We start from the raw sequence: 143,889 nt of genomic DNA, 5'->3' as shown, positions 1-143,889 counted from the left end.
AGGACAGGTCTGGACACTGCAAAGTGTAACGGGTCTTGTATGGCTCATCGATAATGGACACAGTACTGCTCTCGTTCACGGTTTATTCTGCGAATACATACACAACACTGTGTAAACTTCAGCACAACTGCAAACCCACCATGAAATCCCCATCAAAGTTTAACAACTCATCGGATGGATCTGTAATCATTTTAGAAAAGTTAAATATCTATTTATAATATACATTTTATACATTATTACATTTACAGTTGATGTCGGAAGTTTACATACACTTAGGTTGGAGTCATTAAAACTCGTTTTCCAACCACTCCACAAATTTCTTGTTAACAAAGTACAGTTTACGACATCTACTTTGTGCATGACACAAGACATTTTTCCAACAATTGTTTACAGACAGATTATTTCACTTATAACGGGATTTCACTTATAACTGTATTACAATTCTAGTGGGTCAGAAGTTGACGGTGTCTTTAAACAGCTCGGAAAATTCCAGAAAATGGTGTCATGGCTTTAGAAGCTTCTTATAGGCTAATTTATTTTACTACAGCAAGTCAGTTAAGAACACATTCTTATTTCAATGACAGCCTAGGAACAGTGCGTTAACTACCTTGTTCAGGGGCAGAACAACAGATTTTTACCTTGTCAGCTCGGGGATTCGATCTTGCAACCTTTCGGTTACTCGTCCAACCACTAGGCTACCTGCCGCCCCATTTGAGTCAATTGGAGGTGTACCTGTGGACGTAGTTCAAGACCTACCTTCAAATTCAGTGCCTCTTTGCTTGACATTATGGGAAAATCAAAAGAAATCGGCCAAGACCTCAGAAAAAAAATTGTAGACCTTCAGAAGTCTGGTTCATCCATGGGAGCAATTTCCAAACGCCTGAAGGTACCACGTTCATCTGTACAAACAATAGTACGCAAGTATAAACACCATGGGACCATGCAGCCGTCATACTGCTCAGGAAGGAGCAGAGATCTGTCTCCTAGAGATGAACGTATTTTGGTGCGCAAAGTGCAAATCAATCCAAGAACAACAGCAAAGGACCTTGTGAAGATGCTGGAGGAAACAGGTTCAAAAGTACCTATATCCACAGTAAAACGAGTCCTATATCAACATAACCTGAAAGGCCGCTCAGCAAGGAAGAAGCCACTGCTCCAAAACCGCCATAAAAAAGCCAGACTAAGGTTTGCAAATGCACATGGGGACAAAGATCGTACTCTTTGGAGAAATGTTCTCTGGTCTGATGAAACAAAAATAGAACTGTTTGGCAATAATGACCATCGTTATGTTTGGAGGAAAAAGGGGGATACTTGCAAGCCGAAGAACACCATCCCAACCGTGAAGCACGGGGGTGATAGCATCATGTTGTGGGGGTGCTTTGCTGCAGGAGGGACTGGTGCACTTCATAAAATAGATGGCATCATGAGGAAAGGAAAATTATGTGGATATATTGAAGCAACATCTCAAGACATCAGTCAGGAAGTTAAAGCTTGGTCACAAATGGGTCTTCGAGATGGACAATGACCCCAAGCACACTTCCAAAGTTGTGGCAAAATGACTTAATTAAGGACAACAAAGTCAAGGTATTGGAGTGGCCACAAAGCCCTGACCTCAATCCCAAAGAAATTTTTTAGGCAGAGCTGAAAAAGCGTGTGCGAGCAAGGAGGCCTATAAAACCTAACTCAGTTACACCAGCTCTGTCAGGAGGGATGGGGCAAATTTCACCCAACTTATTGTTGGAAGCTTGTGAAAGGCTTCCCGAAATGTTTGACCCAAGTTAAACAATTTAAAGCCAATGCTACCAAATACTAATTGGGTGTCACGTGCTGACCATAGTTCTTTTGTGTTTTCTTTGTTTTAGTGTTGGTCAGGACGTGAGCTGAGTGGGCATTCTATGTTGTGTGTCTAGTTTTCCGTTTCTATGTTTGACCTGATATGGTTCTCAATCAGAGGCAGGTGTTAGTCATTGTCTCTGATTGGGAACCATATTTAGGTAGCCTGTTTTGTGTTGGGTTTTTGTGGGTGGTTGTCTTCTGTCTTTGTGTTCTATGCACCAGATAGGACTGTTTCGGTTTTGCCACATTTGTTGTTTTCGTATTTTGTAGTGTTCACGTTTATTGTCTTAATTAAAGTCATGATGAACACTAACTACGCTGCGCTTTGGTCCGATCCTTCGTCCACAGAAGAAAGCCGTTACATTGGGAATGTGATGAAAGAATAAAAGCTGAAATAAATCATTCTTTCTCCTATTATTCTGACATTTCACATTCTTAAAATAAAGTGGTGATTCTAACGGACCTAAGACAGGGAATTTTTACTAGGATTAAATGTCAGGAATTGTGAAAAACTGAGTTTAAATGTATTTGGCTAAGGTGTATGTAAACTTCCGACTTCAACTGTACAGTCATGGCCAAACGTTTTGAGAATGACACAAATATTCATTTTCCCAAAGTATGCTGCTTCAGTGTCTTTAGATATTTTTGTCAGATGTTACTATGGAAGAATGAAGTATAATTACAAGCATTTCATAAGTGTCAAAGGCTTTTATTGACAATGACATGAAGTTGATGCAAAGAGTCAATATTTGCAGTGTTGACCCTTCTTTTTCAAGACCTCTGCAATCCGCCCTGGCATGCTGTCAATTTACTTCTGGGCCACATCCTGACTGATGGCAGCCCATTCTTGCATAATCAATGCTTGGAGTTTGTCAGGATTTGTGGGTTTTTGTTTGTCACCCGCCTCTTGAGGATTGACCACAAGTTCTCAATGGGATTAAGGTCTGGGGAGTTTCCTGGCCATGGACCCAAAATATTGATGTTTTGTTCCCCGTGCCACTTAGTTATCACTTTTGCCTTATGGCAAGGTGCTCCATCATGCTGGAAAAGGCATTGTTTGTCACCAAACTGTTCCTGGATGGTTGGGAGAAGTTGCTCTCAGAGGATGTGTTGGTACCATTCTTTATTCCTGGCTGTGTTCTTAGGCAAAATTGTGAGTGAGCCCACTCCCTTGAATGGTCTCAGGATGCTTTACTTGGCATGACACAGGACTGATGGTAGCGCTCACCTTGTCTTCTCCGGACAAGCTTTTTTCTGGATGCCCCAAACAATCGGAAAGGGGATTCAGCAGAGAAAATGACTTTACCCCAGTCCTCAGCAGTCTAATCCCTGTACCTTTTGCATAATATCAGTCTGTCCCTGATGTTTTTCCTGGAGGTAAGTGGCTTCTTTGCTGCCCTTCTTGACACCAGGCCATCCTCCAAAAGTATTCGCCTCACTGTGCGTGCAGATGCACTCACACCTGCCTGCTGCCATTCCTGAGCAAGCTCTGTACTGGTGGTGCCCCGATCCCACAGCTGAATCAACTTTAGGAGACGGTCCTGGACTTTCTTGGGCGCCCTGAAGCCTTCTTCACAACAATTGAACCGCTCTCCTTGAAGTTCTTGATGATCCGATAAATGGTTGATTTAGGTGCAATCTTACTGGCAGCAATATCCTTGCCTGTGAAGCCCTTTTTGTGCAAAGCAATGATGACTGCACGTGTTTCCTTGCAGGCAACCATGATTGCAGAGGAAGAACAATGATTCCAAGCACCGCCCTCCTTTTGAAGTTTCCAGTCTGTTATTCGAACTCAATCAGCATGACAGAGTGCTCTCCAGCCTTGTCCTCGTCAACACTCACACCTGCGTTAATGAGAAAATCACTGACATGATGTCAGCTGGTCCTTTTGTGGCAGGGCTGAAATGCAGTGGAAATGTTTTGGGGGATTTCAGTTCATTTGCATGGCAAAGAGGGACTTTTCAATTCATTGCAATTCATCTGATCACCCTTCTTAACATTCTGGAGTATATGCAAATTGCCATCATTAAATCTGAGGCAGCAGACTTTGTGAAAATTAATATTTGTGTCATTCTCAAAACTTTTGGCCACGACTGTATAACAACATGGCTACAGAGGAGCGCTCAACTTATGACTATGCCTGACTGCCATAACAAATCACCCGTGTACAGTAACATATCATTATTCCATATAATTTGGGAGCACGTACCTGCGAAAACATACACAACACCGTGTAAACTTCAGCACAACTGCAAAACCAACATGCAATCTGAGTGATGTGAAACAACATAAAATAAAAATAAATTTACACTTCAAGAGGTGACCAGCCTCATTAGCTAAGAAAGTACAAGGTGAATGTTAGCTAACCTTTAGCATAACGCAGCGTGCAAATTTTATAAATGTCCATAAAATGATAAATACATGACACAACTCTGTAACACTATCACGTAACAACATCGATACTGATTATAAAACAATATGGTTTTCAGCCTAACACACACTAGATAAACTCAGCAAAAAAAGAAACATCCTCTCGCTGTCAACTGCGTTAATTTTCAGTAAACTTATCATGTGTAAATATTTGTATGAACATAAGATTCAACAACTGAGACATAAACTGAACAAGATCCACAGACATGTGACTAACATAAATGGAATAATGTGTCCCTGAACAAAGGGGGGGGTCAAAATCAAAAGTAACAGTCAGTATCTGGTGTGGCCACCAGCTGCATTAAGTACTGCAGTGCATCTCCTCCTCATGGACTTCACCAGATTTGCCAGTTCTTGATGTGAGATGTTACCCCACTCTTCCACCAAGGCACCTGCAAGTTCCCGGACATTTATGGGGAGAATGGCCCTAGCCCTCACCCTCTGATTCAACAGGTCCCAGACATGCTCAATGGGATTGAGATCTGAGTTCTTCGCTGGCCATGGCAGAACACTGACATTCCTGTCTTGCAGGAAATCACGCACAGAGCGAGCAGGACGGCTGGTGGCATTGTCATGCTGGAGGGTCGTGTCAGGATGAGCCTGCAGGAAGGGTACCACATGAGGGAGGAGGATGTCTTCCCTGTAACGCACAGCGTTGAGATTGCCTGCAATGACAACAAGCTCAGTCCGATGATGCTGTGACACACCACCCCAGACCATGATGGACCCTCCACCTCCAAATCGATCACGCTCCAGAGTACAGGTCTCAGTGTAACGCTCATTCCTTCGACGATAAACGCGAATCCGACCGTCACCCGTGGTGAGACAAAACTGCGACTCGTCAGTGAAGAGCACTTTTTGCCAGTCCTGTCTGGTCCAGTGACGGTGGGTTTGTGCCCATAGGTGACGTTGTTGCCGGTGATGTCTGGTGAGGACCTGCCTTAAAACAGGCCTATAAGCCCTTAGTCCAGCCTCTCTCAGCCTATTGCGGACAGTCTGAGCACTGATGGAGGGATTGTGCGTTCCTGGTGTAACTCGGGCAGTTTTTGTTGCCATCCTGTACCTGTCCTGCAGGTGTGATGTTCGGATGTACCGATCCTGTGCAGGTGTTGTTACACGTGGTCTGCCACTGCGAGGACGATCAGCTGTCCGTCCTGTCTCCCTGTAGCGCTATCTTAGGCGTCTCACAGTACTGACATTGCAATTTATTGCCCTGGCCACATCTGCAGTACTCATGCCTCCTTGCAGCATGCCTAAGGCACATTCACGCAGATGAGCAGGGACCCTGGGCATCTTTCTTTTGGTGTTTTTCAGAGTCAGTAGAAAAGCCTCTTTAGTGTCCTATGTTTTCATAACTGTGACCTTAATTGCCTACTGTCAGTAAGTTGTTAGTGTCTTAACGAACGTTCAACAGGTGATTGTTTATTAAATGTTTATGGTTCATTGAACAAGCATGGGAAACATTGTTTAAACCCTTTACAAATGAAGATCTGTGAAGTTATTTGGATTTTTACGAATTGTCTTTGAAAGACAGGGTCCTGAAAAAGGGACATTTCTTTTTTTGCTGAGTTTATCATTTTAAAAGTGAAAACACTGTGTGCAGCATGGATCATGATACATACCTCCATCAAAGTTGAACAACTCTTTGGCTGGATGCTGCGTGATTATGCGCACAGATACACACGGGGATGCAGTTACTCGAACAATACAGCAGCTGGCTTCATAACTATACATACAAAAACTGGCTGCTTAATTTTGACAAAACTCATACAACTAACCCATGCCCAAACCGGACACCCGTGTGCGTCCGAGTGCGCAAATTGATTTTGTCCCCCCCACACCAAACACGATCACGACACGTAGATTGATCTATCAAAACAAACTCTGAACCAATTATATTAATTTGGGGACAGGTCAAAAAGCATTTAACATTTATGGCAATTTAGCTAGCTAGCTTGCAGTTGCTAGCTATTTTGTCCTATTTAGTTAGCTAGCTTGCTGTTGCTAGCTAATTTGTCCTGGGATATAAACATTGATTTGTTATTTTACCTGAAATGCACAAGGTCCTCTACAACGACAATTAATCCACACATAAAACGGTCAACCGAATCGTTTCTAGTCATCTCTCCTCATTCCAGGCTTTTTCTTCTTTGGACTTTATATGGCGATTGGCAAACTAACTTTCATATTAAGGTGTATTACCACAACCGACCTCAGTTCATCTTTCAGTCACCCACGTGGGTATAACCAATGAGGAGATGGCACGTGGGTATACGCTTCTAAAAGCCAATGAGGAGATGGGAGAGGCAGGACTTGCATCACGTTCTGCGTCACAAATAGAAGCAACTTCAATTTTAGTGCTTGGCAACACAGACGCTCGTTGGCGAAGCGCAAGCTGTGTGAGTGCAATGATTGAATAACATGTATGTGTACATTTATTTTGCAATTCTCGCGCCCGCGACGCGAGCGGTGTGGTCAGCATGAGGATGTCTATTTCAACCCTGTTACACAAGGCCTGCTGGGTCTGCTTGGGACCTGACACAACCTTCTGAGATGAGCCTGGACAACCAACTTTCTTCAGGATCCTCCCGATTGCAGAGGGGTTTCTGGGGTTAGCACACAGGATGCACTCCCAGAGGACTTTGGCCTTGCACCGGTCAGCAGCTCTGACTGGCGCCAAGAGATTGGGTCTGTAGTCGGGCTGTTAGAGACCGAAATCTTGACCTGTAGGCCACTGTCACTATGAAAACTGGGGTTCTCTTCAGAGTTGAATCCTATGTACCGCAGTGCAGTTCTCTAGGCCCTCTATTTTATTAATGACTTGCCACCGGCATTAAAACAGCCCACTTTTTTTACTAACATTTTAAGTCACTGCACAACAGTAAATTAACAACAACAAAAAAAAACTATTCATGTTGTCCATTTTAAGTGTTCCTTTGTTGAATGGTTTGGATAAATCTTCTATTTGTGTTCGAATGTTCGCAACAAAAAAAGCTCATGTTTCGTGTCATCCGTGGTATAAATGGTAATTTTGGCAATGAGACCCCCCCCAGTTCCAATATCAAATCAAACAAGAAATTGTCAAAAAAATTGTATCAAGTCCTGAATCATGGCTGTAAACCTACTGTCTCCCATGGGCAGACAGGTTACCTCCCACATTAACTGTTGCCCTAGATCTGGTATTTACGAAACTAGGCTTACTGTACATTTACGAGTCAGCAAATATCCCTCTCATAAACCTCCTCTGACTAGTGTTCAAAACAAAGTCTGCAATTTGTGTGGGTGGCAACCGGCATCTTTAAATCAACCAGCTTTAAATCGTTAAATAGCCTACACATTTCCCTAAGCCCAGTTGCGATGCTAAGGTCGGTCGTGTTGTTGTGTTTCTTTTCCCTTCTCCTATTCTTTTTTATCAGGGTCCGCCGACCTAAAGACTTCCCACCAGGACCCCGTCCCCTGCCCATCCTCGGCAATCTGCTACAGCTGGATCCTGTCAACCCTCTCAAAGACCTGGAAAGGGTAAAGTGGGCTATATGTTGTAGGCCAGGGTTAGACCTACTCTCGATACCTGTTACGATAACCCTGCTGGAAATTTAAAAAAAATGTTACGCTAATATTTTGGATAAAGCTTTCTACAAGCAACCCGTAATATACGTTAGGTAAACGGATTCCTATTATTCTGTATAGTAAATCCGAGACACTCCATTTAGTATGTATGATGTTACGTTTCGTATGGTATGTATTATGGATGTCAATCACCCATTTCGTATGATATGTTACGAATTACAATTTAATATATGTTACGAATTTGCAAAATGTACAATATGTTATGAATTTGCCGCTCCCTCCCTGCGCGCGCGCACCACGTCTATTTCTATGGGCACAAGCACTGTTTATGACACAATCTGTTCACACCCTTCTTGTTGGTGGACAGAATTTTGCAGGTTTAAAGCATATTTCCTGCAATTCTACACATTTTGTCATGGGGTGCAAAGAAAATGTTGCCGTTTTAAAGCTACATTTCTTATAATTCTATAAATTTTGCCATGTCTAATGTGTATTCATGTGATATCTGAGTGACATCTGCGTGACAAAAAAATTACAACAAAATCTATGGGACTATAACAACCTTCAAGAGTAAGTTTAAAGCCGGGCAGAGTTCTTAAAAAGAGCAAAAACGTTTGGGAATCACTGCCTTAAGTATCTGTCTTATGTAACCATACCAGAGGTAACATATCATACTAATTTGAGAGTCCCGGATCTACATTTACTATGTTAGATCTGATCTATGAGACCAGTCTGACTGAATGGGTATTAAGTGTGATGTAGGCTAAAGTTTTAGGACAATGAGCAGCAATAGTGGAATCGGTGGTTCGCCTTCAAAATAAAGGTCTTGCATTGAAACTGATGCAAACGGATACAAACAGCGGAATCATGCCAGAATTGGACTAGAAAATAAACATTTCAACAAAAGACAAGGATTCATTAATTTGACAATAAACAGAAATACTTATGTAATTTAGTGTAATGTTTTAAAATAATTTGTGGAAATTGTGGATAAAAACCACGCTTTCCGTTATTTCTAAACCGTAAAATTCTAGGGAAAGGGAAACACTTTATTATCCTGGAAATAAATGGTGTTATTACACGCTAATATGTTGTGAATAAGGTTGAGCTTTTTTTGGTTATTTCACATAATGATGGAAACCAGGGACACTGCGACTCAATGTTTAATATCAGAGTGGTACGCAACTTGTAAAGGGACAAAATAATAGTAGTCAGCCAAGAGTTACTCCTGGAACCACTAAAACGCAAGACTGTGTGTGTGTGTGTGTGTGTGTGTGTGTGTGTGTGTGTGCGTGCGTGCGTGCGTGCGTGTGTGTACCATCAGCGGTATCTGAGCCCTGGTCTCCCATGGGAGTTAGCCCAATAGGAAACAGGAAATAGCCCAATAGGAAATCCCCCTTGGGCTGAGGGTGGCACTGATTTTAAAGTAGCAGGCATGAGACCGTGAGCCCGACCCACGTATGCTCTGTGTGTGTTTGTATGTGTGTGTGCCGATCAGGGATCATCCTGGCCAATTATGGCTCCAGCCGGCGGGACCACCGGCGCTTTGCTCTGACCACGCTGAGAAAATTTGGTCTGGGCAAACGCTCCATGGAAGAGCGCATCCTAGAGGAGGTGTCCCACATCTGCACTGAGCTGGAGAGCAGTGCTGGTAGTCCCACACACACAACGTCCTAGTAATCACAATCATCACCATACATATTCATGTCATTATCAGCGCTTAGTATCTACCCCAAAGGTCCTCCAAATACTGTATCAAACAATTACACTATTAACCCCTTGTAGTTGTAACAAGCTTCCATAAACCACACAAACTTCACAGAAATAAGATACTCTCAGTAATACTCCCAGTACGACGATATTTACTATGCTTGTTTTAACATTAGGTATAAAGACTGTGGGGATTGTTACTTTATCTATCCTGTCAGTGTGTTCAATTCAGTAGCTCTGTGATCGTTGTTCTTACCTTGTCCGTGTGTATTGCCTCGTGTGGTGACCGTTGCTGTGTCCTGTTAGGCGGTTCGATGGACCCTCAGCACCTGTTCCATCTGACTGCGTCGAACATCATCTGCTCACTGATTTCCGGAGAGAGGTTCGAATATGACGACCCGGTCATCCTCACCCTCATCCAGAGCTTAGAGGAGTTGACCAAGGAAGCTTTCGGACCTTGGGCCATGGTACAGTCTAAGCCCTGTGCCACTCCATGCTTACTAAAAAAAAAAAGGATTCCAAAATGGTTATTTTGGCTGTTCCCAGGTAGAACCCTTTTGGGTTACAGGTAGAACTCTCTGTGGAAAGGGTTCTACGCTGATCCCAAAAGTGTTCTTCAAAGGTTTTCTTCAAAGTGTTCTCCCATGGGTACAGCCAAAGAATCATTTTAGGTTCTAGATGGAACCTTTTTTGTAGAGTGTACATGATCCTCACTGAACTCTCTGTGCTAGACATGACACATTGATCCACATTCCCCTCTGTTTTACATCCATTTCCTCCAATCTATCTTTTGTAGCTCTATGAAATCATACCGGTCTTGAGGCCCCTCCCTTTGCCCTTCAGGAACGTTTCACACAAATTTAATCAAATGAATGTCACGTTCTGACCTTAGTTCCTTTGTTTTGTCTTTTGTTTTGTATGGTCAGGGCGTGAGTTGGGGTGGGCAGTCTATGTTTTCTGTTTCTATGTGGGGTTTCTTGTTTGGCCTGATATGGTTCTCAATCAGAGGCAGGTGTTAGTCATTGTCTCTGATTGGGAACCATATTTAGGTAGCCTGTTTTGTAGTGTGTTTTGTGGGTGATTGTTCCTGTTTGTGTGCTCCTGGTTTGTCTGTGTTCGGGACTGTAGCTACGTTGGTTTTCGTCTGTTTATTGTTTTGTTCATAATTTAAAAGTATTCAAATAAATATGGATATGTACCACGCTGCGCATTGGTCCTCCTCTCCTTCCACCGACGAAAGCCGTGACAATGAAGGAACATATCAAGAAGATTGTGACCAAGCACAAAAGTTCAAGGGTCGTGGGAGAGCCCAGAGACCTCCTTGACTGCTACCTGGACCAGATTGACAAGGTAGGAGACCAATAGAACTAGTGTTCTAGAAGTAAAATAAATAGGATAAGATATTAGGTAAGTAGCCTTGTACAAGTAAGCCTAAACGGTCCATGGGACAGGAGCCTCTCCTGTTTCTGTAGCATTAAGCAGCTTCATTTAGAAGTACACCCCTGGATAGAACACTAGTCTGTCGCAGGACTTTACCCTGAGTCCATCAGCCAATCAGAGAGGCATCGGGTCCCATTTTTAGAGTCTTTGGTATGACTTCCGTGAGAAGGGAAAACATTTTTATTAGGCTGGTGGAAGAAGAGGAAGTACTTTACAGGGTGGAGCAGAATTGAATGTAGAGGCCTTTGGTGTCTGTGTGCGTGTATGAGTGTGCGTGTATCTGTGTGCGTCCATTCAGACAGCTGATGGAGGCTCCACATTTAATGACACTCAGATGGTGTTTCTACTACTTGATCTGTTCATGGCTGGGACAGACACCACTTACAACAACCTCCGCTCTACCGTGCTACACCTGATGACCAACCAGCATGTACAGGGTGAGGAAATACACACACGACACACACACTGGCATACATTTCATTCAATCCGATGGCGCTTGTAGACAATGTGTCCGGCATTCACGGTAAACACTGCATATGTCGGCTAAATAGGAAATTGTTCTACAAAACTTGATCGGATTGAATCCCGGCCAAAGAATGAGTGTTTGTCCCAGATCGCTGTTACCGAGAGATCGCCGACGTTCTTGAGGGACGCTTCGTTTGAGGAGAGACATGCAATGCCGTATGTTCAAGCCATGATCCATGAGGTACAGCGCATGAGTGACACTGTTCCTCTTGGCGTGTTCCGTACTACCTGCAGCGACACGCAACTACACAGCTACCAGCTGCCCCAGGTGAGCATTACCATGACGACTGATATGCTGCCTGTTGTTGACCTTAGAACTATAAAGGTCGCCTGGGCTAGAGGGAGTGATGTCATGACGGGTGCTGTCTCAGTCTTTAGTGTACCTCTCCACCTCTCCTTCGCACCCTTAATCCCTCTCTCCCTCATCTGTTCCAGGGCACTATGGTAATTCCTAACCTGTCTTCGGTGCTGCATGAAGAAGGGCCAGTGGAAATTCCCTCACGAGTTCAACCCTGAAAACTTCCTCAACGAGGTTGGAGAGTTTGTGAAACCAGAAGCCTTTCTGCCATTCTCAGCAGGTGCCTTTTTGCAAAAGCGTCAATATCTATGGCTTATAAATGATAGTATGTTGTACAGAGACAGGAGAATATGTTGACATAAAATGCCAGGCTGCATGCATATGAAGGTATGAGTGAAATGTTGTTCTCATTGATAGCCGTGTGTGTGTTCCCCAGGATCTCGTGTGTGTCTGGGGGAGGGGTTAGCACGTATGGAGCTCTTCCTGGTTCTAGTGACACTGCTTCGGCGTTTCCGATTCGTCTGGCCTGAGGATGGAGGTGTCCCAGATTTCAGCCTCATCTTTGGTGGGACACAGTCTAAAAAGCCCTTCTGCCTGGGAGTGCGCCTGAGGAGCAGCGAGAGAGGGTGAACTACCCACAGTCTCCACAAGAGAGCACTAGTTCTGCCAGACAGCTACAGATCTTATTCTGTAATAATTCACCTTAATTTTAGTAACTCATCAAATAAGTCGTTTTCAATCATGTGTAACCCACCATTGAATGCCTTACAATCTGTCAGCTTCTGTAAGGATCAGATATAGGAATGATCATTCACAAACTAGATATTTCAGTATGCTTGCATGGATTTTGTAATACATACCTTGTTAAAAACCATTGGTTTTGTGTTTCTGTTACTGACAACTATTTGTATTTTCTTATCAAGTAAAATAACAATTGCTAAAAACATGTGATTTGGATTTTTTTTAAAGTGAACTTCTGATTTTATGTTCTCCTACCCCCTTAACTGCATCTATAACTGCTATGTTTGAGGTTGATAGCTAGCTAGCTAACATTATTTGCATTTTTAGGGCGTTCACACACTGCTGTACAACAATGTAGAAGAAAAACGGGTCAATTCAAGACGGTGCTATGAAATTAATGTCAAAAAGTAGTTATTTTCCCTTTGTCATTATAAATGACATATGTTATGTACGCCTCTTGGTGGGAACGCAACACCCTGCTATATCTCAACTCCCCGTGGAGTGAATAAGTATGTGATTGTAGGTGCGGGACGACAGAGGAAGATAAAAATACCGTTTACCTGGAATATGTTATTCCTTAACACGGTAAGGTAGGGAAAAGGGGCTGGACGGAACCAAAGTTAAAATTAAAAAGAGTCCCCGCTCCTACCTTACCTGCCTTCCCACTACTTACCTAACCTTTAGCACCACCTGGCGCGCTAAACAAAATACAAGGGGGTGGGATGCTCAGGTGTTACCTAGTGTGCATACACAGATGAAATACTACGGGTTATGTATGCCCGCAGGCCTCTTGCCTAAACACTCCCAAGGTGCGTTCCCCTTCCCCCCCTGGGAACAAATGAAACAGAATCATTACTAATAATTAGTGTTTTTGGTTATTGAAATTGTTCACTAAGTCCTATTTGCATACACATACCTCGGAAAGGAGCGGCTACAACAATCAACACAGGACATAAAAATATGCTCTCCTCCCTGACGCAGGAACTCTGGTTTTTATCAGGCTGGAGAAGGAGTTTGCAATAGCAGAGACAGTTGTATCCCCTGACGAGAGGGAGGGGTCAAAACTCCAATCTGCGATGGGGCCGACCAATCAGCTGAATTAATCTTTAGCTAGATTGTTCTCTCCAATATTATAGCTTGATATACTTGCCTAACACTGTAAGGTCATATTTTATAACTTAGCTAGTCATGTTGGCAATAGAATAAGCTTTCAAATGATGCCCAACTGACCCAGATTGCGGGTCAATTTATATTGGGCCGTGTTTGGATTCCGTAAAATTAGTGGAGATGCAGGGCTATGTTCCCCAAAAAATTATACATAAATACAAGCAGGGCATAACATTAAAACGTGCCAAATGCAGGTAGATTTAGGTATTGGTGGGTAAGAATGTCAATTTCACCAGCCACATAAGCGGGTGGTCAATTTTCAGGGCTCTACACTGCAAAAATGCACATTTGTGAATAAAGATAGAGTAAAACGTCAAGTATGAGCACGTGTGAGTTGTGTTATAGCAGATCAATTCTACAGTAACTGTTTTCAAAGTATTTCTGTGGCTTATAATTGAAATACACTGTAACCTCTTCATCAGGTTGTGTATTGCTACTGGACCAAAAAAGGAACCCCCGAAAAAGGTTAAAACTGTGAACGACCAGACAAGACATAGAAAATGATACAATGGGCCAGAACTCTGGAGACCACAGGTAGTGGTCAAGTGAATATGTTTTGAAAGTGATAGTATATATGAAATCTGGATTCAGTATGACCATCTAATAAGGTATGTCCAGTATGATACTTTACATTTGGGTGTGGCATATCATTTCAAACAAATAACCATTGAAGAATTATTTGTAACCAGATGTTATTTTTTTACTCATATGACAGAGCAAAGAAGAAAGCTAACTTGGCAGAGACAGATATTCATGAGATAAAAATGCTTCCAGGCAAAACAAAATGTAAACTCACATTTTCAAAACTATCAAAGTCATGGCATTACCGGTAATCTATATATCTAGCAGTTAACATTACGGTGTCCTAGCAGGCCACGTTTAACTTACATTTGTTGCCATTGCATTGATTGTATGGAACTTACAGGTCCTTCAGGTCAAAAAGGTGAAGAGGCAGAGCAGAGAAAGGAGGCAGACAGACCATGAAAGTAAGCACAAGTGCAGAGAGTTCTTGATCTATACTGAATCACGCCTGTTTTGTTCAATTGTGGTGTAGTCATTGAAAAAACAATACATGTTTGATTCTCACTTTTATTTAAATGTATATTAAACATTTATTAAAAATGTCAGCTCAGAAAACAACAATGTCTGCAGCACCAGAGGTACACTTTAGTGACTCTAAATTAGGAACATTCAAAACAAATGTGAAAATACATTCATATACAGTACCAGTCCAAAGTTTGGGCACACCTACTCATTCAAGGGTTTTTCTATATTTGGACTATTTTCTACATTGTAGAATAGTGAAGACATCAAAACGATGAAATAACACACATGGAATCATGTGGTAACCAAAAAAGTGTTAAACAAATAAAGATATATTTAGCCACCTTTGGACACTCTTCGCATTCTCTCAACCAGCTTCATGAGGCAGTCACCAGGTTGCAGATTTCTGAATTGTTAACTAAAATTATAAATGTGTTAACTGTTAAAATTATATATATTTTTTAAAACAATAATAAACATGCACATCCAAACAACAGCACACAAACATCAACGTCATCACATCTGGCCAGACCTATCTGCTCACCCCCCCATTAATCTCCAGCGCCAGCATCACTTTCCGCCACATGGCCTAAAACTGCACCATTTTGTTTCTCTCTGTCACCCACGCACTTTCAACATTTAGATAATAAAATATTTGACCATTCCATTGTGTTAGCGATGGAAGATTGGTTGATTTCCAGTTAAGTGTGCATTTTTTCAAGATGGTTGATGAGAAAAGTATCATCCAGCCCGTCGGGTATCTCACTGCTCATTCGTATGCCATGTCTTGATATGCAGACAGACGGATTAAAAGTACATTTACATTTTGATACTTCTGACAGACAACTTTCTAACTCCGCCCAAAACTTTTGAACTTTATAGCATTCGCAGAAGGCATGGGTTATTGAGTCATTGTTAGTTTTACACTTATACAACAGGTGGGTCTAATCCTGATTGCTTAAAAACGCATTCCAGCCTGTGTCTACTCCACAAGTTACCACCGGCTAAATCTATGATGTTAAAATGCCTATTTACTCTGTTCCATCTGCCTGTGCAATCCCCTGTCTCATCAGCCCAGCCAGGCAATTTATAAACTTGATCTCCACTATAAAAAGCATGTAGACATTATCTCCCATTTCTTTTAGACTAACATTTAGTTTTCAACATTGGAGATTTGTATAAACCTTGCTGTCTGTCTCTTCAACATTTGCTAAATTGTTTCAATATTCAAATTCGATCTTCACCTGTCCCATAGTAATGAACGTGTTGGGATGAGACAGACAGGTAGGCAGCTTTTCTCAGCCAGTTCGAAATCATGAATCAACATTTTTATGGATATATACAAAGAACTAGCAATAGAAAACAGGTCAAACAAAACAATGTGCAGCTAGTTTGTAGTCTTTCCAGCTTCCGTTTAAAATGATTGTGTTAGCTGTGTTGTTGGCTAGCTCTCGAGCAACAGTGTCCTGACAAGAGAGAGCACATTTTCTATGCCAGGTGAAATCGCGCTTCATTAGCTCATTGTTATGGATGTATCCAAATAAATGTCACTAGAAAACAACAAACACATGCAAATGCAGCTACTTTGTTGTTATTCTGGCTGCGCTGTTTGACGTGACTGTAATTTGAAACTTGTATTTTTTATTTGCACATATAAAGTCAGTTATGATGTAGTATACTTTTAAAAAATGTCTTCAGTGGGATAACTGGTATAAATATAAGAATTAATTGTTAATATTTAATTGTGCCATCCAGTGTGTGTGTTAAGAAAACCATAATTTTGAACCTTTAGGGACCATTGTTAACATTCCCAGAACCTTCAGAGAACGTTGCCTACAGTGTAACCTTCAGAGAACGTGCCCCGCTATCTTTGTAAAACCAAAAGAGAACGTTATAAGAACGTTAAAACCTTTAGGGAACATTGGTGCAACGTTCAGGGAACGTTCCCACAACCTTGAGGGACCGTTGCCAGAACCAAAATGTGTTATCTGGGTATGTCTGTGGTTGAGAAGATATTGACATTGTTCATTAACATGCTATAGTAAGCGTTTCTGTTTTAAAATGGGCCCCTTACCCCTTGGAGCAGAGGAGAGCAATGTTTTAGCAAAATTTTGCCTCCAAAAAGTAAATATGTTAAAACAACGGGTGTAACTTGTTCGCTATTGTCAGCTGATTTGTATAATTTTCCTGGCATGTTCTGTTGAGGTATTGACGAGTAAAGTCAGAATCTTCAATATAAAGCTAACTTCACTGCAGTAGTAAAATAGATAAGTGTTTAAGATCTGTATCCCTGGATTTTTGACCAGCTGATTATAGCGAAGAAAACACATCTGCATTTCCCGCTGTGTAAACACGTTGATTCTCATAGCAAATAGTCTCAAGATAAAGCCTGATAAACTTGGGGAATTGATATTCAAAGCTTAAATAGAAAAACCTTTGTCAGGAACCAGGACTAACACCAGAACTAATAAATCCAATGCAACTGCATGTTTTACAAAAGGTACCACATGGATGGGCACAGTGTTGTAAAAATACTTCAAAAGTACACCTTGAGCCTTTTTTGGGGGTGTGTGTACTTTACTATTTATATTTTTTACGTTTACTTTTTACTCCATGAATTTTCCCTGTCACCCAAAATAACTTGTTACTAACATGGGCTCCCGAGTGGCGCAGCGGTCTAAGGCACTGCATCTCAGTGCTAGAGGCGTCACTACAGACACCAGGCTGTATCACAACCGGCCGTAATTGGGAGTCCCATAGGGCAGCGTACAATTGGCCCAGCGACGTCCGGGTTTGGCCGTCATAGTAAATAAGAAATTGTTATTAACTGACTTGCCTAGTTAAATAAAAGTTAAATTTTAAAACATTGACACTTATCAAGTGAACATCCCTGGTCATCCTTACTGCCTCTGATCTGGCAGACTCACTGAACACAAATTCTTTGTTTGTAAATTATGTCTGAGTGTTGGAGTCTGAGTCTATCCGTAAATAAAAAAAATAAAAACAGAAAAATTGTGGCATCTGGTTTGCTTAATATAAGGAATGTTAAATGATTTATACTGTTACTTTGATACTTACAGTGCATTCAGAAAGTATTCAGACACCTTGACTTGTTCTACATCTTGTTACATTACAGACTTATTATAAAACTGATTAAATAAATGTTTTTTACAGGTCTGCCAAGCTTGTAGCATCATATCCAAGAAGACTCGAGGCTGTAATTGATGCTAAAGGTGTTTCAACAAAGTACTGAGTAAAGGGTCTGCATACTTATGTAAATGTGATATTTCCATTTTTATTTTTTATACATTTATACATCCAAACCTGTTTTTGCTTTGTTATTATGAGGTATTGTGTGTCGATTGATGAGGGGCAAAAACTATTTAATCAATTTTAGAATAAGGCTGTAAAGTAACAAAATGTGGAAAGTCAAGGGGTCTGAATACTTTCCGAATGCACTGTAAGTATATTTTTGCAATTACATTTACTTTTGAATCTTAAGTATATTTAAAACCAAATACTTTTACTCGAGTAGTAACTTACTGGGCGACTTGCACTTTGACTTGAGTCTTTACTTTTACTGAAGTATGAGAGGGGAGGATGGCGGCAATTTATTTTCTCGCCTAGGGTGGCAGAACGGCAAGGACTGGGCCTGCTTTCCTTTTCGCAGACTTAGACCTGAGGGGTATATAACAAAGCAGGATCAATGAGTTAACTTAATCATATAAAAATATATTTTCCTGCAGTGTGGATTGATTCAAGGATTCTCTGCAAAGTGTGTTAGCGCATGTTTTTTTCAAGTATCTTGACTAGGTATTTTAAGGTGTCCTAACCAGGTAAAAGCTTTTTCACACTAAGAGGATTTGAAAGGATTATTTATCTCCTGTGTGTGTCATCTCATGTGTTTTCAGTCTCCTTAACCTGGTAAAACCTTTTCCACACTGAGAACATTGGAATGGTTTTTCTCCCGTGTGTATTGTCATGTGATCTTTCAGATGAGATGACTGGATGAATCTCTTCCCACACTGAGAGCATTGGAAAGCCCTCTGCCTCCCTACTAAGTGTGTTCTCTCATGTGATTTCCGGTCCCCTGATGAGAAAAATTTCTTTTCACACTGGGAGCACTGATACGGCTTCTCGCCAGTGTGTGTTCTTTCATGCACTTTTAGATGCCCTGATCGCCCGAAACCCTTCCCACAATGAGAACAGTGGTATGTTTTCTCTTCCCCTGTATGTATTCTCTCATGCTCTTTCAGGCCCCTTAACTCAACAAAACCCCTTCCACACTGTGAGCAGAGGTGAGGCTTCTCTTTTGTGTGTGTCCACTCATGTGTTTTCAGGCTCCCTAACTGGGTAAAACTCTTTCCGCACAGGGAGCACTGGAAAGGCTTCTCTCCTTTGTGTATTCTGTTATGTTTTTTCAGGCTCCCTAACTCAGTAAAACTCTTTCCACACAGGGAGCAGTAGAAAGGCTTCTCTCCTGTGTGTGTCCTCTCATGTGTTGTCAGGTGCCCTAACTGGGTAAAACTCTTTCCACACTGGGAGCAGTGGTGAGGCTTCTCTCCTGTGTGTATTCTCTTGTGCATTTTTAAGTTCCCTAAATGGGTAAAACTTTTTCCACACAGGAAGCATTGGAAAGGCTTATCTCCTGTGTGTGTTCTTTCATGGTCTTTCAGGGTCCATAACCAAGTAAAACCCTTTCCACACTGAGTGCATTGGAATGTTTTTTCTCCTGTGTGTGTTCTCTTATGCTCTTTCAGATGAGTTGACCGGATAAATTTCTTTCCACACTGAGCGCATTGGAAAGGCCTCTCTACAGAGTGTGTGTTTTTTTTCCCAGTGTGTATTCTCTCATGCGTTCTCAGGTTCCCTGACTGGGTGAAACTCTTTCCGCACTGAAAGCAGTGGTAAGGCTTCTCCCCTTTATGCGTTCTCGTATGGTCTTTAAGGTGCCCTAACCGGGTATAAGTCTTTCCACATTGGGAGCAGGGGTAAGGCTTTTCTCCTGTGTGCGTCCTCTCATGTGATTTCAGGTGCCCTGACTGAGTAAAACTCTTTTCACATTGTGAGCAGTGGTAAGGCTTTTCTCCTGTGTGTATTCTTTCATGATCTTTAAGGTTCCGTAACTTAGTAAAACTCTTTCCACACTGCGAGCAGCGGTGTTGTCTTGCTGGTTTGGGCATCTCTGGGTCTGGTTCCCCTGAAGTACACTTTCCGCTGTTCGAGTGAGAGTCTAGTCTCTCTCCTGCCAAAGACAAACAGAGTGTTTAGTTAAATACTAAACAGAGACCTGAATGAAACCTCCATATGATAAAATTGTCTTCCTATGAGATTTAATCAAGACATGATCCATCAATAAAAACAGCAGCGCACGTCATCACAGATTGGCGGTAGTGTTTTGTAGCCTAATAAAAACAAAATAGAACTTGACTGTTATGCATTTATTAGACCTAATGGACTACAATTACAGTGTATACAAACAACGGAGTAAAACAAGCTTACATTTGGGGTTCTGAGGGGTATATTACAAGGTTAGCTAGATCTACTTATGGTTTTCTGAAGCAAGCCAGCTTCAGTTAGCTTCACATTCCAGCTCAGGCTTCATCCGCGTTACGGATGTGGATATTGATCCTGCAGCTGCCATTAACTCCAGCCAGGCATGTAGCTGCTTGTCCATGTAGCACGTGGACATCCTAGTGAGTCGAACGCCAAACTCTTTATTGAGACAAACCTGAAAACGGCAATCCATGGGCGAGTCAGTGCCACGTTTTCATTTTTACCGAAATGAAAATGAAAGTTATCTTGCAAATTTAGCAGGCTAAGGTGGGAAATACGCTATTAGAAGTGCCGTCTTTCTTTTATTGTGTGTGTATCATAATCATAACATTGATGTGCTTATCAATACACAAGCATCTTCTTTCCCACTCCTTTCATTTTATTCATATGAAAGTTTTAATGTGCATGACGTTTCAAATGCATCCTGTTATTCCTAAATGTGTAGTGTGATATGTATTTGAATATATATATATATTCTTTACACAGGAACATTTCACGAATAAAATATTTAAATCAGTCATCCTCCTCATATTGTCGAGAGGATGAAGGGGGTGATAAAGCACTCTGAGCTTTATTTAAACAAACTTAACACAGCAGTAAATCTTAACACTGGCTGTTGCACTATACGTTCGAGGGGTGTCAGGAAAATGTATTGTATTTTCACAACCCGGAATTTTGGGCGCAGAGTCAACGCCCACTGCAATCCGTTCTATTGGCCAACGTGCAATCATTGGAAAATAAAATCGATGAGCTATGATCAAGATTATCCTACCAACGGGACATCGAAAAACTGTAAAATAATATGTTTCACCGAGTCGTGGCTGAACAACGACACAGATAATATAGAGCTGGTGGGATTCTCCATGCACCGGCAGGACAGAGAAAATACATCTGGTAAGACGAGGGGTGGGGGTGTCTATTTGTCCATAAAAGCTGGTGCGCGATGTCTCATATTAAAGAAGTCTCAAGGTATTGCTCACCTGAGGTAGAATACCTTATGATAAGCTGTAGACCACACTATCTACCAAGAGAGTTCTAATCCATATAAGGGTGAAACGGTTACCGGTTTCACGATAAACCACGGTAAAATTCCCGCCTGTTAGTATTACCATTTCAAATTATCATTAAAACCGTGTTTGATTACCGTGGTTTGAAAAACTCACTGCAAATACTGTCCAACATCAACCAAAGTTAGCAACAGTCTAGCGCAGGCGCAGCATGCAATGTGGGTTTTGTTTTGTGTGAAAACATGGCAGAAGGCAGTGACAGCACTCTGGAGATTTTTCAGCCTTCTAAGAGGACTAAATCTGAAGTGTGGTCATATTTTGGGTTTTACAAGAGTGCTGAGGGAAACTTAATCGAATATGGTCACCCTGTCTGCAGAACATGCAACAACAAAAAACACTGCAACATTTCAAATCTTTTGAGTAATCTTCGTGACCACCACCCACTACTGTATAGCGAATGAAAGGCAAGTTAACATTTAGCTCAATGCATGATGTGGGGACTTCGGAATGGGGGAAAACGTCATGGTTTGTCTCTCTAACTTGCTAATAGCTTGTCAATAATGTAAACTGAAGCTTTCAGTGTTACCTACTCTTGTAATAACACTACACGTTGTTCTGCTGCTGTATGCGTTGGGTCTGCATACTCTATTCACCCATTGCACACGATAACACGTTATGTAGTTTAGTCACCCAACCAACATATTTTGTTCATTTAAAATCCGTCAGTCGTCGACTTGGTTGTAAAAGTGTTCCAACAGGGGAAACACTATAGACTCCGATACACGACTCCTGTATTTATGTCAATTGTTGGGCTCATTGCAGTTACTATCACCGTCTTCCTAAGACTCATTTGTATTTATGTAAATTGTGCATGGGGTCATTGCATATACTCAAATCCAACACAGAAGATAGACTGTGTGTGTGTATGTGTGTGTGTGTGTGTGTGTGTGTGTGAATAATAATAATTAAAACAACTAGGGGCCATGCATCAGAGCTCCCTCACCTTGCCAGGGTTGCAAGGACTAGCGTGCCATCAGAGGGAGTGTTCAGTGCCTCTCATGGCCACATGGCGCCATCTTTAATGTTAATGTTATTATTTTAATGATTGTGCACATAAAAAGTGCATAGTGCTGCTAATTTTATTTGTTGTTTGTTAATTTTATTTGCTTACTTAAGGCTGTGTTCATTTAAACCTGAACTAGGGAAACCTTTACCTCTCATGGCCACATGGCGCCATCTTTAATGTTATTGTTATTATTTTCATGTTTATGTACACAAAAAGTGCATAGTGTGCCTCCCGGGTGGCGCAGTGGTCTAGGGCACTGCATCGCAGCGCTAGCTGCGCCACCAGAGACTCTGGGTTCGCGCCCAGGCTCTGTCGCAGCCGGCCGCGACCGGGAGGTCCGTGGGGCGACGCACAATTGGCCTAGCGTCGTCCGGGTTAGGGAGGGTTTGGCCGGTAGGGGGATATCCTTGTCTCATCGCGTACCAGTGACTCCTGTGGCGGGCCGGGCGCAGTGCGCGCTAACCAAGGGAGCCAGGTGCACGGTGTTTCCTCCGACACATTGGTGCGGCTGGCTTCCGGGTTGGAGGCGCGCTGTGTTAAGAAGCAGTGCGGCTTGGTTGGGTTGTGTTTCGGAGGACGCATGGCTTTCGACCTTCGTCTCTCCCGAGCCCGTACGGGAGTTGTAGCGATGAGACAAGATAGTAATTACTAGCAATTGGATACCACGAAAATTGGGGAGAAAAGGGGGTAAAATTAAAAGTGTATAGTGCTACTAATTGTATTTGTTGTTTGTTAGTTTTCAATATTAAACTTGATGAAATTATTTCAGTGTGTGTATCAGTAATTTTTTAACATTTCAAGCACATTTTAACAATATCGCGATAATACTGATAACCGTGATAAATTCGGTCACTATAATCGTGATATGAAATTTTCATACTGTTTCATCTCTACATCTACAGTTGAAGTCGGACGTTTACATACACCTTAGCCAAATACATTTAAGCTCAGTTTTTCACAATTCCAGACAATTAATCCCTGTAAAAATTCCATGTCTTAGGATCACCACTTTATTGTAAGAATGTGAAATGTCAGAATAATAGTAGAGAGAATGATTTATTTCAGCTTTTATTTCTTTCATCACATTCCCAGTGGGTCAGAAGTTTACATACACTCAATTAGTATTTGGTAGCATTGCCTTTAAATTGTTTAACTTGGGTCAAACATTTTGGGCAGCCTTCCACAAGCTTCCCACAATAAGTTGGGTGAATTTTGGCCCATTCCTCCTGATAGAGCTGGTGTAACTGAGTCAGGTTTGTAGGCCTCCTTGCTCAGACACGCTTTTTCAGATCTGCTCACAAATTTTCTATAGGATTGAGGTCAGGGCTTCGTGATGGTCACTCCAATACCTTGACTTTGTTGTCCTTAAGCCATTTTGCCACAACTTTGGAAGTATGCTTGGGGTCATTGTCCATCTGGAAGACCCATTTGCGACCAAGCTTTAACTTCCTTACTGATGTCTTGAGATGTTGCTTCAATATATCCACATAATTTTCCTTTCCTCATGATGCTATCTATTTTGTGAAGTGCACCAGCCCCTCCTGCAGCAAAGCACCCACACAACATGATGCTGCCACCCCCGTGCGTCACGGGTGGGATGGTGTTCTTCGGCCTGCAAGCCTCCCCCTTTTTCCTACAAACATAATGATGGTCATTATGGCCAAACAGTTCTATTTTTGTTTCATCAGACCAGAGGACATTTCTCCAAAGAGTACAAACTTTGTCCCCATGTGCAGTTGCAAAACGTAGTCTGGCTTTTTTATGGAGGTTTTGGAGCAGTGGCTTCTTTCTTGCTGAGCGGCCGCGCTAATTAAAAGCGAGGGTCGACCTCTGCCTGAGATCAGTTTCATGAAGAAGGATGAAAAGGTGTGAATTAAAATGCGAGGGTTGACCTCTCCCCGAGATCAGTCTCATGAAGAAGGATGAAAATGTGTGAATTAAAAGCGAGGATCGACCTCTGCCTGAGATCAGTTTCATGAAGAAGGATGAAAAGGTGTGAATTAAAAGTGAGGGTCGACCTCTGTCTGAGATCAGTCTCATGAAGAAGGATGAAAAGGTGTGAATTATAAGCAAGGGTCGTCCTCTGCCTGAGATCAGTTTCATGAAGAAGGATGAAAAGGTGTGGATTAAAAGCGAGTGTCGTCCTCTGCGAAAAGGTGAGAGCGTTCAATACCAACTGGCATCAAATGTCTAGCTGGTTAACAGGGAGCCTATCATCAAGCCGCCTGTAATTGCACATTAAGATTCTTTACATGCTGAATATCTTTTCTGGGATGTCAAAAACAATCCCGAATGATTTGATAGCTTCCATCGCATCATCCATTAAATGTTAGATTAAAGAGAGAGGTTGACGCAGCACATTTTGTCACGTGCACTCAAGTAGGCTTTGCACTTTCCTCTGGTATTTATTTAGCAAAGATGATAACACACAATCAGCCGGGACAGACACAAGCAAAGACTCATGACATAAATGTTGCTGCAGCCTAGGCTACACCTAAACATTAGAAATCTGACATGCTGTATGCGATGAAAACGAGACGATTTTTCCGTTTGATCAACTGTCGGCTACTAATAAGAGCAGCTGCATACAGCCTATGCTCCATTTCCATCTGGTCAGGGTAAACTAATTGGTAAAGTTATGTATTTATAGTCCATTTGTGTGTCAGGAGAAAATGTGAATTTGATCACATTTTTCTTATATTCAAAATTGGGCTGGCTAGGCTGCCTATACATTTTTCATCCAAAATGATTACTTGGAATGAATCAATCAACATAATAGTGATGGCAGATACAAGCCCTACAGTTGCATAAAGCCTGCTCAGTCCAGCTCAGCCCCCCCCCCCCCAAGGAACGTTCCTTGAGCTACTTTGATGTGTCAAGCGGGCGAGATGCGCAGTCTGTGTTTGACTACATTAATTTTGAGACGTCTGAGTTTAACTTCATAGAGAAACTCGTTGTCCAAACCTACGATGGCGCAGCTGTAATATAATGTATCTGCTATTTGTATTTACAGCTAAGTCCCCTCCTGTTCCCTGACTAACAGGTGATGACTACTCCCCTTCACTACCATTGTCAACTTTCTCCTGACATGAACTGAAGCCATGGCGTCTCATGTACCTGCTCATCCACTGGCACATTGAATGTTTTCCTTCCAAGCACTGTGAGTACCCCTATCAATTTTCTCTGATTACTGTGTGTAGAGTCAATCACATACACAATCACATTATTACAGATCAAAGATTTTACTCCTTGCTTAGACTAACTCATTCTTAGCTCTTTTGTCTAACCGTGTAGTGTGTTGTGTTTTTGTTTTTTGTCTTCCCAGTAAAATCCTGTCCTGCACTGGTCAAGCCTCTGAACACCTCAACTCATGCCTCATACCCTCATTCAATCACTGCTGTGATTCCTTTCCAACACTGTGTAAGTAGCACTCTCATTCCCCTTCCCCATAATATTGTACTATAAATGTCTTTACTAAATGCTTTAGGTTAAAATTATTTGTCTTTGATGATTTTTGAAACACACTTTGTGGTCTCCGTGCGTTCCGCGCCTATACCATGTGTCTCCCATCGTCCACAATTTTTCAAGTCACCAGCCTCCACTGGCGCACTCATAAAAACTGTAATATAACTGTTGTTTTATTAAAATGTCTAATGTCATGGTCAATCCTTGTATGTAGCAAAGTCACACACAATTTAATAAAAACAATTCCAAAGCATTTTCATTCAAATATATTTTTTCTTATCAAAAAATAATACTTACAAGTAAATAATACTAACATTCCTTCAGATATTCAAATATTCGGACAACAGCGCCCATCCCTATTTTAATCCTACCCCTGTGATGTCACAAAGAAGCATTTTTTAGGACCTTTCATCTTATCTTTTTAATCACAGATCACATATGTAGACACTGGTTTGGTGCTGGATATAATGAATGAGGTTGAAAAGTGGTGGAATTGTCCTTTAACGCCTTCTGTGCTACAGGGAGGGAATCTGATTTGATTGTTCCTCAACTCACACCTCAAATACTTAATTCAGGTTACAGTGGATTTAGCCTGCCCTGAAAAACTTGACCAAAAAAAATGTACTTTTCATTACTTTAACCCTTTACACTGATAAATGCCTAAATTGGCATGCAGTGGCTATACAGTAACATGCTACACATGACGTCAGAGCTCTGGCTCTGCACTTCTCATCGCTGTATGGGTTTCGACTGACAGCCGTTCTGAACTTGAGCCCCTCGCACGACAAGAAGTTGCCCTCATCCCTCCCACTAATTGGGCAGCTTTTATACCTTTTTTGTTGTCTAAGTGAGGGAAATGCTGTAAATTAAGAGGACTATGTATTTTGAAAGATGAGACGTTGAGAATTATAATAAATATTGCTTTGATGTCATACAAGCAAACCAAACACCCATGAGTCTAAATATGCACTTTACACTTCCATATCCTACAACTCATGTCATATACACTGAGTGTACAAAACATTAAGGTTGGGTTCTTTCCGTGACAAATACTGACCAGCTGAATACAGATGAAAGCCATGATCCTTATTGATGTCACCTGTTAAATCCACTTCAATCAGTATAGATGCAGGGGAGGAGATTTTTAAGCCTTCAAATCAAATTTGAAGAATACAACAGGTGCAGACCTTACCATGAAATGCTTACTTACAAGCAGTTAAAAACTTCATATGGCTGCAATCCCGCTAACGGGATCGATATGACAACAGCCAGTGAAAGTGCAGGGCGCCAAATTCAAAAAACAGAAATCTCATAATTAAAATTACTCAGACATACATGTGTCTTATACCATTTTAAAGATAATCTTGTTGTTAATCCCACCAAAATGTCCGATTTCAAATATGCTTTTCAGCGAAAGCACTACAAACGATTATGTTAGGTCACACCAAACCACAATAAACACAGCCATTTTTCCAGCGAAAGATAGCAGTCACAAAAAGCAGAAATATAGCTAAAATTAATCACTAACCTTTGATGATCTTCATCAGATGACACTCATAGGACTTCATGTTACACAATACATGCATGTTTTGTTTGATAAAGTTCATATTTATATTAAAAAATCTGAGTTTACATTGGCGCGTTACATTCACTAGTTCCAAAAACATCCAGTGATAGTGCATAGCCACATCGTTTCAACAGAAATACTCATCATAAATGTAGATGATAATACAGGTTATACACATGGAATTATAGATATACCTCTCCTTAATGCAACCGCTGTGTCAGATTTCAAAAAGACTTTACGGAAAAAGAAAACCATGCAATAATCTGAGACGGAGCTCAGAACAACGCAGCCTCAGAAATGCAAATGCCAACGGAGGCGGTGTTAAATACTGTTGAAGTAATATGGCTACAGGTTCATCTGCCTCACCTAAAGCCCATTCTTGTGGGAAGCTGCTATAGACCACCAAGTGCTAACAGTCAGTATCTGGATAATATGTGTGAAATGCTTGATAATGTATGTGATATCAACTGAGAAGTATATTTTCTGGGTGATTTAAATATTGACTGGCTATCATCAAGCTGCCCACTCAGGAAAAAACATCAAACTGTAACCAGTGCCTGCAACCTGGATCAGGTTGTCAGTCAACCTACCAGGGTAGTTACAAACAGCACAGGAATTAAATCATCAACATATATTGATCACATCTTTCCTAATACTGCAGATATTTGCTTTAAAGCAGTATCCAAATCCATAGGATGTAGTGATTACAATATAATAGCCATATCTAGGAAAACCAAAGTTCCAAAGGCTGGGCATAATATAGTGTATATAACATACAATATGTTTTGTAGTGATTCATATGTTGATGATGTAAAGAATATTTGCTGGTCTGTGGTGTGTAATGAGGAGCAAACAGATGCGGCACTTGACGCATTTATGAAACTACTTATTCCGGTTACTAATAAGCACACACCCATTAAGAAAATGACTGTAAAACGGTTTAATCCCCTTGGATTGATGAGGAATTGAAAAATTGTATGGTTGAGAGGGATGAGGGAAAGGTATGGCAATTAAGTCTGGCAACCCAACTGATTGGCAAACGTACTGCAAATTAAGAAATCATCTGACTAAACTAATTAAAAAGAAACTACACTATGAAACAAAGATCAATTATATAAAGAATGATATAAAAAAGCTTTGGAGCACCTTAAATTCAATTTTTGGGGAAAAAGACAACTCGGCTCCTTCATTTATTGAATCACAAAGCCCACTGATATTGAAAACTACTTTAATGCCTTTTTCATTGGCAAGATAAGCAAACTTAGGGATGACATGCCAGCAACAAACGCTGACACTACACATCCAAGTATATCGGACCAAATAATGAAAGACAAGAATTGTACTTTTGAATTGCGTAAAGTCAGTGTGGAAGAAGTGAAAAAATGATTGTTGTCTATCAACAATGACAAGCCACCGGGGTCTGATAATCTGGATGGAAAACTACTGAGGATAATAGCAGACGATATTGCCATATTTTCCACATCTTCAATTTAAGTCTACTTGAGACCGTGTGCCCTCAGGCCTGGAGGGAAGCTAAAGTAATTCCGCTACCCAAGAATAGTAAAGCCCCCTTAACTGGATCAAACAGCCGACCAATCAGCCTGTTACCAACCCTTAGTAAACTTCTGGAAAAAATTGTGTTTGACCAGATACAATGCTATTTCACAGTAAACAATTGACAACAAAATTTCAGCATGCTTATAGGGAAGGACACTCAACAAGCACAGCACTTACACAAATGACTGATGATTGGCTGTCTTGTTAGACTTCAGTGCAGCTTTTGTCATTATCGATCATAGTCTGCTGCTGGAAAAACGTATGCGTTATGGCTTTTTTTTTTTACTTCATCACTACTTATATTTATGAGAGGTATTGACATGTTGAATGCACCGAGCTGTCTGTCTAAACTAGAGGTCGACCGATTAATCGGAATGGCCGATTAATTAGGGCCGAGTACAAGTTTTCATAACAATCGGTAATTGGCATTTTTGGATACCGATCATGGCCGATTCCATTGCACTCCACGAGGAGACTGCGTGGCAGGCTGACCACATTTGCGCTTATAGCCTACTGCCGTGTGCAAATTGCTGTGCTTATAATGTGAAGAAACAGCCTAATAGTTTAGCAACATTTTAAGCTAAAAGTTCTGATCTGTTGCGTCAGCCTCATTACGTTGTTTTTTTTTTAAAGCTAATGGTTGTATTAATTTGAGATCTATCACATCCCACAATTTATTGCACAGAATAGGTCAACCTTTGTACTATGGGGGATAGTAGATTGCCATAGGTTAGTGCTGTTTCTGTTCGTTAGGCCTACTCATCTTGTTGGCTGACGAAAAGTAAATGTAGACAGTTCTTCCAATATCTTCAATATGCACCTCGGAATAGGATAAGGGCGCGTGCAGTTGCTTCCCCGATAGACACATTGGGGACACAACTGCAAGCGTCCTTATCCTATGCACGTGTTCTTATCCTATTACAAGTGTCTTCACTTGTAGCCTGTGAGAAAGACCCGATCACGTGATGGAGAGCTGTGTGAGTGAGATGATAGATGCTTCGGAGCAGGCGGCACTCAGGGAAAAGGGCTGCAAAGGTTTTTTTTAGGGTGTATTATGGCCACACAAAGAGGATGCCGCCGGGAAATTCAAGGCATTATCAAGTGCTTGTCAAATTGTGAATGAGGGACTGATGAAGTGTGTAGAAACAAAGCAGAGCCCATGCCTTTCAGGCAACTTTTTTCAAATCATCATTAGAGTCACATCATGCAGCCTGACAATGTATTAAACATCTAAACAACAACTAAAGTTACAGAACAACTAAAGTTACATTAATAACACTAAATTAAGCATATAAGAGTACCTATTTATTTGTTAACCGCTCAACACAGCATGTGCGCACTCCCTCAAACCGTTTGGAGAAAATATCCTTTCTATTTTATTCAGCTTTGTTCAATTGTATTCTTCATACTATAAAATAATGCCATGGAATTCTAAGCAAATCTTGTATGCTAAATTAACTAGTGTAGCCCACAGCCATATGTTAGATCCTGATCTGGCTATGCCATAAGGACAACTCAGAGTATGCTATTCTGTTCTTCTGAAATAGAACATTTTCTAGATACATTTTCTTCATATCATGTTTCTTTAGACCACTCTAAAATAATAATTGATTTATTGTGAAGGTGTAGGCTATATTACATGGATTTATTTGACTTTTTAAAATGTAGATGTTCCAAAGTTCTGCATCAGTGGCTTGTAGGCTGTGTGTGGAAGCCAGACGATGCTAAATGTGTTTAAGATTAATTAACGGCCAATTACTGGGAGACCGACAGTTATTTCCTTGACCATTTACCGGCTGACAAAATATCGGGACCACCACAACCCTATACGAGACCAAAACGGTTGCACTGTATAGCCCTGACAGGTGAGCTGCTAATCAACACTAAATAACTATGTTTTGCAAATATGGGTCAATAAATATCAATTAATGAACTGTTACAGAAGAAGATTGGAGTCTAATCCACACACACCATTATTCTTACCTGATGACATTGAATATGAACCTCCCTTTTCATCTCCTCTCGCAGTTCCACTCAGCCCCTGTGTTTTCATGCAATCGACTAGCCGCACAGACACCCTCTTCAGACCCCACAGTGAGGCACGACCTGACGACTCCAGGAGACGGGAGGGGGGCGGGAAAGACGTGTCCTGCAAAACACGTGTAAATAATGACAGAATCAATTTAGGGTGGGAAACTCTCCTACATGTCAAGGAATTTTGAATTCTCAAAAGTCTCATTAGTCTTTCTTTGATTCCTCTCATTCTCTGGACCTCCTTCCCAAATTGCATTGGAAGAGAAAGTCCAATCAGAATCACCTTTATTTGCCAAGTGCATTTACATATATAGGACATTTGGAGGAACCTCAAATATTCTCCTCCAATGTATTCAAAGAAGGAGGTTGAAGAATCAAGAATGAGAGGAATCAAGGAAGAACTGTTGACAACCAAAACACTCAATGACTGGGAAATACTTACCCCCAGCCAGTTGCTAGGAAACCAATCCTTGTCCTCCATGTTCCATTCTTCATTGTAGTGAATAGCATTGTCATCATCATCAACAGTCTGGCTGGGACTCACGGGTGCCACACTATATTCTTCCTGTATCTTTCTGATGTCCTCTTTCACTATACAGCCCTGGGAGGGCCAGAAAACAGCATTTTGCCTTGGTTCTGTAAAGGGAAGAGTTCAACTATTGGTTAAAACAAAGGGTGTAGCTGGCTCTCTACCTGATTCCAGGCATATCACTCTCTTCATCCTAGGACCTTCAGTCGGAGAGCGAACTCTGAATACAAACTAAACGAAAATGAAAAAATATATGTTAAAAAACGGAGGTCAGTAGAATACCTCTTAAAACCACACGTCGGTTCAACAACTGCACAGTTTGTGCCCCTGTTTTTAAGACAATACCAAAGATTTGTATAACTAACCCAAGATACACCACAGTCTGTTGTTTCCAATGGGATCAAATGAAGCATAGTGGGCAGAACAAACATACATATTGCCATTATGGCACCCCTACTCTGTGAAGTGTGTGTGTGTGTGCAATAACTCAAATCGCTCTTGCTCTTCTAAACACCACCATTTTTTTTTTTACTTTAGCAAAGGGTAAAGTCCACAAAACATACCACTCTGTTCGTAACATATTCTTGTTTTGTGATTAAAGGTTATGTAGATTTTGAAAATTAGCTGAATGTCGGCCCAGTTCCATCTCACTCCATACTCTCCCACTGCTGGACACTGGGCTTCCTTCCTCTCCTCAACATATTTGATGGGGAATGGAAATTCCAACTGGATGCTTCAGATTTATACATCCCGTGAAACATCTGGCTCCTTGTTCTATAATCATGGCTAGATGGGATACAGCTTTTGTCAGATTTAGGTTTTTGGGGGGGAATTTTAGATAAACCTAACCTGCTGCATAAGTTCTCCTAAACCTGCTACGAAAAGTCAATTTTTACCAAATCTATAAAATCCCTTCTAGACAAAACCGTGTTCTATCTGTGACAAAACTCACTGGTGTCTTCAGTCTCCTCTCCTTCCTCCTCTTTCAGTTCCAAAACGTCTTCCTCCTCCTTTATTGAGATAGCTATCTCTTCCTCTTCCTCTTTCACTATACAATATTCTTCTTCTTCTTTCAATGTGATAGTCTCCTCTTTCATTCTGAATTGGTCTACTTCCTCTTTCACTACAAAAGGACGTTTCTCTTCATTCACCATAACAACCCCCTCTTCTTCTTTCAATGTGATAGCCTCCTCTTTCTCCTTCGTCGTTCTGAAAGATTCTTCCTCTCCTTTTACTGTATCCCCCTCTTCTTCTTTCACGACAATGTTCAGCCCCGGAGGTTCTTTCTCTGTCCAGCAGACATCTTTTTTAACAGCGGGGGATAAGCTTTGTGAGCTCATTATCGGGGATGTAAGCTAGCTAACGTTAGCATGAGCGACTGCCCTAGTGTTAGGCTCAGTATCAATCTTAAATTGCAAATTCCGTTTAAATCAACTAGTACATACGTTATCAGAATTGCGTTTAAAACACTAATATCTGTGTAGCTATACAAAAAAAAGGTCCAAAGTGATGCAATGGGTAGGTTTTATGTTGGCTAATAAGCTAACGGTACAGAGATGGCTGAATCAGTAGCCGTGTTGTTGTTGTTGAAGAAGCTTTTCTTCTTCTACTAGTATTCTATCAGCAGCACAAACGATGACGTCCTGTTTATATGTTAATGAGGAAATCTTCTAAATAAAAGCGCGCATTTCAAAACATTGCAATGTGGATAGCTCATTCCCAATATATTTAAAATGCAATGAGTCATTTATGAAAACAAATAAAAAACGTGGTTTTAAAAAACTTTTTTTAATACCAATAATAAAAAATTAAAAAATACAATGTTGACACTGGTATGTTGAGAATATTCAGCTGTAGAGAATTTTTCTACCTGTCTCAGCTAAAGTGGGATGGGAAATACTCAGTAGGGACTCTGCTATCCAAATGGTTAATTTTGGAGGGGGTCTTTGTCGCACGACCTGCTGCTGGCTTTTCACTCCGCCCCATCTACAGTTGAAGTCGGAAGTTTACATACACCTTAGCCAAATACATTTCAACTCAGTTTTTCACAATTCCTGACATTTAAAAAATCCCTGTCTTAGGTCAGTTAGGATCACCGATTTATTGTAAGAATGTGAAATGTCAGAATAATAGGAGAGAGAATGATTTATTTCAGCTTTCATCACATTCCCAGTGGGTCAGAAGTTTACATACACTCAATTATAATTTGGTAGCATTGCCTTTAAATTGTTTAACTTGGGTCAAACGTTTCGGGTAGCCTTCCACAAGCTTTCCACAATAAGTTGGGTGAATTTTGGCCCATTCCTCCTGATAAAGCTGGTGTAACTGAGTCAGGTTTGCAGACCTCCTTGCTCGCACACGCTTTTTCAGTTCTGCCCACATATTTTCTATAGGATTGAAGTCAGGGCTTTGTGATGGCCCCTCCAATACCTTGACTTTGTTGTCCTTAAGCCATTTTGCCACAACTTTGGAAGTATGCTTGGGGTCATTGTCCATTTAGAAGACCCATTTGCGACCAAGCTTTAACTTCCTGACTGATGTCTTGAGATGTTGCTTCAATATATCCACATTATTTTCCTACCTCGTGATGCCATCTATTTTGTGAAGTGCACCAGTCCCTCCTGCAGCAAAGCACCCCCACAACATGATGCTGCCAGCCCCATGCTTCACGGTTGGGATGGTGTTCTGTGGCTTGCAAGCCTCCCCCTTTTTCCTCCAAATATAACAACGGTCATTACGGCCCCGAGGCCTTTTGCCTTTTGGTAGGCCATCGTAAATAAGAATTTGTTCTTAACCGACTTGCATAGTTAAATAAAGGTTAAATAAATACAATTAATAAATAAAATAGACTAGGTACTCCTTGTATATAGCCTTATTATTGTTTTTGTGTTACTATTTCATTTTTATTTAGCAAATATGTGTCTTATTTTTTAACCTCAGCATTGTTGGTTAAGGGCTCGTCAGTAAGCGTTTCACTGTAAAGTCTACACCTGTTGTATTCGGCGCATGTGACCAATCAAATTTCATTTGATAATGTGGCACTAATGCAGTGCCTTCAGAAAGTATTCACACCCCTTGACTATCCCACATTTGTTTTGTGACAGACTGAATATTAAAATGAATTAAATTAGTGGCCTACACACAACACCCCATAATGTCAAAGTGTAATGAATACAGACATTTTTACTAAATGAAAAGCTGAAATGTCTTGAGTATTTAACCCCTTTGATATGGCAAGTCTAGATAAATTCAGGAGTAAAAAATGTGCTTAACAAGTCACAAAATAAGTTGCATTAGGTTTTCCAACGGCTTGCAAAAGAAGGGAACCTATGGTAGATAGGTAAAAAGAAAAGAATCAGACATTGAATATCCGTTTGAGCATGGTGAAATAACTAATTACACTTTGGATGATGTATCAATACACCCAGTCACTACAAAGATACAGGCGTCCTTACTAAATTAGCTGCCAGAGAGGAAGGTAACCGCTCAGGGATTTTCACCATGAGGTCAATGGTGACTTTAAAACAGTTACAGAGTTTAATCGTTGTGACAAGAGAAAACTGAGGATGGATCAACAACATTGTAGATACTCCTCAATACTAATCTAAATGACAGAGTGAAAAGAAGGAAGGCTGTAGAGAATAAAAATATTCCAAAACATGCATCCTGTTTGTAATAAGGCACCAAAGTAAAAATACAAATAAACGTGGCAAAGAAATTAACTTCATGTCCTACATACAAAGCGCTATGTTTGGGGCAAATCCAACACAACACATCGCTGAGTACCACTCTTCATATTTTCAAGCATGGTGGTGGCTGCATCATGTTATGGGTATACTTGATTTTGAAAAATAATCATGTGCATATATTGTACAATCCAGGTGTGCAAAAGCTCTTATACCTACCCAGAAAGACTCACAGTTGCTATAATCGCTGCCAAATGTGATTCTAACATGTATTGACTCAAGATGCTGAATACTTATTAATCAAGACATATTAGTGTTTCATTTTTTATATATTTTTTTACAAATCGTATCATTTTTCTTCCACTTTGACAGAGAATGTTGTGTAAATTGTTTGGATAAATACCATTAAATAAATGTAACCAGGTAGGCTAGTTGAGAACAAGTTCTCATTTACAACTGCGACCAGGCCAAGATAAAGCAAAGCAGTGCGACAAAAACAACACAGAGTTATACATGGAATAAACAAACATACAGTCAATAATACAATAGAAAAAAGTCTATATACAGTGTGTGCAAATGAGGTAGGATACGGGAGGTAAGGCAATAAATAGGCAATGGTGGTGAAATAATTACAAAATAGTAATTAAACACTGGAGTGATAGATGTGCAGAAGATGAGTGTGCAAGTAGAGATACTGGGGTGCAAAGGAGCAAATTAAATAACAGTATGGGGATGAGGTAGTTGGATAATCTATTTACAGATGGGCTATGTACAGGTGCAGGGATCTGTGAGTTGCTCTTACAGCTGACGCTTAAAGTTAGTGAGGGAGATATGAATCTCCAGTTTCAGTGATTTTTGCAGTTCGTTCCAGTCATTGGCAGCAGAGAACTGGAAGGAAAGGCGACCAAAGGAGGAATTGGCTTTGAGGGTGACCAGTGAGATATACCTGCTGGAGCGCGTGCTACTAGTGGATGCTGCCATGGTGACCAGTGAGCTGAGATAAGGCGGGGCTTTACCTAGCAAATACTTATAGATGACCTGGAGCCAGTGGGTTTGGCAACGAATATGAAGCGAGGGCCAGCCAACGAGAGCATACAGGTCGCAGTGGTGGGTAGTATATGGGGCTTTGGTGACGAAACGGATGGCACTGTGATAGAATGCATCCAATTTGCTGAGTAGAGTGTTAGAGGCTATTTTGTAAATGACATCGTCGAAGTCAAGGATCGGTAGGATAGTCAGTATTACGAGGGTATGTTTGGCAGCATGAGTGAAGGATGCTTTGTTGCGAAATAGAAAGCCGACTTTAGATTTAATTTTGGATTGGAGATGCTTAATGTGAGTCTGGAAGGAGAGTTTACAGTCTTAACCAGACACCTAGGTATTTGTAGTTGTCCACATATTCTAAGTCAGAACCGTCCATAGTAGTGATGCTGGACGGGCGGGCAGGTGTGGCAGCAATCGGTTGAAGAGCATGCATTTAGTTTTACTTGCATTTAAGAGCAGTTGAAGGCCACGGAAGGAGAGTTGTATGGCTTTGAAACTCGTCTGGAGGTTAGTTAACACAGTGTCCAAAGAAGGGCCAGAAGTATACAGAGTGGTGTCGTCTGCATAGAGGTGGATCAGTGAATCACCAGCAGCAAGAGCGACATCATGGATGTATACAGAGAAAAGAGTCTGCCCGAGAATTGAACCCTGTGGCATCCTAATAGAGACTGCCAGACGTTCGGGCAACAGGCCCTCCTATTTGACACACTGAACTCTGTCTGAGAAGTAGTTGGTGAACCAGGCGAGGCAGTCATTTGAGAAACCAAGGCTGTTGAGTCTGCCAATAAGAATGTGGTGATTGACAGAGTCGAAAGCCTTGGCCAGGTCGATGAATACAGCTGCACAGTATTGTCTCTTATCGATGGCAGTTATGGTATCGTTTATTACCTTGAGCGTGGCTGAGGTGCACCCATGACCAGCTAAGAAACCAGATTGCATAGCGGAGACGGTACAGTGGGATTCGAAATGGTCAGTGATCTGTTTGTTAACTTGGCTTTTGAAGACATTAGAAAGGCAGGGTAGGATAGATATAGGTCTGTAGCAGTTTGTGTCTAGAGTTTCCTTTGAAGAGGGGGATGACGGCGGCAGCTTTCCAATCTTTGGGGATCTCAGACGATACGAGAGAGAGGTTGAACAGGCTAGTAATAGGGTTTGCAACAATTTTGGCGGATAATTTTAGAAAGAAATGGTCCAGATTGTCTAGCCCGGCTGATTTGTAGGGGTCCAGATTTTGCAGCTCTTTCAGAACATCAGCTATCCGGATTTGGGTTAAGGAGAAATGGGGAGGCTTGGGCAAGTTGCTGTGGGGGGTGCAGGGCTGTTGACCGGGTAGGGGTAGCCAGGTGGAAAGCATGGCCAGCCGTAGAAAACATAACCTTTCGACGTACGAGTTACCTACAACTGGATGTACTGGTGCCTCTCGGGTTGAAATTGGTGGTTGGGGACATCTTTTCTGAGGAATGTCAGTGTTTTTCTTGAGTGTGTTTTACTTTGTTACATTTGCATTATATTGTATGTTGTAATTTGTGTATATGAAGGGCTCCCTTGCAAAATAGACCTTGGTCTCAATGAGACAAATCTGAACAATGGCACAAAGGGAATGGGGAAGAAAATGAGGAAAACAACGCTCTACAATACAAGTTTGTCCTCACAGTACGAGGCACTGTGGTCAATGGCTTCACCTACCATTGTTATGATGGCCAAAAGTCATGATTTCTTACTTTCTTAAATTAAACAATTTGTTTTTAATGGTAAGCAAGCATTGAGTCTTTTCCTTTCACCCTGAAAGGAACCTCCACATTATAAAACTATCTTCCTCTGAGGTTCAAACCAGACTAGATCGCTCAATAACCTAAGGCCACTTTTTATGAATGTTTAATCCAAATAAAAATGATCCTGCGTTGTCTTAATTCTGTTCTCTTTATCGTTTGAAAATAAACTGAAAGCCAAGATTTCAATGAAATGTCATGAAATCAGACCTGAGTTGGTTGTTATAATAGGCTATATGATGTGGTATCATAGAGATTTTAACAGATCAATGTGGCCCTTTTGGTTAAGTATAGTACCCACAGAACCCCAGTCTCAACGTCAACAGTGAAGAGGCACTCTGGTGTTTTGTGGATACTATTTAATGAAGCTGTCAGTTGAGGACTTGTGGGGTGTCTGTTTCTCAAACTAGACACTCTAATGTACTTGTCCTCTTGCTTAGTTGTGCACCGGGACCTCCCACTCCTCTTTCTATTCTGGTTAGAGACAGTTTGCGCTGTTCTGTGAAGGGAGTAGTACACAGCGGTGTACAAGATCTTAAGTTTCTTGGCAATTTCTCGCATAGAATAGCCTTCATTTCTCAGAACAAGAATAGACTGACGAGTTTCAGAATAAAATTCTTTGTTTCTGGCCATTTTGAGCCTGTAATTGAACCCACATTACTGATGCTCCAGATACTCAACTAGTCTAAAGAAGGCCAGTTTTATTGCTTCTTTAATGACCACGACAGTTTTCAGCTGTGCAAACATAATTGCAAAACTGTTTTCTAATGATCAATTAGCCTTTAAAAATTATAAACTTGGATTAGCTAACACAACGTGCCATTGGAACACAGGAGTGATGGCTGCTGACAATGGGCCTCTGTAGGCCTATGTTATTTATTTAATGGACAAAAAAAATTGCATTTCTTTGAAAAACAAGGACATTTCTAAGTGACCCCAACTTTTGAACGGTAGTGTACTTTGTGTAGAAACCTCTAAAGAATATTTAATAGGTTTTGAACATATTTGGTTTTTATTGTTTTCTTTTTGTTGCCTCAGGGCAACGTTGTGCAGCTAGGCTACTTTTCAGGATAATATAACACTCATTGTAAATGTATGGCCATGATCAATGTTTTTGCCAACATATCCCCTGACATTCACAGGCAATGGACACAGGGAAATTCTATGGGCGAAGGTAGCCTATTCGAGCAGTTAGAATCATAACCTGTGAGATGGTGAGGACATTGAGCTTGAGGACAGTGACAGCAAAGAAGAATGGACCCCAGATTCAGGGTTAAGAGGCAGTGAAACATTAGTTAATGCCCAACTTGTATTTTCTTATGAAAGGAGTGCTTGTTTCTACTATATTTCAGTTAATAAATGTTCTGAAAAAATCTGATTTTCCTTGGTGCTTTAGTACCCTTATGGCAGTGTTGCCCTCAGGCAACCATGAAATGTCTGCTTGATACTGTAACGGCTGTCTACTTCCTCCTCCTCGGAGGAGGAGAAGGAGTAAGGGTCGGACCAAAATGCAGCGTAGGTTGAAGACATGATGATTTATTTAAAGACGAAGACGAACACGAAAAAACACTTGGAAAATTACAAAACGACGTAGACAGACCTGAACATGTGAACTTACATAAACACGAAGAACTCCACGAACAGGAACAGACTACATACACGAACGAAAACGAAACAGTCCCGTGTGGTGCGACATACACAGACACGGAAGACAATCACCCACAAACAAACAGTGAGAACAGCATACCTTAATATGGTTCTCAATCAGAGGAAATGTCAAACACCTGCCTCTAATTGAGAACCATATCAGGCAACACATTAAACCCAACATAGAAACACAACACATAGAATGCCCACCCCAACTCACGCCCTGACCAACTAAACACATACAAAAACAATGGAAAACAGGTCAGGAACGTGACAGATACACTATCAGAAAGCCTAAATCTTCCAGAAAATAGGATAAAATATTTATTTTTATTAAAAAACACAATATGTGCAGTGGAGGGTTAATTGTTGGACATAAAAGACTGTAAAAACACTGCAATTCAGCTCCAAGTGATTTTAATTTAGGCAATCTGTTCCAAAGTATTTTCATGCATAAGAGAGAGATATAAACACAGCTAAAAGAGAAACGTACTCTCACTGTCAACTGTGTTTATTTTTAGCAAACTTAACATGTGTAAATATTTGTATGAACATAACAAGATTCAACAACTGAGACATAAACTGAACAAGTTCCACAGACATGTGACAGAAATGAAATACTATGTCCCTGAACAAAGGGGGGGTCAAAATCAAAAGTAACAGTTAGTATCTGGTGTGGCCACCAGCTGCATTGAGTACTGCAGTGCATCTGCTCCTCGTGAACCAGATTTGCCAGTTCTTGCTGTGAGATGTTACTCAACTCTTCCACCAAGGCACCTGCAAGTTCCTGGACATTTCTGGGGGGAATGGCCCTAGCCCTCACCATCCGATCCAACAGGTCCCAGACGTGCTCAATGGGATTGAGATCCGGGCTCTTCGCTGGCCATGGCAGAACACTGACATTCCTGTCTTGGAGGAAATCATGCTCAGAACGAGCAGCATGGCTGGTGGCATTGTCATGCTAGAGGGTCATGTCAGGATGAGCCTGCAGGAAGGGTACCACATGAGGGAGGAGGATGTCTTCCCTGTAACGCACAGCGTTGAGATTGCCTGCAATGACAACAAGCTCAGTCCGATGATGCTGTGACACATCGCCACAGACCATGATGGACCCTCCACCTCCAAATCGATCCCGCTCCAGAGTACAGGCCTTGGTGTAACGCTCATTCCTTCGACAATAAACGTGAATCCAACCATCACCCCTGGTGAGACAAAACTGTGACTCGTCAGTGAAGAGCACTTTTTGCCAGTTCTGTCTGGTCCAGCGATGGTGGGTTTGTGCCCATAGACAACGTTGTTGCCGGTGATATCTGATGAGGACCTGCATTACAACAGGCCTACAAGCCCTTAGTCCAACCTCTCTCGGCCTATTGTGAAGAGTCTGAGCACTGATGGAGGGATTGGGCATTCCTGGTGTAACTCGGTTAGTTGTTGTTGCCATCCTGTACCTGTACCGCAGGTGTGATGTTCGGATGTACCGATCCTGTGCAGGTGTTGTTACACGTGGTCTGCCACTGCGAGGACGATCAGCTGTCCGTCCTGTCTCCCTGTAGCACTGTCTTAAGCATCTCACAGTATGGGCATGGAAATGTGTCTTGTTTGGGCTTCTTGTGGTCAATTTGCAGTCTACAAATTATTTGTAATTATTTTCCGGCCCGGTGTCCATCCATTCATAAAAAAAATCGTCCCGCAGCTGATGATCCCTGATGTAGAGCTTAAAATCATGTTTTAAAAAAGTATAATTTTGCTCTCATTGGATGTCAAGTATTTTAACTGATTAAAGCATTACAGAAAGAGATATATTCAGAGACATCGGTTCAACAACTGCAGAGTTTGTGCCCCTGTTTAAGGTAGTTGTTGTGAAATTGTTAGATTACTTGTTAGATATTACGGCATGTTCGGAACTAGAAGCACCAGCATTTCGCTACACTCGCACTAACATCTGCTAACCATGTGTATGTGACCAAATTCTTTTGATTTGATTTGATTTTTTACTCACTATATGCCGATATACACTGAGTATACAAAATATTAAGAACACCAGCTCTTTCCATGACATTGACTAACCAGGTGGATCCAGGTGAAAGCTATAATCCATTATTGATGTCACTTGTTAAATCCACTTCAATCAGTGTAGATGAATGGGAGGTGACATGTTAAAGAAGGATTTTTAGCCGTGAGACAATTGAGACATGGATTGTGTATGTGTGCCATTCAAATAAAATCAAATTGTATTTGTCACATGCACCGAATACAACAGGTGTAGACCTTAAAGTGAAATGCTTACTTACAAGCCCTTAAACCAACAATGCAATTTAAAGAAAATACCCCAAAAATAATTAAAAAGTAAGAGATAAGAATAACAAATAATTAAAGAGCAGCAGTAAATAAAAATAGCGGGGTTATATACAGGGGATATCGGTACAGAGTCAATGTGCGGGGACACCGGTGTCGAGGTAATTGAGGTAATATGTACATGTAGGTAAAATTATTAAAGTGACTTCAGAGGGTGAATGGGCAAGACAAAAGATTTAAGTGCTTTTGACTGGGATATGGTAGTAGGTGCCAGGCGCAATGGTTTGTGTCAATAAATAAATCAATCAAATGTATTTATAAAGCCCTTTTAACATCAGCAGATGTCACAAAGTGTTATACAGTAACCCAGCCTAAAGCCCCAGAAAGCAAGCAATGCAGATGTCAAAAACTGCAGGGCTGCTGGGTTTTTCACGCTCAACAGTTTCCTGTGTGTATCAAGAATGGTCCACCACTCAAAGACATCCAGACAACTTGACACAACTGTGGGAAGCTTGGAGTCAACATACGCCAGCAGCATACCACCCTGCATACCACTGCTGGCTTTCTTCTGAAGCTAAGCAGGGTTGGTCCTGGTCAGTCCCTGGATGGGAGACCAGATGCTGCTGGAAGTGGTGTTGGAGGGCCAGTAGGAGGCACTCTTTCCTCTGGTCTAAAAAATATCCCAATGCCCCAGGGCAGTGATTGGGGACACTGCCCTGTGTAGGGTGCTGTTTTTCGGAAGGGACGTTAAACGGGTGTCCTGACTCTCTGAGGTCATTAAAGATCCCATGGCACTTATCGTAAGAGTAGGGGTGTTAACCTCGGTGTCCTGGCTAAATTCCCAATCTGGCCCTCAAACCATCATGGTCACCTAATAATCCCCAGTTTACAATTGGCTCATTCATCCCCCTCCTCTCCCCTGTAACTACTCCCCAGGTCGTTGCTGCAAATGAGAACGTGTTCTCAGTCAACTTACCTGGTAAAATAACGGTAAAAAAAAAAAAAAATCCCTGTGGAATGCTTTTGACAACTTGAAGAGTCCATGCCCTGACGAATTGAGGCTGTTCTGATGGCAAAGGTTGGGGGGGGCAACTCAATATCAGAAAGGTGCTTTGTACTGTACACTCAGTTTATGCAGTCCATGTATCTGATCCTGTCTGGTTAAAAGACATGCCATACTCTTTTTGGCCCAGACAACATCAGATACATGCGCTACACATACAGAGACAAAGGGGCAATGTTTAGCTCTCACTCAGATGCTTCATTTTTCTTAACTAGCCAAGTCAGTAAGTACAACTTCTTATTTTCAATTACAGGCCTAAAAACTGTGGATTAACTGGGGCAGAACGACAGATGTGTACCTTCTCAGCTCAGGGATTCGATCTTGCAACCTTGTTAGTCCAACACTCTAACCACTAGGCTACCTGCAGCCCTTTATCGGAGATTGATGCTTCTTTCTGTTTAAATATTGAAATATTTTATTTGGAGGGGCAAGCAAGTATGTTAAGAAGAAAGCATCTTGAAGAGTATTGCATCATACCATTTTAAAAAAAAGATATATATATATACTGTATATTTTCCTATTGACGTACAATCGGTCAGAAGCGCCGTAAATCAAATGGGCCAGACCCTGATAGGAATGGGATGGTACGTTACTTCTGAATGTAGTGACTGTGTAAATTCCAATTGGCTTTCATTAAAGACAAACAATATAGGCTGCATAAGAGAGATCATATGTCGCTTGTCAATTCAAAGTCATGTTTTCTAGTACCTTTCTAGTTTAATTATCATATTATGATGAAATGCTTGAGGTAAACAGCATATCTAGTTTAGTAATAGAAAACGATATGCCATTTTACCAGCAGTTTTTATATACTCCAAAAAACATAGAATCCCTGGTATAGCTGTTGCACATGCAGCATACTCTTGTCATAGCCTAGCCTATATATTTATCAATTACTGTATGATAATATAGGGTGTAATCATTCAGTGTATATTTTACTAAACGTTGAAGAGGAATTGGAGTACACTAAAACACCTGACTTTTCAGGGGTTACACGTGTTGGCATAATACTTTATAGTCACTTGTCTTGCTTTTAGTAATGACACAATTCTAACTGGCTGGACATTACAAAAGTATGTCTTATCCACTATCAAATCATCTGCACTCAAAACTTGGTAATGTCACAATCATCATTAATTACATAACTCATAAATGTAATGGCTATCAATTGATAATAGACAATTTGTGTAAAATCTGTCTTGTGTTTAAATTTTTTCTTTGAATAAAAAAAATACAATGTTATCAAGTTTCTGCATTTTATTTGTAACACAATTGGTAGGGTGCAAAACACAATGTTGAAACATTACATGCATACAGGAGAATTAGTGGCAATATATCCATGCTATAACACAGACTCGGTTGTTAATTCACTGGAGACAGTATCTTGTGCCTTTGGGATATGCGCCTTTAGCCTAACGCATGAATTCATCTCTCGTCTTCTGTTGTTCTGGATATTTGCGTGCGCAAGACCCACAAGCAAATCCGTTGCACTACCCACAGCTTTCAGGAGCCTTGTTCCGTGTCGATCTGCGCACCTTGCTCCGGGTCTTCGTTTCACAGACTGTGTCCTGGATGGGTGGGAGGGGAGGGGAGGAGGCGGTGCGGCACTGGCACTCATGTGCTTCTCGCGAAGCTCGAATGCCAGATCCATGACGAAATCTCTCCTTGACACTGTCTTAGCGGTGCATTGCGTGAACAAAACATATGCGTTGATTGCAGCCAGGTCAAGAAGGTTGAAGAATACCGCAAGGGGCCAGCGGTGTGAACCTCCTTTCTCCAACCCTGTCACAACCTCCACCGTGCGCTCTCTTGTCATCCTATTTACGTCAACCTATGGGATAGAATACAATTGATTAGCATTACATCCCCAAATGAAAAACAACAACCCATTTGGTAGTCTGCAAGTGCATGACACGTGTATGGCATGATGTTTAAGAAAATATCGTAATGTGAAACCTACCCTGTTGCTATTATAGAACGTCACGGTCTCCGGTTCTCTCGTTCGGTCGCTCCCGATGGCGACAGTCGGGTGCATAGTGCTCAGAATACAGACGTTCTTTCTTGGGTTACTTCTGTAAACCGTAAGGGTTGCTTTGTCATGCTTTAGCACGGTAGTGGAGTATAGCTTTGTCTGTGTCTGATTACGCATCACGGGAGGCAGCTCTCGTCCGCAATGACTCACGGCCCCGACCAAGTTGGTATTGTTGGCAATCAACTTATTTGCTAATGGCAGGGATGTGCAGAACTTGTCCGTAGTGACATTTCTCCCCGCACCGAGGTAAGGTTCCACAAGCTTCAATGCCACATTTTCAGGCTTCTGAGATTCATCTTCCCACGAATAAGGAACGACATGAGGAATGACATTTAGCACGTACTTGCTGTCTACGTCAGCGGTCAACGAAAACTTGATGACCTCCCCACTTGTAAGGAACCGTTGCTCCTCAACAGTGATGTTCAACCCTGGCTTGTAACATGCAACGCAGTTCCGTACAAACGCGTTCCAAACTTCTGAGACCACGGCGAATTTGTTCGAATTTGTCCGGGGGCGTCTGATCTCTCTTGTGTCAAAACGCAGGTACCGCATGATTTCTGTGAAGCGGTCCACTGGCATTGTGTCTCGAAAGAAATCTGATTTTAAACATGACCAGTAGCCATCCAAAGACGCTTGTCTATTGCCGTATAGCCCACGGACATACAGGACCGCAATGAATGCTTCCAATTCCTCCACAGACAAGTCCCATGTTGTGTTTTTTCCTTGCGCCCGGTGCGCCTCGGCCACAGTACAGTCCCTGATGCGCTGCAACATCTCCATGTCACACAAACAATGAAAGCTGGCGTAGGCACCGTCGATTCTGTCTTTTGCATATGGTGTAGGGCCTGATTCCACTCTGGTGTCGTTCTGTGTTAATAATCGACCCGTGGCGTTACCAACAGGCTGTTTCACCCAAACTGTGCCGTCCGCCCCCTTGTTATCGCTCTCCATCTCAGTTGGTGACGGCTCCACAGTGGGCAACGTAGGGGCTTTTTTGCGCCCATGTTGACTGTAGCAACTGCGGGAGTTTTGCTGCTTGCGTTGTGGTGCCGCTGGCACCCTGGCAGGGATCCCATACGCCTCACAGTCAGAATCGGAATCTACTGAAAAAATGCCATATTTATCATCATAGATCTCTTGATACATCTCATCAAGTTCCCCCCTTCCGTCTGAATCCATGTCATCCAGCTCAAGCACCGCCAAACATTTTAGAACGTCCATTCGCATTTCCCATTTCGCCATTGTAAATTACGCACGCTTCGTTTTTTACAGGTCACGTACGGCTCTTCTCCTGCAGGAAGACTCGTTTGAATTCGATCCCACCAGAGTGGACTTTATACACCATACCCAGACCCACTTCAGTTTAGAAATTATAATTAGACTACTGCACCCACAATAGATTGCCCCGCCCACGTCTTCATTCCCATTAAAGATGGGTAATTAGTAATGGATTGTTCATATTATTAATATGTCTCTCAGCTATAGCCATCAGACAGTGGCCAGCACCCCTCAATGTGATATTATTAGGTGTGGGGAGAAAGGCCGATACTAACGCTAGAAAAGTGTCATTGTCACTATACTAAGGAGTAAAAGCAGCCGAATAACAAGATATTTTTTCGTTTGTGATATTGAATATATATTCTCTAAAACGTCAGCGTCATGAAGACGGGAAGATGACAATTATTATAATTTTATGTTAGTTCTACACTTGTTCTTCTTGGAAAAATCCACAAAAAAACGATATTTTGGCATTTTTTTCCATTAGTCCACTGATCTTTTTTTGTATTTGGGCAGATATTGAAATAGATTTTATCGCAATGATATTGTCTGTATGCCAACTGAAACAAATAGCCTAACTCAACATTAAAGGAAAACTCCATGCAAAAACTATCTTTTGGTATTTTTTATCATTATACCACTGTTGATACAGTCCCAAAATGTTTTGCATGTCAGCAGTCACGTTTTGCAGATATTGGACTTTCGAGAAGTAAAGTGTCACTTGCCACATCATCATGACACTTTGCTTATGAAAATCCTACATCTTGAAAACTATAAAGGTAATTTGAGGTCCGTGCTCCAGAATTATTACCAACACATTGACTGTCCTACCCGTGTAAATTGCAGGCTTGACTACTGCTACATGTCTTTTAGAAACAGGTAAGGCCGTCTCTCCTCCTCCTTTCAGTAAATCTGACGACGCCATTTTGCTTATCGCCGCCTGCAAACAAAGACTCAAAAGGAAAGTTCCAGTGGTCAGGTCTGCACAGCGTTGGTCCGACCATTCAGAATCCACACTCCAATATAGCGAAACACAAGTATATGCACAAAGTAGAGGAGCAATCCAACGGGTCGAACACGAGGCGTATGTGGCAGGGGCTCCTAATGATCACGGATTACAAAAAGAAAGCCAGCCACTTCGAGGACATTTAACACCACCCTACCGGACGAGCTAAACATATTTTTCTCGTGCTTCGAGGACAACGACGACTCTGAGCTGCTGAGGAGAGCCCCAGAAGACAACGAGGGCTGCATACTGACAAATGTGTTCACCCTTGCAAAATGTATGCCACAACCAACCAAGTTACAGCTTCTGGTTGGTCTTAAATAACCCCACCAGCTTTGCCTGAAATTAGCACTTTGGCAGCTGTGCCCTACTCCATTAAAGTTTGCAGTAGTGTCAACAACAACAAAAAACTATTTAGCTCAAAATGTTTTTGTTTTTTTACACTTTAGTGTGCTCACTTTAAGATATTTAAATTTCAGTTTCAACAGTAAACATTTAAAAATAGCTGGAGGACCCCTTTAAATACAAAAGAGGAGGACGAGAACATTTGGGGATTTAGTTAATGAGCAGGTTATGGCAAATACAGCTTTCATCCTGAGGGTTCAATGTTCTCCTTTCTAAATAAAGCATAGACTACCACCTGCTGACTTTTACTACATTCAGAGTTAATACTGTACCCCCCCCCCCCCCCCCCCCCCAACTATAAAGATGACTGATGGTATGCTAATTTAAGAATTTCTTTTTCCAAAAAATATGATTCTGCAAACCTCAAGAGGTAAAACTAGTTTCTAAAAGTGTATTTTCCTTTACTTATACCAACTAAACAAATCGAGTTCTCTTATCACTAACCAAATTCTATCCATTCAAGCCATGTATGGGCAGCTGAAAGAGTCTCCAATGGCTTTTTAATGGACTACAGTGGGATTGAATGAATGAATGAATGAATGAAAGGGAATCAGCCTACTGAGCCATTTTAGTTTTTATCACCACCCCTTCTCACCTGCCCTCTTCTTCCTCTCTTCTTCCTCTCTTCCCTTATCTCCACCACAGGAAACATCACATCAACACAGATTGTTCTGGTATGGACATGCTAATGACCAGCATATAGCTTAAGTCTGAGACATATACAACTCTACATATTCATTTGGAAAGTGAAGCTAAAACGTTTAATTTGGCTCTATACTCCAGCATTTTGGATTTGATATCAAATGTTTTTTATATATCAGGCTACATGAATGCAATTTAGAAATGAATGCACTTTATGTATCTAGTCCCCCCATTTGAATATGTCTATTAGGCAACTAGGACACATTTACTTTGAGTGTATTACATTTTGTCAAAAGTTGAGTATTTAGTTCCATTTACCTGAGTGAGAAAATAACAGATGCACAAAGATCATGAACCCAAGACGTGATAACCTCTCACCTTTACCATGGGAGTAACACTAGCACTGAGATGCAGCACCTTAGACCGCTTTACCACTCGGGAGGCTATGATTATCCGTTATCATGGTAGGATCCACATTATAATGTAGAAGTGTTCAAAAATATATGAACTCTGAATGTAGTAAAAGTCAGCAGGTGGTAGTCTATGCTTTATTTAGAAAGGAGAACATTGAACCCTCAGGATGAAAGCTGTATTTGCCACAACCTGCTCATTAACTAAATCCCCAAATGTTCTCGTCCTCCTCTTTTGTATTTAAAGGGGTCCTCCAGCTATTTTTGAAATTGTACTGTTGAAACACAATATCCCAAGTATAAATATAGTAAAGTGAGCACACTAAAGTGTAAAAAAACAATAACATTTTGAGCAAAATAGTGTTTTTTTAGACACAACATCAATGGAGTAGGGCACAGGTGTCAAACTCATTCCCGGAGAGCCAAGTGCCTGCGGGTTTTCGCTTGTCCCTTAAACTTGACTGATGAATTAAGGTCACAAATTAGTAACTCGCCATACCTGTTTGTCTAGGCCTTAATTCAAAGGAAAAACCTGCAGACACTATGCCCTCCATTGAATGAATTTGAAACCTCTGCAGTAGGGCATTCAATGAGTTGGTCCTGGTGGGAATCCTCTGACGTCATTGGCCTCCCTCCTATCTTGAGGAACAATAGAGGAGCAATAGAGAACAAAATAGCAAAGCCCCCTCCCTTCTCCCCACCACACACACACACATACACACCTGGACCATCTATTGAGATGTGCCTTTTGTTAAGCAAACCAGGTGTTAAATGACGTGAAAAGGAGACTGGAGTGCCACTTGACATTCAGCTCCATTGTTTGACTGTTTAACCTCTTGGTCCTCCCCTGTGCATGCCACACCCTCTCCCAATGTAGTGTACATGTGAACACATTTCAAACAATGGCTGCATTATGTTCTGTGGTGCTTGAAAATAAAAGGAACACTTGTAGTAGACTGGAGCCATCAGAGTTAAGTTCACAGCTCGTTCATACTGAGCATTTAGGTGATAATGTCCTACCCTGAAAAGGACCATTGATAAACAGCAGAGCTGTAAAAGATCTACATGTATTTGCACAATCAACTGAGTCAGTGATTTCATCGCAGTCTCACTCTCAATTTGCACAAATAACATGCAAATGTGTTGCAGCAGATTTCAAAGCCATTCAGGTGTCCTGAAATGCACAAAATCAACTTTTTGCATGTTATTGCACGAATTGTGTGTGAGACTGTGCTGATGGGTAACAGGATTGACGTGTCATGAGCCATGTGCTTAGTTTTCCACAAAACACCAGTTTGACACCGGGCTGTATCACAACCGGCCTTGATCGGAGTCACATAGGTAGGCGCACAATTGCCCCAGCATCGTTAGAGTTTGCCTGGGGTAGGCCGTTATTGTGAATAAGAATGTGTTTTTATCTGACTTGCCTACTTAAATAAAGGTTAAATAAACATAAATAAAAAATGAATGAATTAAGTTGAGTGAGAAAGTTACAGAGGCATACAGGGGCAAGAAAAGTTTGTGACCCTTTGGAATTACCTGGATTTCTGCATAAATCATAAAATTTGTCATAAAATTTGATCTGATCTTCATCTAAGTCACAACAATAGACAAACACAGTCAGCTTAAACTAATAACACACAAACAATGATACGTTTTCATGTCTTTATTGAACACACCGTGTAAACATTCACAGTACAGGGTGGAAAACGTATGGGAACCCTTGGATTTAATAACTGGTTGACCCTTTTTTGGCAGCAATAACCTCAACCAAACATTTTCTGTAGTTGCGTATCAGACCAGCACAACGGTCAGGAGGAATTTTGGACCATTCCTCTTACAGTTACAGTTACAGTTTACAAAACTGTTTCAGTTCAGCAATACTCTCGGGATGTCTGGTGTGAACCGCTCTAGAGGTCATGCCACAGCATCTCAATCGGGTTGAAGTCAGGACTCTGACTGGGCCACTCTACAAAGCGTCTTTTCTTCTGTTGAAGCCATTCTGTTGTTGATTTACTTCTGTGTTTTGGGTCGTTGTCCTGTTGCATCACCCAACTTCTGTTGAGCTTCAATTGGCGGACAATTCTCCTGCATTCTCCTGCAAAATGTCTTGATAAACATGGGAAGTTTCATCTTTAGTTTCATCTGTCCACAGAATATTTTGCCAGTAGTGCTGTGGAACTTGCAGGTGCTCTTTTGCGAACTTTAGATGTGCAGCAATGAGAGATATTTGGCGAAATATACCAGCATGCCCCTTCATAGGAAAACAATGGGGGGAGTTCAGCGGTCCAAGGGCAAAAAGTATTTTGGGGCTAGCGATCGATGACAACGAGATACACTGCCCAGCCTTAAATAATTAGAAAGAAGAGATTATCCTGATTAATATGGGGAGCTCAACAGCTCAACAGCGCCTCTTCAACCTCAGGAGGCTGAAGAAATTTGTCTTGTCACCGAAAACACTCACAAACTTTTACAGATACACAATCGAGAACATCCTGTTGGGCTGTATCACAGCCTGGTATGGCAACTGCTCCGCCCACAACCTTAAGGCTCTCCAGAGGGTAGTGAGGTCTGCACAACGCATCACCGGGGGAAAACTATCTGACCTCCAGGACACCTACATCACCCGATGTCACAGGAAGGCCAAAAAAATCACCAAGGCCAACAACCACCCGAGCCACTGCCTGTTCACCCCGCTATCATCCAGAAGGCGAGGTCAGTACAGGTGCATCAAAGCTGGGACTGAGAGACTGAAAAACAGCTTCTATCTCAAGGCCATCAGACTGTTAAACAGCCATCACTAACATTGAGTGGCTGCTGCAAACATACACTCAAATCTCTAGCCACTTTAATAATTGGATGTAATAAATGTATAGTCACTTTAAACAATGCCACTTTAAATAATGTTTACATACCCTAAATTACTCATCTCATATGTATATACTGTACTCTATACCATCTACTGCATCTTGCCTATGCCGTTCAGCCATCGCTCATCCATATATTTATATGTACATATTCTTATTCATCCCTTTACACTTGTCTGTATAAGGTAGTTGTTGTGAAATTGTTAGATTACTTGCTAGATATTACTGCACTGTCGGAACTAGAAGCACAAGCATTTCGCTACACTCGCATTAATATCTGCTAACCATGTGAATGTGACCAATTAAATTTGATTTGATTTGACACCATTGTTGAAATGGTACAGGATGTTGTCAATCGTGGTAAAACAGAGTTTTCACGCGATCATCACTTCAAAGACATGTCTACAAAAATAACAAACTTAATGGGTGTCAGAGCGAGCGTAAAGAAAACATTTAATGAGATTCTATCCCAGTTCAGGTCAAACATATTACCAGATATTGTAGATGGGTTCAATTTTATTGTATTTTATTTCACCTTTATTTAACCAGGAAGGCTAGTTGAGAACAAGTTCTCATTTACAACTGCGACCTGGTCAAGATAAAGCATAGCAGTGTGAACAGACAACAACACAGAGTTACACATGGAGTAAACAATAAACAAGTCAATAACACAGTAGGGGAAAAAATGAGTCTATATACATTGTGTGCAAAAGGAATGAGGTAGGCAATAAATAGGCCACAGGAGCGAATAATTACAATTTAGCAGATTAACACTGGAGTGATAAATCATCAGATGATCATGAGCAAGTAGAGATACTGGTGTGCAAAAGAGCAGAAAAATAAATAAAAACAGTAAGGGGATGAGGTAGGTAAATTGGGTGGGCTGTTTACAGATGGACTATGTACAGCTGCAGCGATCGGTTAGCTGCTCAGATAGCAGATGTTTAAAGTTGGTGAGGGAAATAAAAGTGTCCAACTTCAGCAATTTTTGCAATTCGTTCCAGTCACAGGCAGCAGAGAACTGGAAGGAAAGGCGGCCAAATGAGGTGTTGGCTTTTGGGATGATCAGTGAGACATACCTGCTGGAGCGCGTGCTACGGGTGGGTGATGATATCTTGACCAGTGAACTAAGATAAGGCGGAGCTTTACCTGCATGGACTTATAGATGACCTGGAGTCAGTGGGTCTGGCGACGAATATGTAGCGAGGGCCAGCCGACTAGAGCATACAGGTCGCAGTGGTGGGTGGTATAAGGTGTTTTGGTAACAAAACGGATGGCACTATGATAAACTGCATCTAGTTTGCTGAGTAGAGTATTGGAAGCTATTTTGTAGATGACATCGCCGAAGTCAAGGATCGGTAGGATAGTCAGTTTTACGAGGGTGAGTTTTGCGACGTGAGTGAAGGAGGCTTTGTTGCGAAATAGAAAGCCGATTCTTGATTTGATTTTGGATTGGAGATGTTTAATATGAATCTGGAAGGCAAGTTTACAGTCTAGCCAGACACCTAGGTATTTATAGATGTCCACATATTCTAGGTCGGAACCGTCCAGGGTGGTGATGCTAGTCGGGCGGGCGGGTGCAGGCAGCGAACGGTTGAAAAGCATGCATTTGGTTTTACTAGCGTTTAAGAGCAGTTGGAGGCCACAGAAGGAGTGTTGTATGGCATTGAAGCTTGTTTGGAGGTTAGATAGCACAGTGTCCAAGGAAGGGCCAGAAGTATACAGAATGGTGTCGTCTGCGGAGAGGTGAATCAGGGAATCGCCCGCAGCAAGAGCAACATCATTGATATATACAGAGAAAAGAGTCAGCCCGAGAATTGAACCCTGTGGTACCCCCACAGAGAATGCCAGAGGTCCGGACAACATCCCCTCCAATTTGACACACTGAACTCTGTCTGCAAAGTAGTTGGTGAACCAGGCGAGGCAGTCATCAGAAAAACCGAGGCTACTGAGTCTGCCGATAAGAATATGGTGATTGACAGAGTCGAAAGCCTTGGCCAGGTCGATGAAGACGGCTGCACAGTACTGTCTTTTATCAATGGCGGTTATGATATCGTTTAGTACCTTGAGCGTGGCTGAGGTGCACCCGTGACCGGCTCGGAAACCGGATTGCACAGCGGAGAAGGTACGGTGGGATTCGAGATGGTCAGTGATCTGTTTATTAACTTGGCTTTCGAAGACCTTAGATAGGCAGGGCAGGATGAATATAGGTCTGTAACAGTTTGGATCCAGGGTGTCTCCCCCTTTGAAGAGGGGGATGACCGCGGCAGCTTTCCAATCCTTGGGGATCTCAGACGATATGAAAGACAGGTTGAACAGGCTGGTAATAGGGGTTGCGACAATGGCGGCGGATAGTTTCAGAAATAGAGGGTCTAGATTATCAAGCCCAGCTGATTTGTATGGGTCCAGGTTTTGCAGCTCTTTAAGAACATTTGCCATCTGGATTTGGGTAAAGGAGAAGCTGGGGACGCATGGGCGAGTAGCTGCAGGGGGGGGGCGGAGCTGTTGGCCGAGGTTGGAGTAGCCAGGTGGAAGGCATGGCCAGTCGTTGAGAAATGCTTGTTGAAGTTTTCAATTATCATGGATTTATCGGTGGTGACCGTGTTACCTAGCCTCAGTGCAGTGGGCAGCTGGGAGGAGGTGCTCTTGTTCTCCATGGACTTTACATTGTCCCAGAACTTTTTGGAGTTAAAGCTACAGGATGCAAATTTCTGCTTGAAAAAGCTAGCCTTTGCTTTCCTGACTGACTGCGTCTGCGTCAATGACTGCGTCAATGACTTAGATGACACAGAAAAGGCCAGACTTTCTCTTGTCAATGAGCTATTTTGCGGTATGCACGTTATTGATGGGCTGGCACATCAGGCGGGTACAACATTAGCTATGTGGGAATCCCTTATTTTCCAACAGGACAAGGTAGGTAGTGCTAAAGTAGATCCCACACACACATCAGGCTGTGAGAGTGGTACAGTTAGGCTTATCCGAACTGGATGTAAAGCGGTACAGGAACGTGCATGTGAGGAGAGTGGCAAGCCAGTCAAATTCAGAACATTCTTGCTTAACAAGAATGGTTCTGACGACGTTCCTTAAGTTACTTTCAAAGGAAACCGCATAAATGTGATGTTCCAAAATGCAGCAGGTGTTTACTATCTCAACACTGACTTGTTGGACTTCACGAGACTCACCCAAAATGAAAACAGGTTAATTCAAGCCATTCATGCTGATCTGAATGTCATTCAGTTCATTGCGGGGATGTAGGGCATTATGCCTTATATCCAAACAGGTTACAGAACCATTCTGGAGAGTCCTTGGAAAGAAAGAACATTTCCTTGCAATGAACAACAGGTATAGTGCTTGTTAGAAAGCTCAGAGTGGCAGGCAGACAGCAGCACTTTCATTAGAGGTGAGGTCACTTTGTTTGATGGCGTAGACGTCCACAAGGGGACCCATCTTCGACAAACTTATAGCACAAGAATCCGAAGAGTTGGATGACATGACAAAACAAGCTCTGGAGCAAAGTTTTGCTAGTCTAGTGAAAGCATGGACGGTACGACAGTGTATCTGACGAACAGTATAAAGCATTAGAATCTGCTCCAGAAACACACGTTGCGTGTGAGAGGGATCTTGGGATATTTAATCAGTTAATAAGATTAAAGACGAGGGCAAGGAAGGTAGCATTAGAGGGCATGATCATGTTTAAACAGAATAGGTCTTGGGAATGGTTGGCTAGTTTAGGTCCTGAGAGGAAAGCTGAGGTCCTTGAAACATCTAGGGCATCAGTTAAAGGACAGAGAGCCATATATCGTGAGCGCATGTCAAAATAAGAGAGACTAGACTGCAGGCACTTAAAGAGAAACAAGATAGACAAAAGCAAAACGACCTTCAGGGAGTCAGTAAAAACAACAGATTACTGTAGACATGGGCAAATATGGTGGGTTCTGGACCCGTGTGGAGGAAGTGGATGAGCAGATAGCTAATTTAAGTGATGTGGACAAAATACCAGCCGTGATAGCACAGTTAAAAATTAGATGCTTTGTTATTAGGCCAGAAAAACGAGAATTCAATTTTGAACTTGTCAAAACATGGGAAACGGCTGTCATTGGATCAGCCCACCAGTAACCTGAAGAGTGTAGTAGTTGTTGCAACCAGCACACACTTCCATCCTCGCTGCTAATAAACATGTGTTCTATTTTTCCCCCTACCAGATCCTTTGTACAAACTAGGATTAGTTGTGTACGGTTTTCTTGATATTCCTGACCATAAGGGCAACCAGGGCATATTACAAGTTTTGTCATATTTGATTCTAAACTCATAAATGTCATCTGATGTTCTAATGTCTACCACTGTTGCATCATATTCTGTATCTAAAACGTTTCCACTAAACGTATGCTGAACACGTTTTCCAAGTAACTGCAGTGACATTTTAATACTTGGTAATCTAACCACATCTAAATGTCCTCTCGTACATCCCAGATCTTGTGCTTTAAGGTGCTGTTTGGTAGAATTTCTCAAAAATACCTCTTTCCTTTGAGCAACAGGATCAGCTGGCGCAGTCATGCGTGCATCGTCTCACTCAGTTGCCGGGTAATGTAATTAGTTCTAAAGGAGATACATTTGTAATAGACTATGAAGAAGAGGAAGATGAAGAAGTGAGTAGTCCTGTATCAGAATTTGCACTTCTATTCGACCATTATGAAAATGAGGTTAGAATTCTTTCATAGAATTGTGTTCGTTCTAATATATAACTCTGTTGCAATACAACGTAGCTGCTTTAGGAGGGTCGTTACAATATATATATATATATATAAATATATACACTGCTCAAAAAAATAAAGGGAACACTTAAACAACACAATGTAACTCCAAGTCAATCACACTTCTGTGAAATCAAACTGTCCACTTAGGAAGCAACACTGATTGACAATAAATTTCACATGCTGTTGTGCAAATGGAATAGACAAAAGGTGGAAATTATAGGCAATTAGCAAGACACCCCCCAAAACAGGAGTGATTCTGCAGGTGGTGACCACAGACCACTTCTCAGTTCCTATGCTTCCTGGCTGATGTTTTGGTCACTTTTGAATGCTGGCGGTGCTCTCACTCTAGTGGTAGCATGAGACGGAGTCTACAACCCACACAAGTGGCTCAGGTAGTGCAGTTCATCCAGGATGGCACATCAATGCGAACTGTGGCAAAAAGGTTTGCTGTGTCTGTCAGCGTTGTGCCCAGAGCATGGAGGCCCTACCAGGAGACAGGCCAGTACATCAGGAGACGTGGAGGAGGCCGTAGGAGGGCAACAACCCAGCAGCAGGACCGGTACCTCCGCCTTAGTGCAAGGAGGTGCACTGCCAGAGCCCTGCAAAATGACCTCCAGCAGGCCACAAATGTGCATGTGTCAGCATATGGTCTCACAAGGGGTCTGAGGATCTCATCTCGGTACCTAATGGCAGTCAGGCTACCTCTGGCGAGCACATGGAGGGCTGTGCGGCCCCACAAAGAAATGCCACCCCACACCATGACTGACCCATCGCCAAACCGGTCATGCTGGAGGATGTTGCAGGCAGCAGAACGTTCTCCACGGCGTCTCCAGACTCTGTCACATGTGCTCATGTGCTCAGTGTGAACCTGCTTTCATCTGTGAAGAGCACAGGGCGCCAGTGGCGATATTGCCAATCTTGGTGTTCTCTGGCAAATGCCAAACGTCCTGCACGGTGTTGGGCTGTAAGCACAACCCCCAACTGTGGACGTCGGGCCCTCATACCACCCTCATGGAGTCTGTTTCTGACCGTTTGAGCAGACACATGCACATTTGTGGCCTGCTGGAGGTCATTTTGCAGGGCGCTGGCAGTGCACCTCCTTGCACAAAGGCGGAGGTAGCGGTCCTGCTGCTGGGTTGTTTCCCTCCTACGGCCTCCTCCACGTCTCCTGATGTACTGGCCTGTCTCCTGGTAGCGCCTGCATGCTCTGGACACTACGCTGACAGACACAGCAAAACTTTTTGCCACAGTTCGCATTGATGTGCCATCCTGGATGAACTGCACTACCTGAGCCACTTGTGTGGGTTGTAGACTCCGTCTCATGCTACCACTAGAGTGAGAGCACCGCCAGCATTCAAAAGTGACCAAAACATCAGCCAGGAAGCATAGGAACTGAGAAGTGGTCTGTGGTCACCACCAGCAGAATCACTCCTGTTTTGGGGGGTGTCTTGCTAATTGCCTATAATTTCCACCTTTTGTCTATTCCATTTGCACAACAGCATGTGAAATTTATTGTCAATCAGTGTTGCTTCCTAAGTGGACAATTTGATTTCACAGAAGTGTGATTGACTTGGAGTTACATTGTGTTATTTAAGTGTTCCCTTTATTTTTTTGAGCAGTGTATGTGTATATGTAAAGTAAAGATGAACCTTTTGAGAAAATCATGGGACGAATAGTATTTTGTTGCATGCTATTTTATGTCAATCAGGGTTAGGTTTAGGGTTAGAAAAATGGTGATCATTACAGCATCGTGTTACAAATCAGGGTTAGGGTTTAGGGTTAGGGATAAAATAGATTATACCTAGGGTTAGGGTTTTTAAGGCAAAAAAACAGTATGGGTTTATAGCTCTCTTGCTCCTCCCTGTGGCCTTCTGTGGGTACTACATAACTCATTCGTGGCACTGTTAGGCTCATAATCTGAAGTAGCAACTGCGTCAGATCTACCAGTCAATGAGCTAGACCTTTCCATTTTGTTTGCAACTCAGTGAACCTGCGCAGCATTCGCTCAAATGTATTCTGGCTGTTTAAATCGGCCACATCTTGAAAAAATTTGTTCAGGTTTACACCTATTTCTGAAAAAAAATATGGTTAACCATGACCACATTTTTAACGTTTGATGGCTATGCGCCAGTCATCGTGACGCTGTGGGACACAAAAACGTGTCGCCAGGCGAACAGTGAGTTTGCGCACAAGGTAGCCGTAACCTTTAGAATAATAATAATCACAATCACATGAGGTAAACCTTCGAGTTCAATGTGGGCAGGTCTCAGTGCCAGCGATAGCGAAGCAGGCTATATGACGTAGAACAATGGGCTGGGAATACAGGCTTTGTGACGTAGACTAATGGACTGGGAATAGAGCGTTCGGAAGGCGAGTTGATGACACGGTGCTCAGTAGAACTGTCATTACAATTGCTTCACGGTGACCTAGTAAAATTATGTTTGCAGTTTGGCTAGACACCAAATGTCTCTGAATTCACACATGCAGTTAAAGCTATAACCACTTTTGGAACAAACTAGTGCTCTCAAATCATATCCTGATGTCGACAGCAGATGGGAGTTGTATTAATATTTTATTTATTTATTTATTTAACCTTTATTTAACCAGGTAGGCAAATTGAGAACACGTTCTCATTTACAATTGCGACCTGGCCAAGATAAAGCAAAGCAGTCCGACACATACAACAACACATAGTTACACATGGAGTAAAACAAACATACGGTCAATAATACGTCTATATACAATATGAGCAAGTGAGGTGAGATAAGGGAGGTGAAGGCAAACAAAATATATAAATCAATAAAAATATAAAAAGGCCATGGTGGCGAAGTAACAATAACATGGATAACTTAGCTAAGATACATTTAGAGACATGTTTAAGTTATATTTAGTTGCTAGTTAGCTAGCAACGTTTTATGATGGTTAATGTGACTGAGCTAGTTAACCAGCTGAGCCAGCAACCTATGGAACAAAATACTCCAACAGGCTCTGAATTTCAGGAACCACAGTAGCAAGTACTGCTGGTGCACTGTTCAATTATTTAACCATATACAAATGTTCCTCACTGGCTTTCGTGCTTTTTACACATGAGCTTCTTCTTCTGTGGGGTTTATAGCGGACTACAACCCAAAAAGGTGTATTGCCGCCACAAACTGGACAAGTTGAAACCCACAAAAAATAAGTCCATACGTAATCGTGAAACTAACTTAATCCACCCCAATAAAAATAGTACATTGCCAAAACAAACAGAACTTCCACTTCTTCCTTCTTTTAATTCTCCATATCGCTCTTCTCAGGCTCTAGGACCTGAGAGGGTGGTACGACTTGTGCCAATATTCCATGTGTCATGCCCTGGCCTTAGTATTCTTTGTTTTCTTTATTATTTTAGTTAGGTCAGGGTGTGACATGGGGAATGTTTGTGTTTTGTTGGTTTTGGGTGTTTCTATGGTAAAGGGGTTGTTGGGTGTAGTATATGGGTTTGTGTTGAGTACATGTGTCTAGCGTTGTCTATGTATGTTTAGTTGTCTAGGAGAGTCTATGGTTACCTGAATGAGTTCCCAATTAGAGACAGCTGATTTCGGTTGTCTCTGATTGGGAGCCTTATTTAGGGTAGCCATAGGCTTTCATTTGTTGTGAGTAGTTGTCTATGTGATACGTTTGTAGCCAGTGTGTGCACATCGTTGTTTAGCTTCACGATCGTTTTCTTGTTTTGTTTAGTTCGTAAGTGTGTTTGTTTCGTGTGCCTTCTTCGTCAATAAAAAGGAGATGGCTTATTTTCCTAAAGCTGCGTTTTGGTCCGTCAATCATCCACACGATCGTGACAGAACTACTCACCATTACAGGACCAAGCGGCATGGAAAGCGGCAACAGGACCCACCTACACAGGATTCGTGGACATGGGAGGAGATACTGGATGGTAAGGGGCCGTGGGCACAACCGGGAGAATATCGCCTTCCTCGTGAAGAGCTGGAGGCAGCTAAAGCCGAGAGGAGGCGATATGAGGAGGCAGCACGGAGACAAGGCTGGAAGCCCGTGAGTACAACCCAAAAATTTCTTGGGGGGGGCCTTAAAGGGAGTGTGGCGAAGTCAGGTAGGAAACCTGCGCCTACTCCCTGTACTTACCGTGGAGAGCGAGAGTACGGGCAGACACCGTGTTACGCAGTAGAGCGCACGGTGTCTCCTGTACGCGTGCATAGCCCGGTTCGGTACATTTCAGCTCCACGTATCGGCCGGGCTAGACTGAGCGTTGAGCCGTATGTCATGAAGCCGGCCCAACGCATCTGGTCACCAGTGCGTCTCCTCGGGCCGGCGTACATGGCACCAGCCTTACGTATGGTGTCCCCGGTTCGCCTACATAGGCCGGTGCGGGTTATTCCACCTCCCCGCACTGGTCAGGCGACGGGGAGCATACAACCAGGTAAGGTTGGGCAGGCTCGGCGCTCAAGGGAGCCAGTACGCCTGCACGGTCCGGTATTTCCGGCGCCACCTCCCCGCCCCAACCCAGTACCACCAGTGCCTCCTCCACGCACTAGCCATATGGTGCGTGTCTCCAGCCCTTTACCACCAGTGCCTAAACCACGCACCAAGCCTCCTGTGTGTCCCCAGAGTCCTGTGCGCCCTGTTGCTGCTCCCCGCACTAGCCCTGAGATGCGTGTCCCCAGCCCGGTGCCACCAGTCCCGGCACCACGCACCAGGCCTACAGTGCGCCTCAGCCGGCAGGAGTCTGCCGTCTGCACAGCGATGCCTGAACTGCCCGTCTGCCAAGCGCCATCTGAGCCATCCGTCTCCCCAACGCCATCTGAGCCATCCGTCTCCCCAGCGCCATCTGAGCCATCCGTCTCCCCAGCGCCATCTGAGCCATCCGTCTCCCCAGCGCCGTCTGAGCCATCCGTCTGCCATGAGCCTGCAAAGCCGCCCGTCTGCCATGAGCCTGCAAAGCCGCCCGTCTGCCATGAGCCTACAGGCCGTCCGCCAGACAGGAGCCGCTAGAGCCGCCCGCCAGACAGGAGCCGCTAGAGCCGCCCGCCAGACAGGAGCCGCTAGAGCCGCCCGCCAGACAGGAGCCGCTAGAGCCGCCCGCCAGACAGGATCTGCCAGAGCCGCCAACCAGACAGGATCTGCCAGAGCCGCCAACCAGACAGGATCTGCCAGAGCCGCCAACCAGACAGGATCTGCCAGAGCCGCCAACCAGACAGGATCTGCCAGAGCCGCCAACCAGACAGGATCTGCCAGAGCCGCCAACCAGACAGGATCTGCCAGAGCCGCCAACCAGACAGGATCTGCCAGAGCCGCCAACCAGACAGGATCTGCCAGAGCCGCCAACCAGACAGGATCTGCCAGAGCCGCCAGCTAGCCATGAGCAGCCAGATCCGTCAGCTAGCCATGAGCAGCCAGATCCGTCAGCTAGCCATGAGCAGCCAGATCCGTCAGCCAGCCATGAGCAGCCAGATCCGTCAGCCAGCCATGAGCAGCCAGATCCGTCAGCCAGCCATGAGCAGCCAGATCCGTCAGCCAGCCATGAGCAGCCAGATCCGTCAGCCAGCCATGAGCAGCCAGATCCGTCAGCCAGCCATGAGCAGCCAGATCCGTCAGCCAGCCATGAGCAGCCAGATCCGTCAGCCAGCCATGACCAGCCAGATCGTCAGCTAGCCATGAGCAGCCAGATCCGTCAGCTAGCCATGAGCAGCCAGATCCGTCAGCTAGCCATGAGCAGCCAGATCCGTCAGCCAGCCATGGGCCGTCCCTCAGTCCGGAGCTGCAGTCCCTCAGTCAGGAGCTGCAGTCCCTCAGTCCGGAGCTGCAGTCCCTCAGTCCGGAGCTGCAGTCCCTCAGTCCGGAGCTGCCCCTTATCCTGGTGCTGCCCCTTATCCTGGTGCTGTCCCTTACCCTGGTACTGCCCCTTAGTTCGGAGCTGCCCCTGACCCTGGTACTGCCCCTTAGTCCGGAGCTGCCCCTTAGTCCGGAACTGCCCCTTAATGCAGTGGGGTTAATGTGGAGGGGGGTCATTTGGAGGAAGCTAAGGAGGCGGTTAGGGACTGTGGTGACGTGGGGACCACAACCAGAGCCGGAGCCGCCACCGTGGATGGAAGCCCACCCAGACCCTCCCCTAGACTGTGTAATGGTGCGCCCGGAGTTCGCACCTTAAGGGGGGGGGTTATGTCATGCCCTGGCCTTAGTATTCTTTGTTTTCTTTATTATTTTAGTTAGGTCAGGGTGTGACATGGGGAATGTTTGTGTTTTGTTGGTTTTGGGTGTTTCTATGGTAAAGGGGTTGTTGGGTGTAGTATATGGGTTTGTGTTGAGTACATGTGTCTAGCGTTGTCTATGTATGTTTAGTTGTCTAGGAGAGTCTATGGTTACCTGAATGAGTTCCCAATTAGAGACAGCTGATTTCGGTTGTCTCTGATTGGGAGCCTTATTTAGGGTAGCCATAGGCTTTCATTTGTTGTGAGTAGTTGTCTATGTGATACGTTTGTAGCCAGGGTGTGCACATCGTTGTTTAGCTTCACGATCGTTTTCTTGTTTTGTTTAGTTCGTAAGTGTGTTTGTTTCGTGTGCCTTCTTCGTCAATAAAAAGGAGATGGCTTATTTTCCTAAAGCTGCGTTTTGGTCCGTCAATCATCCACACGATCGTGACAGAACTACTCACCATTACAGGACCAAGCGGCATGGAAAGCGGCAACAGGACCCACCTACACAGGATTCGTGGACATGGGAGGAGATACTGGATGGTAAGGGGCCGTGGGCACAACCGGGAGAATATCGCCTTCCTCGTGAAGAGCTGGAGGCAGCTAAAGCCGAGAGGAGGCGATATGAGGAGGCAGCACGGAGACAAGGCTGGAAGCCCGTGAGTACAACCCAAAAATTTCTTGGGGGGGGCCTTAAAGGGAGTGTGGCGAAGTCAGGTAGGAAACCTGCGCCTACTCCCTGTACTTACCGTGGAGAGCGAGAGTACGGGCAGACACCGTGTTACGCAGTAGAGCGCACGGTGTCTCCTGTACGCGTGCATAGCCCGGTTCGGTACATTTCAGCTCCACGTATCGGCCGGGCTAGACTGAGCGTTGAGCCGTATGTCATGAAGCCGGCCCAACGCATCTGGTCACCAGTGCGTCTCCTCGGGCCGGCGTACATGGCACCAGCATTACGTATGGTGTCCCCGGTTCGCCTACATAGGCCGGTGCGGGTTATTCCACCTCCCCGCACTGGTCAGGCGACGGGGAGCATACAACCAGGTAAGGTTGGGCAGGCTCGGCGCTCAAGGGAGCCAGTACGCCTGCACGGTCCGGTATTTCCGGGCGCCACCTCCCCGCCCCAACCCAGTACCACCAGTGCCTCCTCCACGCACTAGCCATATGGTGCGTGTCTCCAGCCCTTTACCACCAGTGCCTAAACCACGCACCAAGCCTCCTGTGTGTCCCCAGAGTCCTGTGCGTCCTGTTGCTGCTCCCCGCACTAGCCCTGAGATGCGTGTCCCCAGCCCGGTGCCACCAGTCCCGGCACCACGCACCAGGCCTACAGTGCGCCTCAGCCGGCAGGAGTCTGCCGTCTGCACAGCGATGCCTGAACTGCCCGTCTGCCAAGCGCCATCTGAGCCATCCGTCTCCCCAGCGCCATCTGAGCCATCCGTCTCCCCAGCGCCATCTGAGCCATCCGTCTCCCCAGCGCCGTCTGAGCCATCCGTCTGCCATGAGCCTGCAAAGCCGCCCGTCTGCCATGAGCCTGCAGAGCCGCCCGTCTGCCATGAGCCTACAGAGCCGTCCGCCAGACAGGAGCCGCTAGAGCCGCCCGTCTGCCATGAGCCTGCAGAGCCGCCCGTCTGCCATGAGCCTACAGAGCCGTCCGCCAGACAGGAGCCGCTAGAGCCGCCCGCCAGACAGGAGCCGCTAGAGCCGCCCGCCAGACAGGATCCGCCAGAGCCGCCAACCAGACAGGATCTGCCAGAGCCGCCAACCAGACAGGATCTGCCAGAGCCGCCAACCAGACAGGATCTGCCAGAGCCGCCAACCAGACAGGATCTGCCAGAGCCGCCAACCAGACAGGATCTGCCAGAGCCGCCAACCAGACAGGATCTGCCAGAGCCGCCAACCAGACAGGATCTGCCAGAGCCGCCAGCTAGCCATGAGCAGCCAGATCCGTCAGCTAGCCATGAGCAGCCAGATCCGTCAGCTAGCCATGAGCAGCCAGATCCGTCAGCTAGCCATGAGCAGCCAGATCCGTCAGCTAGCCATGAGCAGCCAGATCCGTCAGCCAGCCATGAGCAGCCAGATCCGTCAGCCAGCCATGAGCAGCCAGATCCGTCAGCCAGCCATGAGCAGCCAGATCCGTCAGCCAGCCATGAGCAGCCAGATCCGTCAGCCAGCCATGAGCAGCCAGATCCGTCAGCCAGCCATGAGCAGCCAGATCCGTCAGCCAGCCATGAGCAGCCAGATCCGTCAGCCAGCCATGAGCAGCCAGATCCGTCAGCCAGCCATGAGCAGCCAGATCCGTCAGCCAGCCATGAGCAGCCAGATCCGTCAGCCAGCCATGACCAGCCAGATCGTCAGCTAGCCATGAGCAGCCAGATCCGTCAGCTAGCCATGAGCAGCCAGATCCGTCAGCTAGCCATGAGCAGCCAGATCCGTCAGCCAGCCATGGGCCGTCCCTCAGTCCGGAGCTGCAGTCCCTCAGTCAGGAGCTGCAGTCCCTCAGTCCGGAGCTGCAGTCCCTCAGTCCGGAGCTGCAGTCCCTCAGTCCGGAGCTGCCCCTTATCCTGGTGCTGCCCCTTATCCTGGTGCTGTCCCTTACCCTGGTACTGCCCCTTAGTTCGGAGCTGCCCCTGACCCTGGTACTGCCCCTTAGTCCGGAGCTGCCCCTTAGTCCGGAACTGCCCCTTAATGCAGTGGGGTTAATGTGGAGGGGGGTCATTTGGAGGAAGCTAAGGAGGCGGTTAGGGACTGTGGTGACGTGGGGACCACAACCAGAGCCGGAGCCGCCACCGTGGATGGAAGCCCACCCAGACCCTCCCCTAGACTGTGTAATGGTGCGCCCGGAGTTCGCACCTTAAGGGGGGGGGTTATGTCATGCCCTGGCCTTAGTATTCTTTGTTTTCTTTATTATTTTAGTTAGGTCAGGGTGTGACATGGGGAATGTTTGTGTTTTGTTGGTTTTGGGTGTTTCTATGGTAAAGGGGTTGTTGGGTGTAGTATATGGGTTTGTGTTGAGTACATGTGTCTAGCGTTGTCTATGTATGTTTAGTTGTCTAGGAGAGTCTATGGTTACCTGAATGAGTTCCCAATTAGAGACAGCTGATTTCGGTTGTCTCTGATTGGGAGCCTTATTTAGGGTAGCCATAGGCTTTCATTTGTTGTGAGTAGTTGTCTATGTGATACGTTTGTAGCCAGGGTGTGCACATCGTTGTTTAGCTTCACGATCGTTTTCTTGTTTTGTTTAGTTCGTAAGTGTGTTTGTTTCGTGTGCCTTCTTCGTCAATAAAAAGGAGATGGCTTATTTTCCTAAAGCTGCGTTTTGGTCCGTCAATCATCCACACGATCGTGACAGAACTACTCACCATTACAGGACCAAGCGGCATGGAAAGCGGCAACAGGACCCACCTACACAGGATTCGTGGACATGGGAGGAGATACTGGATGGTAAGGGGCCGTGGGCACAACCGGGAGAATATCGCCTTCCTCGTGAAGAGCTGGAGGCAGCTAAAGCCGAGAGGAGGCGATATGAGGAGGCAGCACGGAGACAAGGCTGGAAGCCCGTGAGTACAACCCAAAAATTTCTTGGGGGGGGCCTTAAAGGGAGTGTGGCGAAGTCAGGTAGGAAACCTGCGCCTACTCCCTGTACTTACCGTGGAGAGCGAGAGTACGGGCAGACACCGTGTTACGCAGTAGAGCGCACGGTGTCTCCTGTACGCGTGCATAGCCCGGTTCGGTACATTTCAGCTCCACGTATCGGCCGGGCTAGACTGAGCGTTGAGCCGTATGTCATGAAGCCGGCCCAACGCATCTGGTCACCAGTGCGTCTCCTCGGGCCGGCGTACATGGCACCAGCCTTACGTATGGTGTCCCCGGTTCGCCTACATAGGCCGGTGCGGGTTATTCCACCTCCCCGCACTGGTCAGGCGACGGGGAGCATACAACCAGGTAAGGTTGGGCAGGCTCGGCGCTCAAGGGAGCCAGTACGCCTGCACGGTCCGGTATTTCCGGCGCCACCTCCCCGCCCCAACCCAGTACCACCAGTGCCTCCTCCACGCACTAGCCATATGGTGCGTGTCTCCAGCCCTTTACCACCAGTGCCTAAACCACGCACCAAGCCTCCTGTGTGTCCCCAGAGTCCTGTGCGCCCTGTTGCTGCTCCCCGCACTAGCCCTGAGATGCGTGTCCCCAGCCCGGTGCCACCAGTCCCGGCACCACGCACCAGGCCTACAGTGCGCCTCAGCCGGCAGGAGTCTGCCGTCTGCACAGCGATGCCTGAACTGCCCGTCTGCCAAGCGCCATCTGAGCCATCCGTCTCCCCAACGCCATCTGAGCCATCCGTCTCCCCAGCGCCATCTGAGCCATCCGTCTCCCCAGCGCCATCTGAGCCATCCGTCTCCCCAGCGCCGTCTGAGCCATCCGTCTGCCATGAGCCTGCAAAGCCGCCCGTCTGCCATGAGCCTGCAAAGCCGCCCGTCTGCCATGAGCCTACAGGCCGTCCGCCAGACAGGAGCCGCTAGAGCCGCCCGCCAGACAGGAGCCGCTAGAGCCGCCCGCCAGACAGGAGCCGCTAGAGCCGCCCGCCAGACAGGAGCCGCTAGAGCCGCCCGCCAGACAGGATCTGCCAGAGCCGCCAACCAGACAGGATCTGCCAGAGCCGCCAACCAGACAGGATCTGCCAGAGCCGCCAACCAGACAGGATCTGCCAGAGCCGCCAACCAGACAGGATCTGCCAGAGCCGCCAACCAGACAGGATCTGCCAGAGCCGCCAACCAGACAGGATCTGCCAGAGCCGCCAACCAGACAGGATCTGCCAGAGCCGCCAACCAGACAGGATCTGCCAGAGCCGCCAACCAGACAGGATCTGCCAGAGCCGCCAGCTAGCCATGAGCAGCCAGATCCGTCAGCTAGCCATGAGCAGCCAGATCCGTCAGCTAGCCATGAGCAGCCAGATCCGTCAGCCAGCCATGAGCAGCCAGATCCGTCAGCCAGCCATGAGCAGCCAGATCCGTCAGCCAGCCATGAGCAGCCAGATCCGTCAGCCAGCCATGAGCAGCCAGATCCGTCAGCCAGCCATGAGCAGCCAGATCCGTCAGCCAGCCATGAGCAGCCAGATCCGTCAGCCAGCCATGAGCAGCCAGATCCGTCAGCCAGCCATGACCAGCCAGATCGTCAGCTAGCCATGAGCAGCCAGATCCGTCAGCTAGCCATGAGCAGCCAGATCCGTCAGCTAGCCATGAGCAGCCAGATCCGTCAGCCAGCCATGGGCCGTCCCTCAGTCCGGAGCTGCAGTCCCTCAGTCAGGAGCTGCAGTCCCTCAGTCCGGAGCTGCAGTCCCTCAGTCCGGAGCTGCAGTCCCTCAGTCCGGAGCTGCCCCTTATCCTGGTGCTGCCCCTTATCCTGGTGCTGTCCCTTACCCTGGTACTGCCCCTTAGTTCGGAGCTGCCCCTGACCCTGGTACTGCCCCTTAGTCCGGAGCTGCCCCTTAGTCCGGAACTGCCCCTTAATGCAGTGGGGTTAATGTGGAGGGGGGTCATTTGGAGGAAGCTAAGGAGGCGGTTAGGGACTGTGGTGACGTGGGGACCACAACCAGAGCCGGAGCCGCCACCGTGGATGGAAGCCCACCCAGACCCTCCCCTAGACTGTGTAATGGTGCGCCCGGAGTTCGCACCTTAAGGGGGGGGGTTATGTCATGCCCTGGCCTTAGTATTCTTTGTTTTCTTTATTATTTTAGTTAGGTCAGGGTGTGACATGGGGAATGTTTGTGTTTTGTTGGTTTTGGGTGTTTCTATGGTAAAGGGGTTGTTGGGTGTAGTATATGGGTTTGTGTTGAGTACATGTGTCTAGCGTTGTCTATGTATGTTTAGTTGTCTAGGAGAGTCTATGGTTACCTGAATGAGTTCCCAATTAGAGACAGCTGATTTCGGTTGTCTCTGATTGGGAGCCTTATTTAGGGTAGCCATAGGCTTTCATTTGTTGTGAGTAGTTGTCTATGTGATACGTTTGTAGCCAGGGTGTGCACATCGTTGTTTAGCTTCACGATCGTTTTCTTGTTTTGTTTAGTTCGTAAGTGTGTTTGTTTCGTGTGCCTTCTTCGTCAATAAAAAGGAGATGGCTTATTTTCCTAAAGCTGCGTTTTGGTCCGTCAATCATCCACACGATCGTGACAGAACTACTCACCATTACAGGACCAAGCGGCATGGAAAGCGGCAACAGGACCCACCTACACAGGATTCGTGGACATGGGAGGAGATACTGGATGGTAAGGGGCCGTGGGCACAACCGGGAGAATATCGCCTTCCTCGTGAAGAGCTGGAGGCAGCTAAAGCCGAGAGGAGGCGATATGAGGAGGCAGCACGGAGACAAGGCTGGAAGCCCGTGAGTACAACCCAAAAATTTCTTGGGGGGGGCCTTAAAGGGAGTGTGGCGAAGTCAGGTAGGAAACCTGCGCCTACTCCCTGTACTTACCGTGGAGAGCGAGAGTACGGGCAGACACCGTGTTACGCAGTAGAGCGCACGGTGTCTCCTGTACGCGTGCATAGCCCGGTTCGGTACATTTCAGCTCCACGTATCGGCCGGGCTAGACTGAGCGTTGAGCCGTATGTCATGAAGCCGGCCCAACGCATCTGGTCACCAGTGCGTCTCCTCGGGCCGGCGTACATGGCACCAGCATTACGTATGGTGTCCCCGGTTCGCCTACATAGGCCGGTGCGGGTTATTCCACCTCCCCGCACTGGTCAGGCGACGGGGAGCATACAACCAGGTAAGGTTGGGCAGGCTCGGCGCTCAAGGGAGCCAGTACGCCTGCACGGTCCGGTATTTCCGGGCGCCACCTCCCCGCCCCAACCCAGTACCACCAGTGCCTCCTCCACGCACTAGCCATATGGTGCGTGTCTCCAGCCCTTTACCACCAGTGCCTAAACCACGCACCAAGCCTCCTGTGTGTCCCCAGAGTCCTGTGCGTCCTGTTGCTGCTCCCCGCACTAGCCCTGAGATGCGTGTCCCCAGCCCGGTGCCACCAGTCCCGGCACCACGCACCAGGCCTACAGTGCGCCTCAGCCGGCAGGAGTCTGCCGTCTGCACAGCGATGCCTGAACTGCCCGTCTGCCAAGCGCCATCTGAGCCATCCGTCTCCCCAGCGCCATCTGAGCCATCCGTCTCCCCAGCGCCATCTGAGCCATCCGTCTCCCCAGCGCCGTCTGAGCCATCCGTCTGCCATGAGCCTGCAAAGCCGCCCGTCTGCCATGAGCCTGCAGAGCCGCCCGTCTGCCATGAGCCTACAGAGCCGTCCGCCAGACAGGAGCCGCTAGAGCCGCCCGTCTGCCATGAGCCTGCAGAGCCGCCCGTCTGCCATGAGCCTACAGAGCCGTCCGCCAGACAGGAGCCGCTAGAGCCGCCCGCCAGACAGGAGCCGCTAGAGCCGCCCGCCAGACAGGATCCGCCAGAGCCGCCAACCAGACAGGATCTGCCAGAGCCGCCAACCAGACAGGATCTGCCAGAGCCGCCAACCAGACAGGATCTGCCAGAGCCGCCAACCAGACAGGATCTGCCAGAGCCGCCAACCAGACAGGATCTGCCAGAGCCGCCAACCAGACAGGATCTGCCAGAGCCGCCAACCAGACAGGATCTGCCAGAGCCGCCAGCTAGCCATGAGCAGCCAGATCCGTCAGCTAGCCATGAGCAGCCAGATCCGTCAGCTAGCCATGAGCAGCCAGATCCGTCAGCTAGCCATGAGCAGCCAGATCCGTCAGCTAGCCATGAGCAGCCAGATCCGTCAGCCAGCCATGAGCAGCCAGATCCGTCAGCCAGCCATGAGCAGCCAGATCCGTCAGCCAGCCATGAGCAGCCAGATCCGTCAGCCAGCCATGAGCAGCCAGATCCGTCAGCCAGCCATGAGCAGCCAGATCCGTCAGCCAGCCATGAGCAGCCAGATCCGTCAGCCAGCCATGAGCAGCCAGATCCGTCAGCCAGCCATGAGCAGCCAGATCCGTCAGCCAGCCATGAGCAGCCAGATCCGTCAGCTAGCCATGAGCAGCCAGATCCGTCAGCCAGCCATGAGCAGCCAGATCCGTCAGCTAGCCATGAGCAGCCAGATCCGTCAGCTAGCCATGAGCAGCCAGATCCGTCAGCTAGCCATGAGCAGCCAGATCCGTCAGCCAGCCATGGGCCGTCCCTCAGTCCGGAGCTGCAGTCCCTCAGTCCGGAGCTGCAGTCCCTCAGTCCGGAGCTGCAGTCCCTCAGTCCGGAGCTGCCCCTTATCCTGGTGCTGCCCCTTATCCTGGTGCTGCCCCTTACCCTGGTACTGCCCCTTAGTTCGGAGCTGCCCCTGACCCTGGTACTGCCCCTTACCCTGGTACTGCCCCTTAGTCCGGAGCTGCCCCTTAGTCTGGAACTGCCCCTTAATGCAGTGGGGTTAATGTGGAGGGGGGTCATTTGGAGGAAGCTAAGGAGGCGGTTAGGGACTGTGGTGACGTGGGGACCACAACCAGAGCCGGAGCCGCCACCGTGGATGGAAGCCCACCCAGACCCTCCCCTAGACTGTGTAATGGTGCGCCCGGAGTTCGCACCTTAAGGGGGGGGTTATGTCATGCCCTGGCCTTAGTATTCTTTGTTTTCTTTATTATTTTAGTTAGGTCAGGGTGTGACATGGGGAATGTTTGTGTTTTGTTGGTTTTGGGTGTTTCTATGGTAAAGGGGTTGTTGGGTGTAGTATATGGGTTTGTGTTGAGTACATGTGTCTAGCGTTGTCTATGTATGTTTAGTTGTCTAGGAGAGTCTATGGTTACCTGAATGAGTTCCCAATTAGAGACAGCTGATTTCGGTTGTCTCTGATTGGGAGCCTTATTTAGGGTAGCCATAGGCTTTCATTTGTTGTGAGTAGTTGTCTATGTGATACGTTTGTAGCCAGGGTGTGCACATCGTTGTTTAGCTTCACGATCGTTTTCTTGTTTTGTTTAGTTCGTAAGTGTGTTTGTTTCGTGTGCCTTCTTCGTCAATAAAAAGGAGATGGCTTATTTTCCTAAAGCTGCGTTTTGGTCCGTCAATCATCCACACGATCGTGACACCATGTAACTCCTTCGCTGAGAAATCTTTCAGACCCAGGAACCGCTCCGCCGCATCCACTATGATTTATATCTTCCTGGATCTTCTCTCCACCTTGGCACTGCCAGTAATTACCATTGCTATAAAGGCCACAAAGTTCACCTTAACCTTTAAAATGTCTGGATCCTGCTGGTGAACGGCAACCCCTGCAGCCTGCAGTGTAGGCCTATCCACCACCATGGACTCTTCTGGTGCACCATTCAAACCCTCAACCCCTTTCACAGCTGCTGCATATGAAATGCCCTGTACAGCCCTGACTTTGGCCACCTCATTCTCTTTCACCCTTGTGGGGCATTCGAAAGTGGCTTCATGGTTCTCACCGCAATTGCAACATGTCACATATTCATCACTTTTATAACACAAAGTATGATCTTTTCCACAACTTGGACATCTCAACTTCTCCCTTTCGCAAAACACTTGATACATGACCAAAAGCTTTAAAATGATCACGCTGCATTGGTCGATGCAATAAATGCTCTGACTAGTTATTATAGACTAACTGCACTTGAGTAGGGAGAGACTGCATATAAAAAAACAAAAGATCAGATAGACTCTACTTTTTCACCATCCACCACAGGATTCATCCGATGTGCTTCAATCACTCCAGGAATATTTGTAATCTCTTCAAAACCGACTTCCCACGAGACACCAGATATAACCCCTTTGAAGGGTTCCCTAATCCCGAAGAGACACACACGACACTTCAAACTGATCAAATCGGTTAAGACACAACGCACGTTCCTTCTGATCCACAGAAGCACAGAAAATCAAAACAAGCCCGCCTCTCGTGATCCTCACAGCCTTCACTTTACCCAGCACTCTCTCCACCAGTTTGGATAACTCAAATGGTTTCTTCAAGATTGGTACTCTGCTCAGCTGCTCCTAATTAACAAACCGTACTCCTACAAGATACGAAGGGTCTTTCTCATCACTGTACACTACTTTGCTCCGTTTTCCATTCTTTTGGACAATACTCCAATTCTCCTTGATTCTACCGCCATTGTATTCAGAATCCACTTCATAATCCGCTTCCGCCATCTTTCCTGGTCGTCATCCGTGCGTCTCTCCAGATCTCCAACTCTTACACATGAGCTTGTGTCTGACTTGATGATAGTTGCCATCCATTGGAGCGCTGCGATTGGTTGCCCAAAATTCCAGGGCGGGGGTTGACGAAGGGTCAAATTGATCAGTCCTTTATCAACACTTGGTTGTTCTTGTATTTTCACAACTGCATTTCTTAAGTAAAATAAAGACTATGTTTGGGTTAAGACCCTACCTGTTAATCGGTGTTGCCATTATTTTGTAAAGGTCACTACTGTAGGCTAGCCTGGTTGCCATCTATTCAGCTATTACATTCCACTCCTTGCCACTCCTGTCATTCCTTTTTTTAATCTTTGGCAAATGACAGGAGTGGAAAGGAGTGGAATGTAATAGCTGAACAGAGACTGCAACCAGGCTAGCTTACAGTAATGACCTAAAAAGACTGGAACCCAGACTAACTGTAGGAATGTTCAATGGTAAAAATTAAAGCAATGCTTTTTTCTATGCTTCTTGCTGGACATGTGGCTGAAGAGGTAAATTGGTGTTGAGATCTGATTGGCCCGGTAAATGATTGTACACATATGATTGGTCAATTGCGTTTGATTGGTGTGTGACCAAATGAAAAGTACAGTTCCCACCAATGGTTCTTGCACTCTGTAAAATGTAGTCTCCAACCCTTTTCTGCCTGAGCAGAATGTTACATTTTTTTGCTGGTTCATGACCTCTGTGTGCATTACTGAGTATAATTTGCTGGTGACAAACTATATATGAAAACATGATACATACAGTATTTTGTTAGCTGAGAAAGAGCTTTTTCAAATGATATGACATACAATAGCACCCCATCAATAAAATTGTAATCATTCAAGAAAAAAACGATCTTATACGAAAATCACTGCTTTTCCCCCAAACAACTGCCATTTACACAAGATTCTTATTAAGATAGAGAAAAATTTAGAGGATATTGAGTCTTTCTTATTCTGTTAGGCTTAACAATCTGAAATCAGAATAGAAATACCTTTTACTGTGGCCTGCTGGAGGTCATTTTGCAGGGCGCTGGCAGTGCACCTCCTTGCACAAAGGCGGAGGTAGCGGTCCTGCTGCTGGGTTGTTGCCCTCCTACGGCCTCCTCCACGTCTCCTGATGTACTGGCCTGTCTCCTGGTAGCGCCTGCATGCTCTGGACACTACGCTGACAGACACAGCAAACCTTTTTGCCACAGTTCGCATTGATGTGCCATCCTGGATGAACTGCACTACCTGAGCCACTTGTGTGGGTTGTAGACTCCGTCTCATGCTACCACTAGAGTGAGAGCACCGCCAGCATTCAAAAGTGACCAAAACATCAGCCAGGAAGCATAGGAACTGAGAAGTGGTCTGTGGTCACCACCTGCAGAATCACTCCTGTTTTGGGGGGTGTCTTGCTAATTGCCTATAATTTCCACCTTTTGTCTATTCCATTTGCACAACAGCATGTGAAATTTATTGTCAATCAGTGTTGCTTCCTAAGTGGACAGTTTGATTTCACAGAAGTGTGATTGAGTTGGAGTTACATTGTGTTGTTTAAGCGTTCCCTTTATTTTTTTGAGCAGTGTATATATGCATACTGTATACAGTTGAAGTCGGAAGTTTACATACACTTAGGTTAGAGTCATTTAAACTTGTTTTTCAACCACTCCACAAATTTCTTGTTAACAAACTATAGTTTTGGCAAGTCCGTTAGGACATCTACTTTGTGCATGACACAAGTAATTTTTCCAACAATTGTTTACAGACAGATTATTTCACTAATAATTCACTGTATCACAATTCCAGTGGGTCAGAAGTTTACATACACTAAGTTGACTGTGCCTTTAAACAGCTTGGAAAATTCCAGAAAATGATGTCATGGCTTTAGAAGCTTCTGATAGGCTAATTGACATAATTTGAGTCAATTGGAGGTGTACCTGTGGATGTGATTCAAGGCCTACCTTCAAACTCAGTGCCTCTTTGCTTGACATCAAGAGAAAATCAAAAGAAATCAGCCAAGACCTCAGAAAAAAAATTGTAGACCTCCACAAGTCTGGTTCATCCTTGGGAGCAATTTCCAGATGCCTGCAGGTACCACGTTCATCTGTACAAACAATAGTACGCAAGTATATACACCATGGGACCGCGCAGCCGTCATACTGCTCAGGAAGGAGAAGCGTTCTGTCTCCTAGAGATGAACGTACTTTGGTGCAAAAAGTGCAAATCAATCCCAGAACAGCAAAGGACCTTGTGAAGATGCTGGAGGAAACGGGTACAAAAGCATCTATATCCACAGTAAAAGGAGTCCTATATCGACATAACCTGAAAGGCCACTCAGCAAGGAAGAAGCCACTGCTCCAAAACCGCCCTAAAAAAGCCAGACTACGGTTTGCAACTGAACATGGGGACGAAGATTGTACTTTTTGGAGAAATGTCCTCTGGTCTGATGAAACAAAAATAGAACTGTTTGGCCATAATGACCATCATTATGTTTGGCGTAAAAAGAGGGAGGCTTGCAAGCCGAAGAACACCATCCCAACCGTGAAGCATGGGGGGTGGCAGCATCATGTTGTGTGGGTGCTTTGTTGCAGAAGGGACTGGTGCACTTCACAAAATAGATGGCATCGTGAGGTAGGAAAATGATGTGGATATATTGATGAAACATCTCAAGACATTAGTCAGGAAGTTAAAGCTTGGTCGCAAATAAGTCTTCCAAATGGACAATGACCCCAAGCATACTTCCAAAGTTGTGGCAAAATGGCTTAAGGACAACAAAGTCAAGGTATTGGAGTGGCCATCACAAAGCCCTGACCTTTTTCAGCACCGTGGGATCAGCAGTGGGACCTTATATAGACAGGTATGGCTTTCCAAACCATTTTCTATCAATTGAATTTACCACAGGTGGACAAATTCACTGCGTGTCTGCCTTGAAGTTCATATAACTCCACCGACCCCCTCTTGCACAGTGGAATTCAGAGCGATATGTGAGCACTTGGTTACGGTGCTGTCCTTTCAACACCATGATTCTGAGGGCGCTTACATCGCTTAAAATAACCCTCATCAAGTTCTGTTGCCTACACCTAATACTCATACTCATCAATTATTATTATTATTACAAATAGACGATTGTCCATTCTCACAATGGTGCTGGTTTAGTAAAGTAAGAATAAAGCTGAATCAATGTTTCGGCAGGGACCACAATGATTAATTCGTATTTTGCATAACAGAATATAATAGCATACATTATACTGTAGCATAGAGTTCAGGTGGGCCTTCGCGCTTCAGCAAACAAAAGAAAGGAAGGGTGCTCAACAACAATGACAAAAATCACGAGAATGGCTTACCAAGAAAATCATCCAAAAGGACTAATTCGAGGTAAAAAAGGCAGAGATTGATTTCTTATTGCTCACTTTAATCCATTGTACAGGATGTGGACAGGTGACTAACGTTTCAAGCTGATGTCTTCCTCAGTGACCTGAATATTGCACTTAAATCCTATTTATAGCCTAGTGGCTCATTGAGACACAACAATATAAAGAAAATCACGACGGTAATATGTTTCAAAGTAAATGGCAAATCATAGCGCATAATAAAAAGAGAAATAATCAATCAAGCAAATGTATTTATAAAGTCCTTTTTACATCAGCAGATGACACAAAGTGCTTATGCAGAAACCCAGCCTAAAACCTCAAACAGCAAACAATGCAGGAAGAACCGTAGAGAGAAACCAGGCTCTGAGGGGTGGCTCCTCTTCTGGCTGTGCCGGGTGGAGATTATAACAGTAGATGGCCATTAAGGCCAAATCGTTCTTCAAGATGTTCAAACGTTCATAGATGACAAGCAGGGTCAAATAATAATCACAGTGGTTGTAGAGGGTGTCTCGTGAATCAATAGGACATGTCAGAATATACATAGGTGACATATGGGTGTCTGTGAATCCAGAGACAGAGAGAACCAAAAAATACTGTAGCATAGTAGGTTTATAATATGTTATACCAAAAACACATCCTCAGTCATTTCTTATCTGAAGCTGAATAGTCAAAAATATAATCATCATGCGGCCAACGCTCAATAGTGCCACTAGGCAAGATATATACTGAGTGTACAAAATATTGAGTTACACCCCGTTTTGCCCTCAGAACAGCCTTAATTCGTAGAGTCATGGACTCTACAAGGTGTCGAAAGCGTTCCACAGGGATGCTGGCCCATGTTGACTCCAATGCTTCCCAGAGTTGTGTCAAGTTGGCTGGATGTCCTTTGGGTGAAGCACCGTTTTTGATACACAAGGTAAATTGTTGTGGGGAAAAAACCCAGCAGCGTTTCAGTTCTTGACACACTTAAACCAGTGCACCTGGCATCTACTACCATACCCCGTTCAAAGGCACTTAAAATGTTGTCTTACTCATTCACCCTCTGAATGGCGCACATACAATCCATGTCTCAATTGTCTCAAGGCTTAAAAATCCTTCTTTAACCTGTCTCCTCCCCTTCATCTATACTGATTGAAGTGGATTTAACAGGTGACATCAATAAGGGATCATAGCTTTCACCTGGATTCACCTGGTCAGTCTGTCATGTTTTGTACACCCAGCGCATAATAGAATTGTGGGTAGATTTGTGGACAAAATTCTTACTCAGCCAAGTGGTTAACTGACATATTTAAAGCACGAACCACTGTGATGCATCCATTACACAACCTTCTGTATGGATGGAGGAAATAAGAAATGAGGAGAAACAAATGGGGGAGGGGCGAAAAACAGTTGGCACCGGCTGCATGATGATGCTGTCTATGACAGAAGAGGGGGGCGGGAGCAGATGACAGATCCCTCCAGCACGTGGTCTAAGGTACAGTCAGTGCACCTCTCGCTTCCTCCCTCCCTCTCTCTCTCGCTCTCTTTTTCTCGATCCATCTGTACCCTCCCTCCATCCTCTTCAAATGCATCACAGCCTCCTGCCGAGCCCCCGGCCAATGAAACGCTCCGAGCCACGGTCATGTGACATTGCCTCCAACCACTCTCCGAGGAGCACCGGCAAAAAGAGGGGAGTGTCTCTTTTCCCCCTCTCCTCCCTCCTTTGTCTCCCTCCCTCTCGCTGAGTCAGACAGCAGAGCTGTGAGTCTGAAGCAAAGGCTCCATGGAGAGGAGATATCGTCTCTACCAGCCACACATTGCCTGAGAGAGAAGAAAAAAGAAGGATTCCCTTCTTTCTCTCCCTCGTTGAGGAACAGAGGATGAATGGAGAAGCGATGGACATGTCCCTGGAGTCATCATCCCAGGTGGTGGAGAAAAGCACCGTCGGGGGGATGTCAGCGGCACCTGAGCCGGCATTCACGACGGCAGCAGCCGGTAACGGCTCCCTGCCTCCCCCGCCCACCATGGCCCCGGCCATCCCGCCCTACGTCAAGCTTGGCCTTACTGTGGCCTACACCGTCTTCTACTCTCTCCTCTTTGCCTTCATCTATGCCCAGCTGTGGCTGGTGCTCCGATACCGACACAAGCGCTTCAGCTACCAGACGGCCTTCCTCTTCCTGTGTCTACTGTGGGCCGCGCTGCGCGCCCTCCTCTTCTCCTTCTACTTCCGCGACTGCGTCACGGCCAACACGCTGGGGCCCTTCGCCTTCTGGCTGCTCTACTGCTTCCCCGTTTGCCTGCAGTTCTTCACGCTGAGCCTCATGAACCTCTACTGCGCCCAGGTGAGGATGCGCTCCCAGGGGCCACATTGAGGGAATGGGGGGTCTCAGGAGGCCACAAGAGCCATATTGGGGCCATTTTGAGGGTCCATTGGGGTCCAAATTGTGGATTACGGTTGGATGCTATATGTTGTATATACCAAGCTGTCCTTGTTTTCAGCCTCAGTGTCTAGGTAGTAGTTCAGAGTATTACTATGATTATACATTGATGTGTGAGTGTTGTGTATACAGAATAGCTGTGGACTGTTATTTCCGATATTGTTGAAATGGTGGCATCCCCGGTAGCTGGGATATACAATCCAATGGGGAAAGCTCCCCTAGAAGAGGTAAGTGGTGGAAGGGTCGTGAAGGCAGTGGGAAGGAGGGGGCGGTTCAACAAAGACAGGAGTGTTAAGGTATGAGGCCCCCGCAAAGGAAGATTAGCAACGTATTCCTAATTTAGTAGCTTAGCACAGCCACCTCATTGTGCAATGTGCACACCGCATTTGGCAATTATATATTCATACAGCTAGTTATTTACAATATATCATAGCGGGCGTTGTGGTGAGGTGTGGGCAATACGGGTCAGACAAGAAGTCATGCTGCTTTTAGATACAGGGAACAAAAATATAAACGCAACATGTACTGAGTTACATATAAGGAATATAAGGAAATCGTTCAATCAAATAAATTAATTAGGCCCTAATCTATGGATTTCACAGGACTGGGAGTATATATATCCATCTGTTGGTCACAAATTCCTTTGAAAAAAAAGGTAGGGGCGTGGATGAGAGAACCAGTCAGTATCTGGTGTAACCACCATTTGCCTCATGCAGTGGGAAACACCTTTGCACAGAGTTGATCAGGCTGTTGATTGTGGCCTGTGGATTATGTCCCACTCCTCTTCAATGGCTGTGCGAAGATGCTGGATATTGGTGGGAACTGGAAACGCTGTTGTACACGTCGAGCCAGAGCATCCTAGACATACTCAATGGGTGACATGTCTGGTGAGTATGCATGCCATGGAAGAACTGGGAGATTTTCAGCTTCCAGGATTTGTGTACAGATCCTTGCGACATGGGGCCGTCCAAGCATTATCATGCGGAAACAGGAGGTGATGGCGGCAGATGAATGGTACAACAATGGGCCTCAGGATCTCGTCATGTTATCTCTGTGCATTCAAATTGCCATCGATAAAATGCAATTGTGTTTGTTGTTATTAGCTTTTGCCTGCCCATACAATAACCCCACTGCCACCATGGGGCACTCTGTTCACAACGTTGACATCAGCAAACCGCTCGCCCACAAGACGCCATCTACCCGGTACAGTTGAAACCCGGGATTCATCCGTGAAGAGCACACTTACCCAGTGTGCCAGTGGCCATCGAAGGTGAGCATTTGCCCACTGGAGTCGGTTACAACATCGAACTGCAGTCAGGTCAAGACCCCGGTGTTGACGACAAGCACGCAGATCAGCTTCCCTGAGACAGTTCGTGCAGATATTCTTCGGTTATGCAAACCCACAGTTTCATCAGCTGTCCGGGTAGCTCTTTTGAGACCATCCCGCATCTGAAGAAGCCGGATGTGGAGGTCCTGGGCTGGCATGGTTACACGTGGTCTGCGGAGGCCGGTTGGACGTACGGCCAAATTCTCGAAAACGACATTGGAGGCGGCTTATGGTAGAGAAACTATTGAATTCTCTGGCAACAGCCCTGGTGGACATTACTGCAGTCAGCATGTCAATTGCACACTCCCTCTCAACTTGAGACATCTATGGCATTGTGGTGATTGACAAAACTGCACATTTTAGAGTTACGTTTTTTTTTTTTTTAAATGTCCACCTGTGTAATGATGATGCTGTTAATCAGCTTCTTGATATGTCACACTTGTCAGGTGGATGGATTATCATGGCAAAGGATAAATTCTCACTCACATGAAAGTAAACAAATTTGTGCACAAAATCTAAGAGAAATATGCATTATGTGCTAAACATTTCTGGGATATTTTATTTCAGCTGATGAAACATGGGACCAACACTTTACATGTTGCATTTATATTTTTTGTTCAGTGTAGATGATGAATCATTATTAGAAGCACAAAATTAAATTGTAATAAGACTTAAATAGAGGATCTAGTGTTTTATAAATTATTTGCTATAGATTCTTCGCATCAGCAGTTATCACAAAGTGCTTTACATTTACCCGGCTTAAACCCCAAAGAGCAAGCAAAGCAGAAGCGAAAGCACAGGGCAGGAAAAATTCCCTAGGAGGAAGGAAACCTAAAGAGGAACCCGGCTCAGAGGGGTGGCCCACAATAGCGACTTACACAGCCCTGGTCTGCAGACACCAGCAATCACACACTTGCTAGACATTCTCATGCCCACTGTTCTGTATAGCCAGTTAGAGACACAATGCTACATCTATTCGCAGCATTTGTTTCCCTTCACACATGACTATTAAATATAATACAGTAGGGCCTCGTTTGTCTGCTGTTGACATCACATCATGGGTTTGTTTTGGTGCTATTTACAGTAACTGATAAGAGCTCAGTCTACATAGTGAAAAAGGGGTCCAATTTGTTTGGATTTCTTTGGGATCCCTTCAAATATATCTACTCTGGAGACAGAATCAATTCATTAACTGGTTCTTCAGCTGAGGGGCCACATTGTTGATTGTTTGTTTTCTTGGGAGCAATTTCTTAAAGAACATTGGGAAAATATAACTTGCTTTCTGATGTCACTCAAAACAGGTTTACTTCAAGGCAAAGTCCAAGTATACCCCAGAGCTCCTTAAATACAAGTAAGTAGGCTGAGTTTCCCCCTCTATTCCTCTCCATATACAGGACCCTCACATAGCTCAAAGGCTGTAACTAGGGCCCAGACATTTTATTCATTTCATGTGGTATGTATTAGTGTTTTAGACCCCCCTCCCCCTTACATATTTTTCCTTCTGCAGGCTCCCTCTCTACCTGGTCTTCTTGGCGGTCAGTCTTCTCTTCCTGGTGGTCAACCTGGCCTGTGCCCTGCTGGTTAAGATGACCGCCACCGAGGTCAAGACCATTGTCCTGGTCAGAGTCACCATCAACGATACGCTCTTCGTGCTCTGCGCCGTCTCGCTGTCCATCTGCCTTTACAAAGTGGCTAAGATGTCCCTGGCCAGCATATACCTCGAGTCCAAGGTAGGACCTTCAGAACTTATAGATACAGAGCTGTATCAAGCATCTCAGAGTAGGATTGCTGATCCAGGATCAGGTCTTGCCTGTCCATGCGATCCTAAATCAGCACTCCTTCTCTGAGAGACTTGATACATACAGCTACATACTTAAGATTGTCTAGGTCTGCTCCATGGTTTTCTGAAAGTAGGACACAACATATAAGATTTAAGGTCAACTTAAAAAGCAGTTCAATTTAATTGAATGTCTTTATTTATTTTGGAGGTGGGAAATTTTGTGAACCCGGTAGCACTAAATTGTGACCCCTCGGAAATACTAATGCTGATTGGTAGTTCATGACCTCCCTCAACATTGGTTGCAGGGAACGTCGGTGTGTCAGGTGACTTTGATTGGCGTCCTGGTGGTTCTGCTGTACGCATCACGGGCCTGCTACAACCTGGTGGTGCTTGCTCTGACCAACATCGAGACCATCAACTCTTTCGACTACGACTGGTACAACGTGTCTGACCAGGTAAGGATGACACGCTATCCCAGACACAGAATGAGGAAGAGAGCGACAGAGAGAAAAAAAATAATGTGACAGACACACCGAGACAGGCAGACAGACACAAACACAGTATATGTGGGACAAGTCAAATACATTTCGCCAGACAAACACACTCGAAAACACAGCCTAACACCAACGAGCCACAAATGAAGACCCTCTGGAGGGATAAACACAAATGCACTCTCTCTCTCTCTGTGCAGGCTGACTTGAGGTCCACTCTGGGGGACGCTGGCTACATCGTGTTCGGGGTGATCCTTTTTGTCTGGGAACTGCTGCCAACCTCCCTGGTGGTCTTCTTCTTCAGGGTCCGCAGGCTGCCACAGGACAGGGTGAGTGTGTGTTCAGATGACAAGGAAAGAGAAGCTTGGAAATGTTTGATTGATTTGTAAAACTCTTTAATTTAACCAGCTAGTTGTTTAAACAGTAAATACCTAATAATTGCTACGCACTTTTTATTTGAACCCTTATTTAGCTAGGCAAGTCAGTTAAGAACAAATTCTTATTTACAATGACGGCCTACCGGGGAACAGCGGGTTAACTGCCTTGTTCAGGGGCAGAACGACTGATTTTTTACCTTGTCAGCTCAGGGAATCGATCCAGCAACCTTTGGGTTACTGGCCCAATGCTCTAACCACTAACTGCCGCCCCAAACCAGGGACCTTCTACACATGGGTTTCACTGGTGCTCGTGTCACTATGTAAGCCAATACCATTTGATGCCAGGTAGTTACTAATTGTGTTGAATTCTGAGGTATGTACTAGCTTAAACTGGAGTCTTAAATAAAGCGTTACCGATTTTTTTTATTCGGTATGCTCTGTCTTTGCAGAGTGGATCAGGGATCCCGAACCACGTGCTCTCGTCCAGAGGTTACTTCTTTGACAACCCCCGTCGGTACGATAGCGACGATGACCTGGCGTGGAGCATCCCTCCTCAGAACAACTCCACAAGGTACAGTACAGTTAAGACAGGGAGAGGTTACTTTTCAGTATGGTTTTAGATTTAAAAGATATACTGAAATAACTACACTGAACAAAAATATAAACACAACAGGTAAAGTGTTGGTCCCATGTTTCATGAGCTGAAATAAAAGATTCTAGAAATGTTCCATATGTATTTCAAATGTTGTGCACAAATTTGTTTACATCCCTGTTAGTGAGCATTTCTCCATTGCAAAGATAATCCATCCACCTGACAGGTGTGGCATATCAAGAATCTGACTAAACAGCATGATCATTACACAGGTGCACCTTTTGCTGGGGACAATAAAATGCCACTCTAAAATGTGCCGTTTACTCACACAACACAATGCCACAGATGTCTCAAGTTTTGATGGAGCGTGCAATTGGCAGGCTGACTGCAGGAACATCCACCAGAGCTGTTGCCAGAGAATTGAATGTTAATTTCTCTACCAAAGTCGTTTTAGAAAATTTGGCAGTATGTCCAACAGGCCTCACAACCGCAGACCACGTGTATGGCGTTGTGTGGGTGAGCGGTTTTCTGATGTCAACGTTGTAAACAGTGCCCCATGATGGCGGTGGGGTTATGGTATGGGCAGACATAAGCTACGGATAACGAACACAATTGCATTTTATGGATGGCAATTTGAATGCACAAGAAAACTGAGATCCTGAGGTCCATTATGAGACCCATTTATTTTTTAAGGTATCAGTGACCAACAGATGCATATCTATATTCCCAGTCATATGATATCCTTAGATTAGGGCCTAATGAATTTATTTAAATTGACTGATTTCCTCATATGAACTGTAACTCAGCAAAATCAAGGAAATTGTTGCATGGTTGGTTTTTATTTTTTAAACTAAAGTATTTGTTTATCTTTTGTTTCTATAGCCTAGTTACAGACTGCTATGACTGGGGCAGCCACAACAGCAGTTTCACTGTCCAAAAGGGGACGGACGAACAACGGTTGGCACCGGTGACGGGAGAGCTTCATCCATACTGAGACATAAGTCCAGGGTCGGGGTCAATTCCATTTCAATTCATTCAAATCAGGAAGCAAAAATTCCAATTCCGATTTTCCTAATTGAAATGCAAAAAAAATGGAATTGACCACAACTCTGAACCAGTCCACACTGCACTGTACAGCACCGCAATGCACTTTGTAAACTTTGACACTTCTCGACAGCATCCGTATTTTGTCCATCATCAGCCACCGTACTGCATTAGTCACTTAGTGATAATGTAGACCAGTGGTTCCAAAACTATTTCACTCGGGCCCCCCTTCCATCATTGGGGAACATCCCGTTAGCTGACATGGGCTAGTTGATCTGGACATTTCTGACAAGTTATCGAAGGTATGCAATTAATGACAAGAGGAAAACGGATGATACACTACCCAAAATTGTGCCTTGTGCATTCTACTATTACAACTTTCAAGAGTAAGTTGTAAGCCTGACAGTTCCTCAAAAAAAAAAAAAAAACTGTCCCCCGCCCCACAGTTTGGGAACCACTGATAGACATTTTAGAAAGTCATCGAGAAAACCCATGAAATAAACCCATACTATAAGCTAGCACAAACATATACATTAAGGTAGTTGACCTTAGACAATATCCTAAAGCCTGTATATACAATGATACAAATACAGAAACAAAATCATGTCATATCTATATCCGGAGTAAATATGACTATGAACATACGTTAATTTATTGGTGATGTAATGGTGAAAAAAATTGTATTCTATATTTCTAAACAGGACGTTTTTTTTAATTGTAATTTGTAATGAAGAAAGTTTCACTGATCAGATGCTCTATTTTGTGTCCTCTTTTCTGTCTGTATCATGGTCGGTATTGACACGATACCGTAAATAAAAGGTCATTTGTGGTGACAGCTTACTTACTGTTCTTGATTTAGTCACTAGCTGAAACAGAATTGACCCCAACATTGTTTATGATGAGGTCAGAACAAGTACAAATAACACAACAGAACCCTTTTCAGGGTTTGTTGCTAAAAATTACTTAAAAATATTAAATTAAACGTATAGAGCAGGGGTACGAGGTCCGGAGCCTGCTGGTTTTTGTTCTACCTGATAAGTAATTGCACCCACCTAGTGTCCAAGGTCTAAATCAGTCCCTGATTAAAAAGGGAACAGGGTGGCGCAGTGGTCTAGGGCACTGCATCGCAGTGCTAGCTGCGCCACCAGAGTCTCTGGGTTCGCGCCCTGGCTCTGTCGCAGCCGGCCGCAACCGGGAGGTCCGTGGGGCGACGCACAATTGGCATAGCGTCATCCGGGTTAGGGAGGGTTTGGCCGGTAGGGATATCCTTGTCTCAGTATGTAAAATGTAATAAAATGTATGCACTCTACTGTAAGTCGCTCTGGATAAGAGCGTCTGCTAAATGACTAAAATGTAATGTAAATGAACAATGACAAAACAACACAGTGGAACTTGCTTTGAGGGGTGTAAAGTATACCTTTGTTACAGTGAGGTCAAATAGTATTGTTCCGAAAGTGCTTGCACATAATAGATCATGGTACAAATCTGAAAAGATGCACAAAAAGTTTTGAATGACAACCAGAAATATTTATTCAAATAAATATAATCAAATAAGAATACACATCAATACAGGTGCAACTATATATATATATATATATATATAGATTTGAAAAAAGTTCAGTAATTTTCCTTTTACAAATAGTACAACTTTCTGGGTAATCTGAATATGTTACAAAGGCAGAGCTAGCAGAAGAGCGTTGAGATCATTGGAGACAAAATGGTGAATTTCATCCAAGAAAGCAGGCTCAAGCTTTTTTTATTATGATTTTTTTTAAACACTTTTTTGGAATTTAAGGCAGACAAGTGGATTGCACAGGACGTTCTGGTGTTTTTGAAAGCATGCGAGGCTCAGTCAGACACACACACATGCACGCACGCTTTTCCTCTAAGATAATATTTTATCTATTTCCTTCATTTTAAGCAAAGAAGGAACAGCTTGTTCAATCTCCATAGCGTTCACTTTCAAGGCGACATTAGCGTTCCTATTTATGTTAGCATAAGCATCCGGCAGCTTCCACTGACTCAATTCCTACTTACTGGACCCCATGTCTACCTTGGTTTGATTGGATAGAGATCTTTCTTTTACAAAACATGTGTTACAAAGTATTACACCGGTATTGTATGGCTACCGATTGTTTGATCTTTGCACATAAGTCAATCTTCGCTTGCGACATTTTCTAACCAATGTTACTCAAGGGGGTGAGGATGCACAAACTAAAAACGTATCTGGCGGAAAAACTCAAATGTGCTTTGACATGATAGAAAAAAAGGCAATGTAAAATCTTTGGTCCACATGGTGAAATAGCTACTTCAGACAGAAATAAAACATGTATATAGTGTGTGGAACGTTAGGGCTGTTTTCCTAAAGAAGTTAAATCCGCTTCGTGTTTTGTTTCCTTGCCACGATACTAACGAGTATCGCAATACTGGTATCGTCCAAGCCCTAAAGGGTATGACAGTATAAAAAGGTTGTGTGACGTTAAATGCCATTACACGTATCCATTTTGAATTGATTTACATGGCAAGCTCACCAAGACACCCCAGTGAACTTGACCATCACGGGGGAACAAATCCCACTGCTTGTTTCGAGTTGCTTCTTTTCACACCATTGGCTGCATTCTCCATTATACTTTAACAGTACTCTTCTCCCTCATGGCAGTTTCACAGGATGACGGCTTATTTCAGTGAACTATGAAACAAATACTGGTTTTGCTTTTTCATTGCCATGAAAACACATTTGGGATTGCCGTCACCCTGGCAAGTCTCGTCTCTCATAAAAAAACAATAAAATAATAGGATAAGAATAAAACACCATGAACCGTTCTGCCACCAAATAGAATAGGTATGAGAGAAGTAACGCACGCGTATCGTTGTCAACAGATGCACAAATCGGCAAATCTTTTTCACATTTAAATTAGGCTTTATATAATACATTTGTGATGCGCAGAAAGACTGGATTGCCACGTGGAGATGATGTTAAAAACACTGCGAAACAGTTAAATGCACAGACAAAAGCAAAAAGCAGACACAGTCGCTCACATAGACGTTCGTTCAATACATGCACTCACTCACACAGAAAAAAGCTTACACCTCTAGGATAGCGAAACGCAGTATGCTTATCAAGTTTGTGGTCGTAAAAGTATGGAATGAATCCTAGTTCCCGTTATCATTTAGCTGCAACTGGCGATCAACGACAAACAAGTACTCTCACAAACACACAACAAGAATAAAAAAATACACACACACCAATAACACACACACACACTCACTGATGGGTCTAGTTCACAACTAGTATGCCTGAAATGGTGAACACTTTCACCCACAAAAGTAAAAACAAACATTTAAAAACAACTAAATTAAATGAGGTACAGATTTCTCACATTGAGCGCTATGCTCTATGGAAAGACGAGACCAAGATTTAGAAAGAAAGGGAGAGAAGGAGAGTTATACATAGAGGAAGAAGGAAGGAGGGAGGAGGGGATGGGGGTTCAGTGTCTGTCCTGAAGTCCCTGAACTTGGTCTTATTCTGGGGAGGAATAAGACTATTGCAGTTCCCTCTGGGCTGGCTCCACCTGGTGGCTAGGAGGTGGTAGTGCTGTTGGAGGGTGTTACCTCTTCTCCTTCAGCAAGGCACGGAAACTATGGAGCTGGTGGATGCTTGTGGAGAGCCTAAGGGGAGAAACAGAAGGGGGGAGGAGATGGGGAGAGAAATAGATTGAGAAACTATTTATGACAATGTATGCAGTATTTGGCAATATTTACTAAATGTATGTTATGCTAATAGTCATTAGAAATGCCACGACAGAGAAAGCGCGAGAAAGAGTGTGCGAGAAAGAGAGAGATGCTAACACTACTTGAATGTACCAATTCCATAGCACATGGTTTATGAACTGATACGCAAAACGATGCCGGATTTTTTTCTTGCAACCAATAGAATGTAATATATATGGGGGACTGTCCATATGTAGCTTGTTTTTGGTCACAGGTCCAGTAATGTTTGAAGAATTGCAACATTTACCTGGAGCTAACGCTGCAGATAGTGATTTGAAAAGTCATAATCAATCAATAATAATAAAACATACATTTTTTTGCAAATAGTATTATATTATACTTTTAGCAAAAAAAATGATCTTTAATTTACAATCTGTAGAAACTATGAGAATAGAAAGGTTCAGAAGTTTTGTGAAGCATCACAGCACAGTTGAAAAATATATGGCAAATACATATCCAATATGGATGGTGTTAAGAGATAGATGGGAGGAGTTGAATGGAGCAGAAGGGTGGGACTAATAACAACAAGATAACAAATGCAAAATATTCTGTGTCTGTAAAATGTATATAGGTTCAGAACTTTTGTGAAACAGCACAGTTAAAAATATATGGCAAATAGAAAAAATCTAAATCAAAAATAGATGGAAGAGGTTGAGGGTAGAGGAAGGACAGGACTAAAAACAAACAAAATATAACTATTGTCAAATTGATTGTGTCTGTAAAATATATATAGTGTATATACGCTGGAAGTAGAAGCCTGAGTGTTGTTGTTTTAGTTTAATCCAATTAGGGGAGGGGTGGTAGGGTTAGTGGGAAATAATATGAATCGCCCATCATGAGGCCAACTGTGTTCATTACGCACCAAAAGGAGCAAAACAGACTGAAACCGAAGGACTATCTGGATTTTTCCAGCATGAAATTATCATTTTTGTTTTCTGTTTTAAAACGTTTTCCATTGTGTGCCCTAATGAACACCACCCAGTTTCCAAGGCAGTAGCACCAGCCATAAAGACACAACGTGTATAAAAGTGGTATCAACCTCCCAAAACCGTTGAGCAAGGCCACTATCTCCTGCCGTGTCAGCTGGAAGCCCTTAGAGGGGCTGTGTTCCGGTAGATTCTTGATCTCCTTCTCAGAGAAGAGGATCTTCAACGCTGTGCCCAGCCCTTGGGTCTGCAATGGGGTGTTGGGAAGCAATGGGTTTATCATGTGAGAAAGCCTGAGATCGCACACACGACAATCCATGATCCCACGTGGTTTATTGGTAATAAGGTTTCATGAGCGTCTAATTATTTTAACATTTCTCATACCTGGTCCTGCACACTTTTGATTCAACTAATCATCAAGTCTATGATTAGTGGAATCATGCGTCTTCTTATTAAGGCAAAAACTCAAATATGCCCCCTGGTCCCCAGGACCAGGATTGAGACACTGACAAAAGGGTTGAAACATTGTCGCCCATGAACCACATGGTAGCGTAGATTTCAATGTTCAGAGTCTCTTTTTACCTTATGAACATATTTGATATCCAGTAAATGCTCAGAAACATTGGATGTGGATACTGGTATGTAATATTTTCCTGTACATCATCAGATCTAACACTGTCCCACGATATAGGGTACAATTCCATATTGCTTCTTCCTCTTGACTTTACTCAAAATTGATTGGTTTTGGTTATTGTCCTAAGGGTATTATTACTGCTTATAAATGGTGCCCGGATCAGTTTGAAATCAGAAAAGTAGCCTTTTAATTAAGTCTTCATACATCAAGAATTTAAGATATATTTTCTACAGTATGTATTAAACTGAAGCAAGTTGCACTGTAATTTGCAACGTAACTAAATAACCCTGATATGAAGAGAAATAAATGAAAAATTGTCTGATCACATCTACAAATAGCACTCATTGCATAACAGCTAACTACAGCACAGCACAATGGATAATGGGTAACTACCGCTAAAAATAACCACGGTGACACAGGAGAAGAGGCACAAAATGGCGTACCTGTAGCTTCCCCCACAGTCGACATTTACTGCAGCCCACACAGTCCATGATCCGGGAGATGTTTTTAAAATGTAGCCGGAATTCCTCCTGGGAAAAACGGGGAGAGAGACGGGAACGTTTCAGCCTTTGCTTCCTGTGGGGGTATGAGCTAGGCTCAATGTGGATAAATAGCCTGCAAACACCTGCATTCATTCAGTATAATTTGAACAGATTTAGTCATAATCAGTGAGGCTGAGGAATTAAAACACACACACACAAAGTCAGTTGTCATTAGCTTAGCTATTATGACTTCATGTCAGCCTAAATGTACAGTATGTAGGTCTACTAGGCCATATCATGGAAGTGTCAAGTCAAGATCAATGGACATAGTGCATAAAAAACACTGTCTGTTGACCGAATACTAGCTCCTTTAGTTAGCCACTCGTGCAGTGAGCTAGCACAAAATCTGCATAGACACATCTGCTCTCCACAGTCCAAATTAAGTCCCACTGTACAAAGCTATGGTAGGGACCAAACCATTGAGATACGGGTCAAACCTATTCTACAATTTGCTTATGGCAAATATAAGCATGTTAGTTAGCATTGCTATGTGGTACTAATAGTGAAATGAAAGTGAGATGCGTGGACTCACCTTCAACGTTTTTGCTTCGATCTTCTGCCCAGCAAACATGGACTTCTCGTCAAAGTGCATTGAGAAAGCTCTGGGAGACGAGAATAGACGGTTATTTCAAAGCCAAGACAATATCCGCTCGAATTCAGTCAAAACCGACCACTTGAACTGAAACTCATGGTCTAATTGAAGCCCTAGAGTTCAGAAGGGCGAAAGATCCTTAAGACTCAATTGGTCTTGTGGCCTGGTTGGTCTAGCTGTAATGCTGCAGCCTCTGGCGCATGTCTACAGCGTCGGCATAGGTTTGAATCCAGCCTACAGCAAATTTATCCACCTTCTCTCGATCTTTCTTCACTGTCACCCTCCTCTCTCACTATCTCTTCTATAAATATTTTTTTAAATCCCTTTAAAAAAAAATACACTACTGTTCAAAAATTTGGGGTCACTTAGAAATGTCCTTGTTTTTTAAAGAAAAGCAAATTTTTTGTCCATTAAAATAACATAAAATTGATGCTGGCCTTCTGGGCAGAGTTCCTCCATCCAGTGTCTGTTATTTTGCCCATCTTAATCTTTTCTTTTTATTGGCCAGTCTGAGATATTGCTTTTTCTTTGAAACTCTGCCTAGAGGGCCAGCACCCGGAGTCACCTCTTCACTGTTGATGTTGAGACTGGTGTTTTGCGGGTACTATTTAAAGAAGCTGCCAGTTGAGGGCTTGTGAGGCGTCTATTTCTCAAACTAGACACTAATGTACTTGTCCTCTTGATCAGTTGTGCACCGGGGCATCCCACTCTTTCTATTCTGGTTAGAGACAGTTTGCGCTGTTCTGTGAAGGGAGGGAGTAGTACACAGCGTTGTACGAGAGCTTCAGTTTCTTGGCAATTTCTCCCATGGAATAGTCTTCATTTCTCAGAACAAGAATAGACCTGACGAGTTTCAGAAGAAAGTTATTTCTGGCCATTTTGAGCCTATAATCGAACCCACAAATGCTGATGCTCCAGATACTCAACTAGTCTAAAGAAGGCCAGTTGTATTGCTTCTTTAAATCAGCACAAAAGTTTTCAGCTGTGCTAACATAATTGCAAAAGGGTTTTGTAATGATCAATTAGCCTTTTAAAATGATCAACTTGGATTAGCTAACACAACGTGCCATTGGAACATAGGAGTGATGGCTGCTGATAATGGGCCTCTGTACGCCTATGTAGATATTCCACAAAAAATCTGCCGTTTCCAGCTACAATAGTCATTTATAACATTAACAATGTCTACACTGTATTTCTGATCAATTTGATGTTATGTTAAAAAATGTGCTTTTCTTTCAAAAACAAGAACATTTCAAAGTGACCCCAAACTTTTGAACAGTAGTGTATGTAAAATAAATAACAAAAAACTAACTTGGTCTCGTTGAAGAACTGCAGCAGTAACTCTTTGGTGGCTCGGTCCTCTTGACGGTCGCCCGTGTACAGGTTGACAAAGGCTCGATCAAAGTAGGGCGCCACCTTGGAGAGGGCGCGCAGCTCGATCAGGTAGAGAAAGTAGAGGTTCTTGAGGCGCCGCGTACCCTCGCCCTTGGTCTCGGCCGGGTCGAAGCGCTGGCGGAACTCCTGCACATTGGGGCCCCACAGGGACTTGTCCCAGCCCTCTGACAAGAGCAGGAGTGAGTGAATAGTGAGGGTTACATTGATGTTGGCACAACGCGATGATGACGTTAGGGCGAACAATTGGGACCACTGATTTAGAAACCTTTATGCATTGACGTTACAAAGTAAACACAGTGAATCAGTTATACAATGATAAAACAGACCCATATGAATGTATCCCAATACAAGAACACTTACAAAAGTAGAGTAAATATACAGAAAATGCTCAATTGGTTTCACAGAAACACCAATACGCCACACACATTACTACAACCAGAGATCGAATCCGCCACCCAAATTGCCATGGTTCATCATCAAAATTGCCATAGACTCGAGGTGCTTCTTCTATTCTAAGAATTATAATTCTATGACCATATAACGCTGGTGACATCTATGGAGAGGAAGTGGTCTGTTTTTCCTACCGTCCAATAGGTACTCTGCACACAGGTGGATGTTTATGCTGCTGTGGAGACCAGAGATGAGCCGGTAGAACACCCTCTTCTCCAAACACAGACCTAGAAGGGAGGAAGGGGCAAAAGAGACAGAGTGTGTAGAGGGGTGATGGGAAGAGAGAGGGGGAGAGGTGGGAGAGGGTGAGAGAAAGAGAGGAGAAAAAAAAGAAAGCTTGAGACATACACACACACACACCCCTAGTTCAGAAAGATTCTGCCATCACTGTGTATGCGTGTGTTGTCGACTCATCGCATTTGAGTGACTAGAGTCCCCTCTCTTGGTCCAGTAAGGGTGTCTGCACGTCACAGGACATTCACAACAAAGGCTTATTTCATAGTCTTCGCTATACTAGAGCCAAGGAATGGAACTGTGTAGCCCACCCCAATAGGTTTCCACCCCTACTGTCTGCCTGAAAAAAACAACTTAATGAAGGCATACAAAGTGGGTACTTTTTTTTTTGGCACCCTTTTCCCTATATTGTGCACTGCTTTTGACCAGAGCCCCCAAATGTAGTGCAGCATGACATAGGGAAAATATGACATTTGGGATGCAACCTGAGAGATGTTGAAAACCCATTGTCAAGAGTAAAAGTTGAAGAGAGAGTGTCTCGGCTGAATTAGTTTGGATGCGAGTGGCTGTTCTGAGTGGTGTGGTTAAGGGGCATTCGACGATGACACGTAACATTCAATTGATTCTGAAACGGACTAAATAACCCCATTCTAGTGGAATTCATTTAGAAGTTTCTACCTGTCCTGTGGTGTCTCATACAGGGAAATGACTGTAGGTTGTAACAGTGCTGATACAAGATGTACCACTGCTTCATTCCAAAATATATTGTGTGTTTGAAGTGAAAATAATGCTAATTTGAAGAGAATTTAAAAAAAATAATTTGATGAGATAAAAATACATTTTTAAAAAGTTACCTTCCAGCCAGTTGTAGAAGCCTTCGCCTGCACGGATACAAGACGACAAAAGGCCTTGTGTCAGTTTGCATTCATTAAAGCATATTATAAATAGCACAATTCAATATACATAGATTAACATGCATAGATTCCAACTTACCGTCATCATCTCCTCCTATGGCAATGAAAAAAAATACAAAAGAGAGAGGAGGACAAAGGCATGTTACACACATACTGTGGGCTATTAATATTACACCTGCATGAGGACACGCATTCACACAAACAGACTTCTGGGAGGGGAAAACTCTACAGTTTTTACTTATGAATAACTCAAGTAACACTACAAGGCAAACACGAACAAAAACCCTGCTATAATTATTACCATCAACGATCTATTATCAGCAGGTAAGCTGATAGAGAGGACAATATCTATTACACAGAAGCTGAATATGCACACACACATTTCTAGAAATGATTCTGGAAACAATATAACAACTATTATTATAACCTAATAGTGAAGTGAAAGCATGTGAATACAGAGGGCAAATGTAAAACAAAACTAGCTGTTGGTTTAAGTGTGTAAAATACAGGCCACCCTGACAAGGACAATGCAGACAAGAAAATCTATGATGGTGAATACAGGCTGCAAGCTAGAAGAGCATCCCTTACCTCTGGGCGGAACCAGTGGGTTAAGGGGCCGGTACACTGATCTGGGCCTGCAAACCACAAACAATGCGCAATCAGACCCTATACTGGATTTATCACAAGACATACAGTCAGGTCCATGATTGTTGGCGCACTTGACACAGACGAGCAAAACAAATTGGGAAAAAAAATACTATAAAATAAATTTGACAAATACTGAGCTATATTGCATCTTCAAAGTAATTGGGAAATTATATTATTTTACACTAATACAATTGATGATTGGCACCCCTGTTTAATACTATAGCACCCTCCCCCTTTTCTAAAATCCTTTGAGATTAGAGAACACAGTAGCAGGGATCTTAGACCATTCCTCCATACAGAATCTTGCCATATCATTCTCCTGCTATTATGGACTTGCCCTCTTCCAATTCAAACGACAGGTTTTCAAATGGGGTTCAAGTCTGGAGACAGATGACCATTGCAAAATGTTGATTCTGTGGCTAACCATTTCCTTGTGGATTTTGATCAGTGCTTCGGGTAATTGTCTTGCTGGAAAATCCACTTGAAGCCAAGGCAGAGGCAACCAGGTTTTTTGGCAAAAATGTCCTGGTACTGGGTAAAGTTCATGATGCCGTTGACCTTAACAAGGGCCCCAGGACCAGTGGAAGCAAAACAGCCCCATAACATCCAAGATGCACCACCATATTTGACCATAGGTATGAGGTACTTTATTGCATATGCTTCCCTTTCTTGATGCCAAACCCAGCACTGGTGTGCGTGGCCAAAGAGTTCTATTTTCATGTCATCTGACCGTAGCTCCCCCTAGAGTTTGATAGGAACCTGTGCTATGGTCAGATGACATAAAAATAGAACTCTTTGGCCACTCACACCAGTGGTGGTTTTGATGTTGAAAAACAGAAGCATATGCAGACACGTGCCTTGTAGCTGCAGTAAAATATGGTGGTGGATCTTTGATGCACACACAAGATTCTGCACACACAAGATTCTGTATGGAGGAATGGTCTAAGATCCCTGCTACTGTGTTCTCTAATCTCAAAGGATTTTAGAAAAAGGGGAGGGTGCTATAGTATTAAAAACTGGGGTGCCAATCATCAATTGTATTAGTGTAAAATAATATAATTTCCCAATTACCTTGAAGATACAATATAGCTCACTATTTGTATAATTTATTTTACAGTAGTTTTTCTCCTATTTTTTGTTGCTTGTCTTTGTCAAGTGTGCCAACAATTGTGGACCTGACTGTACATCAGCCCATCGAAGCGAGGGAAGAAGCTGAAATATTTCAGCTGGCTACAGATTAGGGAACATGTCCCTCGTGGTGTGTGTGAGTGGACTGTGCGCAAGGAGGCATGTGTGAGATTGAGTTCATGTGTGTGTAAAACTGCATTCAGAGGCATGTGCACAAGTTTCTTTTGTGTGTGTGTGTGTGTGTGTGTGTGTGTGTGTGTGTGTGTGTGTGTGTGTGTGTGTGTGTGTGTGTGTGTGTGTGTGTGTGTCGTGTGTCTTACTTGAAGCAGTTTTCCTCGTAAATGCTGTTCCACACTCTCCAGGCTGAGGGGCCCTTGTAGCCAGTGTAGCGCTCTGGGTTTAAGAGCAGGTCCACATAGTCTGCATCTGGTGACGTCTCATCTGACAGAAGAAAGGTGTGAGAAAGAATGAGAGAACATTGGGATGGATGGATAGATGAATCACTTTCACCATTGAGATACACCTTATAAAATATCTCTTGTCAATGTTAAAAGGGGTATTTGACCCCAATAACAAAATTTGTCAGATGTTTTCACACCTCAAAAAGTGACTGTTACACTAAATGCACACTATTTGCAGAGACGCTCCTACTAATTTGAATGAAACCTGGATGTAAGACGCGCATCTTCACGAGAGGCTCGCGTTGCTGAGCGTATAATCTCAGACACCCAGAACTAAATATTTTCGTCATTTGATCAGATGCTTGATTATGTTCTGGGGGGAGGGGGAGACGTGTTAGAAAATACTCTAACGAGACTAGAGAAGTCTCCACCTCTCTAAACAGATACTCTCAGACAGTCACATGCGTTTGTCCATCATAGATTACTGAGCGTGTAATTAAGTTCTGGTTCTATTTTCAAGATTTGTAGCGTAGCTCACGCCCAAGAACAATTGATTAAAAGTGGTTCTCACACACTGGCCCCTTCCAGTCTTAGAAGAAATACACCAGCCTCGATCCCATATGAATGGAAAAGATAAGACTTTTTAGACGATGCCTATAAGTCTCTTAGGTGGAGAATTGAAGTGGAAGAAGAGTGGGCCTTACCATCTAGCTCACAGAAGTGGTCCTGTGCGTCATCATGCCGGGCCCAGTCCTCAAAGGCCTCTTTACTATAGTTACTATAGGAGGAGGAAAAGTAATACAGAAAACCACTCTCGGACAATGCTTTCATTCATCTGAAATAACCACCATGTTTTGCAGTGTTGGTTTAGTGATTTCTTATCAAAAACAGATGCCCATGTATGTATGAGGCCTTTTAGGGAAGTCGCATGCGTGTGCTCTTACCTCAGGGTGTTGTTAATGGCCCCCAGGTCTTGGGCTTGTTCACAATCTACTATGTCTGTGTTGGCGTTGGCCACCTGGGAGTACTGGCCACCAGGATAGAAAGAGAAAATAGCATTAGCATTAGCTAGAAGAAATAAAATAACTTTGAAGAAAAACTCTGTAGCCTAAGAAAAATGCTCCAGCTGGGTTGTTCAATTGGATTTAAATCACTTTTTGATGGCACCCCTTCTGATTTGAACAAAACTTTCCATACATATTTGCCCATGGTTACTTTTTGGACCTGAATGCCAAAACAGATAGACGTGCTCAATGTTGAACTACTTCGCATGCTCTCACTACTGGTGTCACCCAGGGCTCGGTTCTAGGCCCCATCCTCTTCATACACCAAGTCACTCGGCTCCATCATATTCTCTTATGGTCTTTTCTATCATTGCTATGCAGATAACACTCAACTACTTTTCTCATTCCTCCCTTCTGACACCCAGGTGGCGACACGCATCTCTGCCTGCCTGGCAGATATCTCAGTTTGGATGTTAGCCCACCGCCTCAAGCTCAACTTCGACAAGACAGAGCTGCTCTTACTCTCGGGGAAGACCTGCCCGCTCCAAGATGACTCAATCATGGTTGACAACTCCACGGTGTCCCCCTCCTAGAGTGCACAGAACCTTGGCATTACCCTGGACAACACCCTGCCGCTCTCGGCAAACATCAAAATAGTGACTCGCTCCTGCAGGTTCATGCTCTATAACATCTGTAGAGTACAACACTTCCTCACACAGGAAGTGGCGCAAGTCCTAATCCAGGCCATCGTCCTATCCCGTATGGACTACTGCAGTTGTCTGTTTGCTGGGATCCCAGCTTGTGCCATCAAACCCCTGCAACTTATCAAGCACACTGCAGCCCGTCTGGTGTTCAACCTTCCCAAGTTCTCCCATATCACCCCACTCTCCGTAGACATTGGCTACTTTTTAAGTAAATACCTGTAGTCAACTTGTGCAATACGTTAGGACAGGTATTCCCAAACTGGGGTATGCACAATGCCGTCGAGGGTACGCCAAATAAAAATGTGATTCACATTAAATAAATAAAAATCTTCACATTTTCAAACAGTACATTTATATTTTCCAACGCGGCTATACATTTGGGTGAAGTTTTTCCGAGTTGCCTCGTTTCACTGCCGAAAATAAAATCAAACCATCTAGTGTTCAGCGAAATAACAACAAGATGTCAAATACAGGTAGCCTAGTCAAAAATTGTACATCCAATCACATTAACCATTACTCTCTCACGGGAAACCTTCACTCTTGCGCAGACATTTAGAAACGAAACATAACAATTTGAAAAGAAGGCCACAGGAGTTTTTGGAACGAGAATAAAGACGGCTTTCAAGTAGTAAGACATGTATAAAAGCAACAAATACCATTAATAAGAAGGGGCTAGAAGCGTCTTATATTGTGAGCTACCGAATGGCTAGGACAGGCAAGCCCCATACTATTGCTGAGGACTTAATTCTTCCTGCTACTGCGGATTTGGCTGGGACAATGTTGGGAGAAAAGGCCCAAAAAACTATACAGACAATGCCGCCATCAAACAACACTGTTTCACGACGTATCAGTGACATGGCAGGAGATGTTTTGAAACAATTACTGCTTCGCATACAAGCCAGTGAATTATATGCGTTACAGCTGGATGAGTCAACAGACGTGGTGGGCCTGGCACAGCTCCTGGTATATGTCCATTTCGTTTACGGGGGGGGGGGGGGGGGGGGCAATTAAGGAAGACATCCTCTTCTGCAAACCATTGGAAACCAGGACAACATGAGAGGATATTTTTAAAGTAAGGGACAGCTTTGTGACATCAAATGGACTTTGGTGGTCAAGATGTGTTGGTATCTGTACTGATGGCGCAAAAGCCATGACAGGGAGACATAGTGAAGTGGTAATGCACGTGCAAGCAGTTGCTCCCGACGCCACTTGGGTACATTGCAGCATCCACCGAGAGGCTCTTGTTGCCAAGGGAATGCCTGACAGCTTGAAAGACGTTTTAGACACTACAGTGAAAATGGTTAACTTTGTTAAAGCAAGTCCCCTGAACTCTCATGTATTTTCTGCAGTATGCAATGATATGGGCAGCGACCATGTAACACTTTTACAACACTGGTTATCAAGTGGCAAAGTATTGACACATTTTTTAAATTGAGAAACGAGTTTGAAGTTTCCATTCTGACCATAATTTTCACTTGTCTGACCGCTTGCATGATGACAAGTTTCTCACACGCCTGGCCTATTTGGGTGATGTTTTTCCTCGCCTGAATGATCTGAATCTAGGATTACAGGGACTCTTCGCAACTATATTCAATGGGCGGGACAAAATTGAGGCTATGATTAAAAAGTTGGAGCTCTTCTCTGTCTGCATTAACAAGGACAACACACAGGTCTTTCCATCATTAAATTATTTATTTTTTTGTGTGCAAATGAACTCACGCTTATGGACAATGTCAAATGTGATATAGCGAAGCACATGAGTGAGCTGGGTGCGCAATTACGCAGGTACCTTACCGAAACGGACGACACAAACAACTGGATTCGTTATCCCTTTCATGCCCTGCCTCCAGTCCACTTACAAATATCTGAACAAGAGAGCCTCAAAATTCCAACAAGAGGTTCTGTGAAAAATGTAATTCAATCAGAAACCGCTGCCAGATCTCTGGATAGGGCTGCGCTCAGAGTTTCTTGCCTTGGCAAATCGTGCTGTTAAGACACTGATGCCATTTGCAACCACATACCTATGAGTGGATTCTCGGCCCTCACTAGCATGAAAACTAAATACAGGCACAGACTGTGCGTGGGAAATTATTTAAGACAGACTCTCTCCAATACAACTCAATTCAAGCACACCCTTCTCATTAACCTGTGGTGAGTTATTCACAATTTTAAATGAACAAATAAGGTTTTATATGTAAGATGGCTAAATAAAGCGCAAAATGATTGATTATTATTATATTATTATTTGTTCCCTGGTCCTATAAGAGCTCTTTGTCACTTCCCATGAGGAGGGTTGTGACAAAAACTCACACTTATGTTTAATAAATGTATCATATAGTGTGTGTGTGGCAGGCTTACAATGATGGCAAAAAACAACATTTGAGAGTGCGCTGACCCTGGTGCTTGAAGGGTCATGTTTGAAGGGGTACGGGACTATATAAAGTTTGGGAACCACCGCGTTAGGAGATAAAGAACATTGCGTTCTTCATTTCATTTGTCACATTATTATGTAGCTTACAGTAGTCCCCAGTCACGTGTCACGTGGTGTTTGTTTAAAGCACACAACGAGAGACCCTTGTGAATCCCTCACTGTCATGCAGCATGCGCCAACTAAATGTTTGCCAACTAGATATCTTATAACTATTAAGTTAACTGTGCTAAATGCTCTGCATTTGGTTTTTAGATGGTTTAATTTTATTTTTGGCAGTGAAACGAGGCTACTCGGGCGAGAAAAAAACCTCACCCAAAAGTTGGAAAATATAAATATAAATTATTTTCTGTTTTGAAATGTGAATCACATTTTTATTTGGCGTACCCCAGGTTGGGAATACCTGTTTTATAGGGAAGACTGTACGACTAAAGGAGTCTGTATTGAAAACATGCCCACGTCAAGGGAGATACCCATTTAGGCCATCCCTAGCTGCTGGGCTGCTCAGTCCTGGCCCCAGGGGTGTGCCGTCCTGTGGGTTGTCACTCTGATCTTGGCCTAACACAACCGAAACTAATCATTTATTGTTTCGCTAAGATCCTAAAGCTGAGTGGGGTGTGTTTGGGGACTGCAGGGTGTTGGACCCCTAGGGACAAGACAGGGCGACATAGCTATATTGTGTGCAAGTAAAAAGAGCTCACAGTACTATTAGTCAGAGATTGAGATTAATGAGATTAATTATATGGAAAAGTTGCAGTTTCTGTGTGTTAATGTATATTTAAGGTGTATGTGTTTTTTTTTGTTTTTGTTTTTTTGTTTCCAAAACTTTCCCTTGGAATTAAGAAAATGAAAAGGTGTGAACTGGGAAGGAAATGGTTTTGAGAGTTGAGTTATTGACTAGACTGGTGGGGGTCAGGCATGCAGGTGGCTCGGCCTGGTTGGTCGTTCTGGCTGAAATTTGATATAGAGGATTTCTTAATGAAGACAATTCAAAAGTCTGTGTTTTTTAAAGAGTTTGTTCGGTGCAACACATTATTTATTATTGAATTCCCTTCGATCTAGCTCGTCTTATTAATCACTTCAATTTAATAATGATCTCCTACCTAGCTTGATGACTGTGGGCATTTTTGCTTACTTTTTTGTTCTAAATAGAGATGGCATATTGAATTGTGTAAAAATGCAGGCAATTAGCTTTAGATGCCCCAAACAACTTCACAAGGTTATGTCCCCCCCACTTCTAAAACTAAAGTGGTGACCCTGCATGCAACAAACTGTGAGTAGCATTTTTTGAGTTACTTGTATAGTTTAGGTAAGAAACTGTACAAAATGTGCTCCTTTATGAGGATCCCTTAGTACTTGTTAGCATGTTGTTAGCATACTGGTAAGTGACATTTTTTAAATATATATAAATACCTGCAGTCAACTTGTTCACTTGGTAATAGATAAGCCAGATTGCGTTCATCATTTCAGCCGTTAAATAATTTTTCATTATGAAGCTTACCAGTACTAGTTCCCCAAAAACAGCAGTTTGAGCCACTCGTGTTTGTTTACGAAGAAGCACAACGAGCAACATGGGTGAGTCACTCCTGCAGCACAACTTAAGTGAGGTGATCAAGTTACACTTGTATGAAATTCACTACTGTTTGCCAGCTATATATCCTATAACTATTAAGTTATCTATAAATAAATTCTCTCCAGCTGGGTTTTTACTAACTTGTTAATTTTGATAACTTGCTAATGTTAGCTTGCAAGATCAAGCTTCTTGGAGCAGCAGAGAACATCCCCTCCTGTATTAAGATCCCTGCTGCCTAATATTTGTTTTGTGCGTGCTACAAACTGTGTTTTGCAATACTTGCATAACTTTATGAGCTGGGTTGTCTGTCCTAATAGTAAATGTTTGCATGTGCTCATTAGCATTTACCTAGCATCCGCTATGAGTATTCCTTAGTACTTGTTAGCAATTTTAGTAAGTGACTTTTAGGAGCTTTTTTTACGTTATAATTATAATAGCGCCCCTTGTGTGCACTACCGGTAATACAGTATATCCCAGATGGCATAAGCACGGCGTGAAGGTATGGAAATCTGGATACTGCTCAACACTAGGATATATCCCTGCAATTTAGCTGGTGCATCATTTATATGTTAATTGAAATGTTTACTTCCAATTACTACCACAAAGATGGCCACTAGTCCACCCACCATCAAATGTCAATTGAAATGTCTACTCTATTATCTCTATTTCAATAGTTTTCCTATGGAAGATTGGCAGTATAATTTAAAACAAAATATATTCTTATTTAAGTCTGATGTGTGGACCTCCAACCCTCCTTGTGCTACCATTTATTTGAAAGTTGACATTTCAATTGTATTGCCATTTAAGATCATGTATCACCCAAAACACGACACCCAACCTGTATTCAAGACCATGCTGATGCTGCCACAACAAACACCTCAGATGTAAAATCGGGTCGAAGATACAACATTTAGGTAAAACAAAATGTATGTCATTGTACAAAATTATACAATAGTTTGACAACCCTGTCTATAATTTAAAAGCTTATATCAAACTCAACCTATCTTTTCCAGTGATGAAGACATGGATGTCTCATGGTAGGGAGGGGTATGCAAAATGGGTCATCTTTGAGCACCTCTATCTCCTAAATGTTTTGGCATTCAAGCTCAAAAAGCTACTTTCTGACCACTGCTACCATAAATATGTATTAAACATTTCGTTAAAATCAAAAGGGGTGCAGTCAAAAGGTGATTGAAATCAAATGGAACGACCCATCTTTGTTATCAATTAGGCTAGGCTAAATCCGTCATTTAGGGCTCCCTACTCTGCATACTTCAACTTGAGTTCTTCACACACTGTCTGCAATAGGACTAAACTTTTAAAATAAAAAGTCAGTCAAGAAAATAAATGCCCGAGGGGCTAAACAAATTGGTTAAGCTAATGCCACTAGCAACGAAGCATTAAACGCTAAATAAACAACTCTAATGTGCACAGTCAGCTAATGTTTCGTCACGACCTCACACACAAGCACCTGCTGTGCTTTTCCTGCGGCATGGCCACGTCGCCAGCCACATAGCGTCTCTAGCCAACGCTGCCTAGAATATGCTAGACAGTTCTCCCTCTGTGCCTTCAGCTGTGGGAGAGCCCCACCACACCTCTAACTGTGAATTTAAATCAGCCTTTTGCCTCACACGTCTCCAGTAGCACACTTAGCGCTAACCCCTAACACTGGGGGTGATGTGGCAAAAATCCTCATACAACAGACCACACAATAAGGGACCAGAGACCTCGGGAGGTCAAACCAGATGTGGCTAATAAACTACTGTACAGTTTTGAAGAGCTGTCTGGCTTAACGCTGTTGGTCGAAAATCTATGAGATGGGGTTGATTTCATTAAAAGGTGAAAAACAAACCTTGCCCTGTACATAATGTAGCCTATAGCCATGTTACTACCCCTATCATGTATATAGCCCCTGCTGGAGTGGAAAGTGTGAAAAAGCCATGGGACTAAATACACCAAACTAGGAGCCCATTGAAAAGCTCAACCGACGTGTCCAAACATCAACTTTTCCCACTAACTAAAGATACAGCAGGATTTGACCTTGACTGGCAATCAGTCCAGATGTCCAACAAACACTGGTGGGTCATTACAAGATAAACAGAAGGCACTACGCCAGGGTCGTGTTCATTAGGGCACATAAAAAAAAAACACTTTGCAGAAGAGAACAAAAACAAGCATTTGTAATTGGACAAAATCAGATAGCACCTGCCGGTTTCACACCTTTTCGTGCCTACTGAACACGACCCAAGCGTTCGCCAACAAACATGTCCCTCGCTTACCCCTACCACAGGAGATAGCCAGGAGGACAGAGAGTAATGAGCGATTTCAGTGGCCACTAAGTATGGAATCAGCAGCCAAGACAGACAGAGACTGCATCCCAAATAACAACCTATTCCAAAAGGCCCAAAGGGTTCTGGTCAAAAGTAGAGTATTATATAAGGAATAGAGCGCCATTTTGGACATAACCTATTCAGAAAGTGCTTGAGCAAGCACACACACTATTTACCTGGCCACACTGTGACAAGGCAAACAAACGCTTGCTTCTCTTTCCTATTTCTGTCTGCTCTCTAGAGGTAGCCTAGCCTACATGTACATAACACTCCAGAGACCCTCAGTTAAATCAGATATAAAATAGAACATGTTTTAGAACATATTCAACTATTATAAATCCTTCCAACCATCAATTTACACAGTATTATCTGTTTAACTTACTCCTTCGCCTTAATTCTTTTAAAACATAGTAAGCACACTCCTGTTTCTTTGCAATATTGCATGAAAATCGAGAGTGCATATGGTACATTCTCTGTCCTTTCATTTTAACGTGTTTGTAGAGTGTGTTTGTATTCATTACAGTTGAATGACTGAGTGAACGTTGCCTGTCTGTCTGGGGAGTAACCGCCTTACCCTATTGTAGTTTCCAGACTTAATTCCCACTGGAATCTTGCTCTGTAAACAAACACACACAAAGAAAACCGATGGGACAGGTGAACATCACTGTCAACAACGCAGAACGCAGGTCATAAAGGCTAAGCTATAACTAACAGAAAACACAGATTAGAATACAAAGACTCGGGAAACAGTATATTAACAATTGTAAATTAACCCACTAGGGGTTAGGGGCCCTTGCCCCAGTCTCTTCTTGTAGGCCTAGAACTAAAAGAATTAGAGTGATTAGCAATTTACTAATAATAGCTCCACCTTGTTGTAGCCTACGTGGAATTTTCACCACATTGCCAATACTTATTTAACCATTTCAGACATACGGGAGGTGCCTGTGGGTAATGAATACTAGAAGTCGATTTGGGGACCAACGTAGATAATTGTGGGTCGGTTGAACTGACCTCTGGGCAGGGCTCCACTTGGCAGTCCTTGATGGAGCAGTGGCCATCGTCGGCCCAGAAGGGACAGGGCCTATTCAGGTTGACCTGTGGAGAAGAAAAGAGAAGAGTTGGGATGGCATGGTATATGCTATGAAAGTGACTGCGTCACACAGAGATGTGATGTGTTGGAGACAGGCAAGACAGAACAGCTAGGCTAAATTCACTGTTTACCCAATTCAGACTTCGATGTATGAGCATAAGTGTCTCAAATAACGATGTTAACAAATGACTCAGATTCTCTTTCCGTTGACGCGTTCCAGAGACGAGCTCCGTCGTATACGCCACAGGGAATAGTCGCTGCTGGTGACCTTTTCCCAGTCGTGCTCGTCATTGGATACGTCGACCTCCTGCGAAGGCGACGGTGTGAGGAGAATACTTCATAATTATAAAAAGGTGACACTGTCTGTGGGTTCAAAAGTGTCGCTCAGTCAATGGGATGGTGACTAGTAGAGCAGCAGATTACTAACCAGCGGTAGACAGAAACTTAATCGGATCATCACACTAGGGGCCAGATGAGTATTCTGAAAATATTAATGATGTTCCTAAGAGTCCATTCTTCCTTTTCAGAGTTCCTGATGGGATGTTCACAGTGGGAAAAGGGCAATACACACTGCCTTTAGAATGAGGTGGCTTGGTGTGTATGAATGGTGTATGAACGCAACAGCCGGACTCACACTGAGTGATTGTTTTTTAACTGCCTTTGTGAAAAGATTAAGTGACTCAATGGGCCTCAATGTTTCTTATGGATGCTAGGTGTTGGGAAAGCGTTCGAGCAGTTATACAAATGTAACAGCACTCTGTCCCCTGTTATCAGAGAGAATGATATCATATTTGCATCAGGTTCTACATATGTGCAACTCGTAAGACTGTCTAGAGAAGCAAAAGAGGATGATTGGGACAGAGGGATGACAAGGTTTGTCAGCACTGGACTGGACCTACTGTATTTCCCTTTAAGATTCAGTTACATCCACACGGTGATGTCATCCTCATGCATTCTTTCTAATACCTAGGTTTCAGTATGAGGAGCATCTAATTTTCACACTTCCTGTACCTGACAAGTATCGCATACCATGATTAGAACACACGATTCGTTTTTGCTGTAACAAGGGCCCAAGCTAGTTTTTCCTGGTCAGGGTGTATTCATTAGAGCACACTGTTTTGCAATGGAAAATGTTTTGCAACAAAAAACAAGCCTTTCTTATAGAAGGGTTAGCTTACAACGTCACAAAAATGATGCGTAAGCATCAATGAGGCAGAAGGCCGTGTGGGGTTATGATTCTGAAAAGTCAGATAGCTAGCAACAATAACAAGAAGCTGCCTTGTTGGGAATCGTAGGTGGCTCGTTTTAGCTCATGTCATGCCTATGCTAATATGGCTAAAATTAGCTAGCTAGCTAACCAACAAATAATTTATTTGAGACCATAAGTGCTCATTTATATATTTTTTTCAACAATCTAAGCTAACCCCGTCTGTTTTGCTCCATAGTTGCGCACGCATTGGTTTTGTTGCTAAACAACCAACCCTATGGGACAAGTTCAGGTTAGTCCCGTCCTATTTCAGCCCGTTTGCATCCATTTGGTTCCGAGTGAATACACCCCTGGACATTATAATGTAAACAAGAGTAGCACAATTCCAACAAGAACAGTAGTCCCAAGCGGAGACATCCTCTGCAAGACTAACACCATCATTAAGTTTCCTGATGACACAAAAGGGGTAGGCCTGATCACCGACAACGATGAGACAGCCTATAGGGAGGATGTCAGAGACCTGGCCGTGTGGTTCCAGGACCACAACCTCTCCTTCAACATGATCAAGACAAAGGAGATGATTGTGGACTACAGGAAAAGGAGGACTGAGCACACCCCCATTCTCATCGACGGGGCTGTAGTGGAGCAGGTTGAGAGCTTCAAGTTCCTTGGTGTCCACATCACAAACAAACGAACATGGTCCAAGCACACCAAGACAGTCGTGAAGAGGGCACATGCCAGATGTGTTGTTACCTACCCTTACCACCTGGGGGCGGCCCGTCAGGAAGTCCAGGATCAAGATGCAGAGGGGGGTGTTTAGTCACCTCTGCAAGTCTATTTAGTACTTACCCTGTAGTACCTGAAGTAGTCTCTCTCGGTCAGCTTCTGAATGCGGGGGTAGATCTTGAAGTTGTTGAAGACATCGATGCTCTCGATGTCACAGAAGCAGTCATCCAAGACGCCTGTCAACTGAGGGAAACAACACGGAGAACGCCTTAAGAATTAAGGTTGTACACCAGTGTTAATTTTAGTCACAAAAAGTGACTAAAATATTAATCAAACAACAATTTTTCAGTGGCAATTGACTACACCATAACTGACTAAATAGACCCAGGGAAAACAATAACTAAACAAAAAAGATTGTTAATTTCAGTTGACTAAAACGAGACAAAGACTAAATTATCTCTCTACATAAAATTAGACTACTAAGTGGACTGGACAAGCGTTTTTGGAGAGATTGAGAGCTTTTCAGTGATAAGCACAATTAACACTAACAGTATAGATGCTCAGCACGGCTCTGTTCAGCAGTGAGAAGAACCTGCCACACACACACACCCTAGCCTACATCAGCTGGTGAGCTGCAGGTGAAAAAGCGATGAGTGTGGGCAGGTTAGGCAAACAGGCTCCGCTCAAGCGTCACCGCCGATTATACACATCGCACAGGTGACTCTTTTTGTTTCCCTGTAGCTAACCAGTCATCACCAGACACCCTTTGCCTGGTTAAGAAACACATGCTGCTTTACGAAATTAAAAACAATAGCAGCATTAAGTTTAATAGTAAAACTAGTCTAGCTTGTTTCTAGCCATTAACGCTTAAAATAAATTATTCATAATAACCGTGCTATTATGTTCAATCGTGCATTGGCGGGCCGCATTTTACATTCATAAAGCATATCATGGGCTATTTTAAAACTAGGCTACTTGCAGACCGGACCGTTAACTATTTGTTTAGGCTACACCTTGTTGGGGTGAAATTGCACAAAATAAAATAACACTCCGCTCTGAAGCAGCGTTGACTTGTCAAAGTGGCTATCGAAGGGTCTAATTAGGCCCTAAACCCTCCAAAATATTCCCTCATTCAGCTTTGGGACACTTTGGTGAAAATGGAGGGCCATGGGGCGAGTGGGTGATATGGGATTCAGACAAGGGGGGGGGGGGGGGGGGGGGGGGGGCAGAGAGAGGGACAGAACGAGGACAAAAGATGGCCTGCAAATCTTAACTTCCTCGTACACACATTTAGCCTCCATTAAAACTGCCACATACTCTCAAACACCACAAAACACTTAAGCAGCATGATGACGTTTGTCCCAGCTGCCGGTTGAGGTTGTTGGACAAAATTTGGTTACCAAAACATTTACCATTCTCCCTCCACCTTTTCATACATTTGATACCTGCAGACAACCGGCTTAACTCCCCCATGCATAATGAAATAGACCAACTGCGTTGGTCTGGTCCAGAAGACACCTAAGTCTTCCCACTCTCTCTCGCTCATCATAAAGTATTCAGGTCTAGACCCAATCACTGCAAATGGTGTTACAGAAAATATTTGTTAAACTCATTTCAGGAGTATATTCTAACTACAGTCGTATGAAAGGTATGTGGGTCACTGTCACCAAAGCAGAGACATTCACTATTTTTCAAGAAAAAGTTGCACAAGACTGCATGTTGCAAGAATTCTATGAAATTAAGTTCTCTTAGCACTGTGTAGACTATTCAGTCACTTTCACATCAATGGCTGTGTGTCATGATGAGGAGAAAACCGAGTAGCCTATCTGACCAGCTGTTACTGACAACTAGTTTCACAAACTGGCTACTATACAAAGAGCAGAAAGACGTTTCTCTTTCAGTTTATTCTATGTCATTGTGACAATATGTCAGAAATGTAACTAACAGTTGTACATTGACACAAGCATCATCATATAGCCCACAGCTGGAAACATAACCATATATCTGACCTCTGAGTGTAGCTGTCCAGAGAATGTGATGGGAAGCAGTGAAGCCATCCATAAGTAACAAAGTCCTCTGAGCATGCCGGAGAATTCAAAACCATTGAGTGGTTTCCCTGGTTGTTGTTTATTAAAATTATAGTTTAATTTGCCTATTTCTCTGAGGAGCTGCTATCTTTAACAGTAGTTTTAAATTACAAAACTAAGACCAGCCTTATGGACTGCTGTATCCTACTTCAACAGACAGGTGAGAGTTTGCCAGAGTTGATGGGACGACTCTGACCTAACCTGGGGATGAGCTGTCATTTCAGACTACTTATTTTCCTCGTGCATAATTCTCCTGCTCAGGCCTAGCCTCCAAACAAGTTTGTCTGCAGCTGTCAAACTTAGTCCCGCCTCTATACCTGACATTTGTAGTCTTCACTTCGATTCAAGGACATTTAAAACAAGTATTACTCACGGAAGAGAAGACTACATGTCCCACAAACTCATTGGAAGGAAACTTTAGTATGGCCAATCAGACGATACCACGTCTCGGGTCTTCTCATATTACTCATGTGAGTGCAATTTGTTAGAAATAATAAAAGGCACGTGCCATAGTATAAAAAATGGATTACAGTATGTGGGTCAAGTCAGCCGTCGATCACATACACTCATCTCAATAGCTAACTAATTTCAAAAGTTGGCATGAATGACAAACATCAAGAAAACATACATAGCAATATAACATTGCACGACATAGGCATACAAACACGTGTGAGACTGGAAGTGGCAGATTTGGTTAATTAAAATCAGATATTCGCATGATAAGGGAAAGTTCGACAATGACAGGGGTAACATTATTGAGTGGAGATGCGCACAAGCACGAGATATTGGTTGTGTCAAATTACACCGTACAGCAATTACAAACAACTGTTGAATTCAGGAAATAGCTGGCTAAGAGTATCTTTATCCAGCCATTTTAACAAGTCAGTGTGTTTCGATGTGCAAGGCAAAATAAACCATATGATTAGGGTTAGATGTTATGCCCGGTTGTCCATAAAGTTGGATGTTAGGGCGCCAGCAAGCTATCTTGGTATGATGACGTCAAATTAACGTGACAGTAGAAAACGCTAGAAGAATGTTCCTCCAACGCAGTCATTTAGCCTTCCTAAACGGACATTGATATTGCAAGTTGAATGTACTTACGTGACAAAAACAGCTCTGGTCTTGACTGTCAGGAGCATCTTCTTTGGAAGAATATTGGTTGTTGTACGTTTTGACTCTGTTGTGAAACCAACCCAGAACAAAGACAAAGTCCCCAAATAACAACCACAACAAAACCAGACGTCCGGCAGATTGTATCGTGTTTTTTATCATCACTGATGCAAATGCAACGCGCCACGAAAAACAAAAACAAAGGACAGTTTTGAAATGTAGACGGATAGTTGGCAGGCTAGCTAATGATGATGTGCTACTAGCTAACGTCGTTGGGTCGTGCGCACTAGCAACAACAAACAGCGGAGAAAAGCTTCTTCGCTTGTCGTAATGATAAATGAAAGTCTCCAACCAAAGCTGACAGCTGTACGACTGTATCTTCAGAAGTAACTTGTGATAATGTCTAGTATCACCAGTAATCGTTGTAAATAATATTTACATATCCGAAAATCCCAAGTTTTGCCATCTAAAAAAACAGTTGTCGACCCGAGACGATTGAATAAAAAATCAGCTACGGAAAGCAAAGGGGTACAGGTGAAGGACGTACAGCAAAAATGAATAATACGTTACTGCGTGTTTTACATCCTGTGTGTATACATGTGAAACGCATTCATGTGACTTGTTATAATAGCCTAATGAAAATACACTGTAATTTGAGGCAGTGTAATGTTTGCAGTACTAGCTGATTTTCCTTAGGCCCTAAGCTTTAAAACATTGTCAGTGATGATTTGCACTGAGTTGGAAGAGGCTGTCCAAAGAGACAATATCGAGATCTCTGCATCAGACCCTCTCGGGGAAAGGCTGATTGGCTGCAAGGCTGTTTGGTGAAAGGAGGAAGATGCTGATCCCTCCTCAGAGAATGGAGACTCTTCCTGGTCCTTTGCCAATTTTCCGAGGTGTGAGTAGGAGGGCCTCACTCTGAAGGAGGAATGAGTTCCTGTAGAGCAGAAGCCAGTCCAGGTCAGCCTCCCCCTGTCCAACCAGCTCATCACAGAGGACACTCTGCTTGAAGTGGCTGAAGTGGAGGACCATGATGATGCCGATGACACGGAAAATGAGTCTTTCTCTACTGCAAAGCCAAAGTTCTCTGCCTGGAAGAGGTTCCTCAACTACCTGAGGAAGAAGACGAGATCTTCCTCAGAGCAGACCCCAGGGTGGAGAACCTGGACCAGGACAGGCTGCTGGATGCCCTACTGGCAGTTCTTTGAACTGTTCTGCAAGAGAAAAATAAAATGGCATTCTATTTTGCCTTGCACATAATAATTTTTTTAAAAAGGTGCCCTTTCCCACCTGGACAAAAGAAACACCTACATGAGAATGCTATTCATTGACATACATACAACTCAGCGTTCAACACTATATTGCCCTCAAAGCTCATCACTAAGCTAAGGACCCTGGGACTAAACACCTCCCTCTGCAACTGGATCCTGGACTTCCTGACAGTCTGCCCCCAGGTGGTAAGGGTAGGTAACAACACATCTACCACACTGATTCTCAACACGGGCCCCTCGTGGGTGTGTGCTCAGTCCCCTCCTGTACTCCCTGTTCACCCATGACTGCATGGCCAAGCACGACTCCAACACCATCATTAAGTTTGCTGATGACACAACAGTGGTAGGCCTGATCACTGACAATGATGAGAGAGCCTATAGGGAGGAGGTCAAAGACCTGGCAGTGTGGTGACAGGATAACAACCTCTCCCTCAACATGATCAAGACAAAGAAGATGATTGTGGACTACAGAAAAAGGAGGAACAAGCACACACCTATTCTCATCGACGGGGCTGTAGAGGAGCAGGTTGAGAACTTCAAATTCCTTGGTGTCCACATCACCAACAAATTAACATGGTCCAAACACACCAAGACAGTCGTGAAGAGAGCACGACAACGCCTATTCCCTCTCAGGAGACTGAAAAGATTTGGCATGGGTCCTCAGTACCTCAAAAAAGTATACAGCTGCACCATCGAGAGCATCCTCCTGGTTGCATCATTGCCTGGTATGGCAACCAATCAGCGTCTGACCGCAAGGCACTACAGAGGGTAGTGTGTATGGCCCAGTACATCACTGGGGCCAAGCTTCCTGCCATCCAGGACCTCTATACCAGGCAGTGTCAGAGGAAGGACCTAAAAATTGTCAAAGACTCAAGCCACCCAAGTCATAGACTGTTCTCTCTGCTACCGCACCACAAGAAGTACCGGAGCGCCAAGTCTTGGTCAAAAAAGGTTTCTTAACAGCTTCTACCTCCACGCCATAAGACTCTTGAACAGCTAATCAAATGGCTACCCGGATTATTTGCATTGTCCCCACCCCACCCCCCATTTTTACGCTGCTGCTAGTCTCTGTTTATTATCCATGCATAGTCACTTTACCTCTACCTACAGTTGAAGTCAGAAGTTTACATACACTTAGGTTGGAGTCATTCAAACTTGTTTTTCAACCACTCCACAAATGTCTTGTAAACAAACTATAGTTTTGGCAAGTCAGTTAGGACATCTACTTTGTGCATGACACAAGTAGTTTTTCCAGCAATTGTTTACAGATGTCACGCCCTGGCCTTAGTTATCTTTGTTTTCTTTATTATTTTAGTTAGGTCAGGGTGTGACATGGGGGATGTTTGTGTGTTTTTGTCTAAACTAGGGTGTTTGTATTGTATAGGGGGTTTTGTAGAGTTCATGGGGTTGTGTTCAGTGTAGGTGTTCATGTAAGTCTATGGTTGCCTGAGTGGTTCTCAATCAGAGACAGCTGTCTATCGTTATCTCTGATTGGGAGCCATATTTAAGGCAGCGATGGGCATTAGGCAGGTTGTGGGTAATTGTCTATGTTTGACGTTAGTAGCTTGTGTCTGCACTTTCGTTTGTAGCTTCACTTTTGTTTAGTTTGTATTAGTGTTTCGTGTTCGTTTCATCTTCTCAAATAAATAGAAGATGTATCTATATCACGCTGCGCCTTGGTCCTCTCTTTCACTGAAAGACGATCGTGACAGACAGCTTATTTCATGTATAATTTACTGTATCACAATTCCAGTGGGTCAGAAGTTTACATACACTAAGTTGACTGTGCCTTTAATAAACAGCTTGGAAAATTCCAGAAAATGATGTCATGAATTTAGAAGCTTCTGATAGGCTACTTGACATAATTTGAGTCAATTGGAGGTGTACCTGTGGATGTATTTCAAGGCCTACCTTCAAACTCAGTGGCTCTTTGCTTGACATCATGGAAAAATCAAAAGAAATCAGCCAAGACCTCAGAAAAAAATTGAGACCTCCACAAGCCTGTTTCATCCATGGGAGCAATTTCCAGTCGCTTGAAGGTACCACGTTCATCTGTACAAACAATAGTACGCAAGTATAAACACCATGGGACCACCCATCCGTCATACTGCTCAGGAGGGAGACGCATTCTGTCTCCTAGGGATGAACATACTTTGGTGCGAAAAGTGCAAATCAATCCCAGAACAACAGCAAAGGACCTTGTGAAGATGCTGGAGGAAACAGGTACAAAAGTATCTATATCCACAGTAAAACAAGTCCTATAATCTACATAACCTGAAAGGCCGCTCAGCAAGGAAGAAACCACTGCTCCAAAACCACCATGAAAAAGCCAGACTACGGTTTGCAACTGAACATGGGGACGAAGATCATACTTTTTGGAGAAATGTCCTCTGGTCTGATGAAACAAAAATAGAACTGTTTGGCCATAATGACCATCATTATGTTTGGAGGAAAAGGGGGACGCTTGCAAGCCGAAGAACACACCATCCCAAACGTGAAGCACTGGGGTGGCAGCATCATGTTGTGGGGGTGCTTTTCTGCAGGAGGGACTGGTGCACTTCACAAAATAGATGGCATCATGAGAAGGAAAATTGTTGATATATTGAAGCAACATCTCAAGACATCAGTCAGGAAGTTAATGCTTGGTCGCAAATAGGTCTTCCAAATGGACAATGACCCTAAGCATACTTCCAAAGTTGTGGCAAAATGGCTTAAGGACAACAAAGTCAAGGTATTGGAGTGGCCATCACAAAGCCCTGACCTCAATCCTATAGAAAATTTGTGGGCAGAACTGAAAAAGCGTGTGCGAGCAAGGAGGCCTACAAACCTGACTCAGTTACACCAGCTCTGTCAGGAGGAATGGGCCAAAATTCACTCAACGTATTTAAACAATTTCAAGGCAATGCTACCAAATATGAATTGAGTGTATGTAAACTTCTGACCCACTGGGAATGTGATGAAAGAAATAAAAGCTGAAATAAATCATTCTCTCTACTATTATTCTGACATTTCACATTCTTAAAATAAAGTGGTGATCCTAACTGACCTAAGCCAGGGAATTTTCACTAGGATTAAATGTCATGAATTGTAAAAAAAAAAAAAAAAAAAAAAAAAATGAGTTTAAATGTATTTGTCTAAGGTGTATGTAAACTTCCGACTTCAAATGTACATGTACATATTTCCTCAATTACCTCGACTAACAGGTGACCCTGCAAATCGACGCTGTACCGGAACTCCCTATATATAGCCTCGCTACTGTCATTTTATTGTTGCTCCTTAATTACTTGTTATATTTCAAATAGTATTTTTTTCCTAAAACTGCATTGTTGGTTAAGGGCTTGTAAGTGAACATTTCACTGTAAGGCCTACACATGTTGTATTCGGCACATGTGACATAACATTTGCTTTGGTTTGATTCACTCAGACTCCTCTGAACAGTTGATGTTGAGATGTGTCTGTTACTTGAACTCTGTGAAGCATTTATTTGGGCAGCAATTTCTGAGGCTGGTAACTCTAATGAACTTATCCTCTGCAGCGGAGGTAACTCTGGGTCTTCCTTTCCTGTGGCGGTCCTCATGAGAGCCAGTTTCATCATAACGCTAGATGGTTTTTGCGACTGCACTTGAAGAAACTTTCAAAGTTGTTGAAATTTTCCGGATTGACTGACCTTCATGTCTTAAAGTAATGATGGACTCTCTCTTTGCTTATTTGAGCTGTTCTTGCCATAATATGGACTTGGTCTTTTACCAAATAGGACTGTCTTCTCAATACCACCCCTACCTTGTCACAACAAGACTGATTGGCTCAAATGCATTAAGAAGAAAATAAATTCCACAAATTAACTTTTAACAAGGCACACCTGTCAATTGAAATGCATTCCAGGTGACTACCTCATGAAGCTGGTTGAGAGAATGCCAAGAGTGTGCAACGCTATCAAGGCAAAGGGTGGCAACTTTGAAGAATCTCAAATATAAAATATATTTTGATTTGTTTAACACTTTTTTGGTTACTACATGATTGAATGTGTCATTTCATATTTTTTATGTCTTCACTATTATTCTACAATGTAGAAAATAGTAAAAATTAAGAAAAACCCTTGAATGAGTAGATGTGTCCATACTTTTGACTGGTACTGTAAGTATTCAGACCATTTACTCAGTACATTGTTGAAGCAGCGATTACAGCAGCGAGTCTTCTTGGGTATGACGCTACAAGCTTGGTACACCTGTTTTTGGGGGAGTTTCTCCCGGTCTTCTCTGCAGATCCTCTCAAGCTCTGTCAGGTTAGATAGGGAGCATCGCTGCACAGGTATTTTCAGGTCTCTCCAGAGATGTTCGATCGGGTTCAAATCCGGGCTCTGGCTGGGCCACTCAAGGAAATTCGTAGACTTGTCCATAAGTCACTCATGTGTTGTCCTGGCGTAGGGTTGTTGTCCTGTTGGAAGGTGAACCCTCGCCCCAGTTTGAGGTCCTGAGCCGCTCTGGAGCAGGTTTTTATCAAGGATCTCTCTGTACTCTTTGCTCTGTTCATCTTTTTCTCGATCCTGACTAGTCTCCCAGTCCCTGCTGCTGAAAAACATCCCCACAGCATGATGCTGCCACCACCATGCTTCACCATAGGGAAGCAAACTCCAAGCAGGCTTTCATGTGCCTTTTACTGAGGAGGGGCTTCCGTCTGGCCACTCGACCATAAAGACCTGATTGGTGGAATGCTGCTGAGATGGTTGTCCTTCTGGAAGGTTCTCCCATCTCCACAGAGGAACTCTGGGGCTCTGTCAGAGTGACCATCGGGTTCTTGTTCACCTCCCTGACTAAGACCCTTCTCTCCCGATTGCTCAGGTTGGCCGGGCGGCCAGCTCTAGAGAGAGTCTTGTGAGTTCAAAACTTCTTCCATTTAAGAATGATGGAGGCCACTGTGTTCTTGGAGACCTTCAATGCTGCAGAATTTATTTGGTACCCTTACCCAGATCTGTGTCTCAACACAATCCTGTTTTGTACCTCTATGGACAATTCCTTCAACCTCGAGGCATGGTTTTTGCTCTGATATGCGCTGTCAACTGGGGGACCTTATATAGACAGGTATGTCCAATCAACCAAGTACAAATCAACCAAGTACAAATGTCAATGACACCGAGACGGTCAATAAGTGGTCTCGAGACTGAGTACTAACTTGACAACACTGGGCTGAGGCAGTAGAAACACTCACACACACTGTGTTACATTTATTTTGAAATAACTTCAATACCTACACAAATATATCTCAGTGACAATCTGCTTGAATGTTTTTCTTCTTTATCAATGTCACAAAAATGAACAAGCGTTTTGAAAGGGTTCATGTTCAGCGTTCTACAAAAACAAAAGAACGGCCCTCCTTAACTCGTAGTGGTATGAACTTGTATGACACCTAAACAATTGTGCCTGGCAGATGTGTATTGTGTACACTCAAGTTGTGTAGCAAGCTATTTGGATGTGGAAACGTTTCATATAATCGTCGGGCGCACACTTTACGATTGGTTATAGCTACTAGACGTCAAATGCGGCAGGTAAGAGGATAGATACCTTTCTCAGTTTTGCCAAATTCAAAAAACAAGCGTTCATTAGCCACTTCCTGTATCACATCTGGCCAGTCTTGACCGCAGTCAGCTAGCGTTAGCAAACTGGCTATAGGTAGATATCTAACATTAGCTAATACGTCTAAAATTAAGCGAGGATTTAAACAACGCTCTAGAATCTAGCTAGATAACGTTAGATGTTTATCGTGTGTATTTTTGCATGTATTGTTTGATTACATTGCGAACTATTTTACGCTAGCTAACATTAGCCAGCTACAGTAACTAGCTAACGTTAGAACTTTGTTTTTGTTGCTGTGGCTAGCATTTTTTTGTCCTTTCCAGTGTCAGCCACGATCGTCAAATAAAGGCAATTTAAAAGATTGCCCCAACAATCGCAGCCTCACGCCTGCCATGACATCACCCTAACAAGAAATAGTGGGGTGAAGATGGCTGCAGAGCTCTTTCCCACCAAGAAGCTGGCCCCAGCATCCTCAACCAAAACAGCCGTGCAGCAATACCAGCAGCAGAACCTGAATAACAACACCATTCACAGCTGTAACTGGCAAGGGCTCTATCCTACCATCCGAGAGCGGTAGGTGACCCCAGTAAGCAGTAGTTAAACTGGGATTCTACTGCCTTTTGAGGGGAGACGATGTGATGACCAAAGAAAACACATTTCTTGGGTCTACCAGCTCTTACATGCAGATACTGAAGTCTGAATGTGATGCCATGGACACGGTTTATTAATCATATGACTCATGCTTTCACAGGAATTCAGTCATGTTCAACAATGAGTTGATGGCAGATGTTCACTTTGTTGTTGGCCCCCCAGGAGGGACTCAGCGAGTACCTGGGCACAAGGTAATTAAGCCCTTTAAACCTGTCCAACATATGTGGGTACTTCACTGAGCAAGACAAAACACAACATGTACAGACAGATGAGTCAAAATGTTAAATAAAATGCAATTCGATGTCTCCACACCAGCCTCTTTATGCCAAATCCTTTTGCAAATATCTACATTTATATATGTGTAAATGTATATTCTCTCCACCTTCTATCCCTCATACATCCTCCCACCATAACTTGCTCCCTCTTTGCTTCTCTTCCTTTTCTCATGTGACTCCATATCTTCCATGTTGTCCCTCAGTATGTGCTGGCTGTGGGGAGTAATGTGTTCCACGCCATGTTTTACGGTGAACTGGCAGAGGACAAGGAAGAGATCCGTATCCCTGATGTGGAGCCTCCCTCGTTCCTAGCCATGCTGAAGTACGTGGCCGGTGCCTCCTGACATCTCATTAGATGCAGTCCGTGTTCATTGTACATTTCAGAATGAGGGCGACCTTAGTTCATTTGAAATGTAGGCTGATTCGTGGTATTTGCAAGTAAGCTATAAAGGAAAAATGCCTCTGACTGAATGATGGGACCATCAAGTTTTTTCCCCAGATGAAAATACTTGGCCGTATTCAGGTTAGAATGTGGTCCTTTGAATATTCAGCTGACAATGCAATGGTATGTGAAATTATAAAGTTAGCCTTCCCATAAATGAGAAGTTGAAGTGAACTTGTCGAGCTCTAATCTGACTCTCCCTACGCAGGTACATCTACTGTGACGAGATCGACCTGTGTGCTGACACTGTCCTGGCTACGCTCTATGCCGCCAAGAAGTACATCGTGCCCCACCTAGCTCGGGCATGCGTCAACTTCCTGGAGACGAGCCTGAGCGCCAAGAATGCTTGCGTTCTGCTCTCCCAGAGCTGCCTGTTTGAGGAGCCCGACCTGACGCAGCGCTGCTGGGAGGTGATCGACGCCCAAGCCGAGCTGGCGCTGCGCTCCGAGGGCTTCACAGACATCGACTCAGTGACCCTGGAGAGTATCCTGCGCCGCGAGACGCTCAATGCCAAGGAGATGGTGGTGTTCGAGGCGGCATTGAGCTGGGCCGAGGCCGAATGCCAGCGCCAGGACCTGACGCCCACCATTGAGAACAAACGGCTGGCGCTGGGCAAGGCCATCTACCTGATCCGCATTCCCACCATGACGCTGGATGACTTCGCCAACATTGCGGCACAGTCGGGCGTGCTGACGCTCAACGAGACCAACGACATCTTCCTGTGGTACACGGCCGCCAAGAAGCCTGAGCTGCTGTTTGCCAGCAAGCTGCGCAAGGGCCTGGCGCCGCAGCGCTGCCACCGCTTCCAGTCGTGCGCCTACCGGAGTAACCAGTGGCGCTACCGGGGCCGCTGCGACAGCATCCAGTTCGCCGTGGACAAGCGAGTGTTCATCGCTGGCTTCGGCCTGTACGGCTCCAGCTGCGGCTCAGCAGAGTACAGCGCCAAGATTGAACTCAAGAGGCAGGGCGTGCCGCTGGGCCAGAGCCTCATCAAGTACTTTTCGGATGGCTCCAGCAGCACATTCCCAGTGTGGTTTGAATACCCTGTGCAGATCGAGCCCGACACATTCTACACGGCCAGCGTCGTGCTGGACGGCAACGAGCTCAGCTACTTTGGCCAGGAGGGGATGACTGAGGTGCAGTGTGGCAAGGTCACCTTCCAGTTCCAGTGCTCCTCAGACAGCACCAACGGGACAGGTGTGCAGGGGGGGCAAATCCCTGAGCTCATCTTTTACGCTTGAGCTGTCGAACGTGAGGGAAACGTAACCCTCCATCTATACTGCCACAGTAAATGCACCCCTTCGGCTGTTCAGAAAGCATCAGCTCTTAACTATGGCTTTAAAATATACCTGGTTTGGAAAAAACAAACATATCCAATTTATTGTGGTGGTTATTTAGTTCACTATTCAATTGCCTTATGAGTATGTCGGATCTAGTGTGACTGTATTTTGACTTAACTGGGTTGCAGTGACCAAATATTTTCTTATAAATGAAGGATAGGCATTTGTTAAGGGTTGGTCCTAACACATTTAACACTGTTCACACATTTGTTCTACTGTTTATGAAGCACAGTTCTCATTTAACAAGATTATTAGTGTGTTGCAGGTTAAAAAAAATTTTTTTTAAGAAAACACTACAACTTCAAAACAAAATATTTCAACCTGTGCAAGAAACTCGACATTGATATAGAGGATACTTAATGTATAATAAAATATTTTTGTACTTTGTAACTTGATAAATAGTTTAAACATAAGATGGTGCAATTTCTAAGATTTTGTATTGTTAACTCTCAATCCAAGTATCCCCTTGGGTTTTCTGTAAGATTAATACAACTGAGAATAGACAGCAAAAAGGCAATGTAAACCTGTGCTGACGTTTAAGATACTTGAGTATGTTGCCATCTCAAAAAAAAAAAAAATTTGCACTACTATTGGTTCTCTTTTCAAACAGGACAGCCTTTTTGTATCATGCTTACACTAATTTAGGGCAAAAAAATGAACCATTATGAATTGTTGAACAATGAGAATGTTGCCGTGCTGTGAGTTTGACAGTATCAATGGACCTATGAATGTGTACTGTTGTTGCATATAGAAAATACAATTAACCAGTTCTGTAAAATTGTGTGAAGTGTCTTTTTATATAAAATAAGTATTTTAAAAGGCCTCAGACTGGGGCTATAGAGCAGGTTTGTATAATGTAAATCAAGAGTAAACAAATACTATTCAGAGATTTATCAAACCACCATGTACTGTTGGCAGTCCCTCAGAACATGGTTTATACAAGTGTCTCAATGTTAATTAGCATATTTTCACATTCAAATACACAAAATATTCTAACTTTATCTTCAACTTCATGTTCCTGATTAGGCCTTTTTTGTAGAGTGATAGTTCACAATAAAAGTGGGCAAGGCTTTTATCTCAGGCCTCACACACGCCAACAGTATTTTCATCACAAAGGGATAGTGTAGCGTAAGGCCGCTGCACATAGCTACTGGTTAAGAGTCCATAGCTTTTCACCCAGAAACGTAGTCCTAAATAGTCCCGTTAAAAAGACCTACATGGTCTTCTGTTTCTTCCGTGCTTGAAACTGCTCTGTTTTGTTCTTAATAGACTTGATGAGCATGGACAGTCCGGGGTCCATTTTCTTGGTGGTTTCAGCCACCGCCTGGCCACTCTCATCCGTTTCCTGTTTCTTTGCTCCCACTTCCTGTGCGGGCGGGGCCTGTGAGCTCTTGAGCGCCTCGTCCTGGTCGCGCTGGCGCTCCTCCCTGCGGCGCTGCTTCTCAACCTGGATGCTCTGGGTGGCCTTGGTCTTCTTGTAGCCCGGGTCGGACGGGTCCAGGTTGTAGAGGTGGGAGGTGAACATGGCCTGGAAACGAGGGTCCTTCACATCCACCTGTCAGAGAGAAGAGATTGGGGGGGGGGGGTTGAGATTTCATTGAAGTCTACAAAAAAGCTTCGACAGTAAAACAAATTGTGCATCTTAAGGCAACAGAAAATGGGCCCTTAATTAATGTTAATGAACTTTGGCAAAGTTGAATGTGTACCAATTCCACCTTATTCCAGGAAATGTAACCTACACTCCCCTATCAATAAGTGTATTCATGAAGCTTCTGATTTGAGACTTTCCGAAATCATTACTTGATGTCAATGGGAAACGATGGTAAAAAAAAAAAAAAAAAACACTTCAAAATACTGCCTGTTGAGTACAAGCTATTTCTTTGCCACGAAAAGAAATGCTGCTCCGACCTGGAAGTTGTCCTCCTCCAGGCTCGTATTGTCCTTCTTCAGAAGCTTCTTCCTCTTCTTTTTGGTCAGGTTCTGCTCCTCTACGATCTTGTCGTAGTTGAAGTGTTTGTGCTTGTCGTCGTCGTCGTCCATGAGCAGGGCCATCTCAGCCTGTGGGTTCATGGAGAAATAAAATGGGTTACTTTTGATTAGCTTACTCACGAACCGTGTCAAGAATATCTGCTCACAAAATGTAATGTGCAACGTTCTGAATACCAGTAACGGTATTAAGTCCATTGCATTAGTGTAGACGAGTGCTTTCAACTCCACGTCACTGACACCTACCTTTTGTTTCTCCAACTCCTCCTTCTCTTCAGGTGTCCTCTCCTCCACCTTTTTGTTTTTCTTGCTCTTTGCTTTCTTTTTCAGATCTGGGAGATTAGGAAGAAAAAAAGTCATGGTCAAATCATGCATGAAAGCACATTGTGAGTCGTTTTACCGGTGCACTCGAGGAAATGTGGAAACTGATTATGATTCACGGCGCGACTCACCTGTAGAACCAAGCTCTTCAGCAAAGAACGGGTCATCAAAGTCAACGTCTGCAGGAAGCTCATCGCCACTGAGGTCCGAATCATCCGATTCCTGAAGGAAAGAAAAAAAGTCTGTCACCCTCCAATACCATGTGTGAGAGATATTTAACAACCTTCTTTAATCTAGTGATCTCACCTGCTTTCCTTTGGTCTTCTTCTGCTTTTTCTTGTCCTTCTTCTTCTCAATGAACTCTTCCCAGGGTGTCAGCTTATCCTTTCCTTCTAGCTTCTCCTTCACCAACTGTTCAGTTGTCTCCTTCAGTCCTGAGATGAGGAAGATGGGAGTGTAATTATGAGACTACTTAGTGGTTGGTTGTGCCAACTAAATGCAATTTGTACTGACAGGTCAAAGTCACACTATTCCGATATATGGGAAAAGTCACACTGTGCGATAACAAAAAGTTTCATTAGCTGACATATGGGGAAAAGTCGCACTGACATAATGAAAAGTTGCACTACTGACAATGAAAAAGTCTCTGACACGGGATTTTTTTTGTTGTCCCTACCTGGCACCCATGTGATCTCCATCTCCATGCCCTTGTCCTCCTTCTTCTTGTCTTTCTCCTGGATGCTCTTCAGCATCTCTCTGTATTTCTCTATCTGCTTGCCGCTGCTCTGCTTCCCTTTCCTGACCTTCTCCACCTCCTTGCTGGCCTCTTCTGGCTGTTTAACTAGGTGACCAAAGGCGAAATAAAAGTCAACGCAACAAACATATGCAATATACATAAAATAACATCTCTCCTTTAAAATTTACAGTAATAGTAATTTGTCCCCGTTGGCAATAATCTACCAGCACAAAGAATAATAACCTTAAAGTGAGGTTTGTCCTTCGAGTATACAGGTTTGAAAGGTATCTTATAAAAGTAATATAAAAGCTAATCAAAATCACTTCAAGTGTTGTTTTCTTACCCTCTGGAAGCTCCTCTTCCTTCTCCATCTCCACTCCATCCTCATCATCGCTGGAGGAGGCCAGGTAGGCGTTGAAATCCATCTGCAGCAGCTCGTCCTTGTTGAACTTCCTGTTCATGGCAGTGACACGCTCATGGTCTGTCTCGTCCCAGGTCAACTCCACCTGGGGTGGAAAACACACAATATATAAATGTAAACATAAATGTAAACAACCTGAAATATAACCACAGAGTCCTTTCTCAACTAAAGAAGATGATAGGACTAGAGGGAAATGGACGAGATGCAAATATTCAGCAAAAAATTTAAATCTGAACAACTCATATTTATTCTGAACAAAAACATTTAAAAAAACACATGTAAAGTGTCCCATGTTTCATGAGCTGAAATGAAAGATTTCCCAAAAATGTTCCATATGCACAAAAACTTAATTCATAAATTTTTTTGGCACAAATTATATCCTTGTTAGTGAGCATTTCTACTTTGCCAAGATAATCCATCCACCTGACAGGTGTGACATATCAAGAAGCTGAATAAACAGCATGGTCATTACACAGGTGCACCTTGTGCTGGGGACAATAAAAGGCCACACAAAAAATTGTCAAACAAGTTGTCTCAAGTTGAGGGAGCGTGCAATTGGGTGGCCTTGGTCTTCTTGTAGAGCTGTTGCCAGATAATTGACATCCGTCTTCTTCACCTGCAGGACTTTCTAAAACCAGCAACTCGGACAGCTGATGAAACTATGGGTTTATACAAACAAATAATTTCTGCACAAACTGTCAGAAACTGTCTCAGGTAAGCTCATCTGCGTGCTCATCATCCTCACCAGGGTCTTGACCTAACTGCAGTTCGGCATCGTAACTGACTTCAGTAGGCAAATGCTCACCTTCGATGGCCACTGGCACGCTGGAGAAGTGTGTTCACGGATTAATCCCGGTTTCAACTGTACCGGGCTGATGGCGTCGTGTGGGCGAGCAGTTTACTGATGTCAACGTTGTGAACAGAGTGCCCCATGGTGGCAGTGGGGGTATGGGCAGGCATAAGCTACGGACAATGAACACAATTGCATTTTATAGATGGTAATTTGAATACACAGAGATACCGTGACGAGATCCTGAGGCCCATTGTCGTGTCATTCATCCGCCGCCATGACCTCACGTTTCAGCATGATAATGCACGGCCCCATGTCGCAAGGATCTGTACACAATTCCTGGAAGCTGAAAATCTCCCAGTTCTTCCTTGACCTGCATACTCACCAGACATGTCACCCATCGAGCATGTTTGGTATGCTCTGGATCGACGTGTACGACAATGTGTTCCAGTTCCCGCCAATATCCAGTAACTTCGCACAGCTATTGAAGAGGAGTGGGACAACATTCCACAGGCCACAATCAACAGCCTGATCAACTCTATGCGAAGTAGATGTGTCGCACTCCATGAGGCAAATGACAGTCAAACCAGATACTGACTGGTTTTCTGATCCACACCACTACTTTTATTTAAGGTATCTGTGACCAACAGATGCATATCTGTATTCCCAGTCATGTGAAACACATAGATGAGGGCTAAATGTATTTATTTAAATTGACTGATTTCCTTATATGAAGTGTAACTCCGTAAAACCTTTGAAATTGTTGCATGTTGCGTTTATATTTTTGTTCAGTGTACTGCAGGACCATCGCTCCACAGGTGGTAAGCCTGGGACCGACCATGGAGGAAATATTATTCTTTGACCATAAGAGATTATTAGACGGAGTGTGTCTAACCTTTGACGTGGCAGCTGCTGTGGAGGTGAAGAGCTTGGGAGTGTAGGCAGACAGGTCCACGTCTGTGGCTAAGTCCTTTGGCTCCTCGTCAAACGTCACATCATCAGGGATAAACCTGTTCCCACAGAAGAGAGGGACCACCACAACAGTTAGCATGGGAGTTTAGCGACATCCTAATGTTTAGAATGAACCAGCAGCACAGATAATGGTATCATGCTAATAAGTAGTTAGCATGTACTAGTGCAATACCTTGATATACTGGTAATATATTAAGCAAGGATGAGATTCATCACTATGTGTGCCATTATGTTATTCTATGTACTGATAAGATGTTGTGTACCACCTCTCTTTTGAGGACAGCTTCATTACCATGCTTTACGTTATATACAGTACATTCTATTACACTTTCATTGAACACACTTTCCACCAGTGTATGTACTTCAGTATAAATGAGTGTCTGTCTATTCCCTCACCGCAGGTCCAGGATGGAGCAGCTGCTCTCGTACTCAAAGCCGTCACACTCCTGGTAGATTTTAGCAGCTGTGTCAAGCGAGTCGCACTCCACCACCGCATAGTAGTACTTTAGCCGCTTGAATTGGTAGTCCCGCATCTTCTCTCTGTAAATCCTGCAATACACAAACACATAGATGAATACCAATTCACTTTTCATAGAAACTATTTCACTGCCTATCTTTGATCTGTTAGGACCACTACATTTTATCTCTGGTTCATTTCTGGTTGAACAATACAGGGAGGATAGGGATGTGTGAATGGGGTAGCTAGATCATACATCTCCTCCTCTGTGTCTTTGTCCGGATCCTCCGGCAGAGCCATCAGCTCCAGGGGACCCTGGGTCTGTTCCTGCTGAACCCGCTCCTTCCCAAACTCTGAGGGGTAGATCTAAACAAACACAGTGTTAAACATACACAATATTTGTGACTTGGTCTGGTGAAGCATTGTCACATCCATCAGATTTGAGTGACAGCCAGCAGGCAAATTAATGTAGCCTTACCTTCACAGAGAGCACAACCCCCCCTTTAGGCTTGAAGGAGTTAAACAGAGCCAGCAGGTCCTTGGCTTTCATCCGGTCCCAATCCATGTTACACACGGCCAGCCTTTGTGTTACCTGTTGTAGTAAAAAAAAAACAATATTGAAACATGCAATTTCTTATGTCATTTTAGATGACGAAAGGACTTTTTGTTTTTTTCACCTTTATTTAACCAGGTAGGCTAGTTGAGAACAAGTTCTCATTTACAACTGCGACCTGGCCAAGATAAAGCATAGCAGTGTGAACAGACAACATCACAGAGTTACACATGGAGTAAACAATAAACAAGTCAATAACACAGTAGGAAAAAAAACTAAATGAGTCAATATACATTGTGTGCAAAAGGCATGCGGTAGGCAATAAATAGGCCATAGGAGCAAATAATTACAATTTAGCAGATTAACACTGGAGTGATAAATCATCAGATGATCATGAGCAAGTAGAGATACTGGTGTGCAAAAGAGCAGAAAAATAAATAAAAACAGTAAGGGGATGCGGTAGGTAAATTGGGTGGGTTGTTTACAGATGGACTATGTACAGCTGCAGCGATCGGTTAGCTGCTCAGATAGCAGATGTTTAAAGTTGGCGAGGGAAATAAGTCTCCAACTTCAGCGATTTTTGCAGTTCGTTCCAGTCACAGGCAGCAGAGAACTGAAAGGACAGGCGGTCAAATGAGGTGTTGGCTTTTGGGATGATCAGTGAGATATACCTGCTGGAGCACGTGCTACGGGTGGGTGTTGATATTGTGACCAGTGAACTGAGATAAGGCGGAGCTTTACCTAGCATGGACTTATAGATGACCTGGAGCCAGTGGGTCTGGCGACGAATATGTAGCGAGGGCCAGCCGACTAGAGCATACAGGTCGCAGTGGTGGGTGGTATAAGGTGTTTTAGTAACAAAACGGATGGCACTGTGATAAACTGCATCTAGTTTGCTGAGTAGAGTATTGGAAGCTATTTTGTAGATGACATCGCCGAAGTCGAAGATCGGTAGGATAGTCAGTTTTACTAGGGTGAGTTTGGTGGCGTGAGTGAAGGAGGCTTTGTTGCGAAATAGAAAGCCGATTCTTGATTTGATTTTGGATTGGAGATGTTTAATATGAGTCTGGAAGGAGAGTTTACAGTCTAGCCAGACACCTAGGTATTTATAGATATCCACATATTCTAGGTCGGAACCGTCCAGGGTGGTGATGCTAGTTGGGCGGGCGGGTGCAGGCAGCGAACGGTTGAAAAGCATGCATTTGGTTTTACTAGCGTTTAAGAGCAGTTGGAGGCCACGGAAGGAGTGCTGTATGGCATTGAAGATCTGATGAGAAGAGGAAGTCCCTCTGGACCACATATGTCAGAGTCAAGGCCCGCGGGCCACATCCGGCCCGCGAGAAGGTTTTTTACGGCCCCTGGGATGATCTTGATTTATTATTAGAACCGGCCCGCAGACCGCAGCAAGCCGGCAGCCCGCAGATCTTTTACACGCACCAATACTACATTTCCCACAATGCAACGGTGACGCACCGAGCAGTAGGCTGCTTCATTTCAATATTTATTGGCACAGCAGTCGTCAGCATCACAGTAAAATTAACTTTCAGATACCCATCAAAAATGGCAAAACGGAAGGTGGACACTGAGAACCGGGGGTTTCAAACAAGGTGGGAGTCGGAGTATATGTTCACGGAGGTAGCTGGAAAACCTGTGTGTCTTCTGTGTGGAGAAAGTGTGGCGGTACTGAAAGAGTATAATCTGAGACGACATTATGAAACGAAACACGCGGACAAAAACAAGAATATGGACATGGAACAAAGGCTACAAAAGGCAGAGGAATTAAAACGAGGCCTCAAATCTCGACAGGCTCTGTTCAAAAAAGCCAAATCACAAGGCCAGGCTGCTGTCAAGGCCAGTTTTATTTTGGCAGAAGAGATCGCTAAATCAGCCCGGCCATTTACGGAGGGGGATTTCATCAAAAACTGCATGATTAAAGTTTGTGACGAAGTTTGCCCAGAAAAAAGGCAACTCTTTTTAAATGTGAGTCTGAGCAGAAACACCATTGCCGAGAGAGTAGACCAGTTGTCCATCAATCTAAAAGAGCAGCTTGTGAAAAAGGGAAAAGATTTCATTGCATATTCCTTGGCTGTGGATGAGAGCACCGACATTTCTGACATTGCCCAGTTGTCAATTTTCATCCGCGGAGTGGACTCCAGCCTAAGCGTGACAGAGGAGTTTTTGGCTTTACGTCCTATGCATGGCACAACTACGGGGCATGATTTGTATGAAGAGGTGTCAAGATGTGTAAATGAGATGGAGCTGCCTTGGGAAAAACTCGTGGGTTTGACAACCGACGGAGCACCTGCGATGTGTGGACACAGGAGCGGACTGGTGGCGAAGATATGGGAAAAGATGCAAGAGGAAAACGCGACAGGTGAGCTGACAGCTTATCATTGTATCATACACCAGGAAGCGTTGTGCGGTAAAGCCTTGAAAATGGAGCATGTAATGAGCATCATCACGCGCACAGTTAACTTTATCAGAGCCAAAGGTTTGAATCACCGCCAGTTCAAGGCATTTCTGACGGAGTTAGAAACGGAGCATGGTGATTTGCCTTATCACACAGAGGTGCGATGGCTAAGCCAGGGAAAGGTGCTTCAAAGATGTTTCGAGCTTCGTGAGGAGATTTGTCTGTTCTTGGACAGCAAAGGGAAAGACACAACACAACTCCGAGACGAAATGTTTCTGTGTGAAATGGCTTTTCTGTGTGACATTACGAGTCATCTGAATGCAATGAACTTGCAGCTGCAGGGTCGGGATCATGTCATCTCTGATATGTACAGTACAGTGAAGGCATTTAAAACCAAACTGACTCTGTGGGAGACGCAGATGCGGAAAGAAAATTTGAGCCACTTTCCCAGCTGCCAGACCATGAAAGAGAAGCTCTCTACCAGTGCGTTCCCGAGCGCACAGTTGGCTGATAAAATAGGTATGCTTGCCGCTGACTTTCGACGCCGATTTGCTGACTTTGAAGCACAAAAAAGCAGGTTGGAACTGCTCGGTAACCCATTTGCTGTTGACGTGGAAAGCTCACCACCAAACCTCCAAATGGAGTTGATTGACCTCCAATGCAATGATGCACTGAGGGCAAAATATGCGGCAGTGGGTGCTGCGGAGTTCGCCCGTTTCCTCCCCGACACAATGCCCCAGCTGCGCATCCAGGCTGCTCAAACGTTGTCTATGTTTGGCAGCACATACCTGTGTGAACAACTGTTTTCTTTGATGAACCTGAACAAAACATCACACAGAAGTCGACTTACTGCTGAACACCTCCACTCAATTCTGAGGATTTCCTCAGCTCAGAGCCTTACCCCGAACATTGATGAACTTGTGGAAAAGATGGGACACCACCAAGTATCAACCTCAACCTCAAACAAGTGAACATTACTGTGCAATCACATATTTAGAGTTTTTACTCAGTTCAAGTTTAAAAGTTAAAGTTTAATATTTGTTTTCACTGCATGTTACTTCTCCTTAAACAAAGTGTTGTTTTTGATTAATAGATTTTTGCACTTTATTTTATTGTATTTCAATCCAATTATATTTTAAAAATATTTCAGTTGAGTGGATGATAGAAAATTGCTATTATTGTTTTTTTCTTTGAAGTAAATTTAGCCCACTTTTGCTAAAATAGAAAATATAGGCTACTGATGGTGCCTTGAATACCGGTTTCTTTCATTTAATGTTCATGTTATGGGGATTTTTATATAAAGGAAATTTGTCTTTTGTGTCTGTTGAAAATTAAAGATTACTGACAGAGCCATAAGAAAATATTGCTTTATTTATCTGATCATATTGGAATATATTTGTTAGGTTTTCAGTAGGTTCAATTAGGTTCACTAGACTATATGCGTCATTTAAAAATTTTTCAATGAACATTCGAACAGTCCGGCCCTCGGCTTGTAGCTAAATTTTTTATTTGGCCCTCCGTCCATTTGACTTTGACACCCCTGCTCTGGACAATTGAGACACAGCCTTAGACCTCCTCACCTCCTCACTCCGCGTCACGTCCTTGCACAGCTCGCCCCAGTCGTGCTGGATCTCCTCCTCCTCACGTTTCATGATGGCCTCCACGTCATCATCGTCGTCCTCGTCCGAGCTGGTCTCCACATTGCCTTTCCCCCTGGCCAGATCAGACCCGCTGCTGTCACTGTCCTCATCTGACTCTGAACCGGACTCGTCCTCGGAGCCGCTCTCCACATCTGCTTCATCCTCGTCATCGTCTTCCTCATCCTCACTGCCGTCTGAGATGCTGGCCGCCTGGTCCACATCGTCCTCGTCCCCCTCAACGTGAGGCACCTTGTCATCTTCCTCTTCGTCACCTGTAAAAACAGCATGTATTGATTGCAGCAACAAACTTCAAAACAATGAGCATATATATACACATTATATATATATATAAAAGCGTTTCTTTTTTAAATATATTCAGTTGAAGTCGGAAGTTTACATACACCTTAGCCAAATACATTTAAACTCAGTTTCACAATTCCTGACATTTAATCCAAGTAAAAATTCCCTGTCTTAGGCAAGTTTAGGATCACCACTTTATTTTAAGAATGTGAAATGTCAGAATAATAGTAGAGAGAATTATTTATTTCAGCTTTTATTTCTTTCATCACATTCCCAGTGGATCAGAAGTTTACATACAATCAATTAGTATTTGGTAGCATTGCCTTTAAATTGTTTAATTTGGGTCAAACGTGTTGGGTAGCCTTCCACAAGCCTCCCACAATAAGTTGGGTGAATTTTGGCCCATTCCTCCTGACAGAGCTGGTGTAACTGAGTCAGGTTTGTAGGCCTCCTTGCTCGCACATGCTTTTTCAGTTCTGCCCACACATTTTCAATGGGATTGAGGTCAGGGCTTTGTGATGGCCACTTCAAAACCTTGACTTTGTTGTCCTTAAGCCATTTTGCCACAACTTTTGAAGTATGCATGGGGTCATTGTCCATTTGGAAGATCCATTTGTGACCAAGCTTTAACTTCCTGACTGATGTCTTGAGATGTTGCTTCAATATATCCACATAATTTTCCACTCTCATTATGCCATCTATTTTATAAAGTGCACCAGTCCCTTATACAGCAAAGCACCCCCACAACATGATGCTGCCTCCCCCGTGCTTCACGGTTGGGATGGTGATCTTCGGCTTGCAGGGCTCCCCCTTTCTTCTCCAAATATAACGATGGTCATTATGGCCAAACAGTTCTATTTCTCTTTCATCAGACCAGAGGACATTTCTCCAAAAAGTACGATCTTTGTCCCCATGTGCAGTTGCAAACCGTAGTCTGGCTTTTTAATGGCGGTTTTGGAGCAGTGGCTTCTTCCTTGCTGAGCGGCCTTTCAGGTTATGTTGATATAGGACTCGTTTTACTGTGGATATAGATACTTTTGTACCTGTTTCCTCCAGCATCTTCACAAAGTCTTTTGCTGTTGTTCTGGGATTGATTTGCACTTACCGCACCAAAGTACGTTCATCTCTAGGAGACAGAACACCTCTCCTTCCTGAGCAGTATGACGGATGGGTGGTCCCATGGTGTTTATACTTGCTTACTATTGTTTGTACAGATGAACGTGGTACTTTCAGGCATTTGGAAATTGCTCCCAAGAATGTACTAGACTTGTGGAGGTCTCCATTCTTTCTTCTGAGGTCTTGGCTGATTTATTTTTATTTCCCCATGATGTCAAGCAAAGAGGCACTGAGTTTGAAGGTAGGCCTTGAAATACATCTACAAGTACACCTCCAATTGACTCAAATTATGCCAATTAGCCTATCAGAAGCTTCTAAAACCATGACATCATTTTCTGGAATTGTCCAAGCTGTTTAAAGGCACAGTCAACTTAGGGTATGTAAACTTCTGACCCACTGGAATTGTGATCCAGTGAATTATAAGTGAAATAATCTGTCTGTAAACAATTGTTGGAAAAGTTACAAGTGTCATGCACAAAGTAGAGGTCCTAACAGACTTGCCAAAACTATAGTTTGTTAACAAGAAATTTGTGTAGTGGTTGAAAAACAAGTTTTAATGACCCCAACCTAAGTGTATGGAAACTTCCGACTTAAACTGTATATATTTGAAACAATTTCTGAAAACCTGTTTCCACTTTGTCATTATGGGGTATTGTGTGTAGATTGATGAGGATTTTTTCATTTTGATTTAATCCATTTTAGAATAAGGCTGCAACGTAACAAAATGTGGAAAAAGGGAAGGGGTGTGAATACTTTCCGACTGCACTGTATAAAGTCTCCACTTGGCTGCAGTAGCAGCTTTGCTAGGACTGAGCAAACTGAGTAAAACTGTCATCATCTCTAGAGCTATATCTTTATGTCTTCAATCCAACTCATTGCCCAATGTTTCATCATTTTTTGTACTGACTATGCACACACACAAGACTTTAAATACTCACACTCCAACACACACTTCATTTACTCACATACATTCATCAAATACACTGCTGCTACTCTGTTTATCATATATCCTGATGCCTAGTCACCTTATACCTACCTATACATAGACCCTTTTCGAGTACACGACACATTGACGTCACGTACAGATGCACACGACTCTTGGCGGCAGTTGGAAAGCCATCGCCATCTGCACCCATTCAACTTAGCTTAGATTTACGTTTTTATTACTTCTTAACAAAATAACCTTTTGGAGGTTCTCATACGCTTACCATGTTTTGATTGTTGCTTGAACAGTCACTAGGATTATATTTGGTCATGATCTTTGCAAAATAACTAATTTGGGATGCAGCAGTTGTTCGCTAGAATGCTAACACTCATTGATATAGCCTGTAGCAACAGCTAGCCAAGTGAATTTTAAGTATAATGCAGTTGATTTGCGTGGATGACACAAACAGTATATTAGCAGGACGTTCATACGAGCCTTAAAATCCAATAACAATCCAAAAGTAGTGTGAAATGCATGCATAAGCAACATGTAAGTATATATATTTTTTGCTGGTGTTCTATAAGAACTCCCCTTTGTTCTGCCACCAACTTGCGCGAATCGCCCTCGTACAGCAATGTTTGTAAACACAGAAAGGGCTCTATATCTACCCCTGCACATTGTAATTATGTTATTGGCACTGACCCTGTATATAGCTTACTTACTTACTTGTACACTTCTTATTTCTATTTCCCGTGTGTTTTTGTTCTACTTTACTTTATAGTACTACTGATATTGATTACTGCATTGTTGGGAAAGAGCTTTCAAAAAAAGGCATTTCACTGTACTTGTGCACGTGACAAAACTTGAAACATTTGTTTTTAACGTATTTGCTTTAGCAGGGGCCCTGAGGTGTAATGCATGTTATGGGTCATAAGGTCCCCTCTTCTACTTACCCTCCTCACACAATCTGACTCCTCTGAGAGGCTGGTCTCCTTTAGGTCCACTCTTTATGGACTGTGAAGCTTTTCCTTTCTTCAGAGGCTTTTTAGGCTCATCCACTACCTTATCCTCTCCCTCCACAGAGCCCAACTTTGCTTTTGTCTTCTTTTTCTTCTCCTTCTCCTCCTCTTTATCCTTTCCATCCTCCTTTTCCTCCTCAGAGTCAGAGAGATTGTAGAAACGTTTCAGGTCCTCGGAGGAGGTGTGGTTGACGGGTCGGCCGCGTTTGTCAACCGTGTACTTGAGCTTGAAGCGATCGTCGTGGAACATGGACTGGAAGCGCTTGTCAATCTTGATTTTGTGCTCTTTCTCTGGCATTTCCCAGAAGCGTGGGTCCTTTTTCACTTTTTGGAAACGGTCATCGCCGCTTTGGTCCTTTTTGGAAGCCATGATGGCTAAGTCGTCAAAGCAGTATCTATAAAGAGGACAGACAGTTTGTCAATGGAAGTTATTACATAAAATTATATATTTGTCACATGCGCCGAATAGAACAGGTGTAGACCTTACAATGAAATGCTTACTTACAAGCCTTTAACCAGCAATGCAGTTTTAAGAAAATATCAAAAAAAAACTAAGAGATAATAATAACAAATGATTAAAGAGCAGCAGTAAATAACAATAGCTGGGCTATATACAGGGGGTCCCGGTACAGAGTCAATGTGTGGGGGCACAGGTGTCGAGGTAATTGAGGTAATATGTACATGTAGGTAAAATGATTAAAGTGACTATGCACAGATAATAACAGAGAGTAGCAGCAGCATAGAAGAGGGAGGGGGGGGGGGGGGGGGGGGGGGGGATTGAAAATAGTCTGGGTAGCCATTTGATTAGCTGTTCAGGAGTCTTATGACTTGGGGTAGAACCTATTTAAGAGCCTCTTGGACCTAGACTTGGCGCTCCGGTAATGCTTGCCATGCGGTAGCAGAGAGAACAGTCTATGACTAGGGTGGCTGGAGTCTGACAATTTTTAGGGCCTTCGTCTGACACTGCATGGTATAGAGGTCTTGGGTGGCAGGAAGCTTGGCCCCGGTGATGTACTGGGCCGTACGCACTACCCTCTGTAGAGGCCGAGCAGTTGCCATAATGATTCATGCTATGTAATTTATGATGGCAAAGAAAACCACATTTTGACATTAATTTCATAGCACCCTCTTGAATTGCCTAATTTTCTACATTGTACAGCAGCAAGTGAACACGCTACATTACGGCATCTGTGACAGCGCCAGAGGCCATCTCAACTTTAAAGTAGTCCATTTTCTTCTTCACGGTTGGCTGATCCCTTCTAATGACCAGGTTGGACATGACTCAGACCGGATCATCTGGAGGGATCAGCCAATGAAGTTGGAAGTCCCACCCAGTTGACTACATTAAAATGGTGGAAGCCCTCAATGGCACTTCCCATGCTAAAAATGACCTTTTGGCCACTAGAGGCCTCTATCATTCTCTATGGGCACCCGAGCTAGGTAGTTAGCTGGCTAGGTAAACTCACAATGACATAAGCTAATTCCCACTGTCTATTAGTCCTAGTAGGTACACTGCACCACAATGCAATACCCTGGGTGCATACTATTCTAAAAAGTGAGTGTTTTATTGCATAGCTTACAAGTAAACTAACACTTTTGATACATAAGTCAGACACACGAGTCAGACACAAAAACAACACTTGAGAAGGGCCATTCCAAGAGCTGCAGTTAGCATAAAGAACACAATTCAAAATGTAAACTGGGAAATATTTGGCAGAGATAAAGAGTGCACAAGTATTTTGGTGAATAGAGACTTACCAAAACAACTTCTCCAGTGAAATTTGACCGATATCCACGTGTTCTCCCAGCATTCACCACTTCCGTGACCTTTTTCTTGTCCCACCCCTTTTCGCATACGGCAAGCCAGGCAGTACAAAACCACAGTTCAGTCTATATTCAATACGTAAGGCAAGCCAGGAAGTACAAAACCACAATTCAGCCCATATTCAATACATAATTTATTCAAATTCAATAGATACATTTAGCATTATACATGTATCATTAAAGCTTTAAAATGAAATCAGCACCGTATGCAGTAGCCTTTACAACAAGAAGAGGGGGTAAAACTAGTGGACAGACTTAAAACCAGTTCCACATTTTCCAACAACCGAGGAAGAAATAAGTTCCATATTTTCTGTTTGTCCACTGTGGCGAGGTCATTCAATGTGGACGACTGGAATATACATAAAAAAAAAAAAATGTTGTGCAATGGTTTGCTACGTATTACTGTAATTAGCTCGTTAGTCTGTAAACAATTTGTAAAAATGAACAATGCAATAGGTAGTAATTTTCTCAATGGTAGTTGTGTCTGCCGGAGAGTCTTGAAAATAGGCAGCTTTAGATGTCTGGTCCCTCAATAACATGATGCAGCTCATTCACAAAGAAATGTCATGACAGCTCATTCAAGGTTTCCACCGGTGAAAGAGTTGTCTTCTTCCAAAATTCGGTGTTTTCAATGGACCGAAATGCAGATGCAGTTGTCAGGCAGGGCTGGAGGTACAATGAATGTATTTGACACGACTATGACGAGGAGACAGAAGAAATGGGCTGCATCACTACAAGACAGTGACAAATATGACTATCTGAAGAGATGAGGTATACTGTAGCTGTATTTGTAAGAGATAGTTTGTCCCGTCCTAGCAGAGTTGCAGACAGGGTCTATGACATTGCAAGGTAAGGCAACAGAAGTTGTGATGCATGGACATAGTCTATGAAAATTGTCACATTCATGGCACTGTTGTTCAAATTCAAGTTTATATCTGTGCTTGTGAGGGAGTGTATTTTGCAGACATTTTGGACTTATTTTCACAGGACATTTCCTTTGGCATTGGACATTGGCTGTGGGAAAAGTCACATTGCTGAGCATTTGTACGAGGTAGCCTTCAATGGTTGCTCATAAACAGGTGGGCAGCATTTTAAACAATAACAAAGCACTCCCCTTCTCTGTTTCGTTCAAAATTGAGCGATGAGGCTGGAGAAATGTAACCACTCTCAAATTCATAGACAGAGCTATGACTGAAATATATCCATGATATCGAAATTCTAGTTTTAACCATGTTTTGAGGCTATATAGAGTTTGTTTACATTTACTTTGTTGACTAACATTGGAGTAAAATAAGCTCAGAAATGTTTTGGGTTCTGATGGGGTACAACAGTTGAACTAAGCTTATGAGGCATTTATTAGCTGTATTTGTCAATAATCAATGGGTACATATTCATTTATAAGTCCAAAAATGGATGTAGTAACTGCAAATTGCCCCTTTAAGATAGGGAAAACGTTAACTCACTATGTATGGCAGAATATTAACTTGTGCTTTTCTTTTCAGGAAGTAGTTGAGCAGCTCTTCTTAATTGACATCTCAGAAAAGTCTTTGGTGAGTTAAATCTTCTCCTTAAATCCTTTTAAATTACTAATTGGAATTCTAATATGTAATTCTGTTAGAACATCCATAGCTTAGTTGGAATGATTGTGTTTATGAGCAGAGACCACTAATTATAGATCAATAGATTAATAGAATGGTCTGTAAAATCATGTTATGGAGGGACTTCTGTTTTTTTCTGGATGATCTAACGCTCTTCTCGCTCCTCAGAGAAACACAAGAGAAAGTGAGATCCCTACCAGCTGTGTCATGGCCGATGAAGAGTTTCTGCCCTTTAAAGAAAATACATTTGATCTGGTGGTCAGCAGCTTGAGGTGATTTGGCCCTGTAGATGTTGCTGACATAATTTTCGATTTGAGCCCTCCAGGTCATATTTCCCAGGGTTTTGTATGGCTTGCTTGCAGCACGCAATTATCTAGTACTGTATGTTTTTCCTGTTTAGCCTACACTGGATCAATGATCTCCCTGGTGTCTTGGGACAGATAACTGACAGGCTCATATGATTTTTTACATCAGTACTTTGTCTATTGCCTTTTGCCGGCTGTTTTTACAAATAGGTTACCTTCTTAAAACAACATAATTACACATAGGATCCAGGATTAAAACAATCCTGGTTTTTCAGTCTGTATTGCTGTGCTGTCATTCTAATCCCTCTACTTTCCCAAAGATCAACCAGGTCCTGAAGCCAGATGGGGTGTTCATCGGGGCCATGGTGGGCGCGGAGACCCTGTACAAGCTGCGCTGCTCCCTGCAGCTGGCTGAGCTCGAGGGGGAAGGGGGGTTCTCCCCCAATGTGTCCCCCTACACGGCCGTCACAGACCTGGGCAACCTGCTGGGCCAGGCAGGCTTCAGTATGCTGACAGTAGTGAGGCCTTGGGTTTCCTCGCTATAGATATACAATATAGGCTAATATGAGTGTTTTATTTTATTCTGTGGTCCTAGCTGTGATACTAGCGATTAGCGCAAAATTATAATGTTTGTGTTTGCGGCAAGCGATAATATTGCATTTTATTTTTCTGTAGGACATTGATGAAATTCAAGTGCACTATCCTGAGATACTTGAGGTCATGAGTGACCTGCAAGGTAGGTCTACTGTATACCACAGTTATACTGTTGTAGATCTGTGCTTTTTGTTCATACTGAGTTTTTATAGTTTAATTGTTTCTATTCATCGTCTCATAGGTAATTGTCTCACTAAACATTAAATCATGTTTAGTGCCTGAATGCTGAGTTTTCACCGTTGTTTCAACTCTCCAGGGAGAGCAACTGCGCTTGGAACAAGAAGTCCATGTTGCACAGAGACACCATTTTAGCTGCAGCTGCAATCTACCAAGGTGAGCTACATAGTGGAGAAAGACATACTTGAAACGAAACCGTCTTATACTATTATTATCATCCATACAGTGCATTAGAAAGTATTCAGACCGCTTGACTTTTTCCACATTTTGTTATGTTACAGCCTTATTCTAAAATTGATTAAATCGTTTTTCCCCCCTCATCAATCTACACACAATACCCCATAATGATAAAGCAAAAACAGGTTTTTAGACATTTTTGCACATTTATTACAATAAAAAAAGGAAGTATCACATTTACATAAGTATTTAGACCCATTACTCAGTACTTTGGCAGCGATTACAGCCTTGAGTCTTCTTGGGTATGACGCTACAAGCTTGGCACAACTGTATTTGGGGAGTTTCTCCCATTCTTTTCTGCAGATCCTCTCAAGCTCCGTAAGGTTGGATGGGGAGCGTCACTGCACAGCTATTTCAGGCCTCCAGAGATGTTTGATCGGAATCAAGTCTGGGCTCTGGCTGGGCCACTCAAGGACATTCAGAGACTTGTCCCAAAGCCACTCCTGCTTTGTCTTGGCTGTGTGCTTAGGGTTATTGGCCTGTTGGAAGGTGAACCTTCGCCCCAGTCTGAGGTTCTGAGTGTGGCAGGTAGCCTTGTGGTTAGAGCATTGGGCTAGTAACCGAAAGGTTGCTCGATCGAATCCCCGAGCTGACAAGGTAGAAATCTGTCGTTCTGCCCCTGAACAAGGCAGTTAACCCACTGTTCCTAGGCCGTCATTGTAAATAAGAATTGGTTCTTAACTGACTTGCCTAGTTAAATAAAAATGTTCTCATCAAGGATCGCAATTGGATATCACGAAATTGGGGAGAAAAAGGGGGTACTTTAAAAAAAGATGAACAAAGTACATCTTCCATGTTCATCTTCCAAGGCTCTCTTTGTACTTTGTTCACCTTTATATAAAAAAAAAAATGTTTACCTCCCCCTTTTCTCCCCAATTTCGTGATATCCAATTGCGATCCAATTACGATATTTTCTCATTGATGCAACTCCCCAACAGGCTCCGGAAAGTCATGCGTCCTCTGAAACATGACCCACCAAACCACGCTTCTTAACACCCGCCCGCTTAACCCGGAAGCCAGCCTCACCAATTCGCCGGAGGAAACACTGTTCCACTAATGACCGAAGTCAGCCTACAGACACCCGGCAAGGAGTCACTAGAGCGCAACAAGCCAAGTAAAGCTCCCCCGGCCAAACCCTCCCCTAACCCGGACGACGCTGAGCCAATTGTGTGCCGCCCTATGGGACTCCCGATCATGGCCGGTTATGACACAGCCTGGGATCGAACCCGGGTCTGTAGTGAAGCTTCAAGCACTGCAATGCTGTGCCTTAGACCGCTGCGCCACTCGGGAGGGCTCTGTTCATCTTTCTCTTGATCCTGACTCGTCTCCCAGTCCCTGCCACTGAAAACATCCCCACAGCATGATGCTGCCACTATCATGCTTCACCGTAGGGATGGTGCCAGGTTTCCTCCAGAAGTGATGCTTGGCATTCAGGCCAAAGAGTTCAATCTTGGTTTGGCAAACTCCAAGCGAGCTGCCATGTGCCTTTTACTGAGGAGTGGCTTCCGTCTGGCCACTCTACCATAAAGGCCTGATTGGTGGAGTGCTGCGGAGATGGTTGTCCTTCTGGAAGGTTCTCCCATCTCCACAGAGGAACTCTGGAGCTCTGTCTGAGTGACAATCGGGTTCTTGGTCACCTCCCTGACCAAGGCCCTTCTCACCAGATTTCTCAGTTTAGCTGGCCAGCCAGCTCTAGGAAGAGTCTTGGTGGTTCCAAACTTATTCTATTTAAGAATGATGGAGGTTAATGTGTTCTTGGGGACCTTCAATGCTGCAGAAATGTTTTGGTACCCTTCTACCAGATCTGTGCCTCGACACAATCATGCCTCGGAGCTCTATGGACAATTCCTTCAACCTCATGGCTTTGTTTTCCAAATCATGTCCAATCATTTGAATTTACGACAGGTGGACTCCAATAAAGTTGTAGAAACATCTCAAGGATAATCAATGGAAACATGATGCAATTTTGAGTCTCATCGCAAAGGGTCTGAATACTTATGTAAATAAGGAATTTCAGTTTATGTATAATGTACAAAAATGTATTAAAACCTGTTTTCGCTTTGTCATTATGGGGTAGTGTGTGTATAGTGATGAAAATTTGTAATTTAAAAATAAAAAAAAGATCAATTTGAGAATAAGGTTGTAACGTAACAAAATGTGGAAAAGGGTAAGGGATCTGAATACTTTTCAAATGCACTGTGTATGTGTGTGTGTATATATATATACATACACACACTACATGGCCAAAAGTATGTGGAAACCCCTTCAAATTAGTGCATTAGGCTTTTTCAGCCACACCCGTTGCTGACAGGTGTATAAAATCGAGCACACGCAATGCAATCTCCATAGAAAAACATAGGCAGTAGAATGGCCCGTACTGAAGACCTCTGTGACTTTCAATCTGGCACCGTCATAGGATGCCACCTTTCCAACAAGTCAGTTTGTCTCATTTCTGCCCTGCTAGAGCTGCCTCGGTCAACTGTAAGTGCTGTTATTGTGAAGTGGAAATGTCTCGGAGCAACAACGGCTCAGCCGCGAAGAAGTACAGTAGGCCACACAAGCTCACAAAATGGGACCGCCGAGTGCATAAGCGCTCACCGCCATTGGACTCTGGAGCAGTTGAAACGCGTTCTCTGTAGTGATGAATCACGCTTCACCATCTTATCTTGCAGTCCGACGGGCGAATCTGGGTTTGGCAGATGCCAGAAGAACGCCACCTGCCCCAAGCATAGTGCAAAGTGTAAAGTTTGGTGGAGGAGGAATAATGGTCTGGGGCTGTTTTTCATGGTTCGGGCTAGGCCCGTTAGTTCCAGTGAAGGGAAATCTTAACACTACAGCATACAGTGACATTCTAGACGATTCTGTCTTTCCAACTTTGTGTCAACAGTTTGGGGAATGCCCTTTCCTGTTTCAGTATCAAAATGTGCCCAAGCACAAAGCAAGGTCCATACAGCAATTATTTGTCAATCGGTGTGGAAGAACTGGCCTGCACAAAGCCCTGACCTCAACCACCTTTGGGATGAATTGGAACACCGACTGTGAGCCAGGTCTAATCGCCCAACATCAGTGCCTGACTTCGCCAATGCTTTTGTGGCTGAATGGAAGCGAGTACCCAACATCTAGTGGAAAGCCTTCCCAGAAGAGGGGAGGTTGTTATAGCAGCAAAGGGGGGGACCAACTCCATATTAATGGCCATGATTTTGGAATGAGATGTTCAAGCAAAAGTTGTAGATGTAGGAGAGTGTTGGAAAAGTGCACAAGGGGAGATGAGTTTTGTAAAATAAGGGAAAATAATGTTAAGATTTGAACACATTTAACACACACATACACAGATGTACAATAGAGTGTCTAGTTTGAGAAACAGACTCCTCACAATCCTCAACTGGCAGCTTCATTAAATAGTACCCGCAAAACGCCAGTCTCAACGTCAACAGTGAAGAGGTGACTCCGGGATGCTGGCCTTCTAGGCAGAGTTCCTCTGTCCAGTGTCTGTGTTCTTTTGCCCATCTTAATCTTTTCTTTGTATTGGTCAGTCTGAGATTTGGCTTTTTCTTTGCAACTCTGCCTAGAGGGCCAGCATCCCGGAGTCGCCTCTTCACTGTTGACGTTGAGACTGGCGTTTTGCGGGTACTATTTAATGAAGCTGCCAGTTGAGGATTGTGAGGAGTCTGTTTCTCAAACTAGACACTCTATTGTACATCTGTGTATGTGTGTGTTAAATGTGTTCAAATCTTAACATTATTTTCCCTTATTTTACAAAACTCATCTCCCCTTGTGCACTTTTCCAACACTCAGTACTTTGTCGAAGCACCTTTGTCAGCGATTACAGCCGTGAGTCTTCTTGGGTATGACGCTACAAGCTTGGCACAGCTGTATTTGGGGAGTTTCTCCAATTCTTCTCTGCAGATCTTCTCAAGCTCTGTCAGGTTGGATGGGGAGCGTCCTGCACAGCTATTTTCAGGTCTATCAAGAGATGTTCGATCTGGTTTAAGTCCGAGCTCTGGCTGGGCCACTCATGGACATTCAGACTTGTCCCGAAGCCACTCCTGCGTTGTCTTGGCTGTGTGCTTAGGGTCTTGTCCTGTTAGACTGGGGTGAAGGTTCACCTTCCGAGGCCCTGAGCGCTTTGGAGCAGTTTCATCAAGGATCTCTCTGTACTTTGATGAGGGGAAAAAATTATTTAATCAACTTTAGAATAAGGCTGTGACGTAACAAAATGTGTCTGAATACTCTCTGAATTCACTGTATCTATCTACAGGGAGGAGACCAAGAATCAGATGGTCACTCTGACAGAGCTCCAGAGTTCCTCTGTGGAGATGGGAGAACCTTCCAGAAGGCCAACCATCTCTGCAGCACTCCACCAATTAGGCCTTTATGGTAGAGTGGCCAGACGGAAGCCACTCCTTAGTAAAAGGCACATGACAGCCTGCTTGGAGTTTTCCAAAAGCCACCTAAAGGACTCTCAGACCATGAGGAACAAGATTTTCTGGTCTGATGAAACCAAGATTGAACTCTTTGGCCTGAATGCCAAGCGTCACTTCTGGAGGAAACCTGGCACCATTCGTACGGTGAAGCATGGTGGTGGCATAATCATGCTGTGGGGATGTTTTCAGCGGTAGGGACTGGGAGACTAGTCAGGATCGAGGGAAAGATGCACGAAGCAAAGAACAGAGAGATCCTTGAAAACCTGCTCCAGAGTGCTCAAGACCTCAGACTTGGGTGAAGGTTCACCTTCCAACAGGACAACGACCCTAAGCACACAGTCAAGACAACGCAGGAGTGGCTTCGGGGAAAGTCTCTGAATGTCCAAATACAGGAGTGCCAAGCTTGTAGCGTCATACCCAAGAAGACTCGAGGTTGTAATTGCTGCCAAAGGTGCTTCAACAAAGTACTGAGTAAAGGGTCTGAATTACTTATGTGAATGTGATCAGTTTTTTATTTTTAATACATTTGCAAATAATGTCTAAAAACCTGTTTTTGCTTTTTCTTATGGGGTATTGTGTGTAGATTGATGGGAAAAAAACAATTGAATCAATTTTAGAATAAGGCTGTAACGTAACAAAATGTGGAAAAAGTCAAGGGGTCTGAATACTTTCCGAATGCACTGTAATTCTAGAGGTTCCTATTCATGCACAAATTGCACATTATCCCCCTGTGTTAATGCCTTGATATAGTTTTTACTTCTTGTATAACTGCATTGCAATAATACACTGCTCAAAAAAATAAAGGGAACACTTAAACAACACAATGTAACTCCAAGTCAATCACACTTCTGTGAAATCAAACTGTCCACTTAGGAAGCAACACTGATTGACAATACATTTCACATGCTGTTGTGCAAATGGAATAGACAAAAGGTGGAAATTATAGGCAATTAGTAAGACACAAGGAATGGTTCTGCAGGTGGTGACCACACACCGCTTCTCAGTTCCTATGCTTCCTGGCTGATGTTTTGGTCACTTTTGAATGCTGGCGGTGCTTTCACTCTAGTGGTAGCATGAGACGGAGTCTACAACCCACACAAGTGGCTCAGGTAGTGCAGTTCATCCAGGATGGCACATCAATGCGAGCTGTGGCAAAAAAGGTTTGTTGTGTCTGTCAGCGTAGTGTCCAGAGCATGGAGGCGCTACCAGGAGACAGGCCAGTACATCAGGAGACGTGGAGGAGGCCGTAGGAGGGCAACAACCCAGCAGCAGGACCGCTACCTCCGCCTTTGTGCAAGGAGGTACACTGCCAGAGCCCTGCAAAATGACCTCCAGCAGGCCACAAATGTGCATGTGTCTGCTCAAACGGTCCGAAACAGACTCCATGAGGGTGGTATGAGGGCCCGACGTCC

General features: G+C 43.7%; 6 protein-coding genes, 1 long non-coding RNA gene and 1 pseudogene across 11 annotated transcripts; 4 read left to right on the top strand and 4 right to left on the bottom strand.

The window, feature by feature from the left end:
* Window positions 1-11,560: 11,560 nt before the first annotated feature.
* Window positions 11,561-12,729, top strand: LOC129835176 (putative inactive cytochrome P450 2G1; annotated as a pseudogene).
* Window positions 12,730-14,785: 2,056 nt separating this feature from the next.
* LOC129838814 (oocyte zinc finger protein XlCOF6-like) lies at window positions 14,786-33,134 on the bottom strand. The gene is made up of 4 exons (XM_055906026.1): window positions 32,492-33,134; window positions 31,453-31,646; window positions 30,960-31,125; window positions 14,786-20,003 (listed from the first exon to the last, which is right to left on the bottom strand). The coding sequence occupies exons 1-4, from the start codon at window positions 32,877-32,879 to the stop codon at window positions 18,631-18,633; spliced, it is 2,121 nt and encodes a 706-aa protein (XP_055762001.1). The 5' UTR covers window positions 32,880-33,134; the 3' UTR covers window positions 14,786-18,630.
* Window positions 33,135-44,303: 11,169 nt separating this feature from the next.
* On the bottom strand, window positions 44,304-47,576 carry LOC129838811 (uncharacterized). Its single transcript, XM_055906016.1, has 2 exons — window positions 45,004-47,576; window positions 44,304-44,874 (listed from the first exon to the last, which is right to left on the bottom strand). The coding sequence occupies exons 1-2, from the start codon at window positions 46,315-46,317 to the stop codon at window positions 44,386-44,388; spliced, it is 1,803 nt and encodes a 600-aa protein (XP_055761991.1). The 5' UTR covers window positions 46,318-47,576; the 3' UTR covers window positions 44,304-44,385.
* Window positions 47,577-77,730: 30,154 nt separating this feature from the next.
* LOC129838803 (G protein-coupled receptor 137Ba-like) lies at window positions 77,731-85,009 on the top strand. Its single transcript, XM_055906002.1, has 7 exons — window positions 77,731-78,462; window positions 81,187-81,236; window positions 81,393-81,615; window positions 81,971-82,120; window positions 82,357-82,485; window positions 82,983-83,104; window positions 84,008-85,009. The coding sequence occupies exons 1-7, from the start codon at window positions 78,001-78,003 to the stop codon at window positions 84,117-84,119; spliced, it is 1,248 nt and encodes a 415-aa protein (XP_055761977.1). The 5' UTR covers window positions 77,731-78,000; the 3' UTR covers window positions 84,120-85,009.
* A 665-nt stretch (window positions 85,010-85,674) lies between these two features.
* On the bottom strand, window positions 85,675-110,588 carry LOC129838796 (ERO1-like protein beta). 2 transcript variants are annotated; one of them, XM_055905977.1, is made up of 16 exons: window positions 110,055-110,588; window positions 106,990-107,109; window positions 104,855-104,938; window positions 104,418-104,459; window positions 96,749-96,831; window positions 96,509-96,582; window positions 95,724-95,844; window positions 94,216-94,262; window positions 93,707-93,721; window positions 93,568-93,594; window positions 92,614-92,706; window positions 91,947-92,193; window positions 90,575-90,644; window positions 89,944-90,030; window positions 88,980-89,113; window positions 85,675-87,838 (listed from the first exon to the last, which is right to left on the bottom strand). In XM_055905977.1, the coding sequence occupies exons 1-16, from the start codon at window positions 110,223-110,225 to the stop codon at window positions 87,778-87,780; spliced, it is 1,476 nt and encodes a 491-aa protein (XP_055761952.1). In that variant the 5' UTR covers window positions 110,226-110,588; the 3' UTR covers window positions 85,675-87,777. The 2 variants fall into 2 exon arrangements, with proteins under 2 accessions (XP_055761952.1, XP_055761961.1); XM_055905986.1 differs by lacking the exon at window positions 110,055-110,588 and adding an exon at window positions 108,876-109,177.
* Window positions 110,589-116,710: 6,122 nt separating this feature from the next.
* On the top strand, window positions 116,711-120,390 carry LOC129838769 (BTB/POZ domain-containing protein 3-like). 3 transcript variants are annotated; one of them, XM_055905939.1, is made up of 5 exons: window positions 116,711-116,876; window positions 117,228-117,477; window positions 117,656-117,746; window positions 118,034-118,152; window positions 118,481-120,390. In XM_055905939.1, exons 2-5 carry the CDS (start codon window positions 117,332-117,334, stop codon window positions 119,511-119,513), a joined length of 1,389 nt encoding a protein of 462 aa, XP_055761914.1. In that variant the 5' UTR covers window positions 116,711-116,876; window positions 117,228-117,331; the 3' UTR covers window positions 119,514-120,390. The 3 variants fall into 3 exon arrangements, with proteins under 3 accessions (XP_055761914.1, XP_055761930.1, XP_055761923.1); XM_055905955.1 differs by lacking the exon at window positions 116,711-116,876 and adding an exon at window positions 116,922-117,000; XM_055905948.1 differs by lacking the exon at window positions 116,711-116,876 and having other exon boundaries at window positions 116,923-117,477.
* Window positions 120,391-120,488: 98 nt separating this feature from the next.
* LOC129838761 (ESF1 homolog) lies at window positions 120,489-135,114 on the bottom strand. The gene is made up of 14 exons (XM_055905927.1): window positions 135,017-135,114; window positions 133,193-133,653; window positions 129,839-130,170; window positions 125,774-125,887; window positions 125,552-125,661; window positions 125,235-125,387; window positions 124,762-124,876; window positions 122,999-123,161; window positions 122,596-122,760; window positions 122,226-122,353; window positions 122,051-122,141; window positions 121,845-121,930; window positions 121,521-121,670; window positions 120,489-121,167 (listed from the first exon to the last, which is right to left on the bottom strand). The coding sequence occupies exons 2-14, from the start codon at window positions 133,626-133,628 to the stop codon at window positions 120,826-120,828; spliced, it is 2,385 nt and encodes a 794-aa protein (XP_055761902.1). The 5' UTR covers window positions 133,629-133,653; window positions 135,017-135,114; the 3' UTR covers window positions 120,489-120,825.
* Window positions 135,115-135,896: 782 nt separating this feature from the next.
* LOC129838788 (uncharacterized) lies at window positions 135,897-143,255 on the top strand. Of its 2 annotated transcripts, none has more exons than XR_008756898.1 (4): window positions 135,897-135,931; window positions 136,070-136,161; window positions 136,585-136,632; window positions 142,312-143,255. It is a non-coding gene; the product is annotated as an uncharacterized LOC129838788 (long non-coding RNA). The 2 variants fall into 2 exon arrangements; XR_008756899.1 differs by lacking the exons at window positions 135,897-135,931; window positions 142,312-143,255 and adding exons at window positions 136,849-136,952; window positions 137,306-137,567 and having other exon boundaries at window positions 136,000-136,161.
* Window positions 143,256-143,889: the final 634 nt, after the last annotated feature.

This window comes from Salvelinus fontinalis, chromosome 3, assembly GCF_029448725.1.
Source record: "Salvelinus fontinalis isolate EN_2023a chromosome 3, ASM2944872v1, whole genome shotgun sequence".
NCBI classification, from domain to species: Eukaryota; Metazoa; Chordata; class Actinopteri; order Salmoniformes; family Salmonidae; genus Salvelinus; species Salvelinus fontinalis.
This window is presented reverse-complemented; position numbering and strand designations above follow the sequence as displayed.

Bases quoted from the DNA above. Each gene is read 5' to 3' on its own strand.
- LOC129838814 (XM_055906026.1), bottom strand. From the start codon at position 32,879: ATGAGCTCACAAAGCTTATCCCCCGCTGTTAAAAAAGATGTCTGCTGG. The intron at 31,647-32,491 runs GTGAGTTTTGTC...TTCCCTTTACAG, and splicing joins AGAGGAGACTGAAGACACCA to AACCAAGGCAAAATGCTGTT. The intron at 31,126-31,452 runs GTAAGTATTTCC...CGTGTTTTGCAG, and splicing joins TTCCTAGCAACTGGCTGGGG to GACACGTCTTTCCCGCCCCC.
- LOC129838811 (XM_055906016.1), bottom strand. From the start codon at position 46,317: ATGGCGAAATGGGAAATGCGAATGGACGTTCTAAAATGTTTGGCGGTG. The intron at 44,875-45,003 runs GTAGGTTTCACA...TCTATCCCATAG, and splicing joins CGTTCTATAATAGCAACAGG to GTTGACGTAAATAGGATGAC.
- LOC129838803 (XM_055906002.1), top strand. From the start codon at position 78,001: ATGAATGGAGAAGCGATGGACATGTCCCTGGAGTCATCATCCCAGGTG. The intron at 78,463-81,186 runs GTGAGGATGCGC...CACTCAAAACAG, and splicing joins TGAACCTCTACTGCGCCCAG to GTTTACTTCAAGGCAAAGTC. The intron at 83,105-84,007 runs GTACAGTACAGT...TTGTTTCTATAG, and splicing joins CCTCAGAACAACTCCACAAG to CCTAGTTACAGACTGCTATG.
- LOC129838796 (XM_055905977.1), bottom strand. From the start codon at position 110,225: ATGATAAAAAACACGATACAATCTGCCGGACGTCTGGTTTTGTTGTGG. The intron at 104,460-104,854 runs GTCAGTTCAACC...GTTTGTTTACAG, and splicing joins AAGTGGAGCCCTGCCCAGAG to AGCAAGATTCCAGTGGGAAT. The intron at 92,707-93,567 runs GTAACTTTTTAA...CCTCCCTTCTAG, and splicing joins CTTCTACAACTGGCTGGAAG to GTCTGTGTTTGGAGAAGAGG.
- LOC129838769 (XM_055905939.1), top strand. From the start codon at position 117,332: ATGGCTGCAGAGCTCTTTCCCACCAAGAAGCTGGCCCCAGCATCCTCA. The intron at 117,478-117,655 runs GTAGGTGACCCC...ATGCTTTCACAG, and splicing joins TATCCTACCATCCGAGAGCG to GAATTCAGTCATGTTCAACA. The intron at 118,153-118,480 runs GTACGTGGCCGG...CTCCCTACGCAG, and splicing joins TCGTTCCTAGCCATGCTGAA to GTACATCTACTGTGACGAGA.
- LOC129838761 (XM_055905927.1), bottom strand. From the start codon at position 133,628: ATGGCTTCCAAAAAGGACCAAAGCGGCGATGACCGTTTCCAAAAAGTG. The intron at 125,388-125,551 runs GTATGATCTAGC...TGTGTATTGCAG, and splicing joins AAAGACACAGAGGAGGAGAT to GATTTACAGAGAGAAGATGC. The intron at 123,162-124,761 runs GTTAGACACACT...TTTCCACCCCAG, and splicing joins CAGCAGCTGCCACGTCAAAG to GTGGAGTTGACCTGGGACGA.